The 118,793-nt window shown below is 48.1% G+C and overlaps 2 protein-coding genes across 4 annotated transcripts; both read right to left on the reverse strand.

Annotated features, from left to right (window-relative positions):
- Window positions 1–3,894: 3,894 nt before the first annotated feature.
- Window positions 3,895–15,295, reverse strand: LOC122149426 (immunoglobulin superfamily DCC subclass member 3-like). Its single transcript, XM_042779674.1, has 3 exons — window positions 15,087–15,295; window positions 4,717–5,022; window positions 3,895–3,899 (listed from the first exon to the last, which is right to left on the reverse strand). The coding sequence occupies exons 1-3, from the start codon at window positions 15,151–15,153 to the stop codon at window positions 3,895–3,897; spliced, it is 378 nt and encodes a 125-aa protein (XP_042635608.1). The 5' UTR covers window positions 15,154–15,295.
- Window positions 15,296–18,985: 3,690 nt separating this feature from the next.
- LOC117002114 (immunoglobulin superfamily DCC subclass member 4-like) lies at window positions 18,986–106,235 on the reverse strand. 3 transcript variants are annotated; one of them, XM_033070940.1, is made up of 21 exons: window positions 106,076–106,235; window positions 76,305–76,634; window positions 69,487–69,628; window positions 64,059–64,192; window positions 48,185–48,319; window positions 45,618–45,773; window positions 44,673–45,083; window positions 43,827–43,991; window positions 42,764–42,901; window positions 41,166–41,336; window positions 40,374–40,607; window positions 36,059–36,166; window positions 35,604–35,787; window positions 34,835–34,962; window positions 34,464–34,634; window positions 33,825–33,962; window positions 33,258–33,363; window positions 32,160–32,394; window positions 25,142–25,306; window positions 22,581–23,594; window positions 18,986–22,010 (listed from the first exon to the last, which is right to left on the reverse strand). In XM_033070940.1, exons 1-20 carry the CDS (start codon window positions 106,182–106,184, stop codon window positions 23,052–23,054), a joined length of 3,903 nt encoding a protein of 1,300 aa, XP_032926831.1. In that variant the 5' UTR covers window positions 106,185–106,235; the 3' UTR covers window positions 18,986–22,010; window positions 22,581–23,051. The 3 variants fall into 3 exon arrangements, with proteins under 3 accessions (XP_032926831.1, XP_032926830.1, XP_032926829.1); XM_033070939.1 differs by having other exon boundaries at window positions 18,986–21,289; window positions 41,166–41,339; XM_033070938.1 differs by having other exon boundaries at window positions 41,166–41,339.
- Window positions 106,236–118,793: the final 12,558 nt, after the last annotated feature.

The following is a 118,793-nucleotide window of genomic DNA, read 5'->3' on the forward strand; positions in this document are numbered from 1 at the left end:
AGAGCTGTAATAGACACCAGGGCAGACCTTTACCTCCATTTTGCACCAGTAAAACAAGGAGTCACAAAAGTATCCCACCTCCAACTACAAAAAGAGTTTAACTAGTCCTAAGCACAAGCCATAGGTAGGGATCTGCTGACAACACAGATACTGTACAGGCACAAGGGAAACCAACAGCAAACCCACATGTTTAAGGTCTGCCTTGATGTTTTGAGCTGAGACTCACAATCTGCATCTGCACAGTGGCATTGCCCAGGAAATACCTTGGTGACAACTTTGGTGCCACCTTATTTAAACCTTAATTTAAAATGCTAACTTCATAATGAGTGGAACAAAACTGTGTAAAAACATTTCCCACTCTAATCCTGGTTTGATCCCCCCCAGTATGGCCTTCTTTTGTAATTACATCCCTTTGTGATCTCACTCTAATGCCTTGTATTGTGACCCATAAAATAATCAGCCCCCTTTGTCTCTCCCTAATCCTTTTAGACTTCCTTCTTGTCTCTACACTCCTATAAATGCTGCCATTATTTGGGCTCAGCAGCTCTTCCCACCACCCCAGAGCCTGGAAAGGGGGCTGCAGGTTAAACCCTGAATATATTCTGTGCAGAGGAGCTGAAACGATGGGAAGATCTTTGCTGCTTTAAAATCCCTGTGATTCCCAACCTCCTCCCCTAGCCACACAGCTTGGCAGGGAAACCAACCTGCAAGTTTGCATATGAACCAGCCCTCCCCACTTCTACATCTTGCCAATGACCTGAAGACCTTTGTCCTCGAGGTCATAATGGCCAGTGTGTTTGTGGGGACAGCGTGCTTGTCCCCAGGCTGGGTGAGGGGAGCTGCTGCTGTCTGCAGGGATCAATGCAGAGAGGAGTCACAACATCTGCCTTGCCCAAGCTATCAATGCTGCCCTCCTGCTGGCAGGGTAAGTGCTATGGACAGCCACACACCAGTGGGATGGAGGAGCAGAATTTGGGACAGGATGCAGAAGGAAAGGGAGTCAGGGAGAAGAGAAGGGTACAGGGATGTGTGCTGCTATGCTTCACTGCAAACCAGCCACCCTGCAGCAAGACATGGTGAAGAAAATGTCTTTACAAGCTCAGATCTGTCCAGCGTTATTATCAGGTCCTACAGTACTTCAAATACTGGGCAGGTCCAATTCACCAAACTTCAAGAAATCTCTTTGGCTCTAAATTGCACCATTGACTTAATTCCCCTCTTTCCTTTTTTTTTTTTTTTTTTTTTTTTTTTAAAAGCATCAGATCAAACAGGGAAAATTGCTACTCTCAGGCTGGATACGTGCAGAGCCTGATCCGATACCCAGTTTGATGGTGATTTCCAATTAGTGGTAACTGCTTGTTATTGAGTGATATAATCAATGGGTCTTATTCCACTGGCTGGGCTGTGATTTATGATGATGTGGAGCCAGGTCCATCAAATTACAGCATCAGCAAAAAGGGCTGGAAATGCCACGAGATGACACAATCAGAGCAAGTGAGGCCAAGTTAAGCAGAAGGTGGTGATGTGAAGAAAGGTGGCTGTGTTCTGGGGAGCCCACCTTCCTAAGCAGTGGACTCTGGATGTTTCAATTGCTCAGAGGTATCTTCATCCACAGAAAGCCAAAGCATGTTCAGCTTCTGGCATGCACTGGGGAAATCCAGCTCCTCAGAGACCTGTGAAAACACAGCCAAGCGGTGCCTCCAGAGAACACTGACTGCGAAACTGATTTTAATTAAGACAGCTCGGAGTCATGCAAAACTACAGAACTGTCACTGAGAGGCAGAAAAGATCTGTATTCAATAACCTGATCAGATTATAAAAACATGTTGCATTCCACAACCTTTTAAACTAACACACCACGGTTTGAACAGACACAGAAACAGCGACTGAAAGAATTCCAACCGGGGTGTTAGGCAAAGGGTAGAAATGCTGAGGGCAGAAATGCTCCCTGCTCAGCTCAGTCACACGTAGGCTTCTTGCACACTTGTGTTTGTTCAAAAGAAAGCTACACTACAAACAATATTATCAATGTTTTTAGCACTGACCAGCCAATCCACAAACCAGCTTCCTTCCGCTGAGTATCTTTGATTAATAATGGTGACATACAGAACTACCCCAGAATTTAATGAAATCAATTTAATGAGTTAATTTTTAGGAGCAAGGGTTTAAGATGCCCCCACTTGATGAAGAAACTGCCAGCACCTTGAGCCCATCAGGGCCGCACGCGCGGCGGCTGAGAGCAGCATATTCTTCCAGTTAAATTTTACTCAATGCCAAGTGTTGAAGTAAATTTGAAACATAAAAATATGATATCCAGCCCACATTTCCTGAATGCAAATATGTACATTCCTCCGAGCCAAGAAGATTATATTCCAAGCAATAACACAAAGCCAGGGTCTGTAACGGTGATATGAGACTAACAGCCTGCCTTTGAAGACAGCGAAAAGTGCAACAGAGCTCTCGAGGGGCTCCGCTCTGTCAGATCTCTTTTATTCCTCAGTAGCACGGCCTTGATCAACTTTCAAGATTTTTGTTTGTGAAAGGTTTTATTTCTCCTTTGCTTTGTGTTCAGATGTCAGGCTCAGAGGGAAGAAGAGATCAGCACTGGGATGAGGTTTTACCCACCGGCAGTATTTACTCTGCTCTGCAGAGGTCTGCTTAGCGCTTGGGTTTTTTCCCTTCCAGGCAGCCAGCACCCATTCCTTCGATGCAAAGGTCCCTAAAATGGGGATAATTACTCTTCTCCTTTGACTTGCTGATTGGGACTTGAAGCAAGGAAAATCACTATCTCTTGTGTTTAACCACCCCTGAGACTTGGGGGCTCAGGATAAAACTGTGATTCATTCTCAGGAGATTTCATCTATGATTAGGCAGAGTCTTAAGTGCACGTGTGTGTTCCTGTGGCTCAGGCACAGCAGGGGAGCCTGCCCTGAGCAGCAGGTTACATTTGCCCACAACATCCTGTTTTATTCCCATTATCTGCAGGCACCTGTGGCATCAAGGCCGGGGGGGGGCCCCTGGTTGTGCTGGCTTCACCCAGACCTCTTCTCAGGGCTGGCAACAAACCAAGCCTGAAGCCAGAATAGAGTCCAGAGCATTTTCAACACGATCCCTTTTTCATTTTGATTCATGTGAAACTACGGCTACAAAAGGAAACGCTATTCAGGGACACATAGCACATCACATACATATTGATGCAGGAGCCAAGATAACAGTGTTTATTGACAATCCCCAATCTCAAAGGTAGTTCCTCTGGCTCTCATGTCTCCAGTTTACAGGCCCAAGAAGTTTGGCATTGTGCTTGTGCATGAGTCGGCTTCCAGCTCATAAATGCCAGAGCCATTCACCAAAAGTGCTCCAAGGTTTAGCACCACAAGACTGACAAGTTTGAGATCCAGCTGCTAATCTGGCACGGCCCCAAAGCCCTTGGCTCCTGGACAATGTCACTTCTTACACTCCTGAAAAGCTAGGTTTGCAGATGGCCACTTCATGCACTCGGGAATTGTTATACACAAGGGCTGGAGTGTTCCCTTGGTGGGCTGCCAGCCGGCCCTGGCACTGTGGGGAGCGGGTGGCAGCGTTCCAAAAGGCCCCCCAGTTTGGGAACTGCAGACAAGACCTCAGCCCCAGACTTTGCCTTATACTTTTCCTGCTTTGCACCAAAAAATCACAGTGATATTTGCAACAGAAGCATTGGTAAGTTGCTGGCACAGAAAGGAGTAGCCATCTCCCAGACAAGTTGGAGAGCCCTTCAGCAAAACTTAACAAACCAGTGTGTTCCGCCAGGTCTCACGGCTGTAAACGCACCCATCCTCACACTCACTAGGAATTATATCCAGCAGCAACTTCTGCTTCAATGCAAAAAGGAGCAGAGTGCACTCCCAGAGCTCACAGTCAGTCTGTGGGCAAAGCACAACCACAACAGGGACAGAAACCACCAGGGACCCCCCAGCTCTGCCATCAGTCCTGGGACAAACACCAGCCAGCAAGCAGAGCTGACAAGGGAGAACCAGGAGATCCAACAGGGCCAACTGCTGTGGCCAGGGCAATGCAATCAGCTAACACCAAGTAGTTTGCAGAGCTGGAGTCACAGCCTCCCCTGGAATTCTTCCTCCCCCACCTTTAAATTTCATTCCCTCACTGGCATTTTCATCTCTCTCCTCCTGCAGGCTCCCCCATCAGACAATCTGTCTGGTGTTGTTAGCCTTGCCCCCAAAGGCACTGCCACGCTGGGCAGTAAATAAAACCTTACTCCTCTACACTGCCAGCATTAAATAACAAAATGAAAGAGACCATGACCTTCAGGAGGTCTTTGCCTATGGTTTGGGAAGCCACTGCCTGCCAAGCAGAGCCCAGCTGTGCTGCACAGCAAAGGGGCTTCCAAACTCACCACAGGAGATACACAAACCACAGACTACTCACCACATGATTTTAAAGTAACTTACACCTCCAACACAGAATTTGCTGTTAGAAGGTGGTTTTTAGTTTTCTACCCAAGAAAGCTGATGAGCTTTTCTTTCACACTTGGACAGCAACACAGATTAGACGTCAGCCAGAATTCAACACCAGCTCTAGGGTTTTTCTCTCTTCCCTCTCTTTAATCCTCCCTCCATGAAAACCCAGCACCCACCACACTGCTCCCCTGCTTCCCAGCAGACCCAGTGCCCCTTGTGGCATTGCCCAGAGAGGTGGGGGTGGGACAGAGCCCGTACTTACTCGCTGCCTGGATCTTGGCCTTCCGGCTGACCACCAGCCCGTAGTGGTTCTGGGCCATGCAGTCGTACTCGCCTTCATCCGAGGAGCCGTCTCCCCGCACCCTCTGGAAGCGGGAGACGTAGAGAGACCCGTTGGCCAGCATGAAGGCATTCTCACTGTCCACGATCATCACGCCATTCTTGCGCCATGTGATGGTGATGGGCTGGATGCCCTCCACCTGGCAGTAGAGGATCAAGGGTTGCTCCTGCACAGCTATGTCATCACTAGGCTCCACAACGAACGCCAGCTCAGAGGAACGACCAAAATCTATAATGAAGAGAGTAGGGCAGAGTCAGCAGCATGTCCGGGAGCAGCAGCAAGAGTCAACTGATTTGGCAGGAAACATGGGAGAATGGAAACATTTTGGATGTGCTACAAAGTGCAAGTGTTTCTGAGAAACACAAAACCAAGGGGCACGCTTTGCGAAGACTTTACTCTCCGAAATTTGGGATGCAATTTCTTAAAGCACAGCCACAGGTAAAGTCCTTCAAGGCTGCCTTTGGAGGCTCCAGTGAAGGGAACAAGCAGGCACACCCCTCCAGCAGCTTGCCAAACCCTAGCTCCACTCCATACTCCCCTGAAGATTGCCTCTTCACCTCCCACCGCAGGTATGCAGCATTAGACAATTAAAACTTGCACAAGCACGGCCCATCAGCCATTCCCAGTCCGGGAGCAGAAGTGCCCACCAGTGCTGGAAAGCCACTCCTCTCCCCATACAAGCAGGCAGAGGGGCTGTGCCGTGCCCCAGACCTGTTTGCAGCACAGCCGGCAGGGTGAGGAGGGGATCAGCAGCTCCCGATTCAGAGCATATTGCCACCGGCATCTCCCCGACACTCCTCCCGCCTGGCAGAGCAGGAGGCTGTTTGCCTCTCGCACGCAACACCGTGCCCTTCTGTCGCTCTGGTCTCTCTCACGCTGTAACAGGCAAAGCATGGTGCTATTCAGCCCTTAATGAAGAGCAAGTTAAGCACCAAAATACAAATGCACAATGTTCCGGCTCAGCCGCACAAAAGGTTTCTTGCAAAGCAATTACGCTAAACGATGTCCGCGAGAGATAAGTTATTGCAGAATTTGTACCAACAATAGGCTAACCCTCACTTCCCATCACACAGATACATCCTAATTTACTCCTTTTGCCAACAGAACGTTTGAACGCTGTGTCTTTGCCATGTTATGCTTCACTTGGTCACAGCACACCTTTTGAGGGTACAATTTGCCCTACAGTCATGATCAGACGCTACAGAAGATGACAGAAATAAAACTATTGCTTAAAGATTGGTCACAATATATGCAGGCATGAAAGACAAAAAGAGACCAAGAAACAGTTATTCTATAGATATTTGAAGGCTGTAAATGCAGGGATGGAGGTGAACTGGGTTTCTTTACAGAAAAACAATGGTGAAGAAATTCCAGCAGAGCAAGAAAACTACAGTTTCATCCAAATATGGAGAAAGTCTTTCTAACAGTTCTTCACCCCTTCAAGGGCTGGTTTCCCAACCTGTGACACAGCTTCTTTCCTCTTTCACAGGCTCAGCGGAACCAACTCCACAGATGCCACAGAACTGGATGCACACATGCAATATCCCTTGGCAAACCCAGCCACAGCACATGCTCTGTAATGCCTGTTCCTCATACAGACCCCACCAAGGACAGGATCCCCCCACATCAGGCTCCAAAGCAGGGTGGAGGGCACACTGTTAATGCATGGTAAGAATAACAGAGATGAGAAGAGGCAGTTACGCTAAAGAAAGAGAAGAAAAAAAGTCCCTCTTTTCTGCTCTGCAAACCCAGTGAGATTTTTTTTTCTTTCTTTCTGTAAATCCCCACTGCTTTCTACGGCAACTTAAATTGGATTACGGGGGATAAACATTGAGTGCAACCTGAGCCGAGGCAGATGGACGGAGCAGACAAAGACAGCAGTGGTACTGCAGGGCCAGGCCAAAGGTACTGCCAACAAGGTATGAGTGTGTGCAAGGAATGGACAAACCCCACTTAGTGACAGGCACCTAAAACACACACTTTATTAACCCATTAAGTCTTAAAATGTCAGGCTAGCTCCAGCCATCTCGGTGATCTATCGCTCACTGTGACTCCTTTTTTATGAGATAGCCCTGGGGTCCTCTCAGCAAGTCAGACTGCAGCCAGCACAAACCCATCAATTACTTTTTTTTGGTGAAAATTAAGGAATTAGATGAATGCTCTGCATTTTTCTGCAAAGTGGCCAGAGTCTCAACACCATGCTGGGGCCCCATTCCCTGTGTGGGTGCTCTGGTGAGTTAGGTAGGATAAGCAGCCTTGCATCCTGATACTGAACCAAGAGGGACTTCTGACTCCAGAAAGATTGACGATTTCAGGATTTAGCTTAATGCGCAATCAGAAAAAAATCCATAATTAAATAAATGCCCCATCTTCCCCCAGCACCCCTGTACTCTTAGATAAAACAGCTTATTATTATATGTACAATAAAAGGAAGAATCAACATAATTACATGCCCTTCCCACAATTGCTGTCATTATAACAACCATCATTAAGGCCTGTGATTGGAGATAATCATGTTTGCCTCCATAAACATTCGGTCTGCATCCTCACTCCAGGCTGCTCAAACTGCAGGAGTGATGACACTCAGAATTAGGACTGGGGTCCTCACACACTTGCTGGAGTGGGGACAGACACTGATCCTGGGGTCTCCTTGAGCTGCACTCAAGAGCAGGACTGTGCCTTGAGGTGTGACACTGCAACTGGTTTGTAACCTGCAGACTCCTTGCAACGTCCAGAAGCACCCAAATTCCAACTCAGCTCAGGTTTTTCTCATGGGATGCTTATCAGACCTTAAAGAAATCCTGCTGCCTCCTTCCTGGAGTTTCAGGGCCAGGTAACCAACTAACCAGATGCATGGGGAGAAAACAGTTCACCCCATCTGGGGATCTGGGAGAAGACAAGCTCTGTCTTTCACCTGTCTTAAAGGCAGGCTCTGAACACAGAGCTGGCTTTTCACAGGATGGTCAGCATGAGAGACAAAGGGACAGATGCTCCCAGAGGAATCTCCATGGTGGCACAAAAAGTTCCCAGGTGTTTGCTCTAGAGGTCAGATCAGAGGGAGAGCACAGACAGGATAAGGAGGCAACAGTGAGAGAGAGGGACTCAATTCCATCAGCATAAAAAACTGATTGCAGTTAGCAGTGAGGCACGGAAATGATGCTGCAAAGTTGGAAGTAAACGACACTCCAAAGGCACATGGAAATAGTAAAAGTGCAATTAATTGAGAGATAGCAAGGAAATTGCTGAGGCTGTGCACATTCACTCAGGGAGTCTGAAAGCCCCATCCCTCTCCAACAGCTGGCTGTGCATCCAAACCCTGCTAATCCCACACGACATCCCAGGTACCTCCCAAAACAGACTGTGAGGAGCATGGCTCACAGCCTCTCCTGCTCCAGGCAGGAACTGTACAGCTCTGCTCGTGGCAGCTCGAGTTTGCAGTTGGAGCTGGGGTGTCAGGCAGGCAGCTGAACATCCCGCTCGTCTCGGCGCCGGCAGCGCGCGAGGGAAACTGCTTTGCTTTCTGCAGAGGGGTGGAGGGAGGAAGCGTGATTAGCTCTGACAGAAAGGCCACAAGAAAATTGCTGGAATCCTCATTCTACAAGTCTCCTTTTGAGAAACATTTACCATCTCCCTGAGCAATATAATATGTGACTATATGTGCAAATATTTAACAAAAACTACTTCCCCTATTGATCAAGCAGACATACATACTCAGAGAAACCAATTAGCACTTGTGCTTTTGAACCAAGAGATTTATTTAGCACTGAGAGAAAGAACTTCGAATTAATGGAAAGCTTAAAAGACACTTGGAAGTACATTTGAAAAAAAAAATAAGTTTAATTATTTTTTACTTGACACTGTGATTCACATTCAGGGCTTCAAAAGAACTTGCTTATACCCCTGTATTGTCCTTTTCTATTTGGGAAACACGATTTTGGCTTTCCCTCCTGTGCTACAGTGACTAATCTCACCGCTCTAATTAGCAGTGACATCCATGGCCAAGGACCTCAGTCACATCCTGGCTCATCCTGCTGGACCCCATCCAGACCTGGAGCCAGCAGGGCCATCCCTGCCCTGGGAGCACACAGTCCCGACAGATGAAGCCCATGTTATTACTCCTGTTCTAGACAGGGAACATTAATCACAGAGGGATGAAATAAGCTGCCAACAGCTTGCTCTGAGCTTGTGGCAAGGCGAGATATTGTGGGAGCAGTTGGGTCCACCCCACTTTTCTGGGTGCAGCATCATGGGGAGCACTGCTGGGGAGACTGAGGTAGCACCAGCTCCTTCCTCATCACACCAACAGCACAACATCCACCTGCAAATTGCCTCACATCAGCACAAATTTGCCCCTTTCTGATTGACTGCTTATTCCCAGCACAACCCAGCCTAAATCAGCAGTATAACCACCACTAAGGATAACCACTCCAGTCCTGCTCCAATAAAGTCAAAAGAAGATGTGCAGGACCAGAGGATTTTATAGTGGGATTTTACAGGGGAGTATCAGGACCAAAAACCTGGATGCAGGTTGGGCCATGCACATGAAAAATAGCTCCTGTTTTTCCAGTGGTGGGTTGTTTTTCATTCAAATCCTTCTGCAAATGGGAGGATATGGAAGGAAGAGATATATGGACCTGAAAGATGTTCTCCAACAGATTATAACAAGCTTCAGGCTGATGAAATTGGCAGCCTAAAAATCCAGCTGGTGCCCTCTTAAATCTCCTTGAGTCTGACCCAGACCCTAAGGAGAAAAGCATTGCACTGCAGTAAAGTGCAAATTGGCTCTTTAGGGCATCCAGAAAATTTACATTTAAAGAAGAGGAGAATAGGCTGTAACAGGCCCCACATCTTGCTGGCAGTAAAGTTTACTAGCTCAGAATTTTTTATTCCCTTTCCTTTTGGACGGGAGGTTATATAAAGCGATTTTTCCATCAGGGAGCATAAACCACATCCACTCGTTAAACGATTGCAGGAGGTCTCTGACAGGGATAACACAACCTCTCAGCCACCTGATGGCCCAAAAACAACCAGCATCACTGCCCTCACTGGGGACACAGATTTTAACTGAGGAAGGCAGAGAGCCTGAAGAGCCGAAGAAGTTGCCCCAAATAATTTTCAGATGTTTGAGACCAGACTGAGCAAATCCCAGGAGGCTGCTTGTTGAACACTGTGGAAGCTGGAAGCATTCACAGCACAAAGAGCCTTTCTAGGACAAGCTCCAAGTCCTTGTGGGCTCCCCCATCTCTAGAGAAGGCAGGATAAAACCTGTTGGTATAGCTGGAAAGGGCAGAGACCTTTCCTGAGCTAATTACCCACAGCAGCTCCATCCACAGCGAGGCATCCCGAGAGCATGGCAGCCAGCCGAGCGTAGGATGTGCTGTTATTTGCATTCCCCACGTCGTTCACAGCCCTGACCAGATCACAGCCTCGCCACAGAGGGCATCAGTGACACAACCAGAGCAGGAAACAACCGTGCAGAGAGCAAAGCCAAGATGGGAAATGCTGTGCCAGAGCCGGGATCCCCCAGGCTCCAGCTCCCAAGGCTGCCCTAAAGCAGAACAGGGAACAGTTCATTCCCGGACCCTGCAGGAAAGCATCAGGGAGGTGGCTGTCCCCACAGCCGGGCCCCAGCACAGACCCGGCAGGAAAGGGGAGTGACAGTGCCCGTGGATCAGAGATGGTGGCTGGCATGATGGCACAAGGCTGCCAAAAAAGCCACAGGCACCTTGGCATCGCAGTGCCGAACCCCACCAGCCAGCACAGCCCTGCCACCAAGCCCTTGAATTTCAGGCAGGGACGGCATGCAAAGAAAGGGAAGGAAAGTCTTTCTGCAGGAGAAGTTAGTGTGCACATGACAAACTTTGAAACTCTTAACTGTATCCAGAAGATTCAAAGCAAACTCAGCACTCTCTCCTCCCCGCCATCCCCTCTGCCTTATCACCTCCCACCCTGAAATTCAGGATGGAGGAAAACATCTCCTTTTCCTTCTCCAGGAGCCGAGCACTGCACGGATCCCTGCTCGCTCCAAAACCAGCGCCTTGAAACACGAGCTCTTCTCTCCCTTTTCACGTACTCTCAGGTTTCAGCAGCAACGACCCTTTTGCAAAAGCATCTTCACAGCTCAGCAGAACCATTCACCACGACTCGCATCCCCTGACTTGCCATCAGCTTCATCAACACAATCTCGCATGCAAGAACAACAAAAAAACCAGGCAGCAAATCCGTGACTCTGCTCTGAAACTCTGGTTTTAAATTACCAACACGGAGCAGGTCTGGGTTGTTAAGTGACTGGGCTGCTCTCGAGTGGAGGGTGCGATACAACAGTGACATCTGATATAATGCAAGGCCACATCAGCGTGCTCTGTGCTTTCCTCATGCACTCGCCTATTTGCCTCTCTCCTCTCTTAAAGTGCAATTATTGACATGTTCGCCTCCTTAACCATCAGTTTTATATGCTTGCCAATGACTCCTGAACATGTGTAAACAATTATTTTTATTTTCTTGCAAAACCAAAATGTTGGATATTCTTTTGGATAAGCAGACTCGGGTAGATTTTCATGAGTCCTGCTGCATAATTTATTAGTTTCTAAACTCTGTAAAACTAAAAGCTCCACTAAAGTTCAAATAAGTTTGTGATTTCAAAGTAATTTTGAATGAACTATTCCTGTTTCTGACTAATGTTACTCAATTGGTTTAAATGGGAATTCTTAATCTGTAGAGGGAGATTCTTGCATTGTTTTGTTAGTTAAATAAAAGGACAACAACATGGGCCAGAAGCCCAGGAGTGCAAAGCATGAAATACTGGGGGGAAAGGGGACAGAGAAAAAAGCATCTTCTGTCCCAGATCTGCTGCAGGCTGCAAAATCAAGTACAAAATCAAGTACAAAATCAAGGTCTGCTCATCCTCTGGCTTTGGGGCAGAGTCTAAGGGTCTGTGATGCAAGAGGCTGAATTGCATGGGGTCACTGCTTGGCACCTCACACGCTGTAACACAGGACCCTTGAGAAATAAGGAAATCAGACATTAAAAAGTTCACACAGACAGAAAGAGGGAGAGAGACTTCTTGATTGCACAAATGAAATGAGAGCAGTTTTGCAGCTCTCTGCCAGGCAGTGCTGCTGAGCTGCTCCATGCTGGCCCACGCCAGGCTGAGAGCACATGGGCCAAAACTGGCATTGAACAGGATGGAGAGGACTGGGGAGCCAGGCTGGAATCCTGAATCTGGGACTCTCTGCCCAGATCCTCTCCCCTGGAACCCTCTGCCAGCCCCTAAGTGAGCATGGGAACTTGGTCTGTGCTAGATCCAGAGCCTGACAGGTAACAAGAAGAGACACAATTACACCAGCTTAGTATTTCTAACTCCCTTTGCAGGGGAGGGCAGGGCAGATCAGAAGGGAAGCAACCTGCCCCTCTGACACCTTGCTTTATACACTCCCAAAGTTTACTTTTGGCACCACGATGGCCCCAGCAGGGCACGGGTGGCTGCACACTCACACCCCTGTGCCAGCCCTGCCCTGAGCACAGCTCCCAGAGGTGGTGCACGCTGATGCCTGCCCCTTGGCATGGGCTGCCTGCTGCCTCCACGCGGGAAAACCACTCCTGAGATTCTCCTGTTGAACCCCCGAGAGAGACGAAGCCTAGAGGTGGGCTTGAATTTCATACCGAGTCTCTGAGGGTTACTGGGGAAATGATACCTGATACTCTCTATGTATATTAAGAAAAAAGACAGGGTATTACACCAATTTAGTAGAAAGCAATCCTTTTTTTGCATCTGAAAAAAAGACAACAAAGCCATACAGAGTAGAAATTAGTGAAAGCTTATAGCTTCAATAATTTAGAAGTTAAGCCTACTTAAACATAAATGATGATGTTTAATTCCAAGGCTGTTACTGAGCAGAGCCGGGAGCCTCTCGTATCCTATGCCTGCCTTTGAATGCCGGGCTCAGCAATAACAGACAAAAGCTGTCCACCACCCAGAACAAAGAGCTCCAGGAAATTAAAAAAAAAAAAAAAAAAAAGGAAAGAAAATACTGTCTCGCTGCTGAGCCCACTCCCGCACGCTGACCAGCAGCTCTCAGTGCCTGATTGACAATCGCCAGACCAGAATTTTGGGGAGTTTGAAAGCCACAGGGCTGGGAGTGGAGCATCGTGTCCTGCACAGCGCAGCACTGCTCCGACACAGCATCCGTCCCCGCGGCGAGGCTGCTCCGCGCTGATTGACACCGGCGCGGGAGGGTTTATTAAACTCAGCAGAGCGCACCAACACGCTACCGCGCTGTTAGCCAGAGCGCAGAAATCCACCGAAGGGGGAAAAACTGTCAGAACTAAAAAACTCTGAATGTGTAGCCAAATACTCCTCAGCGGGGCCAGCAAAACACACCCCAAAGTCAGGAGCCACTGACCCGCCGAGGCGCAGCATAAACAAACACACAGGGAGATCTGGACAGCAGCAGGCGATAACCTAGACACAAATTAAAGTTGCTAAAGTTCTGCTTTCAAGTATTCACCGCTTTTCCTTTCCTCCGTCAAAAGAAAAAACAAACAAAAAACCCCACAAAAGCTTTTAAACCATCCTCGTACTACTCAGGCATCTTAACATAATAACAAGACCTGCTTCATTACATCCACTTCACAGATCACTTCTATTTTCCGCGAGTTACGCTGGCTTCTCCTCGCACGGTTGCTACGGACCACGTGGCGAGATTTATGATACGACTCACCCACAGCCTTGCTTCCTAAACACCCTAGCAGCTAATCTTTTATAAATCTAACACACACTCTTCTCCCTCTGACCGTGCTGGGATGCTTACACGGTTTTGGTTTTTTTATAATAGTTCACAGAATAAGCACAGAATGGTTTGGGGTGCAAGAGATTTTAAAGATCATCTCATTCCAACCCCCCGACATGGGCAGGGACACCTTCCACTAGCCCAGGTTGCTCAGTTCCTACTTTTTCTAATCTGCTGTTAAGAGAGACTAGAACAGGATGCACACGGGCATTTTGCTGCAGAACAGTATCTTTCTCAGATTAGACCCATGCTTCAGTAGCATCGCCAGCAGATGAAAAACACTGCCATTTATCAGCAGGACATGTGCACAGTAGGTCCAGGGAAAGCTCTCTCTGATGTTTTGTAGTCCGGCCCTGGTCTGTCGGACTGTGTTACCAATGTGGACAGAGCTGGCGTTACAGGAGAGCACAATATACTTGTAGGTGTGAAGTTGCCCTCATCCCTGCAACTTGTCTCCCAACATCTCTGTCGCTATCGCCTTTGACACGCATCTGTCGGGCGCTGCCTCCCGCACCCGCAGCGGGGACGATCCCGGCGGCTCTCAGGATCCGGGCACGGGTGGATGGGCAGCCCCGCCACTGCCCCGGCAGCCACCACACCCCTCCCCAGAGCCCACGATGGGAGCTCGGGCTCCACAAACACCACCGTCCCTCCCCAGAGCCCCCCGCACAAGGGGATTCCAACTGCAAGCACAGCTCCTGGAGAGCACTTCGGGATCTCTGCCGATAAAGGCGCTGGATGGGCTGGTGCGGGACCCCGCAGCGCCAAGGCACGACCCCTGCTCGCCCTCCCGGAGGAACGCGCCCGGTTCCCGCGGGGGGATGCTGACCCGCGGGGGGATGCTGACCCGCGGGGGGATGCTGACCCAAGGAGGGATGCTGATCCACGGGGGGATGCTGACCCACGAAGGGATGCTGACCCACGGAGGGATGCTGACCCACGGAGGGATGCTGACCCATGGAGGGATGCTGACCCAAGGAGGGATGCTGACCCACGGGGGGATGCTGACCCAAGGAGGGATGCTGACCCAAGGAGGGATGCTAACCCACGGAGGGATGCTGATCCGCGGGGGGATGCTGACCCAAGGAGGGATGCTGACCCACGGAGGGATGCTGATCCGCGGAGGCATGCTGACCCAAGGAGGGATGCTGACCCGCGGGGGGATGCTGACCCAAGGAGCGATGCTGACCCGCGGGGACCCCCACGCCGCACCGGCGGACACACGCGGAGCTGCCCGGCCCCGGAGCCACGGGAAGGGCTGAGCGCGGGGCTGCGAGTGACCGGGGACGAGCGAGGGGAGCCGGGACCGGCCGCGGAGATGGCGAGGGACAAGGGGACGAGCAATGCCGTGGCCAGCTCGGGGGTGATGAGGGACGCGAAGTGCTGGAAGGACGGACGGACGGAGCGGCCGCGGGGAGCGGTGCCGGTGCCGGTGCCGGGCGCGGCGGCAGCAGGTCCGTGTCCGCGCCCCCGCCCGCTCCCCCTGCCCAGCCCGGCTCTTACCTCCGCGGCAGACAAGCAGCAGCAGCCCCAGCAGGCAGGCGGGCAGCGCGGAGCCCGGCGGAGCCATGGCATCCCGGGCGGGCGGGCTCGCCTCCCTGCGCCCCACGGGGAGGGAGCAGCCCGGCGGCAGAGAGCGAGGGAGGGGAGAAGGGAGGGCGGCCAGGCGAGAACCACCCCCAGCTACGGGGCGGGAGGGAGAGGGGGGGAAAAATGGAAAGGGAAAAAAAGGGGAAAAGCGGCTCTCAGCGGTGCTGCCCTCGGCGCGAACACGCCGCCGCGCCGGGCGGGCGGGGGGCGGCGCTGAGGGAGCGGGGCCGCCGGCGGGCGGGGGGCGGGCAGCGCCTTGCGCCATCTTGCGCATTCGCGGGGCGCCGGCAGCGCTGGCCGGGCTGAGGGGAGGGGGACGGCCCCGGGAGGGCTGAGTCCGTGCCCGGGACCCGCGGGGAGGGTGCGGGGACCCTCTGCCTTCACCGGAGTCCCCTCACGGCGCTCCGGTCTCAAAGAGCACGTCTCAGATCCCACTCTCGGGTCGAGCCTCACAGATCTCCCCTCATGTGTCGCGCTCACCAGAGCGTTTCTCCCCTCACAGGAGCCCTCTCTTCAGAACCCCCGCACGGGTCTCCCCTCACTGGTGCCCCCTCACGGGTCTCCCGTCGCTGGGGCAGCCCCACAGGTGTTCCCTCACCGGAGCTGCTTCAGGAGTCTCCCGTCACAGGTCTCTCCTCGCGTGTCTGCCCTCACGGGATCCCTGTCACCGGAGCCCCCTCACAGATCTCCCCTCACAGATCTCCCCTCACAGATTTCCCCTTACAGATCTCCCCTCACAGATCCCCCCTCACAGATCTCCCCTCACAGATTTCCCCTCACAAATCTCCCCTCACAAATCTCCCCTCACAGATCTCCCCTCACCACCTCCACTGCCCGGGTCTCCCTTCACGGAGCTCCAGGAATTACCGCGATACATCGGGGCCTTCCCCTCACCTGTCTCCCCTCTCTGGGGCAACCTCGCAGGAACGCAGAAGAGCTTGGCTTGTCCCACCTCTGTGCTCCTGATTTTAATGCTACCCTGATTTAGCCGAGTCAGTAACGCAGGTGTTGGACCAGCCCGCTCACCCTGGAAGAGGCCCCAGTGAGGAAGGACCCAGGAAAGGCTGAGTGTGCTCCTCAATCTGCCACAGCAGGATAATTTGTCTGCCCTCCTGGCACAAAGTAAGGATAATGTGTCCTTACATGGCTCTCAGCCCCTATGCCCACGCAGCATTTTGTGCCTTCCAACAGATCTACCCTGTCCCTTGGCCCATGTTCTCCACAAACATAACTCATATCCTCACTGTCAGTAGCAAAAAGCCATCTCTGCAAGGACAGCCCAGTGTTTTGTGGTATTTGCTTGGCAAAGAAAGAACTAAAATGAAATAAAAGTTGATACTAACTAATTTCTTTCTTTGGACTAAAACCAGATTGTGTGGACTGAGTTACTAAACCATGTAGCCATTCCTAGAAATCTGGTGAAAACCCTTTGTGAAGAGGAGCAGTGCGAGGCTCCCCTGGACGGTGCACCCTGAGTGCCGGAGTCGGCTAACGAGGAAAGAAGACGTCACTACATCTGCTCCGCATTAAAGCTTCCTTCGTTTAGCCGAGGGTTGAGCTGTACGAGGCTGCTTTCAGCTGGGGAAGAATTTGCTCTGGCTCCGCCGGGCTCTCGGTAACATCTGAATTTCTGTGCTGTCCCTGACCTTTTGGCACCAGCCGTGCTCTTGCTCCGACTCCCTGGCTCCTGCCATGGGGCCCCATCAGCGTTTCTGTAACGCTTGAAGCCATCATGGACTTGCGGCTGCTATCACTGAGGATGGCTTGTGGGAATTAATAATTCCAAGAGAAATTGAGCACTATGTGCTTTACAGAGATGCTTTCCCTGTGAACAATTGTGTGCTTTTACTGCCAAGTGCCCTGGCAGGACCCAGGGGCTGGGGGAGGTAGGTACATGTTTGGGATATTATCAAATTTATCCCCAAATCTTGCAAATGACACCAGTGACAGCACTAGTGGCACATTCAGAAATCATCCACTGCTGCCAAACAATAGAACTTATTTGAAAAACCATGAGATCTTTTATGGAATAGGCCGGTTTGGGGCTTTTGGAGCCACCTAAGAGCAGGAATTCAGAGCACTCATGTTTTTCTACGCTCTGTAAGCACGAGGGCTTAGAAAAGTTGCTTTGTACTGGAGGCAGGAATTTGCTTATCACACTGCAAGCAGAAATCGGAGCCTTTGGAAAAGCAGCAGGGTTACAGGAGTGACGGTGTCCAGCCCAAACTGAGGCTCCAAACCCTTTCCTGCAGAGCAGTGGATGGGTCCATTTCTCCGTCCCCCTTGCTGCTGAGAGGCACAGATCTGTCTGTCTGTCTGTCCGTCTGCCCTCCCTCTCCACAAGGTTATCCTCCAGGAGAGCTGCCCTCTGAGGGCATCACTCACCCCTCACTCCTTGCACAGCAAATTTCCAAAGCTCCAATCGTGCTCCTGATTTACACCAATTAACTGCAACTGAGGTCCCCAAGACACCATTAGTAGTTTCAGCGGATGAAGTGGGAGATTAACTTGTCTGAATTCACTCCATTTATTATTCTATGTGTAATTGTGGTTACCCTGCCTGCTAACAGCCTGGGAGCTTTTCCCTTATGCATGTACATGCAGGGTTTTAGCATCTGCTTCATGGTCAGTGAGCAATGGGGAGAGGGAGACAAAGTTGTGGCACCCACCTTGAGGCACTGAGCCCAGAGCCATGCCAGCAGTGGTGGGACTTGCTTCTGGAAGCTGTTTTCCCCAGCAGAAACTGTGTTCTCTGTCTGTTGAGAATCTGTGAAGTGACCCTGGCCAGCTCAGTGCATCACAGAGCCCATTGTCCTGTGCTGTGCCGTGTTCCAGAGCGCTGAGCTGGGCCATGCACTGCACTGGCAGTTGTAACCTGAATTACCTGAGACCATGAGAAACCCAAGCCTGCTGCAGTGGCATTTCCAGCTGCATCCTTACCCAGTGTTTTGGGGTGACAGAGGTTGGGAAGAGAAAGAAACACAACCAGATGCTTTGCTCTTCACTTCTCTCCTGTTACTGCCATGTCTGTCCATCTCTGTCATCCATTCCATCCCACTGTGTCTCCTCTCAGCAGCCTCCAGTCAGGCATCCCATGCTGCAAACTGAGAGCTGGAAGAGTCATTTGCAGTCACCCATCACCCCCTCCAAGGTCCTTCCTTGCTCATTGGCGGGGTTACCTATCATTAGGAGAGACTCATCAGAGTTACAGTCTGAGTTCCCTTTAACCACTATCAGAGAACACTGTGCTAAGTGCAGATTTATTACCTCTGTAATGTAGATAAAATGAGATTTTATGGCCCTGTAGTTGTGGCAGCATAAAGTAATAATGGAAACTATGTACTGAAGTAGGGAATGCATCCCAGGAAGGAGGGAGATGCATGGGAGGTTAACAGTGTGTCCTTGGGCACCTCTCACCAATCCCACTGGACACAAGCCCAGAGTGCCATCCAAGAGAACTCTCACCACTCATTTGCTAGATGCCTCTGCTTATTTTGCCCATTAAAAAATTCCCCAGCAAGATGAAGCATGAAACTGGACAAATATTTTTTTCTTATAGCGATCAGTTCAAAACTCAGAGAGGAGCAAACATCCAGAAATGAATCCAAACTCTGCTCATGTCTGAAATTCCAGAAGAATCCCTAAGGAACCAGGTACTCACTATCATCTCACAATCCCAGCCTTCATGGTGATGAGCTCTGGTACTGAACTGGTGTGAGCAGGAATCCTGCATGCTGCTCCCATCACTGCTTCTGCCAGCGAGGTACAGCCTCACACAGCTGGAACAGACTGAATTGTGAGATAAATTCCACTCTTTTTAAAAAACATTTTATTAATAACCCATTAGTTAAGGAATATAAGGACAAAGTCTTCTTACACTTTAACACTAAAGAGTATTTGTGGAGTAAGAACAGTTTCTGAAGAAAGAAAGTTATAATAAGTACAGCATGGAACCAAACACAGACACAACCTTCAAACAAGATCAAGTTCTGGTTACACATCTTTATGCACTGTGCAGAAAATGAAATTTAACTTGAAAATACAAGCAAGGGAATACAGTAACAGAAGTAGATGGTAGATTTCTGCTGGCTAAACACTTCTTTTCTAACAAAAGTATTGATTAGAAAAGACACAATGATTCCTTCAAACACCTATTACTAATGAGATCAAAACCATATACAGTGTTCTAGTAAAATGGTTGTTTTCTTACACAGCAATATTTCATGGGCTGATTGTTAGCTAGTAATGTAAAAAAAATCTCAAACTCTAAATTAGAAGTTATCTCATTTGAACTATTTAAACCAGAACTTTGCTGCCTGTTAAGTAAGAATCAAGTCAACAAAAAGCTGATAGAGGTTTTTATCTGAATTGCATGTTTCATGTAACAAGAAATGAAAAGAAATAAAAGGATGAGAATTGTGACTCTCACAGCAGCATAGGGAATATACAGCTGCGTAGCCAAACAGTAACATTAATACTAGAAAATTATACCAGTGAGACAAACCTGACATTTTAACAATGTAAAACAATATACACCAGCAAAAAGTTGAACAGCAATTGAAAGGAAGAAAATGGAGAAAGGAGCCTGGTGTGCAGGAACAGATATTAAGCATGATAGGTAATTAAAGGTATCAACAGTTTGTGTGCCTGTGAGAAATCTGCAAGAAAGCTACTTATTTCATTATAAAAAAATATATGCACTGGTTGTTTCAGCTTTACACATCAAATGTGTGTTATGTGTCTTCTTTGATTCACTTCCAGCTGAGACTCAAAGGTCCCTGCATGTTCAGGGCAGGGGGGGCCTGGGGCACAGCTGAGCTGGACAAGGACACCCAGCACTGAGTGGATGTGTGTTTGTCCCGGGACAGCTTTGGGGCTGCTGGGCACTGGTGACCTCTTGGCTCCAAGGGAACTGTTTGGATTTCTGCAACTGAGGTCTGGCCTACGAGCCCATGGCCACCACAGTTCTTGGACAGCCAAACACTTCCAGCTTCACACCCTGGTACAGTGTAATGAGATCAGAACTTAAGGTGACAAAAAGTATTTTGGGGATGCATGAACAAAATTGTGGGCTGCTGCATCTCCCCAAAGCTCTCTGAGCTTGTAATGATTGTGGTGGTTTGGTGGTTGGCCCGAAGTGATCTAGGGAATGGTGCCCCACTGTGCCTGCTTGTGTGGGCTGCAGTGACAGGCAGGGACAGCCTTCAGGCAGCTCAGGGCTGTAGGACTGCTGAAGGCTGTACAGGCAAAGCAGAGGGTGCATGCACAAGGAAGCGCCCCCAAAACTGTGTCACACTCCTACATCAGCCTCTGTCCCCTTCCTTTCCCCTGGAGGGAAAGTGGCAGTGGCAATGTGCTTGTGCAGGGCCTGTTCTGTCACTGAGGAAGGGCAAAGGCTCTGCATGGAACTATCTGGGACCTGAGGGCACCTGCACAGTGTCCCCCTGTTCTCTGCAGCGAGTGCCCGGCCTTGCCCAGTTGGAGGGTTTGCAGCTGTGTGACTGCATCCGCTCCCAGAGAACTGAGAACTGCCCTTATTGCCTGCAATAACACTTCACTGTCTTATCTGTAACCCTGCTAAGGCATGAGTTTCAAAGTCTTGTGGCAGTGGGTTCTGGAGGTTATTTACACACTTCCTCTGCCCAGTTATGTTTCCTTGCCTTTCTACCTCCTCGCTCCAGCAGCACACACATAAACTCCTGCCTTCACCTGCTCACTGGCACTGGTTTCCAGTCTCTGTCCCACAGCATCCCAGAGTCATGGCTTTCAGAGTGTGGAACAGCATTTCTGAGACTCCTCAAGACACCAAGCAGCAGCTGGAGAAACAGAGCAATCACAATGAAATCCAGCTGGTTACCAGAACAACGTGTCATACTGGGAGGAGATGTTCCTGCTGGGGAGAGGTGGAAGCTCCAACATCCTTCCCATCAGGGTACATGGAGGCTTGCAGGTTCTCATCTGCTGAAGAGCTGCAGGTCAAAGGGTTGCAGGGTGCTGGTGAAGTAAGGTTCTCCATGCTGCAAGCAGTGGTACACCTCCACCAGTCATCACCAGGAAAAACAGAATCTAAGGTCTCTTACAGGATCTCAAGTTGGCACACAGCTTCCCCATATAACCTGGGGAGAATTTTAGTAAGAAAAGATGAAGGTGGGCATCTTTTCCTTCACTTTTTAAACAAATGGTGAGATGTCTGAATCCTCCAGGAAGGCAGAACATTTACCAAACACCCATGAACAGAATTACTGATCCTTGTTAACTCCAAGCAGCTGGTCCAATCTCATAGCATTTGCAGTCAAACCCTGCAGGTCTGGAGGACAGAGACAGGCTAAAAAAAGTAGAGAAAAGTCCACCCCCAGCAGGGCCAGGCTGAGAGACATATCAGCAGTAAGCAAACAGCATCAGCAGGAAGAGTCACTGGATGATTTTTAAGCCAGATTGACTGGTATGAGACCAAAAATTTCATTTTTATTTTAAAACTCTGGTGGTACTCTGCTCGTCAAAAAAAATCCACCCAAAAGCACTTTGGCCAGGACTATCAGAAGTGACTGGAAAATGTCACTTGTTCATCCAAGGCTTTCAGCAAGTCCACTGCTTGCAGAAGGCTGAGTGCTGCTCTCTAAATCAAAACCATCTGAGATGTCTCCACATGGGCACTCAAAGGAAAAGAAATACATGCCCCCAGAATCACAGGTTACTTTTGCAACTGCTGGTTCTTCTTTCTATTTGTTAGTACAAGCTTGTTGAGGAAAGATGGATCGACATCCTGCCAGCTAAAGCAGTGTCCTTTGGCAGCTGCAGCAAAACACAATCCTACAGAGAGACACAACCCAACTCTGGCTGTAGGGAAGGCGTCAAGAAACAAAGCAAGAGAGACATCAGATCTGCAGCACTATGTGTTAAAGAAAAGTCAACAACCAGTGCAAAAATATTCTTTAGAAAAAAGGCAGTATAAGAATAAGTTAAAACCTATAATGGACTATAACAAATGAGTAGATCTACTGCATTTTTTTTTCTCCAACAGACATGAGGTAGTTGTGTTGTTAGGGAGGAAAAATAAAGAAAGAGAGAAGTAGTAAAAATGCTACTCTATACCACACACTACTCCACTTTATAAAATTAAATAATATAAAGATGTTCCAAGGAAATAAAAATACATGTTGTACATTAAAAGGACAGATGTGTACCTAAAATATTAGGTACAAGAACCTACATAAAACAAAGCCCAGGCTGGTGAAAAGACCCAGACACTGCAGAAGGTTCTATATAGTACAAGTTGTTAGAGGCACTCCTAGAGTGTGTAATAAAAGGCCACTACATCAGCCTGTTAGTAGTAGTTACTGTGGTAGCACACACAGAGAGCCTGGTAATCCTTCTAACCACGGGAGGGCAGAAAAGGCTGGTGCTTACAGCTCACTGCCTTTGTTTCCAGGGCTTCCACCCCCTCCTGGGACTCCTGTGCCAGAATTCATCCCAGTGCTGCCAGGCAGTCAGCAGTGCCTGGGCACTCCCTGGGGAAGAGGCGGTTGGGAAGGATCCCTCGGTGCACTCTGCCACCTCCCAGCGTTACAGGACGTGGTGCCAGTCCCCTCGAGGGCTGTGCTGAAGTGCCAGCCCCAGCCCAGTGCACAAGGCTCTGCTCCATGGTGGTTCTGTGGCAGACTTTGGCAGATGGTTCAGTCCTGCTCCCACCAACACCCAGTTCCTCATCAGCTTCAGTGGCAGGAAGAGGGGCCCTTACCAACCCCCCTGGCTTCCCAAAGCCTCTGAAGAGCTGACAGCTCCAAGCCCTGCTCTGCTGAGATGCTGCACCTGCCCAGCTCCTGCCAGGGACAGGCTCTCCTCGTGCTTCAGCTCTGCTGTGATCAAAACCAGATCAGTTCATTCTCTGTGACTGGGGACACATGCCATGTTCTCAGCTGCTGAGGATGGACTGGTTAATCCAGAGTTACTACAGAGCAGGGCCTCCTCAGGTGCCATGGAAAACAAGTGGCACTTGACTGGCTGCACATCACTCCTGCCTTCCTGGATGGAGTCTGAATCTCCACTCTCCCCTGAATCCAGACTTTCTCCATGCCTGTGGAAGCCATTGGTGAGCCCACGGATGCAAACAGCCTCTGGTGTGTCAGTCTTTGTGTCTGTGTCGGTACAGAGCAGCTCAGCCTGGGCCTGAGCCTCCAAATTGTCTGTGCAGTCCACCAGCACCTGGCCAGTGTCCTGCTGGGAACTGGGAGAGATGGGAAGAGCCAGCTCTGCCAAGGGGGGCTCTCCAGGCTCCTGCTCCTCCATTTGTGTCTCTTCACTCTCCAGGATGTGCAGCTGGGAGTCGTAGTCTCTGTCAGAGGCTGAAAAATCAGAATGGACAATGACCTCTGCTTCTACTTGGTGGAGGCTGGCTGGCAGGTGGCTTTTCTTTGCTTCATTCTGTTATCAAATAGGGGAGAAATAAAAAAAAAAAAAAAGGTAAAGTGAAATTCAAATAATTGAGGCTGTGACCACACCAAGCACTACAATATATTTATTTTTAATCCCACTGAGTGCAATGAGATGTATATATGCCTCTATTAAGCATTATCTTGATATGTTTTTCAGGACTTGGGTCTTAAGAAGCAACTCAAATCACCTCAGGATCATTATTTTTATTTTACATTTGAGAAAGTTAAGTCCCAAGGGACCAAGGTGATTTGCTCACAGTTTCTTGGCAGGCTGGAACAACCATTCCTCCAAGTCTCTGTCAAAGACCACAATTTTCAACTCTCACCAGACTGTTTCCATATTAAGGGCCAGATTTTTAGAGGTTGAATGGGCAGCACTGTAGCAAACTGGCTTCTGAGATGGACAAAAGGGCTCCCTTCACTTTCCTCATTTAATTTTGGGTAGACATCACAAAGTGTGTGTTCCTTAAAGCCCTGGTCACAGCCTGCAAAAGTCTGGGTACATTCAAGAAAAGAGTAGGCTCTGCTCCACAGTGCTTAAGTGGAGTTCAGGCTACAGATCTCCACAAATCTGGCTGACAAGCAGGTCATTTTGAGAGATTATCACTCAATAATTTACCAGACAAATTATTGCAGAAGCTGACAAAGGCAATCAACGCTCAGATTGTGGGCTGAGTGTGATGTAGCAGCAAGAAGACAATTCAGAGTATGGCAGTGATATCCCACGTGTAATTTGCACTCTCTGTTGAAGCCAACTTTGAGCATCATTTACATATTTTAACACTTTTCTCTTTTGTTGACAAACTCTGATGGGTAAGCTGTGCTATAAATGCTGCCCTGTAATTGGGCTGTAAAACATTGTCTTAACTCTATCCACAATGTTAATTACATCCTGTGTATAATTGATTTTCACACCACTGTCTAGGAAGGAAACATAGGTAGGTTATTTACAAGTATTTGCTGGGGAGGGGGGAATGAACTTTTTCAAAGAATAACCAAAGAATCTTCTGGTACAGAGTCAGCCTGAGCAGGTGTCAGCTTGCTTTGCTAAGACAGTGACACAGATGCACACTCTCCCAAACACAGGAGTGCATATTTATTCCAGTGCAATATCAGAAATAGGATTTCCTCCCAGAACAAGTGCAGTGAAAATTGCTCTGCCCTATCTGGAGAAGGGAGTTTAAATCAACCCTTGATCTTTGACTCCTTTTACAGCCAAAAATGCAATCCCTCTGTCAGGCAAGCACGCTGTAGATCTTAATGACTGTGCTGAGCACTGCAGCTCCTAACTCACTCAGGCTGATTGCTGCACAGCCACAGCAAAGACTCCAAGCAGATTGCTGGTGCCTGGCACCAGGTCCTCAGGAACCAGAACTGTCACAATTCTGCTGAAAACTGAGCTTCTGATCCCACCTGGCCATCACCAGATGAACAAGCCCACAAAAAGGGGCTGCAAAAAGGAGAAAGGGAGATGGAGAACATAAATGGAAAACCCACATGAGAACACACAATCAATAAAGCACCAAAGACACCCACCATCACAGCATCATAAACCAGAGCTTGTAAGAGAAGCTTCTGCCCTGCACTGGAGGGGAGCTTCAGTGACCCATTGACAGCAGAGAGAGGCTCTTTGGTGTTGGTATCCCCATATCTGGTGATGCTGTTTGTCCAGGCCTGGTTGACCGATTTATTCCATGAAGACTGCAAGAGAAAAGTGGCAGGAGAAAAGATGCAGTTATCAAAGACATGGATTCTTATCCTCATACACCTGAAATGAGAACCAGCTTGAAAAAGGAAAGTGCAAGTTGGGAAAATAGCATATATGTGGGTGACACTTCTGATAGCATCAAAATAAAAATGCTCAGCAATGGACTCACGCAGTCCCTGCCTTAGGACTGGCTTTATTGCTGTTAAGATGGGCTGATGCAGAGCATAGGGATAAAAGATGCCAGATGGTTCACAACTGGTTGCATAAGGGGCTTTCCACTGATTCTCAAATTGTGAGGCCAGTGGGTAAATGATGGCACAGACATCATTTAGAGGTGCACTGGAATCAACTCCCTGCAAAGCTGCAACAGCCCAGAGCAGAACGAGCCTACTGAAAAATACCACAGAGCTGGGAAATCTGGAGCTGAGTGACCACAGCCTTTGCTTTGGCACAAGCAGTGCTCCACAGCACAGAGAAGGAGCCTCACCCACGGGTGAGGGCAGTGCCCTGGGTGCCCCAGTAAGAGCTGGACATTCTGTTAAACTGCTCACTCTGCAGCACAGACAGGAGCTCCTGCTCCAAGCCAGGACTTGGGAAAACATTCTGCCATTCCTCATCAACACAGAGGCACAAAATTGGGGGCCTTAATTTTTTTTTTATTTTTTTTTTTACAACAGACCACCTAGCAATTCTTTGCTCAGCTTTAAATCCCCTGGGCAACCAGTGTTACCTTGTTTGTAGATCTAATTAAATTATACGGGCTGAACGCAATTTGTTCTGGGTTCTTTCAGCTTCCCCTTGCAATAAACTGGTGAATGCACACCTCTGTGTATGGCAAATGTGTGTCTTTAAGAGCAGAAGTTATTTAACAGCTCAGACTATTAGTTCACAGGCAGAAAAGTGTTTTCTTTCCAGGTTTTGATTTTATTGGGATGTCCTGCGTGTACCTGAGCTGAGCATTGCTAGTACTCACATAAGTGTACACATACACACAGAGCTCAGATTCAAGGACCACACAGGCCCATTATCTCTGCCTTGTTCCACAGATGCTACACATTGTGTGGGTACAAGAGAGGCTGATGCAGAGAAGAGGAGAAAATCCTGACCTGACAACAGTGAGAACAGAACACTGGTGGTGTGAGCACCATGGGTGTGTGGGGTAAAGACACCATGCACATCTGTTCAAACCCACTGACCCTCTATTGCTCACTGCCAGCAACACAGCCCAGGTTCCTGCCCTGCATATGGGGCTGCTCCTTAGGCCAAATCTATTCCAGCATCCTCCAACATAGCGTGAGTCCAGCTGAGACAGCGAGGAGATTTCTGACATCAGCCTGACCTTGGCTGAGTCATTTGACCTCCTTGTGCCTCGGTCCATCTGGCTGAAAATTAGGTAGAAATACACGACCAGATGTTGTATGTGAGCCAGACATTCCTAAGTCAGCTATTTAGCAAGAAGCAAATGCTACCTCGTGCTGCCAGGGCTGGCAGAAGGACACTGAAGCGCTCGGGTATGCGCTGAGGGCGGCCAGAGCTGCTCCCAAGCCCCTTGTCCACCCTCACCCAGGCACCCAAATGCCTCAACACCTTGTGGGAGGAAGGGCCATGTTACATCCCAGCACCACCCCAAGTCACAGGAGCTTTGCTACTGCCTCAGGAACAAATTTTTAGCAAACAAATAGTGAAAGGCCTCATTGATATGCCAACACCCTGCAGAACAGGGATGTCCACGCTCAGCGCTGTGGCTATCAAACATTTGCTAATTTAGATGTGGATGCTTGAGGCAATGTCTTTTCCATTTCTCTCTCTGTAATCCTCAACAATATATTCTGAGCCAAAAGCCTTCCCTAATTGCTCTGTTTCTAAGTGGACAATCATTAAACTACGCTTTAATAGCGAGAAATCAACCAAGCGATCACAGAGAGCGCGCAATAAGGAAAATCTCCACGTGCGAGTGCTCAAGGAGCGTGTTCAATTTGCTTCTGCTGCCATCTGAAAGGCTTTCTGCAGCTCCATCCCTGACTGATGGCTTCTGTGCCTCTTCCAAGGAACATACGTTACTGAGCAAATAGTGCCTGGAAATTTCAGCGCTGAAGCTACACAAATCTGCACACATGCACCAAATGTGTGTCCTGTTCGAGATGCCTGCGTGCGTATTTGCCATCAGAGAGATCTGAGCATCGTACGCAGACACACACACAGAGCAAACTCGAAAACCTTCTTGCAGGCATCTTGTGAATACCAAAAAACGTGGAAAGAAACAGGCAGCTCTACTGCAATCCCCCATGGACCATCTGTTAGCGGAAATGTCAATCTGCCATGTTTACATAGGTTTTGATGACTCTGGGAACAGCCTGTTCAGCTCTGGCTGAAATTGGCTGCAACGAAGAACAAACTTGTTTTGTACCAGTTTGCAACTTTCAACAAACAGAAAAAACCATCAGCCACACAACATGGCCTGTGTCCCACATGTTGTTCGAGCACATTATGTTTGAGAGGGGAAAAAAAAAGCAAAAGACAAACCCCTCTTGGGGCTTAGTCTCTAAGGTTGGGCAGCAGCAATTAACTCTAGGACTGTTTTCATCACAGACCTGAAGAAATCTTGTGTGCCTGAAAGTTTCACTGCTTTTTTAAGCAGCATTTTTTGGTGTAATAAACGATACTGTTTCTTTTTACTCAAGGGGAGCTAGTGGGTGGCTGAAGGAAGGAAATATTCTCTTGGTTTTTACAACACAGTAATGAAGGCAAGGAGCAAGGCGTGTCAGTCTAATACTAATATAAAGAGGGGAAAATCTCTTTGTCAGTTCACTGCAAACACAAGAATGAAAACTAATAAAAACATCTTCCAATAAAAGACATTTCCATTACAGCTAAATCCTTATCAAAGCAAACAAGCCTTTTCATTTTAGCCTTTTTATAGAAACTCCAACTGGTAAAAACGTGCCTAGATCGTGTTACCTTCTCAGTGACAAGTCATGATTTCATGCAAATATATGAGCTGAGAATGAACACATAGCAAAAGTTCAACTTAAAACCTTCCCTGTTTTTTCAGGATGGTTATTTAAAGTAGCTTGAAGTCCTGTGCAAAACAGGGCTGGGGATGTTTCAGAAGTGCCCAGCTTTGGAGAGGGGAGCAGCAGAGAGAAAGGGTTCGCTGGTGAACAGCAGCGAGTGGGAAAGCTCCGTGTCACGTAAACACTGCGACATCCCTGCCTGCAGCTGGGCTGCAACACAGCACAGACCTCTCCCCACAGACCAGGAGTCTCTGCTTGCTGGCACCAGGAGCACAGCTCTCGCCTGAAGCTTCTCAGAAAACACTGGGACTTCTTTTCCACGCAGAAAAATTTCAACACAAGGATGACAAACAACCTGGGTAGATCCAAGTTCCCTGATGTGTTACAACTTCTGCTCTCCAAGTCACAGGGATGCTTCGTGGGAAATGCAGTCCTGTGGGAAGGAGGCCCACAGGGAAGGAGAAGGGCAGCAAGCAAGGAAGGCTCCAGCTCACAAGAACAACAACAGCAAACATTTCCAAACCAAAATGCTTGGGTTTGGCTTCATTCAATGAAAAGCTCAAGTCTTCCATGGAAAGCAGATGCTTTTTAACATTCTCCCCCACCCTTTAAATTGCTTGGCCCACAAGCAGCAGTGACAGAGATGTCTGGAGCAGAGCCATTTTATCATCCTCAGTCCATCTGTCAGAGGAGACAGAGCTGCATCCCCACAGCCCATGCACGACTGTGTCATTTATAAAAGGGCTACTGAGGGCATCAGTCCGGGGGTGCTTGCAAGGGGAAGAGAGTAGGAGAGGAAAATCACTTGTCAGTGGATTTAGAAATCCTTGTGTGTGACCACTGGAAACACATAAAGGAAGGAAAATGAACTACTGAATGGCCAATTGTACTCCTGCCTAATGGAGCTGTGAGCATCCAGAGGGGTCCCATGCCCACACCTTGGCTGCAGTAGCACCTTGGTGTCCTGCAGGCAGGGACAGGGGGTCCAGGAGGCTCCTCTGGGACTGTCCCACCTTCCACTTGCACCATCCTGCACCTCCAGCACTATGTGTAACAGCTCAGGAAGAATCACAGCCCTAAATTTGAAGGAAATTATGATCTTGACCTGAAAATGACCAAGGGGACATCTCACAATCCTTGCCCACAATTTGTAGCAGGAATCAGTTCAAACCTCAGAGTTTGTAAAGACTTCCTGCCCTCAGTGAGTTTTCCTGTAAAATGACATTCACTCACTTCTGACTCCATATGGCATGGGGACAGTCCCTTCTTTGTGTTTATCTAATGTGGAGCATCCAATCTCCACTGGAACCTCAGGCTGCCACAAGAATAAAACCAATAAAGAATAATCCATGGAATGGTAAGTAATTGAGGCAGCATGGGAACACCTGCAGGCACAGAGCAGCCAGTGCCAGTGCCAACCAGCCAACAGAAGCCAGGTTTCAGGAGTGTAACCTGAAGACAGAGGGACAAGCAGGCACCTGGAGGTCACAGCTACACAAACCTGCCCAGCAGTGCCAGCAGCCTCAGCCCAAGGGTCTGCCCCAGCCAACATCCCCAGCTCTGTGGTGACATGATATGCTGCTCAACAAAAGGGATCCTTGAGGCATTTCTCACTCCCTTTCTTCAGTGAATAGGATTGCAAGTCACAGTATCCAACCTAGAACACCCTGGGGAGCTTCCCCTTGCCAGTCTGGACAGGAATTTCCTTCCACAATGAATTTTTCTTTCCTGTGGTTCTCTTGCATTCCTTGCCATGGATTTTCACAGCCCCAACTTCACACAGCACGAAAGAAGAAAAGAGGAGGCAACAAAGGCAGCTGGTCACTGCAGGGTGCAAAGCTCCCACAGCACTGTTCCAGGCAGGGTCCCTGGGGGTTTCCAGCTTCAATGGATGCTGGAGGAAGCAATTTGCAGCACACAGGACACCACACCCACTCCACAGCCTGTGGAGCACAGCATTTTGTGTACAAGCAGGGACACACACACACTCACAGCTGCTCCTGGCTTGGTTTACATCCACTGTGGGCACCAGGCATGTGTGCAGCACTCCAGCCATGCACCTGAGACCTGCCCAAGCCCCTGACTGCCCAGCCAGGTAACATCACATCACCATCCAGACACGGGGCCTCTCGGCCACTGCAGCATAAAGGGCGTTTCTTGGCCACATTATTTTCACACTTGATTATACAGGTCAGAGTACAGCAAGGAAGCAGTGGTGCTCAGGTGGCACTCCAGCAGGACGGGGCAGTGCAGGGAGCAGGGTGTGCTGTGTGGGAGCACATCTCCCTCCAGTGCCCGCTCCCAGCAACAACAGCCTGTTGCTCCCGGCCAGCACTCCGTGTCCTTCACCTGCCAGGTCACCCTCCTGGTCGGCACGGGTGACAACGCTGCTCTCCGGGTGGCTGCTTCCCAGTGACCCTTGCTTCCCTAGCCACATTCATTAAAAAAGAAAAAATCCTCAGTGAATTTATCTCTCAGTGGTTGTTCCCCACCCAATTACAGAAACCCTTCAGCCAGACCTGTCCATCTCCTCCAAAGCTGTGCTCTGTGACTGTAGCTCTGCTGCTGGGCACTGCCCACTCTGAGGGCCCCAAGTTCTCAGGCTGAGCCCCACGTGGCCTGGCCCTGGCACTGCCCTCTCCAGCCCCACTCTGCACACATTCAAATCTTGGTGTAAGCCCTTGCAGGCAGGATTGCTGCTCTGGAAAAGAGATCTGAATATGCTGCCCCCAGAAAGGCCTCACAAAGAAGGGAACTTCCCCCACCATGACCTGTTCTCAGGGGTAAGTCCCCATCACTGAAAACATTTGTTCCTTATTTAACTGAAAGAGCTGTAGGAAATTCCTCACACTCTTCGGCTTGGATCCAGACAAGCAGCCACATTCCACCAAAATCCATAGATGTGGCTTGGCTGCAAACAAACAGCCTCTCCTTCAGCTGAGCACTGATCTGCCACAGCACGCAGGGATGGCCTCAGCTCATGGGGCTGGTACAGCCAGCACAACACTCTGTGTTTCAAAAAATCCCACCTGCACTGCCTCTAGCAGCATGGGCAGGGCTCCTGGTCAGCCAGGTACCTGAACTCACCTTCCCTGCAGTGACACACAAGTGCATCCTTGATACAAACGTCAAATCCCACATGCTCACAATGCATTTGTTTTACTGAACCTCCTAATTGCTTTACATGCTCTCCCAGGGCTACAAAGAGAGACATAAACAGATTAACTAAATTAGGCCAATTAAAGGTTCCCTAATGGAATGAAATGTTTCAGGCAAGCTTGAAAGAGGAAATGGGCAGGGAGGAATGAAAGACAATGCAGTGTCACGCAAACCGAGCAGGGCAGGAAAAGACCACTTCAAAAAATAAGGTTCACAAAAACCCCACAATTTCACCTCTTGTTTATCTTCAAGAGTATTCCAGTGAACACTCTATTTATGGAGACAGCTCCTTTTAGTCCAAGCAAAAGAGAATCCTGGAAGGCCACGTGTCTGCTCTAGACATCACGCTTCCTCCCACCATCCATATGCCACAGCAGCATGAATACCACAGCTTTGTGCAGCACCAAGTTTGGCAGCAGCTTCTCAGATTGAGGGGTCACTGTCCCAGGAGATGAAAAGGGGTGGTAGATGCACAGGGATCCCAAATTAGATCCAACAGCCAAGGCTGAGCCAGTCCAGTTTTACAGAGAGGGGAAATGTGTGACTGCCCAACAGCAGCCTGCAGCCAAGACTTGCAGCAGTGCAGGGCCAGGACAGGATCCCACCCTGGCTTCCCAGCAGCCACACACCAAACAAAGGTGGGAGCCCAGTCACTGCATGCACAGGTCATTACCTTTCTCTTCCCATGGAAGATGTCCTCAGGGAGGCTGGTGTGGATGAGGCTGTGCACTTCTGCCAGCTCTGTGATGTCCCCCAGGGGCACGGGCGCATCCTCTGGGAGTGGGGACATGAGTGACTCGAGCTCATGTGAGTCCAAGGTGGCACTGGGAGAGGCCACCCCTTGCCTGCTCCGGTGGTAGTACATGTGGTTGCCAGCAGCCTGGGAATCCAGGCCTGGCAGGGCCTCCCTGAGGGAAAACAAGCAAGAGTTGACATCTCAGCAGGTGACTAGTGCCCTGCCACTCCTGGGGATATTGTTTATCACCACATCCCACTGGAACACCTTTCACTGCAGGTGTGTCTCTGCACCACCTTGGTTAATGCCAAAGCTCAGACAAATCCTGCTGTGGGATGCAAGGCTGTCCCTCTGCCAGCAAACCCCAAGGGATATACCACTAGTCCCAGCACAAGCAGGTGCTCACACACCCTGGTCCATGGGGAGCTGTGTCACTCCTGTCACCTCTGCTTTTCAGGTTAGAGGTGCAGCAGGACAGGAAAGTTTAGTGGCCACGTTAGGACGAGGCTTCAGAAGCTGTTGGCCTAGCCCTGAGATCTGCTGTGAGCTCAAAGCTCTTATGAACAACTGAGCTGTGTTCTGCTCATGGTCTTTCCAAATGCTTGTGGCTGGATTCAGACCCCTGGGACAGCAGAGGGCTTTGGGCTGTATCCAGCCCTCCTTAAACCAGCCTGTCACTCACTGGGAAGTCTTTCATCATTTTCCCAGATGAAAGTTAAACTATTTCCAAACATCCTTAGAGCTGTCCAACCTCAGAATCAACATACTAGACACAGGTAATAAACTGGTTCTTCCTCCTCCTTTTTCTGAAAAAAACCTCTACTAGTCTAAGAAGGCAAATTGAAGAGAAACTACTGAAAAAATAAATCAGTGAAAATATTATACTAAATATACTCTTTATTCATCCACAGATCCAAGCTGTGCATTAATTGTTCCCTACACCACATCCCAAGCAGCCTAGCTGAACAGGGGATGCAGCTCACAGCGTTTTTGTCTCCTTCCACAGCAGCCTCCCTCACCTGAGGTGCCACCCACCTGTGCTTGCTGTTCCGGAAGCTGGCACACATACAGAAGAGAATGCAGAGCAGCCCCAGGCACACCCCCACGATGATCCCTGTCACAGAGTGGATATCCAGGACATCTAGGAGGGGAAGGAATGACAGACACATTATTTCAGCACAGAAGCACCACCAGCTGTACTAAACCAAACACGTTTAAAAGGCCCTTCTAACCCAACTGTTCTGTGGTTCTGATTCTACACATCAGCAATAAAATTCCTTGGGAGTGACAATTTAGAACAACTTAAAGCAAACTGGCATCTATGTAAATTCATCAATGTCATGCTACAGCAAGATGCAGGTTGCATGTGCCCTTCCAGAGGAACCAGGATGGGGAAGAGATGAAGTTTGGCTGTGGGATGGGTTCTGGAGCTGCACATCTGAGGGCTCTGCTGTGATCCTCTGCACTGCCTTGCAGAGAATCCTACCTCACATCCTACACAGCGACAGCAGCAATTGCTTGGCAAGCAGAAATGTCACTGCTGACAAATCAGTCTCCAGCAATGCAATTCCCTTCTGCCCTGGGGTAAGGAGGAGTTCATACCAGACAGCTTCTCCCGGAGGGTGTGCACATCCTTCACGTTGGAATAGGGACCAGATCCCACCACTGTCTTTGCTCCCATCTTGAAGAAGTATCTGGTATCACTTTCCAGGCCATGCACTTCAGTGCTGAAAATATTTCCTGACCAAAAGCAAATAAAAAAGATTTAAAATGTTCTGTTTCAAGAGTATTCAGAGGCTACAGCAAAGCAGCTGTGGAATTGCAGGACCCTCAGAAGTGAGGGATTTTGTGACATTTTTGTGCATTTCACACACCTCTTCAGTAATAATGAACATCCTGCTTATAGACCCAACAATACAGACTGCTTGTGTTACTGCTGGCACACATTTTTCTAGGAATTACTGACTGCCATGCTGCATCTGTGGGATATTTCCTGGATGATAATAATGGCTGTTTCAGCCCCAGACATGTATGATTTCATGTCTCTCAGTACCATGTCCCTGGACTCTCCGCTATGACCAGGTCCAGCATATGCTTCAAGAAAACTGCCAGGATGAGCTCTTGAATATTTGTCTGTGTGCAAAGTGAGGCAGAAATCAGGGCAGCAGGTCTGAGCAGAGACAGAGACAGAAAAGGAGGCAGAAGGACCATGGGCCATTAGAGTACCTGAAGAAGGCTCACCTTCTCGTGTCAGCAAGGTCCACATGTCATCTGGCTGGGTGTTGTTGGCATTGTACAGGATGAGATACTCCACAATGATGCCATTGGGCTCCACAGGTGGGCACCAGTGCACCTGCACAGCGTAGGGGTTGAGAGGGTGCAGCCTCAGGTCAGATGGAGGAGTGGAGGGGCCTGCCAGAGACAAAGACCCAGCCTGAGCAGCAGGAAGAGGAGCAGAGCATTCCCCCCTAGAGGGCTTCCCAGCCTGTACTCAAAGTCATCAGAGCTTCAGGGGGCTATGAGATCACATCTCTCAGAGGGATTAGGAGGGATGTGATAGAGACTCAAGGAAAGCCAGGAGAAATGAGGATGTGGTTGCCATCAACACTCACGGTCAGGCAGGGTGAAGCGCTCCACCACGCTGCCGAAGGGCCCGTCAATGCCAACCCCGTTGGACTGCACAGCAAACTCATACCTGGTGTAGGGCTTCAGCCCACTAATGAGAATGTCTTCATCTGAGCTGGAGAGAGAGAGGACACAGCACAAGGTCATGAACACCTGAGGGTTCTCCCATGCCACCCTGACACATCACCAGGAGCACCCTAAGAGATTATCCTAACTCTGACAGCGTTTGATTTTCCACCTAAAGCTCCATCTCCTGCAGCCATGTGAATGCAAGAACACTCAGCTCCCAGGGACAGAGCAAAATAGTTCCCAGTCTCCAGGACCATTTCTGATGTACTTGCAGGGAAAAGGGGAAAACAGCCTGGTTAGAGACTAAAAATGGGCACAAGTATTCAGATGTAAAATATATCCCTAAATTATCAAAACTGCTTAAACTCTAGCAATTTATAGACCAAACTTGTGAGGACCATCTCAAAAATCATGAATGCATAACTGTACCTGGCCACGTTGTTAATAAGTGTGTAAGGTCCAATCACAGCAAAAAATATGCAGAGACCAGTAAATGATTCCTTGGTACTCAAGTCAAGTGCCACTGCCACATTTCAGCAGTTCTGAACATTATGAGTGACCAGGGCAGATATTCCCAGCGTATGAAACACCCAGGATTTTGTTAAGTTCTGGAAATTCCACGCAACTCCCTCCTGCCCTGTGTTCATTCCTGCCGTGAACACCCCATGGCAGATGAGCCCTCTTTACCTGGTGTAGTATGTCACAAGAGAGGCGTTTTTCAGGCCCCAGGGGCTGAAGCGCACGGTGTAGTTGACAATTTTGACTGTTGTGAAGTCAGGCTTCTTCCAGCGGAGCCAGATGGAAGTTGAGCTGTTGGACTCTGCATAGACTTGGACTGGAGGCAGTGGAGGCCCCTTCTGCACAGGGGGATCTGTGGTGCAGCACAAGAAGAGATGTGGAGGTGTAATGACAGTAATGCCACTCACACCCAGCAGAACAGCCCTAATGAGAACGGGGATATTTTGCTCCTTTCTCTCTTTCCCAATTCCTCCAATGCATTTTGCAAAAACTGTCAAAGGAAGTTCCCTTATGTTATGACCTTCCCTATATTGGTATTGTCCTTTATGAAGTTCATCCTCTGTAATCCCTCTGAAGCCACATGCCAAGCAGAAGAGACACAACAACTGAAGGGCATTTCTCACCTACTGCTGTTGCAGGAGCCTTTTCTGTTTTGCCTTTCCAAACTGCTGCGTACCCATCTTCGTGCTTATTGAATGCCACCAGCTTCACCTCATACAGTTTCCCAGGAGCTGGAAAAATCAATCAGGGTTTGCCTTGGGTTATTTTGGTCACCAACCCTCCCTAGTCAGATACATTTTCTTTGATCCCACCAGCTTTCCTCACCATCCAAGAAAGTAGCTTGAACATAATAAATACATTTTTGTTACCTTATACCAAAGTAAATATCACCTAATACCTGAATTACAGCAGGGAGTCCCCCTTCCATTTACAGGCTCCCCACACACAAACACTGTCTCACAGCTGGTGCATGTTACCAGCACAGCTGCTCTTTGGTTCTCTATTTTGACAGAAATTATCAGCAGGAAATGGACTTGCCCCAGCCCTCAAGGGCTGACCACTGTCCTGGCCTCCAGCACATCTACTCAGGATCTCCAGATCTTCCTTCCTTACAAACCACTGAAGAAACCTACACATGCTGACTCCCCTCTCCACCATGGAAGTGACTGCACTGCACTGTTTATTCCTGAGGAGTGAGGACATTCTCTCCTCCCCCCAAAATGTACCTCCTGTTTCCGAAGTCCTTTCTGATTTATTCACTGCTGTGAGGATCTTCCTTCCAGCAAGTCCTCAAACGCCCTGTTAAGTCACTGGCAGCCTTTGTTGTATGGTGTCTATTTTGCCTCCACAGTAGAGCTTCCCAATTTGCAAATACAAAAACAACAATGCACAGAAAACCCACACCAAAAACCTGAGAGTCCTCACTGCGTGCTCCTCCCATCAGAGAGCCTGTGGGGAATCTCAAACTGAGCTGCAGGACAGGGCTCTCTGACTCCAAGCACTGCTGCCCTGCTCCAAAATCCACTTCCCTCTTTCCTCCAGCCTTTCATCAGCTGCTTCATTTTTAATGGAGATGTTTAATCAAAGAAACAACTTGGGAGATACAAAGTTCTCAAAGAAGACACTCCCTGCAGCTGCCAGCCCCCTCAGGAGCTCAGCTAGAGCAGTCCACGCTGCCTTTTGTTGCCTTGGCTGCAGCACATTGATGAAGTTTGTTAATTTGGGACATGCCTCTTCATTCCCTGCCCTCACAGATCACTGCTCTCTTTGCCAGACAACGTAAGCAAAATGAAACCTTTCTTATTGATGCCAATTTTATTATTACTGCCCTGATTACACTCCCAGAGGCTGATGGTACCAATTACCAAAGGCTTTCTCTGCTCACAACACATGCTCACGCACAGAATATAAAAACAGTTCAGCCACGTTTTTGTCCCCCAAAGAATCCCAAAAGCAAACAGAGTTTTGTCTGCCTCCAAGACAGCCTGATCTGCATTTCCACACTCTCCAGCCACAGAAAAATGTTTTAAGTGCACACAAGGGGGATAAAGCCAAAGGGTACTCAACCCCCAAAGGCCTGGGACCACAGGCTCAGTGGAACAAAGAACCCCCAGCCCATCTCCTGCCAGCACCACATTCTCCTCCTGCCTGAGCCTTGGGCTGGGCTTCACTGGGACACGAGCACATCATGGACAGTGTGATCCAAAACAATGAGGAAAAGCTCCCAGATGTGATGCAGCTGTGGGCAGCTCCTGTTGGAGAATGGAGTGAAGGAAAGGACAAGTGCTCTGTCTCCATCCCTGGGCAGGATCAATACAGCAGCTGCTTACACGTGATTCCAGGGGAGCTCAACTGCAAGATCAAGCACCTCACATCCTGAAAATAGGAGTATTTGGGATTTCTCAGTCAGAGGATTGGCTTCAATTTTTATACACAGGCCCAGATGTTCAAGCTCTTAGAACAGGCAGACATAAAACTCTATCAAGCTGTCAAGAAGCTGGTAGGCAGCATGAAAACAGATGTATTTTGCTGCATTCCATCATACATTAAATATAAGCAGAATAATCTAGTCCAGATCATTTCAAATCACTAATCTGGATGGCTGCATAATATATCCAATATGCTAAATATGTTGCTTCACTCAGCATTTCAAGGTGTTCATGTTGGCCAGGTGCCAGAAGCAATACTTTCCTTTAAGTAGGAAAACACCCTGATTTCCAGAGAGTTACTTCCAGAGGAATGCAATCTGCTTTCATGGGAATGTGGAAGACAGCATCAGATCCCTGCCATTTATTTTTCACATAAATTATGGCCCTGGTAGTTGCACCTCAGTACAGAGAGTAAGTACTACAACATTGATGGAAGTCACTAAGAATTTCTCAGGGAAAGCCCCTCCTGGTGATTCAGGAAAAGGTTCTTCTGATTTTGTGGACTCATGAAATTGCTGGATTTCCTGTGTGCCCTTGACCAGCTGCTCACCTCTCTCACAGGACTGCAGCACACACCTCTCAGATAAGACACAAGGTACCATTAGTGATACCATTCTAAGGAGACACAGTTTGCTCCACGAGATGGGAGAAGTCTTCTATTTTAGGCCACACCTCAAACCAAGGCAAGGGACTTCAGTGACACTACAGAGCTGTGGAGCCAAGGGACATGTAACAACCACTCTGGACCTTGCCTGCACTGACATGAACACAGCACATCTGAGTTCAGCCTGGTACACCCAGTGCCCAGCCTGGGATTTCCTGACACCACTGCAAACAACACAACAGGCTTCCTAGAGAGAAGGTCAATGCCCCAAGCCTGTCAGCATTTAAAAGACATTTGAACAGAATTTGCTTTCATTTTTGGTCAACACTGAGGTACCCAGGCAGTTGGACTCAATGACTCTTGGAGATAATCCTAAGAGACAGTGTTGGGTATTTGTTTTTACAGAGGGATCTTAGTGCTGTGCTTTCCAGGCAGACATCCCTGATCTGGGAAACCCCCCAGCTAATTCCCCAAATCACATGAGGGCTGCCAGCCCTTCCTGGGACCACTGCCCCCTCTCTCTACAAGCAGCAGCCCTAAGTACTGGCAGTTCTGCACCATAAAACTAAACCCTTCTAAATCCCAACCACTCCTCTTGGTTTCATGTGCAGACCCCCTCCCTCCCTCAGCACAGCCAGATTCCTGACCCTTCCTTCACTGCACACGTGCAGCAGCACATCATTCACCAGCACAAGGGGAGCAGAGGGAACATCCTGGGCTGGGAGAAACCCGAGCCTGCGCTCCTGACACAGCCCCAGCCCAATCATACGGAAACCATTAGGGCTTGACGGATGCCCAAATTCAAGGAAGTAATTACAGAAGAACAAGCAGCCTTCTCAACATCATCGTGCCAGAGCATTTGGAACCAATTCAGCCCACTCCCAGCCCCTGCACTGACTGACTTGCCAGTGGTTGGAGCAGCGTGTGATGATGTTCACATGTGGTTTCCTCTGTGCATTAATTACAGACCTAAATTCTTCAGAGAAACTCATCACTGTTAACACTCTCAGAGGCAAGATGGCTGTGACAGAGCTGGGAACCCCACTTAGAGATGACAGTCCTTCCAGGTGCTGCAGCCTGACCTTTACACTGTGCATAACATACATGCTACAAGTGTAAAGATGAACCAGCACGACAGACATGAGCCCTACAGTCTCCACTCACTGGGCAGTAACAGGTGAAGTATAAAGTGGGGAGTGGAAGGACTCTAGGAAGCAGAAAGCCTCTTTCAAGGATGCATCTGTCATGACTCTCCTCTCTCTCCATCCTGTATCAATGGGCAAATCAATTAATTATACAATCAGATGTTAGGAACACAACCCCTTGTGGGAAATGCCAAGCACTGTGACCCAGGCAGGCAGGTCTTACTGCTGCTCAGATCTTCTCCAGTCATGGACACTCACTCTTCCATCCCTTTTCCCTTGGTGGGAGATGGAGGAGAATACTGGGCTAAAATTAGTGTGCTGTGAATTATCCCATCGCAGCATTTTAATACAGAGAGATTTCAAACAGCATGCAATTCTGGAGCTCCTTAGGAACAGGCAGGAAAGGAGAGATCATTGTCCTGACTGGAGATTTCAATCTTGGCACTCTTTATGGTGACACAATAAAAACACTAATTAATTAAGAACCACTTATTAGCATATACTAAGTATACTGGTAACTTGGTCAAAATCCCTGCTAAATTTGCATTAGAAATTTCTGTGGTTTAAACTCTGCTCGACACAAGCCTCAAGAGCCTCACTCCAGAAAGGATTTTGGATGATCTTAAAACACCTCAGGAAGTCTGGACCTATGTATCTCCATGCAAACAACTGAGCCTCTTGGGAGCATCCTGGGATGCTACAAAGTGCAAGAGAGAGGCCCTGGGTTTCACCAAGTGCTAGGAAAATGCAGCCAGCTAACCTAGTCGAGTCAGCTCGTACTGCTTCACTTTCTTCTTTAGTTTTATGGGTCCTACATCCCAGCTCTCATCTTCAGCACCATCCAAAGGGCTCTCATCACTGGACTCCTCTGGGCCCACCTCTCTGTAGTAGAGTTTGTAGCCAGATATCTGGGCATGGTTTGCTGGGGGCTGCCACGTTATCAGGAGAGATTCCATCTTCGCTCGGACTTTTAGTTCTGTCGGGGCAAATGGAACTGGAAGAAGAAGAAAAGAGAAAAAGATTGAGCCATATGTCTCCATTGCCCTGGTCTACTGAATCCTCTCAGTTCTCAGTAGTGAGGAAAGAGTATGAGGAAAAGTCTGTCCTGAGTGGGGTGTCTCCACTCCCTGACAGTGGAGAGTGGGACAGTCACACTCTACCACTGACTTTCCCAGCTGGGTGAAACAGGAAACAACGATGTCACAAAGCCACTGTGGGGGTTTCTCAGTGTATTCTGAGATTTCACCATTGCTGGAGTCTGGCATGGGCTTGGCTCTCTTTGGCAGAATTGTCTATTCACTCCCAAATGTCATAACATTGGGATCTGGAGTTCTATTTGTTTTATTTGTATTTTTTTTAAAGAACTTTCACAGCTGCACATGGAAGGTGCAAAGCCCCACTGCCCAGGCAAGCAGTGAGATGTACAGGGGCTGCTGAGCAGCAAGGTAAAGGTCTGACCAATGGTTGTTAATTCCCAAAGGAAAGCAAGTATCTCTGAAAATGAAGTTCCCCACAGCCTGTCCCAAATCCCAGGCACTCCCCAGCCTCCTACCATGTGTCTGGTTGTCTCTGTCAGGAGTGCGGTGCTGGGTCCACTCGGAGGGGGCCCCGTAGCCCACGCTGGTGCTGGCTGCAATCCGAACCTTGTACACCTTGTTGGGATGGAGCGAGTACAGCGTGATCTGGGTCTCATTTCCACCCACTTCGATGGAGGTGACCTGATCTGCTGGAACCAAGGGGACACCACTGCAAACAGGGATTTCCCAGCCAAAGGGAAGTACAGCTGAGCAGCCACAAGCTTTGTTACCCCCCTCGTGATCTGCACGCCCTGGGCTGCCTTGGTTTTGCCCAGAGCAGTCTTAAACCACCAGAAAAAAACTGTAAGGCTGGGCAGAGCTGATATTCTGACTGACAACTCCTTTCATCACATTCCAAACTGCAGGTTGCCTTTAGCACCAGGGAGCCTGCCCAGAGGGAGCTGTCAGAAACCTTGCTCTGATGATGTGATGGTGGAACATGAGCACAGCTAATGGGAGCTGATAGCATGTTTCAGTGCTTCTCACTGCTGTATTTAGATCCTCACCTTAATGTGAACCAGAACTGTCCAGCAGCCCTGCTTTCTGCAAAATTCACACCCTCATCCACACCAGACAGAGGTTTTACTGCTCCCTCTTCAGCCCACCCAAGTTCATAAGAGAGGTGACAGGAAATTTAAACTGAGAATAGCCTGGGATTTTCACTGTATCAGCTAACTGGTTTTGCTGAAGATTCATGTGGCCTGTTTAGACTATACAGAGGTCTTGATTTCAGCTTCCCTTGGTGTTAACTCAGCCAGGAGCACTGTCCCTGCTATGTAACAGCATATTGCTGAGTGTGATCCCTGGATTCCAAGTGTTTCCAAGGTTTTATGATGCCACTGAGCCATGTGCAGGCTGAAGGCAAAAGAACCAGAGCCAGGAGTCACAGCACACACTACTAATCCAGTTCAAATACATGGGAACATGTCCAGCACCTCATCACACTCGCCATCCTTCTCTCAGGAAGAATCATGACCCTGGGAAGTGAGAAGCTGCAGAGTTTTGACAGTTTTAAGAGCAAATACCCAGAAGGATTTGCAAAGCAAGCACACATGGAATTGGAACAGCCACATCCAGCAGAGGTAAATGTTACCAATGAACCCTGCTTAGCATGTGTGACAGTCTAAATAAAATCAGATAGAACTCAGCAACAGAGCAACACAACCTGGCCAGGGTATTTGGGTTTTTTCCACAAGGATCACTTTGATTAGACTCCATTTTAAGGAAATTGAAAGCATTTACCCCTCTTCCCTAAGCAGCATAACATTCTTCCCCCAAAACAGTGCAGGTGGCAGCGAAGGGCTGCTCATGCAGACATTCCTGGGACAGCACAAACATGGGTCAGCAATTCTCCTGGGGACACAGTGCCTCCATGATCACAGGAAAAGGCACCTTGAGATGGCGTGAGGTAGCACTGCCATGACCACCAGACAGAGCCAGGCTGTGAAAGGGTTCTCTTCCCTTGGGTAAAAAGGGTTCCTTTATTTTCAGCCTTGCACACCTCCCCCCCCATATCACAGGCTGTTAACACCACTAGAGCAGACAAGTCACCTCCAAATGGTGTTTCCCTCACCTTCCTTGAGGGTGCAGTAGTCGATCTTGTACTTGGTTATCTTGCCATTACTCAGCTCGGGAGGAGGAGGCAGCCAGGTCACACGGATGTCACCAGGAGTCATGCTCGACAGGGACAGCTGAGGGGCTGCACTGGGAACTGGGTAAACAACCATGAGAAGTCAGCAAAGACCAGAGCAAGATCTCAGCACATCTCTGCCAGCTCTCTGAGCTGGTTGGAGGCCACTACCTTGGCTCTGCCACAGCCACTTGTGACTTGGTGTCTGTCCTGGGGGAACCAACACCCCACAGCCCTTCAGGGGTGTCTGGGGAGAGACTGATACAGCCTGCTGGCCCCAGGGACCCAAACTGGGCAGTGACACACCCCAGCTCTCAGCTTGTACTGTATTGTGGAGCACAAAGGAGACAAAAGCAAATGGCTCACTCTAAACTGCAAGCCTGGGAATCCTCATTCCCCTGAGAACCACAGCTCTGGGCTGCAGGCAGCTTTCAGGCTTTCAACTCAGCTTTTCAGGCTTCAGACACACACATTGGACCATGCAGGTCACCATGTCAGGAGCATTAAAAGCACATAAAGCACATGAGGTCTGCCAAAACCATCTCTGCTTGCCTCTGTCCTGCAGCCTGTTGAAAGCTGTGCATGGCCTCCCGTTGGGCAGCTGTGCTTCTGGCACTCTGCCTTTACTGCTCACAAAATGCTATGTGATAAATGGCAAAATCAACACAAACTATTGGCTCTTAAGGGGTCTGACCTCAAGGCTGCTCCCACCCCTACAAATTGCAATAGATGTTTCTTCTGAGTTGAAATCCAGTCTGGCCCAGAGTAAAACTTAGAGAAATATCACATGGGTTAGGTGAAAGCCCTTAGGAGCTCACTACAATTCCCAAAGGATTCTCATGGGCCCCACCATCAGCTGGGTTATTTTCACCCAAGCTGATGATGACACCAGGGTGCAGGTTTAGGTTTCTAGGAGCTGCTACTTCCTCTGTAGCACATTCAGTGCTCACCATGAACCAGGCCAAGAACATTTCCTAGGCACCAGTACCCATCTGATTGAACGCACCATCCTCCAGGGTCTGGACAACGATGGAAGAGGACGTCCGGCTGGCCCCGAGCTGCGAATATGCAACCACGTAGAACACATAGTTGGTGTTTGGTTCCAGATCCTTGACTTGCAGCTCAGTTGTGTCATTATTGACAGCAAACTGGTATTCCACATTATCTGTTCCTAGAGCCAAGGAAACACTGATCAGCAGGTCAGTGAACTGCCATAACACTCCTGAAAAAACCACTTAATTCACTAAAATCACTTTAAAAATCACTATATCCTCTACAATTTCCCCAGCAACTACACAGCCTCATATATGAGTTTTTTGGGCAGAAACTCCAATGCCTCAACGTTAATGTCTCCATTTGGACTCAAACTCTTTAATCCACGCTGAAGCAGCTGCAGTTACCAGTTTAACTTTCAGAGGAGCTCTGGCAACAGTTCAGCAGGAGCATTGGCTTGCTGGCTTTTTGGGAAGACAGACCCCAAGAGACCCAGTGCCTCACTTCAGATTCTGCCTGTGGATAATTTAGTGATTCCCCCTGTACACAATGCAGCTGGTTAATATCACTATTAATAATCATACTTTTACATATAAAATCAATATGTATAAAATCAGCAGCGCCTGGTCCCATAGAACCCAGACAACTCAGCTATATGGACACACTACTGCCAATAAAGAAGTCAGAATATGTTGGCTAACCCACAGACACTGTCACCAGCTGATACCAACTCCAGAAGAAACTCCTTTACCTGCAATGAAAAGGGAATTGCCTCACACTTGTCACTAGCTGGGGAAGAATGTCAACCTGTGCCTTGTACCTTTGACAGAGCTGTGCTGCTCAGGGAGGTGACACATACCCACAGCTCGCTGGTAGTGCAGGGAGAAGCCGATGATCTGCTCGCTGTTGTGCTCCGGCCGCTCCCAGGACACCAGCACGGTGCTGCTGGAGAGGGACACGGCCGAGACCTTCTTGGGAGCGCTGGGCAGACCCTCCCGCACGATCACCGAGAGCTTGGCCGTGGCACAGGCCATGCCCAGGCTGTTCTCAGCCACACACTGGTAGTAGCCAGCATCCTCCAGGCCGATCTGGTTGATGACGAGGCTGCCGCTGCTCTGCACCTTCACGCGCCCGTTGGAGAGGATGGGCTCCCCGTTCTTCAGCCAGTGGATGGTGGGGGTTGGCTCTCCTTCTGCCTTGCACACAAACCTGGCCGTGCTGGCTCGGGTGCGGGAGATGGTTTCAGGAGCCTGGGAGATGCTGGGAGTAGCTGGGAGGAGAGAGGACAAATTAATGCAGGAAGGAGGAGGAAAAGATAGCAAAGCAAATCCCTTCTCCTCCCCACTCGGTGCTATGTTTTATTCAGTAGCAGCTTTGCTTACAAGATGGGATTTGCCAGGCAGACTCTAGAGGCTTAATTTAGACTCTGTCCAAAAGGAAAAATAAATTCTGTATCAATCATGTGCTGCGTTCCCTGATCCTAGGCTGTTCTCCCTGCTGGCTTCCAGGATACTGAAAGTTAATTGCTGGTAGAGATTTCCAAGGGGGAACCCTGGAGAACAAGAATAAGGCATAAAACGCTTCAGTAAATACCAGGAACTAAACCCCAAATTAAAGAGGTGACACTCCCACTGAGAGCTATCCCAACTCAGGCCTCCTGGCTCTAACTTTTACCCATTTTACCAGCTCCCATTTTACCCAGCAAGGGCCACAAACCCTTGGGGGTCTCCTGGACGTTGATCCATGGAATCCACAGCAAGCTGGTCAGCATTTGTGGCTGAGAATTTGCCTGCTCTGTACTCACCGAGGATGCGGAGCTCAGCCGCGGCGGTGACGAACTGCCGGGTCTGGGGTTTGTTGGCTCGGCAGACGTACACCCCGGAGTGATGGGGCTGGCTGGAAGGAATGAGCAGATTTGTCCGGCCCAGCACAATCACATCTGTGGAAATGGACTTTCCATCTGCAGGAAGAAACGTGCACAAATTTGGGAGGGAGCTCCAGGCTGACCTTTATGAGGGCTTGTAAACAATGCCAGGATTGCAGCTGGGGAGTGGAGTGACCCCCAAATCCTTAATTCCAGCCAAGAGGAAGATTCCTGCTGGGACACTCCTCAGTGCTTGATAGCCAGCTCAAGGCAACATTAACTCAAGGTTTAGTTTGGCCTGTAATAATCCAACTGGTTTGATCAAAACAGTCTCTGATACCTAGGGCATGCCTGCAATGAGAGCCCCAGGAAGAGCACATTGAAGGGAAAGTTGTGCTGACCCCATCACAAGCACAGACACCTCTTCCCCTCGCTTGTTCATGCAATGTCAGCAAGACTGTTGAATCACTGACAATCCAGGGATTCCTTCTCCCCTCCTCTGTGTCCTGGATGTGAACCCAAGTTTACTGAGCTTCCTGATCCACTCCTTGTCCATAGCTTGGCTGTGAGGTGTCACAAAGACACGTGGTGCTCCCTGGGACTCTGGTGTCTATGTCAGAGACACGGGCCATGAGCTGCCTTGTCCCCATTCTCCAGGTTGGGTGCTCAGCACTGCTGAGTAGGGAAGGAGGAAAGGACAGTTCTGTATCATTGGCCAGAAGCCAAGATGTCCTTCTACAACTTCAAGTGGCCCTGGGCTCCTCAGCATCATAGACAATGGTGCATTGCATATTCTCAGCATCACTCTGAGGTCAGAAACTCGGGGATATTGGCATTGGTACCTCTAAGTGAGTGTGGGAGACAAAGCCAAGAGCTGGGAACAAGCTGAGGAAAGGCTTGGATGGGAGGTCTGGCACAAGTCTGCAGACTGGGAGGACCAGCCAATTTGTGCAGCACCACTGCACCACCAGAACTTGTCCCTCTCCAGCTGTCCCTCTCCTCCTCTTCAGCACTGCCTGCCTTTACCTCTGCAACTTCAGCTGAGCCTGGAGCTCACACTGAACAAAATCCACACCTCCACTGTGAACAGCTGCACTGACTTAGCACCAACAGCAGGTCCTCTGCCCCCTCCCTGCATTTTGGGGGTCTTCAGATGGCCTCACAGTTCAGTGGCGGCACACTCAGAGCAGACAATCTGCACACCCGGTTTGCACTGGAGCAGTTGGTTGGAAAACTGAGTCCAGATGGTAGCAATTAGCTGACACCACCAAGGCTGGCAAGAGCCAAACTGGCAACCTGGAGGTACATCCTTGGTGCTCCCTACATCACTGATGGTCCAGTAACCCAGCCTGCTCCTTAATGAAGGCTTGGAAATAAACTTGTGTAACTCAGAATGACTTGCACTGTTACTCCATCCATTGAAATTGAAGAGTCCACACAAGGAAGGACACTGGGAACAAGCAAACACTTGAAAATAAAGCATGGAAAGAACTGGTTCACCAATCATTCCCCCTCCACCCTTGTCTTCCTTCCTTACAAAAAGCTTTCATAATGATAATTAACATTATCTACTTTACCATGGGCATCAGCAGATCTCAGTAAAGCAGTAAGTGATCTAGCATGGGAATGCTGAGCATTTGTAATTGTAAAGTGCAGGGGATAAACTAGAAACATTTCTGCCATAACATTTAAGCCTTGCTCATTTGATTTCCAAAGTGGTATCCTCTGAGGTTTTTTTGCTCCTTTTTTGTGGGAAAGAGGAAATATTTTTATATGCTAAAATCACTGCCTGTGGACAAATCTGGGCTGCAAACCAACCACAATAAACGGCTACAGGGGAGAGGAGTCTTAAATTGTGACCTGGATTTATGAAAATGACTGAGAGCCTTTTCTGGGGGAGAATCAACCTCTGAGCTGATAATGTCTTCAGTCAGAGCCTCTAAAACACATCTGATGGATGTGACTCTCAGTGAAGTGACACTGGCATCCAACTTGTGACTTTGGCTATCAGCCCTGGGTAACATCTGCCAGCCCAGCTCATTCATACACCTCTGACAAGACCTAAGCAGCTCCTCCTCCTTCCATTCAACAAAAACCTCCCAGTAACAGCCCCAGTCATCCAAGGATTAACAGCTTTTATCAAGTTTTATAATCCTGCAAGATAATACAAGCTGTTTCTCCAGTGCAATGGCAGATTCCACAGAATCCCCAGTAACCTTGGGAGGAGTGGCACCTGACCCCATCTCATGACCTTTACTGCTCCAGTTCACAAGAGAAAGACTAATTTAGATGAATATGTATCCAGGCACAGGTCAAACAGCTATAAATTGAACTGTGTTTTGAAACCTTCAAGATTTAACTAATAATTCCACTTTAGCAAGGACACCCCACCTGTGTCATTAGGTACTGATGTTACAAGCACCCTTCCTGTCCCAGAATCTTCCACTCCTAGTAGATTTTTGGGATGTAATGTCCAACAGAAATGTAGTCCTGTCCCTCACACTCACCTTGTCGTATCCAGGAGACAAAGGGGGTGGGGTCAGCAGCTGCCATACACTCCATCACCACACTCTCCCCAGCCACCACCGTGGTGTTCTCTGGAGCAGCAACAATGGTGACATCTCCTCCTGCTGGCTGGGAACCTAATGCCAAAAATTAAAAAAGAAAGTCTGTCCTTCCAAGATACAAAGTTCCCAGAAAAAAAAACAACAGAATGTTGAGCATTGGCTCCCCAGCTGCACCTCCCTGGGCAGACTCATGAGTGGAAATGGTTCAGGTCCACTTGGGGGAGAAAAACAGGTCTTGCTTTTATATGACTACAGAATTTTTACTAAAGAAACAATCTGCCCAGCAAAATTTTCTCTAATCATGCGGGTTTTAATAAAAGGATTTTCACATGGAAAACAAGTAGAATTTCAACCCAACACCTTCATGAACTGTTTTTACACGGATGTTTACTCATTAGACGAAACAAGACACTGCTGTCTTCAAACAGAGCAACACCAACACTCGCCCTCCACCAAGGCATTGGAGCAGCTCAGAAAGAATCCAGTCACTTGGCTAAAGAAATTCTAATAGCCAGATGCTGGACTGTAAACTGCAACACAGAGAGGTCATGGTTGTGTCCTGGCCTTCACCTGACAGCACAGAGACTGATCAGTCATCCCACATCTGGAGGAGACAGTGCTGTGCAGCTTGTACGTGCACAGACCAAGAGCCAACACTTAAATCAAGCAAGGTTTACAGGAAGGTCTCCAGGCTGTATTGCACAATGCCTTGACAATGGGATGGGGATATTCTGCTTGAAATGAACCTTCTGCCTGTGTCTGCCCACTGCTGAGCAGAGGTTAAGGGAAGGTCAAGGAAATGCCTTTGCAGCGGCCAAATTTCTGTTGTCAGATGAAAACAACCGGAGCACTCTTGAGCAGTCCAGACTGTTCATGACCCTCACCAGCTCCTCCAGCTCTCTCAAATACCTTTCAATCTGGGGGAACTTTGTTGTTGTCCTTATGAAGGGAGAAATAATTGTAGAGGAGTCACGTAGTACCAGTAATACTTAGGCCTGCAATGAAAGTTACCGGCAGCAGGTCTCAAACAAATAAAAGCAGGACCTTTCTGAACTCAGTGTATCAAGATGCTGCAGAGTTCAAAACCCAAGAAATTCAGACAAGCTCAAAGGACACATTTACCAGCACTGTTAAATGTGGTCTCATTACAGTCCCCAGCCCAAAATATTCCTGACTGGGATAGTCTGGGACCCTGATTGTCAGATGCTGAGGGAGATGTCCAAGGAAAGCATCGTGTCCTCCCTGCCCAGTTTCTTTACGTGTTGTCCTCTAGCACCTGCTCTGGTCACTTCTCGAGACTGGCACCAGCCATTCATGCAGCATCCAAACACCTCACTCATATCTGAATTCTTTGGGGATAGAAACCAGAGGAGCTTCAGCCTCACAGGCAGAGCTGCCTGCATGGCAGGAGGCCACAGAGCTGCACTGAATGTGCTGTGCTCAGCCCAGCCCCAGGCTCGGTGCCAGTCAGTCTCAGCAGGGCAGTTTTGCCAAAGCATTGGTTCCACGCTGAAATGTTCTCGCAGTCCATACGTGCGTGAAAGGGATTTCCATCTCCAGTATTACGTGAGCACAGTCAAAAGGAGCCAGCAGAGTCCCTGAGGCACCAAGGGAAACCGGGAGCAAGCAGGAGCCAGTGCTTGTCCAGCAGATGGAAGCAGAGACCGAGGAGCGCCCACAGTGCCTGACCTGGGGCCGGGGCCGGACCACGCTGACCTGCAATGCCAGCCCTGAGCAAACACCAGCAAGAGGAGCTGCCCTGTGGCAGGGAAGAGCCAGGCCAGAGTACCCTACACAGAGGGGTTGGTGTGGACAGGCAAACCCAGCCTCCTTCTGGGCTGACCAGGATTTTGCTCTGTCACATCCACTGCTGCTCCCACTGTCCACATCCACGGACACCTGAGCCTCACAGCCAGCACCTGGCTGCAGCAGGACAACTCGGGGGACAGCATAGGGAAGAAAACTCAGCAGATATGGATTCTTAAAACTCACTGACAATCAGATTAAAATCCTGGTCACCCTGAACTACTGAGACAGAAAATGGACTTAATGCAAAAACCAGCAGGAGAGCTTCCACCCCAGGCACATAAGCTCAAGGATCAGAGAAACTCAAGGCTGCAACAGCAGCTTTCTTTTAACCCCAGCTCTAGTTCAACAAAGCACTAAAATCCACAAGTAATCATTAGTCCTGCACAAGAACTGAGCACAGGTACTCCAGTAAGGCCCTGTTGATGGGTGAGGCTGCTCTGCACGTTGTTAATGCAAGGTCTCCACCCCATATGGCACAGAGGGATGAGAAAGGACAAGGAGAAAGATCTTTCCAGCCAGGATTTGGAAGGAAACACATGGAAAAGCATCAGAAACAAAGGCAAAGGGTTTTAAGCAGTCATTGCAGAGAAAGCCACAGTGCTGGAAAGACACTGGAGAACCCAATGAGTTGTGATGAGTGAACTGGAGAAAATGGAGAAAGGAGCCAGGGGAGGAGCTGCTCTGTGCTGAGCAGGGCTGGATTGGTCACACATCTCCACCCAGCCCTGCTCAGGCCCAGCTCACCCTGTACAGGGCTCAGTGAGCCCAATATGCCCACCCTGGACACCAATCACTGCCTGCAGGGCCAGGGCAGCTTCAGAGGAAAATGAGCAGGGAAGCAGCAGACACCACACATCCTGGGAGCAGGAATATCCATGGTAGGACTTCCAGCCTGCCCTGGAACTGAGATTCTTTACCCAGCACCACCAGCTACCACGTACCTGCTGGGCAGGACATGGCTGAGACATGTCTGTGTGCAAAAAGCTGTCCTTTTCTGCACTGCTGGGGAAAAAAATAAATCTAGAGTAAAAAATAACACCAGCCAGATGGTAATATATTCCCTGCCAGATTTCCAAGCAGCTTTCTCTACCAAGCTTAGAGCAGAGAAATAGAGAAAGCTGCTCAAACCTGACTAACACACTCATCTGTTCCATCAGGTGCATGGCCCCAGGTGCTGACTGGCAAAGGCACTTTACAGGTTATAGAAGCTTCACCTCAAGGCACTTGTCCTGTATCACCTGGTCCCTGACAGCTGTCTGGTAGTGCTGTCAGTCACTAGGAGAGGGGTTTTACCTTAGTTTCAGCCTTGAAAAACTATTGGGAAAACATAGTTCAGGCCCCATATCTGATTATTACTGAAAATTATATTACAAACATAAACAGTGCTGCTTGCTTTCCCAGTGCATTCCTGGGTGTGTGAATGGATGAATGCCCCTTGCACTTCTTGCAGACACAAACATTTCTTTCCAGCTTTGTATTCTATTGTGGGTCTCTCAGAGCAAGTCCACAAGTCAAGTTTCTCTTCAAACTGAACCCCTCTGGAGCACATTTTTCCCTTGCCACCTCTCCAGGCTGGTGGGACACAATGGATTGCAAGTTCACCCCTACAAAACAAACCATGTTCCATTGAGGAGTTCCCAAGAACAGTACTCAGCTAACCAGGGAAATCTCCACACAGGGGATTCCAACACACATCAAAGAGTAAAACCAACGTGAGGCCTTTTGTCTCCACTGCCATTAAGACAATTTCAGGTCAAGAGGGAATATTGTCAGAACCAAAGGGAAAAAAGAGCTGCAGTTTCCAAGACATCTTTCACTGCCTGAACAAAACAGGTCACTGAATGCACCTGCGCCATGCTGGCTGCTCTGGGGCATTAAAAGCTTTCACAGAGCTGCTATTTAAAACTTGGGCTTTGAGATCTCTCCCCCTCTGCCAGCTTTGTTTTGTCTCTCCAAGCAGCAGAGCTGCTCCAGGCAAAAGCTTTGCACAGCCCAAGGCACAACCCATGGATTCACATCAAAACTCTCCATCACTGAGGTCTTTGTGGACTTTCTGCCCTTCTGAATCAGATGGATCAATTTTACCCTCTTTTACTGGAAAAAACACCTCTGGAGTGCCAGGAATGGTCTGGGATCACTGGGAACAGTGCACAGAACTGAGGGAAATTTTCAGGGCACTGAAAGAGTTTGAGAAGGCAGCTCTCCTCCTGCATAGTTTGTTAACCCCTGCACAGGAGACAACAAAGGTGCTACCACAGACCAAGAGCTCAGACCTACTGATCAGCTCCAGAAACATTTCAAAATATTGCCTGCAGTTTACTGTTTCCAAATGACTCACTACGAAGGACTTCTCAGTTTTCTACTTTCCTGTTATAAGACAGAGGAGTCAGGCCAAACCTGAGTGCTCCACTTTGCTGTACCACTGCTCTCCCAGGCATCCCTCAGTGCCTGGAGCTGGGTTCAGGGCAGGCACAGAGGAAATACAACAAAGTATTTAAGATGATGTGTGTTATAAATCAAAAAGGAGGTGGGGAGGGGAGCACAGGGAACCTGTGAGTGAGCAGCCAGACACACCTCAGCACACCCCTGAGGCTGCCCAATGCCCACAAATTCAATTGTGTCATTTCACAGCAAAGGTGAACCCTGAGCAGGGATGTCAAGGGAGGCACCAAGGGGAGCTGCTTGGGACAAAGCTCAAAATGTTTATTTGCTTATGGTTTGAGTTATAACATCCATCAGTGATTTCCAGCTCCAAGAGTTCATAACTTGGCTCTGCCTCTAATGCATCTACAATTCAAGAGCGATCCTCTCCCGCCTCCCTGCTCTTGTTAGTGCAGAGTCTCAGCAAAGAATTCAGGCAGTGCAACAGGAGGAAAATGCTTTTTGTTCAGCCAATTTGTGATGGTCGTTTGCAGTGACAAGAGGATGACTTCTGGGATGGGAACTAACACCTCTCTCCCGATTCCATGAACACTCTGCCTTGGCAGAAGTGCTGGAAGGTTAAACATGACTTGCATGGCGACACATTCAGCTCTCAGCTGTCAGCAGGTCAAGATTTGGAGATCTCTGACAATCAAGCAACAATCTTCTGTTCTGCGAACTTTCTCACCCTCTCTGGAGGAGGAGCATGAAACCTTATTCATCCCTGCGAGCCTCCTCCGGGAATAGATCCTAGAACTGAGCAGCTGTTCATTAGAGAAAGTCAATGCTGTCACTGCTGTTATTCTGCAGACAATAAAGGAGCAAATTATCCATTGCAAAGCACACACCTTCAAAAATGCAGGCGCTGTGTTTGCAGAGCATGTCCTACTCCCATCCCCAGCTCTCTCCCTTGTCTTGGATAACTCACAGACCTCCTGGACTGTTAGGGAAGGAGCTGACAGCAACTGTGGAGGAGAAAAACATCCTCCAGACCTGCCTTTCTCCTCCCTTTACACTGCCTTGGAAATTTATCTGTAATTTATTTCTACTTCAGGACAGGATAAATAGCATGTAAAATATCTAGGCAAGACTTTTACCTGGTTGTATTCAAACACATGGAATATTTGCTTTGGGGGCAATAGAAACAATGTCAGACACACCTCAGCATGCTTAGCAATATGAATTTCTTCTTTTCTAACTGCTCTCACTTGAAAATGGCAAGGCACAGCTTGGGAAAGCAAAAAGGACTGGCACATGGGACTTTTCCTAAGTGACTACAGAAGGTGAGTGGTGCCCTTTCAACACTCTAAATCAGGCATCCCAATGGTCCTAAGTCAAAAACTGCCTCCTCTTATCCCCAAATGCAGGCACATATCCATTCTGAAACTTTGCTATACCAATGCCTGTGGCAGTTTGGATCCAAGTTCTGTTACCCTGTCATAGAAGCATGGGATGACTTTTGGTTACAAGATTATGGACCCAATTCCCCAGAGCTTTACTGCTCTCAGAACTCATCCTCTGCAGCCTTTGGTTCCCAAGTCTTGCAGATCTTTTAGGTGTGTGCCTCAGCAGAAACCACAGCACAGACAGTGTTTTGGTACTGGGACTGCACAGGTTGCCCCAGTACAATGTGTCAGAACCAGTGCTCACAGAAATGTTCCTTTCCTTTCCCTTCCCAGCACCTGTGGAGTGTCTGGGTCAGCACCTGAGTCACCCAGGAAGGGAGGCTGAGAAGGAACTAGTCTTCCATTGCTCAGTGTATTGGATTAAAAGGCTCTTTCTGCCCTATAATACAGATGAGCTCAATAAAACAGTTTTGTATTGTCTTTTTACCTCATGCCTTCCAAACGTTTTGCAAGCAATTATGCATTTGTCAATGCAAACTCTGAACTGAAAATCTGAACAGGGAAGAATTTATCTCCATGCTTTGGAATGAGGGAATCTCTCTTCCTCCTTACAAAGGTGGTGTTGCAGCAGAGCAGTGACATATCCTGTCATCTTTAAAGCAGCACACAAAGAAACATGGGTAAGTGATTAAAACACAGAAGTTCAATCACTTTTCAGTGCTATTAAAAGACCTTCACACACAGCAATTGGTAGGTCAAACTACCATCCCAAAATCCCCAACAAAGAAGTCAGTAAACAGATCCTAAAATATATGGTCCAACCTACACCTCACAAAACCTGCTCCTCTGCTGTTTGTATGTATGTGAAAAACAGAGAATTGAACAGAATAAATACACTTCTCTGATTAAAAAAAGATGCAGAGAGATTAATTAGTTTGGAAGAGGAGTCTGTTTGCTGGCTGGACCACACCTGCCACAGCTTCTGGGGTCTCTCCTCAGAGAGTGGCAGGAGAAGCTGCACTAGGAACAGCTTCTCATTTGGCTTGAGAAACAGCCTGCCCAACATTTCCCCCCAGTTCCACCTCTGTGTCTGCAAGCTCTGGGAGCACATGGATCCCAGTCCAGACAGGCAAAGGGGCCATCAGGCACTCCTCTTTCATTCCTCTCAACTTCTTTATACAGCTGACAGATTTCAGCTCAGAAATTAAATCCTTTAATGTACTAGCTCAGCCACAAGCTGACACCCTGAACTCTCTGTAACCAGAAGCCCAGAGAGAGTGGCAGGTTTCCAGGAATTGCTTTGCATTTTAGGGGGGCTCTTCCCCCACTCCCCAAACCCTTGATCCTTCAGCCTGTGGAGTTTTGTACGCCCAGGGTACATTCAGCTCTGCTGCAAAGCAATCAGAGTGCTTTGCCCACCACTCCAGCTCCTGTAAAGCTGTCAACATTGGCTCTCTGTTTGCGTACATGCATTTGGAACTGCTCCTCATCACGCCAAAAGGGACGGGAGCCAGCCAGACTGCAGGACGCATTCCTGCTCGCTTCCCCAGAGCGCTTGGAAGCGCCTCCATTTGCACCGCCCCGAGCCGGAGCCAGGCAAAATAAACACGAGGGGCTGTGCCGGCAGCTGCGGCCAGGCACTGCACACAGCTCTGAGAAATGGGCTCTTCTGCCTCCTGCCACAGGCCAAAGGCTTGCACTCCTCAGCCCTTCAGGCATCTCAATCCTCAGAAGCCTGAAGATACAGCACAGAGAGTTTCTGGGAGGCAGAAGCAGCAGCCCATGGAGATGGAATGTGGCAGAGGCAAAAGGAAACCGCAGCTCAGGGCACAGTGGATGCTGAGCCCTAACAGAAGGTCTGTGTTGGAGCAGCATTGATAGTGTCATCAATTTAGATAATAACTACTGATTAATAAGCCTGCCTTGGCACATTTCCATGGACTTCTGTGCAAACAAATTCCGTATAAGAAAGTCACTCAGTGTGCAGAGGGAGTTGAGCCTCTAGATCAGGTGAGAGGCCAACAAGGAGGAGTGAAGAAAGGAGCAGATGTAGCTCAGTGTCTCTATGTGGAGAAAAGCAGAACAGCCTCCCTGCCCTAACCCTAAGACCCAGACAGCTTATGTTTCTCAAGCTGAGCCATTAAAGCACTGCAAGCTCCAGCCATTCCCAGGCAGCTGCCAAAACCAGGGACTAGAAAAACAGGACTACAAGAGGATGTTTTGTAATGTCACCACTGCAACAGGAACCTCCACAGTACACCAGGAATGTCTCTCAGCTGACAACCAGTCAGGATGATGTCCCAGCTTCCCTGCTGGACCAGGCTCTGCTCCAGTGGTTCAAGTCAGTCTCCCATGGTCTCTGTCACTGACTTCTTGTGCTGCTCTGGGCACATCTCTCAGCATCTCTGAGACTCCATCTGCTCATGGATTATAACAGCTATTCACAGAAATGACGTGCAAAAGTAATAGCCAGAGAGCATCAGAAGACCCTTAACAAAAGCCACACCCGTGCCTTAAATATAAACACCCCCCAAATCAGTAAACATGAAATGGCCCTGGGGACATAAGCTTGCCTGCCTCCATGTTCCTCATGGGAACATCCTCATACCTTTTTAACCATCATTACACCAGCTCTTTGTCACTATCCTAAGGCAGCACACAACCTTCCAGGATGATACCTGAGGAACCTTCAAGAAAAAGAATTTACCTCTTGCAGAGAAATGACACAGACATGGTCACCAGAAGACCACTCTGGCTCACAAGTCACTCTGAAACTCCTCCTAACTCACTTTGCCTCAGTGACTGGAGCCATTTCACTCCAGTCCCTTCCTCCTTTTGCTCTGAGGCTGATGTTTCCCAGGGTCTGACACCTATTTCATCAGCTCTATTTGCAATTCAGATTTATTTGTAACATCAGATCCATTTGCAATTCAGGCACATCCAGCGACAGCAGGGAGGGATGAGGCTGGTGGCCCTGGACTGTGCAGGAAGGCACAACCTGCTTTTCTCTGTGACCACAGCTCCTGCTCTGCCCCATTCCCTCTGCCAGAGCAGCCATCCACTGTCCCAGGCAGCTTTGAAAAGAGGAACATTTTGGGAAGGGATCTTGCAGTGGGGTCTCCTCGATGCCAGGTACACAGAATGCTTCCCACAAGCAACGCTGTGAACACACAACATGCTGGGAGCCCACAGTAACACAGTCTGGCAGCAAACTGAGACTGCCAACTTGGAAGGGAGAACTAAAAGCAGATGGATGCATCTGCATTCGCTCAGGACAATGCAAATCTGCTTTTCTAGGAAAAGTCTGGAAGAAAAGCTGGTTTTCCATGGGGGAAAACCATCACTGATATTCACAGATTCTGTCAAAGCCCTTTAGCTGGACACTGCTGGGTGCCACAGAGAACCCCGATCGAGGGCTGTGCACTAAGACAGTGTTTGGTGACACCACCTGCCCCTCCTTATCACATCCTTCCTCTCTCTTCCTGCTCTTCATTCTTGTCCACAATCCACTTGGCATTGCCCCCTGGCTGCACCAGAAACAGAGCTGGGCAAGAACAGCTCTGATACAGCAGGCAAACTCCCAGCTGTGTTCTGAGCCATCCCTGGCATCCAAGATATCCAAGTGAGGGCTGGGAGCAGCCCAGCTCTGCTCCTGACTCAGCCTCCCCTGAGATCCAGGCCCACTCCTCCCATTCCTGTTTCTCAGCACCCCTGTAGGTACTGGTGGGTCCTGGAGACAGGGACATGTCTGTCCCGTGTTAAAAGCAATGGGATTAGACACCACCATGAGCTTTGCTATGCTCCAGACACTTCCAACATCCTCACTCCAGCTGCTGGATGCTGTCAGTGCTGGAGGGCACCACCAGCCCTCGACCTCAGAGAGCTGCTGAGGCACAGCTGTAACACCAATGATTAATAATTAACTAGTGTCATCAGGAGCCCAGCCACATCAACCTTCCTGCCCTGCAGTCCACTGCAAGCTGCTGACCTAATTATGGTCTCAATTCCTAGCTCCCTTCCAGCCTCCCCATGCAGGCATAACCTGTCCCACACACCCTCCAGGACAGGCTAGGTGTGATCTCTGCAGTGCAGATGTGCTGATGCTCCACAGGATTGCAGCACCACCAAGGGACTCTGGGCCTACTGCTTAAACCCTGCTTCAGTCTGAGCCTTACAAAACACCAGCTGTTATTTCAGGAAGCCTCAAAAATGCATCAGACGTGAATTGGTGAGAGATGCATGCAGAGAACACCAGAGGACCACAAACCACGCCTGAATCCAGACATCACTCATCTTCAGGGGCTGGAGGCAGAGTAACACATGAGCCTGGCCACATCTGACAGCTCTGAACATCATGCACAGCTACCACTGCATGTGGATTAGACCAGTTTCCCCTTAGGACCTGGAAACAGCTCACCTATTCCCAGCTGTACATCCCTTGTTCTGCTCTATTATCCTTGACACCTCTGTTGCCACTCACTTCAGTGCCATCCCCGGGCTTAGCTGTTGTGCTTAATGGGAGGTGAGGGCTCTGCATTTTGTATCAAACCCTCTGTCACTGCGGGCTGCTGGAGCTGTCAGGAGTGTGGCATGTCATAGCCCCACAGAACTTCACAGACAGCTGAGCTGGAGCTCCCCTTGGGCTCCCAGAGCAGGCTGCTGACACTGGAGCTATGAGCAGCTTTCCCTCGGCGATGTGAAGGGTGTGAAGCATCTTGGCCCTGCAGGAACCCCAGCCAAGCAGAGCTGTGTGGCTGGATGGGTGCCTGACACACATCTGCACCAGCCTTTCATAAGTTTCACCCAATATCTATGGGCTCAATCCTGTTCCATGCATGCTTGAAACCCACCAGCAGTGACAGGCTCAGTAAAGGGAGATGGAGTTAAAGTTTACAGCTTGTTCGACAGAAAGTCACTTCTGGCTTTAAAGATCTATTTATTAAGCAAGAAATGTTGCATACCTACTTGATCTTGCCATCCTCTGAATTCACACTTGCCATGGCTTGCTTAGCACCTTCTGCCACAGGCAGGAGCAACAGCATTACAGAATCCATCAGATGCATTATGCAAACAGCTTCAGATACCTGCTCCCCAGGAAACCAGAGCTGAGAAACACTCGTAAACAGAGTCCTCTTGGCTGAGCTTTTGGTACAGAGCAGTTCCCTGCTTAACTGCTAGAGAAGTGAGAGATCAGAGGGCAAAGAAAAATGGGATGCTAAAAGGAGAGAGGAAAAAGTGACAGTTCTGTGTCCTGCACACAAGGCACAAGGAACAGGAACATGGCAATTGCAGGCTGGAATAGGGATGTCTCCTTCTCCAGAGGTGATGCATCACTTCTTGGCTGTGCCAACAACTCACAGCAAAAATGCAACTGTGTTACCCCACCTCACACCTTCTCTCCCTACACATTCCCACAACTCATGCCTCCCAGAAGTGTGCCATGCCCACACACACCTGTGGATAGCTCTGCCCCCACAACCACACAGGGCCCTGCTGCCCCTGCAATGGGCTCCTGCTGGAGGAAAACCACCCCAATCCAGGTGGGACCATCCCTCCACTCTGGTCAATGCTGCCCTTCACTGTCAGTGGCAGCACACACAGGATCAATGCCCAGCTGTGGTCAGGGTGGTCAGCCCAGGGCAGCACTGACCCAAATCCAAACTTCCCTGCCCCCTGGCTGCCCAGTACCTGTGCTGGAAGCTGTGAGGGGGGCAGAGCACGTGGCCAGGGCTCGGGCTGGGTGCCAAGCCATCATCCAGCACGTCATTCGCACATGCAGGGACTGAAAATCCACTTGTGGTAACAGCACGTCTGTTTCTGCGAGGTGGTGGCCAACTGTGAGTGCTGCTCACTTCATCACCACCTTCCCCTCCATCCCTAAAGCTCATCCCAGTCAAGAGCTGTATTTTCCTACACCCCTTTGGAGCAGGAACCACCCCATCCCAGGCTCTGTGTTGGTACCTGCAAGGCACTGCAACACAAACACCAAAAGAACAAAAAACGTGAAGGTGCTTCAGCTGCCTCCCAGCTCTGTCCCTGTTATCACATTCATACAAATATTTGGCTGAAAAATCCATTTCCTGGGACACTGCTGCAGCAAGCTGCTACAACTGTCAGTGTAAATGATGTTCTGCCAACGGCAATCTCACAGTGTCATCTCTAATAACACGGCACTAAATCCCAGCTCGGGGGGATGTGCTCAGCTGCTGGGAGACTCCTCCATGGCTCACTCAGCCCAGACCTCCACCCATCACCCTGCTCTGTTCTCCAATTCCTGCATTATTGCAGCACAGGGAGATTCTGATTCCTGACAGTGTGGTTTGAGGCAAAGGTTTTTCCCACACGTGTCACAGCAGTCATGGGCACCCCACATGTACAGAGCAGGAACAGGGTACAGAGGGCAGGAGGAGGGGAAATCCCACACCCACACTGACATACATGTCCACACCTCTCTCTCTATGTGCCCCTAAATGCCCTCCATAATCACTCTCCACACTGACCCATCCCTTCCAAAAGGGCAACTCCAAGGTTATTTATTACATTATCCCTATTTACAGAAATTCAAACATTGAGGAACTGATTCTCCTCTGCAGCCCAACAACAGAGAGGGAGAGACAAGCCAGGAGTCCTGGCTCCCAACACCACACTTTGACAACCCTTCTGCAATAACCAATAAATATAAAGACACAAACACTGAGATCTACATGAAGGAGCTCTGGGGTCAGGATTTCAAACTTGTTTCTACCACTCCAGTGTGAGAAAACTATTCTATTCTAAAATTGCCAAGGTTTTTAACTTTCTTTACATCACCTGGGGGACACCACACTGCTTATACATACTCAAAAGGATTAAAAAGTAAGGAGGAATAACAATTTATTCAAGATTCCCAATGCTTTGCAACTAAAACTAATAGGATGAGTTGCAGGGAAGTGAGATTTGGGTTAGCTGTAGAGAAGAGAGATCCCAGCATTCATTCAGTGGGGAAGATGCAATGGAAATTAGGGGAGGCACACTCCTTGTGACATTTAAAAACAGAATCGCTCAAATCTTTGTAAAAGTTTACTGTTCTTGCAGCAGCACAGCTTTTGAGTGTTATTTGTGCTACATTATGCCAGTTGTGGGGCAAACACACAGCAAGAGGGAGTCCCTACTCTCATGAAAACACACAGAGAGCAGGTGTGTGCAGGACATGGAGGGAAAGCAAAGTGACCTGCTGAGACCACATATCATGCTCCCCAAGCCCTTCTGCTACTCTACTCTGAGAGCTGCTTTATGAAGCATGACAACACCTCTGTGTGTATGTCAAGAACCTGGGAACACACCCAGGACACACAGGGAATTAGTTCTTTATCTGCAAGTTCAGAGTAGGGCTCCAGAGCCTGCTTCCAGAAACAGGAGCTACAAGAAACAAGACACAGCTGACCCCAAGGAGCCTGGGAAAGCATCCCACAGCCAGCTCCTAATGCCCTTTTTGGCAGAGAGAGCCCCAGTGTTCATTCATCACCTGTCCAGGTGAGGGGTGAAGGGACAGAGCTGCCAGATGTGTTTGGGACTCTGTCCGCTGGGGAGCAGTGCAGATCCAAGGGGAAAATCCAATCCCTCCCTGTCTCAGCAGCAGGCTCTGTTTCAGGGCTCTGTTTCAGGGCTGTGTGACTGTATCCTGCTGTCCTGTCTGCTCTCTTCCCTTCCAGCTCCAAATGCCGCTTCCCCAGGGAAGGTCTGGAAATTTGCACCATGAAGTCTGCACAGCCGAAACATCTGCAGCCCTGCCCTGCCTGGGGACAGGCAGCATGTGCTCAGCCAGACACACAGCACAGCCCCAACTCCCCCCAGGACAGGGAAGTCACACTGCCCAGGGAAACACTTCTGGGGTTTTTAGGGGCCATGGTAATTGTTAATGTTGTTTTTACTGGGAAAAGGCTTTTAGTAAGGACGATGGGACAATTCCCAGCCATCATATAAGGAACAGGGAGGGAGGGGGGAAGAACAGGACAAATGGGCAGAAGAGTTATAAGGAAACATTCTTCTGCCATGCACAGCCCATTCAAATCCTTCTGGCTGGAAGGCAGAGGCACGAATACAAAAAGTTCCCAGGCCTGATCCTTGGAAGCATTTGCATTGCCACCACAAAACCCCAAAATCTGCCAGGGGCACAGCCTCCAGCATCATAACACAGCACTGCCAGTGGGACAGCAGGTGAGGAAACACCAGGTCCCACTGCACAAACCTTTTCTGGGGCCCTGGCAGTGCAGTGGGACTGAAAGGGACTGTCACCTTTTCTTGGCATAAAGGAGTCCCTAGCCAGGAGCAGGGAGGGAAGAAGCAGTTTAGCTGCCCCTGTCTGCAGACACATAGGAGTTTGGTCCCTGAAATTTCCAAATAAGCAACACTAAATAGCTGTATTTCAATCTATTGTTCTTTTCTTGTCCATTTTTGAGTTTATTTTGTTTTTTTCCCCCGGAATTCTTTGTTTTGGTTTAGTTTGGTTTTGTTTTTCACAGTCAGGAAAGGATTTTGCCTGACTAGTTCACTCCAACTATTATCAGCTGCTTCTGAACAGGGAGGAAAAGACTTCTCAAGCCAGTGCAAGCATCCAAAAATGTGCTCTGATGGTGAAGCACCGAAACAAAAAAGGATCAATACCATGCCAGTCACTCATGGAGGAGTTTACAGCCTGCACAGGTCACTGCAGTTTCCCATCTGTCTCAGAGATACTTCTCCCCAATTATAAAAAACCCCAGAGATTTAACAGGCATGTTTTTCATCACTATCAGCTCAATCTGGTGAAAAACTCAACCTCACATATTTGTTTTAGCAGCCAGCGGGTGGTGTGGTGCTGCAGAAGAGAGATTTGGGTGAGAACTCCAGGCAGAAATCTGCTCAGGCCGGCTGGTGCTCCAGAAGGAACGCTTCCCATTTAACCTCTTCCATTGCCTCCATTTGCAAAGCAGATTAAACATTGCAGAGCTACAAGATGCAATTATGCAGAATGAGTTATGATGCCAAGGACATCAAATTCACCTTTGCAGCTTGATCGATATTAGTTATCAATAGCACAGCAGAGCCAGCACAGGAGCTGTCTCTGGAGCGTGGAACTGCCCATTGGAAATGCTCCCCTCAGCTCTGTGCTTCATTAAACACACAGAGGATCTGGCAGGGGCTGGCAATTAGATACAGAGCATTCAACCACTCACAAATTCTCTGCAGATTCCACCCAGATTACCTCCACGACACAATCCATTGATCAGAGGTGTGTTCTCAGGCTCCACAGTTAATTACACTCCCTGCTGATGGATGAACAGCAAAGCCATCGCTGGGAAAATACATTCTGGGAGCAGAATGCCAAGCAACCCAATCCTGAACAAAGACAAAAGGGGCTGGGAAGGATTTCAAGGTTAAAGCTGCCTGCAAGACACACCAGGGTCGGCACAAACAGGAGACAGACGTGGCAGGGGCACTGTCCTGAGAGAAGGGACAGCTCAGCCAGCCCTGGGGAACGTGTCCACTTGCAGGACAGGGATGATACAAAGCTGGGGAGGCAGCCAGGCCTGCTGGGAAGGATGCTGGAGCCTGGAGACCCCCACTGCACTCATGCTCTCAGCTATGTCCTCATGTCCAGACTTGCCCGCTGCACTCTTGGCTTACAAAGGAAAATGCACTCAGAGGCTGAGGCCCAGACTGGGAGGTGAAGGACAGCTCACACCCAAAGCCTTGCTCCAAAAGCCTGAATCACCAGGAGAAATCCCAGCTGGGGCTGTTCCCAAATACCACACACACATCTTGGAGCTCAGCAGAGCACCAGCAATATGGACACAGAACACAAGCTGGATTTTACTGTGCTCAGCCTCCTCTGGACTGTGCTGGGCAGACACAGCCCTGCCAGCTACTCCAGCCTCCAACTATTCCTCTTGCTTCATCTGTCCATGCCAGCCCTTGCTTCTTCTGCCATCCAAGGCCACTGCAGAGAACATCACCAAAAATGCTGCCCTCTCCAAAGAGCAAATGGGCTGCCTCCTCTCTTCTAACCACCCCAGAGCACAAAGGAATTGTCCCAAGACAGTCTCCTTATCCCATCACAGCAAAGACAAACCTTTCACGAAATGCCTCCTCTGCAAGTTTTAACCAAAGCTGGCCATGCACAGAGCCACACCAGGAGGGGAGGTGGTCACTGATACCTGAGCCCAGCTCCCCCCTCACACAATGACTCCCTGGCAGACCTGGCCCTGGCAGCAGCTCACCTTTCACCACGCTGAGGGTGGCATCGTTGCTGTAGCGCTTGCGGGCGGCGTTGGTTGCCACGCAGTGGTAAATCCCGGCATCGCTCTCCTGCACATCCACGATTTGGAGGACACCATTGGGAAGAGTTATAAACCTGAGTGACCAAAAGGAAGAGTGTGAGACAGGCTATGCCTTACCTCAGATACTCATCACTCCACAACCCTCTTATCCCTCCCTTTTTTCTGGAAAACCTCTCATGTGCAGGTCGTGGTAATGACAGCAAAATGGGATCAGGGAACCCCTGAGCAACCCAACCCATGGCTCTCAAAAAGCTGCAGGTACAGACCTATCTATCACCTCAGAGCCTTCCAAATGCAAAAGCTGCTTCTGGGAGACCAGACTAACAGGACTTTACTGACACAGTGCAAACCAACTCCATACACTCACATTTCTACATACACATTGGTAGATGTCCCCAAGCTTGAGCACACGCTACAGCCATTTTCAGCACTTGCTTTTTACAAAGGTTTGGTTGTCAGACAAAAAACACACTGCAAAGAAGTCTGAACATCATCTTTTTCTTGCTGCACCTCAAGTACATGAAAAGGGACCAATTGATACACAACTGCACCTCCATGGGCCAAAGCAGCCACGACACAGCCACCTGAACCTGCACCATTTCTGGGCTGTAGTGAGTCCTTTCCTTCTTCCACAAGTTTCAGGCTTTCCCAGGGTGACAAACTCACAGCTGGGCCTTCAGCATCCCCTGATTTGCCCATGGGATACTACAGGGAAAGACTTGCACAGAGTGAAATGGCCACACTGCTCACAACATGAACACAATCCTTGCTGCATTACACTGAACAAAGCAGATGATTAGCAATTAGCATAAAAGTAGGAGCAGGCTGTCAGCATCTCCATTTTCTGCCTGGATTCCTAGATGGCAGCCTCTTTATTCTTGAATGCAAGGCGCAAAGCCTACGTGATCTTTTTTAATTATATATGAGATCCATTTTTAATTGCGAGTCTCTATAAACAGAGCTGCCGAGGTTTGACAGGCAGCTCTGGGTTATCAGTCTTCATTATGAAAAGGACACATTCAAAGGCAATTGCTAAGGGGAGGGATAGCAGCTATTCCACAGGAACAGCACAAAGACAAGTTATAACCATGAACGCCAGTCCTGCCATCCACAAAGATCGCAGGAAGTCAAACTGTGGTTCTCCAGGTGCTGAGACAGCTGGAGTGCCATGAGCAAGGATCATGGAGCCAGGAAACCTTAACAGGTTACTCATCCTGCATTCAAGCCATGGTCACCAACAGCACACCTGCTCCTGCAGACATTTATCCTAAATCTGCACTCATGGAAACACCTCCCATGCCCTAAGCCGTCTGTCCCAAAGACAAATATCCCTGCTGTCAGTCTTGCATCAATCCTGGACTTCAGCTAGTGCAGGTGAACTCATCATGTCTTCTCCTCTTCACAGCTGATGAAGAAGAGCTCCCAGAGCTTCTCCAGTGACCATTCAGTGTGCACTGAAACAATCCTACAGCCTGATTCATGGACAGAAACTGGCTGAATCTTCCCACGTACACAAACGCAATGCCTTACATCCCTACAGCCACGTTCTGCTACTTACAAAGACATTTTGCCCAGGATCAAGCTCCAAAAGACCTCATAGGAGGTGATACCCAAAAGCCCTCATCAGGATGCCTCATCAGGACCCAGGAGAAAGATGACAAATATTTGCATCCTCTCAGCTCCGTGGAGGGAAAGCCTCCCACTGCGATAATATTTATTTTTGTCGTGCATCTGCTATTTGAGTCTGTAATTAATATCAACATATTTCAAACACCAGGCAAGGCATCTCCCAGCCACAAAAAGACACTTCAGTGATGTATCACAGATTCACTGAGGCTGGAAGAGACCTCTGGTCTGTGGCCTTTCTTCTCTCAGAGCAGGGCCACTAGACCAGGGCACTCAGGACCCAGCTTCTCTTGAGGGCACAAAACAAGCCACTGTGTCTCTAAAGAGAGCAGGAGATGGAAACAAGGGGATGGAATGGGGAAACTTCAGCAAAAGAGCTCAAGACAATCCCTTCAGCACCAGTGGTAGAGATCTGCTCAGTGCAGTGCATTCTGTTGGGAAAACATGGCAGCAGTGTGGATTGCTCTGCTGGGAAGCAAGGAGGGAAGAAAAGCAGGATTTCTCTAGCCACCATTTTTCCCAGCTGCTCACAAAGCCTCCAGCTCTTCAGGGTCCCAGTAGCCCTGAACTAGAAGCCTTCAGGCAGCCTGCAAGGGCATTTGCTCCATCCCCGGGCTCCCTGCAAGGAAATTTGCCTGATGACTCAGAGCAGACAGTTGTCAGAGCTTTTCTTCCACACAAAGGGCAAATCTTTCTGTCTGCTCACCTTCACCAAGGATTAAGCAGGAAACAAAAACTAAAGGACAGACAGATAAAGGCCCTGGAAGTAACAGAAACACTAGAACTTTGGCAGTCCCAGGACTTGCTGTTGATGCTGCAGTGTCAGGATCTCAGAGAAGCTTGCCTGGATGGGGGTGAAAACCTGGATTACACTGAAGGACAGCACACTCAGAGCAGGGTCAGCTACCACAGCCCTAAAGGCAACAAGAACAGCAGGGCACACACACAGAGCTCTTCCCCTCCCTGACAGCACAGAGGGGCTCAGGGCTGCTCACCAGGGTAGTGCTCACAAACTGAAATCAAGCACCACTGCCTCGTGTCCAAACACTGCAACCCCACTGCTCAGAGAATATCCTGGCATTAACCCCCATTCCCTTTCTTACCTTCTCCCCAGTAAACTGCCAGCACACCCTCCCTTCAGCCTTTTGAAGGTGCCTAGGACAGCCCAAAGCACCAGTCCTGAGCACAATGAGGAACCTGCAGCTCTGTTGCCAGGCTTTTGGAAGCCCTTTTGCTCACAGCTCCAGAGTCCTGCACATGAATGTGAGCCACATCAAGGCATTCCTGACACAGCACAGAAATAAACTCTACACACAGATAAAACCCTCACTTAGCCAAAATGTGGAAAAATATACTGTGATTGCAGAGTATGTGGTCTGTAGGTTATGATTTGATGTGCAGACCTTCAAAGACCTCCAGTTCCCAGCAAGTGCTCATCTTGGCTCTAGAGAAAATAAACAGCAATTTGGAGCCTGATGTGAAACCCAGCCAGCACCTCAACCAGAGATTAAGCCAAGAGATGTTGCACACATCCCAAAGCAACTGCAATCTAGAGAAATCCTGTGAGCCACCTTTCAGCAGCTGCTGCAGATTTAAGACTGTGTTTATTCAATATATTTCAGAGCCAGAACTGCAAAACAATCTGTGCCTTATTCACGTATGGAATTTAGATTTTTGTCCTGAAGAAGGACAGGAAAGGTATTCCAAAAACACCTATCAGCACTTTGGTACCCCTTAGGTTGTTTAAGCACTTTTTTAAGCTCAGCTTTCAGGACCTTTGAGGTGGCACCATGCTAGAACCTGCATTAAGGGGCAAAGGCTGAAAAGAGTGCCCAAAGGTAAGAACAACAAAGAAAATGGAGGGGAAAGAGGAAAAAAGAGGAGAGAAAAGGAAGAAAAGAGAAGGGAAAAAAAGAAAAGCAAGAAAAGGGAAAAGTAACATGAGTTTAATATGATTATTCTATCCCTCTTAAATCACACTGATGTAGCAGCACTACCCCAGGGCTGTATCTCCAGTCCCCTTTGCACACCCTCCCAGCCCCTGCTATTCTGGAATATGAAATCATCACCCTGACACCTGCCCAGCCAAAGGGTTGCATTTTCACAGGCTCATCTGACATGTGCACAGGAGGGAGCCCACAGTAATCAGGGCAGCCTGAGAGACCATCCTTAGGCACGATGCAGGGAGGATAACAGAGCTCTGGTTGGCAGCCAACATTTCCTGGAATTCACTTAATTCCTTCGAAAGCCGGTTATATTAAATCCAACAACAACCAGACAACAACAAAAAAAGCAAATCCTTCTGAAAAAGCATATTAGCTAGAACATGATTTAAAAAGCAAGATCTGCAGAGATTATGGCCTGGCTTTTACAAGGAAAACAATTTTCAGGCTGCCCGTGATGAAAGCAATCTCTGAGCAAGTAATTTCACAATATCGAGCTGTCTCATTAAAAAGCCATTGTATCTGTGACACACTTCTCCCTGCAATCCCTCCTTTTTGGTTTTTTCCTTCCTTTTTTATTAGTTTTCTTCTCATTACAATGCAACAGCCTCCTATGAACTTTAGATGCCACACTCCACACTCAAGGATTTAAGTGGGTATTCTTATAGAAACAGTCACTGCTGCAAAAGTATTTCTGAACTTCCCCCCAAACACCCTCCTCTTTTTTTCCCCTTTTCTGCCACCTGAATTAACTTCCCCAGGAGGAAAAAAGCTCCTTCTGAAGAACAGAAAAGGTGTTTTAAAGAACTAAAGGACAATTCAGTCACTGATCCCCTGCAGAAGTGATGTCTGTAGACTAACAGACAGACAGTTAATTGTTTATCCCCTCCTCTGTAACTGACTTTCATAAAGGAAAAAGTATTATGCTACAGGCCTCTCCTTTTTTCTCCAGAAAAAGAAGATTCAGCCTCATTTACTAGATGGTGTCTAGACATGGGAGTAAGACAAAGGAAAAAGCCTCTCATTAAAACCACAACCAAAATCAAGGAAAATCCACATCATGGAGCCCAGCTGGGTACACCCAGGTCAATACTCCTCACCCCAGGCCCCAATCCCCCAAAGAATTCCATGTCACTTCACACAAGAGGACAAGCCAAAGCAGCCCATGCCTTGCCATGCCCCATCCCAGGCACACACAGGCCTTTGCAGGGTGCAGGTTCTGCACTGTAATAACTAGCACAGAATCACAAGGTTGGAAGAGACCTTCAAGATCATCAAGTCCAAGCCATGCCCTAACATCTCCACTAGACCATGGCACCAAGTGCCACATCCAGTCTTTTCTTAAACACATCCAAGGATGTGACTCCATCACCTCCCTGGGCAGACCATTCCAGTATTTTATCACTCCTTCTGTGAAAAACTTTTTCCTACTATCCAACCTGTATCTCCCCTGGCACAGCTTGAGACTGTGTCTTCTCGTTCTGTCAGTGCTGCCTGGTGAAAGAGAGCAACCCCCACCTGACTAAAAGCAGCTTTCAGGAAGCTGTAGAGAGTGAAGGGTTGTTTTTCCTTTGTGGTTTGAATATTTGGGACAAAGTTCATTTTATTTGGGTGTTTATGGACAGTTTTTCTTCAGCTCCTTGATTACCTCCTCTTACATCACTTTGTTATCAGGTCCAGACCTGGTCTGTCACCTCTCTGGTCATTCTACCATTTTATAGAACGATTCCACATCCCAAATGATCAGGTTTGGCTTTGCTCTTTTCCAAGCTGACCCAAGAAAGCAATCAGGGAGTCACCTGGGTTCTGCTGGGACAGCTTCATGGTCCTTCTCCCAGGTGATGACAGGGGAGGGCACCCCCTCGATCCGGCACTCAAACCTGGCCATGCCATTTTCCTCCACGGTCTGTGACTCCGGCTGCTGGACAAAGCGCGATAATGCTGGGGAAAGAAGGGAAGGAAAGTTAATAACTCTGGGTTTCTGCTGAGAAATGCAAGCCTGTTAGCATGTATCAGCTAAGAGAAAGGCTCTTCTCTCCTAAAGATAACCTGAAATGTAATTCCTCCCTTTCCTGTGCTCCTACAGACCCTCAGCAAACCTAACAGCAGTAACTGAAAGGTTTCATTACACATTTGTATAAATTCGTTTCTTGCCTCATTTTCTCCCTTAAGGACAGCAGTGTGAGAGAAAGACAGACAATTTGGCACTTTCAGCAGTTACCTTCCTAAACTGCTTCCTTGTCTGTTCACTTGCTCCATTTGGGAGGGACACAGAATGAGAAACAGAGGGGAAATGCCACAACCCCAGAGATGAGCGTTTCCCCCTTGCTTTGCAGCATTCCTGCAGCCACAGGAAATTAAAACAAGGCAAGAGGAAGAGCAAGGCAGATGTCAAGTTACACAAAACAACTGCCCACAGGCTGGCAGTGCTGGAGAGCAGAGGCAGAGCCCGTAAGGGTTTTGATCCTCCATGTCCTACCTGCAAAAACCAACTTCATCCTATTCAAGCAGATGATGGGAGCAGCCAAGGGGATCCAGACACCCTGCTAAGAGGAGGATGGATTTCATACCTGCCAGGACACTTGTTTGCTGTCCAAGGCTCACCTCTCTCTGTACATGTCTTTCCATAGTAAAGAGGCTGAACTGCTTTGGAGACAAAGCAGTAAGGTTTGGAATTGCTCACAATCCACAGCTGCCTCATCTTCCAACCCCATGCACACAGCAAAATGCTGAAGCAGAAATCATCCCCCAGGGCTGTCAGCATCTGTCCTACCAACAGCATAACTGGAAGGCATCCCAGTGCCAGGTGGAGTTTTTTTGAATATCCATGCTGGCTCCTGGATGGGGGCAGAAAGCCTGTGCTCCTGTCCACCAGAACTGGCTTCTGCTTTATCCATCTCTGTTAAACTGTCTCTGCAGGGAAACTCACCCTGCTGGACAAATCCATCCAACAGAGCTCAAACACAAGGCCCAGAAACCCCAAATGTGGAACAATAAACATAAATTTCAGCCAAAAACCACACTTGGATGCTGGACCAAGCACAGCACTGTGCTCGAAGGACCCCAAGTGACCTCCTGGCCCTCCAACACAATTATGTGCTTGTCCTGCCATTGCTTTCCAAGAACATCCATCATTGCTTTGGATTTTGTAGGACTCCAAACTTGAAGTTTTTCTTTGCATCTCTCACACACACAAACATCCATGCACACACATACAGGCCTTATTGCAGTGTGAGCTTGAGAAAGTATGTACAGTTTGGAAAATGAAATGCTTTTGCATGACCCATTTTAACCTCGGCATAGTCTCAGCTGTCATTAGTGTTTTTCTTTAATTTAAATAGTTATCACATGTTTCAAGCAACTCATTGCTCTCCCCAGCAGCTACAGACCAAATTCTCCCACCAGCTGTCCACCACATTTAGTTTTTCAATTCAATACAAATGGGATGAAAAATGTTTTCCTGGAAAAAGCTGAAAAATACATTAATATGTAAGGCCTTAATTCAGCCAACTGCTTTAGTATTCTCAAATATACACTGCAGACCACTTTACCACAGAGTAAATTCTACAAATTACAAAACCTTTTAAGCTCATGTTTATAAAACTTGCTGAATCTGAGTTTAAAAGAAAATCCATCAAATTCCAGTGCATGTTCAGGATGGCACCTTCAAAACAACTCTTGACAGCAGATACCCTTAATCCTCTTTGCCATTATTCTCTTCTCATCCTACAGGTGTCAATGAGAATATTTTGGGAAGCTCTGGAAGGTCATGTACCCATGAACATCATGATGGGAGGTAGGAATCCTTCTGAAAAATGAAATTTGTTGGCATTTCTGTTTTCTCCACTTCACGCAGGGTCACCTGTGTCTCTGCTGTCATTAAGTGGCATCACCTTGGTGTACAAAAGGTGACAGAGCCTGCCTGGGCTCCCTGTCCTGGTTATTCCTGGCTACCACCTGCCAGACCTGGTCCTGCAAGGTTGAAATTCCCAGTTGAGAACCAAATCCTGCCCTTCACCTCCACCCAGCCCCACTGTGCTGGGCTGGCTCTTCAAAGGCCAAGAAAAGCACCTCTGACAGAGCCTCATTAATGTGCAGGGAGTGTGACCAAGCAGTGACCCTGATGAGGGAGCACAGTGTCCCTCTGGCCCAGAGCAGCACACAGGAACAGCCACATTCCCCAAGGGGAGTCACAGCTCCTGGCAAAGCCACACAGGCTGAGAGCTCACACAGCTGAGGGTTCAGCCCTGGCAGTGCCCAAAACCAGTTTGTCTGTTAGTGCCATCTCAGAACTCTTGGGGTGGGCTTCAGAGGCTGAGCAGATCCAGAGCATTCTTTTCACAGCATGAAATTAGGGACAGTGGGGATAGGGATGGGCTGGAAAAAATCACCTCTGCAAGCTCTGAAAGCATTCTGCAGCCTCCTCTGTGAAGGAGAGGACAGAGAACTTCAACTTTTGAGCACAGAAAGTAACACTAAATCAAGGCAAGAAAAGTGAAAAAGTTCCTTTGATGCAAGACTGAGCAAGACCCCTGGATGCCAGCCCTGAAAGGATCAGGCAGACACAGAGTTGTTGGTTGGGCTCATCAGTGCTCCACAAGCATCTGCACCAGCTTGGGGCCAACACCAGAGCATGGTGTGATCCCCTGCGCTCCTCTTCTCTCATCCCCAGGAGTGCCAGGGTGGAATGGATGGGGCAGGACAGCACCTCTAGTTCGATTCAGAGCTCTGCTGCAAACAGCTGGTGCTGGGAGGAAAAGGAATCAGGCAAGGGAGGAGAGGACTGGAGAGCAAGTCCTGCCACCTGGACACGCTGCATGGGCATGTGTGCAGGCCACAGCAAGTGCAGGACAGGCTCCAGCACACTGCCCACCCTGGGGCCACAGGATCCTGGAGCCACAGGATCCTTGGGGGACTGCTCTTCTCCCACAAACAAATTCTGGGCTGCTGCAGAAGTGCTCAAAGTGAGAGGTTTTCCCACAGAGAGGCAGGGATAGGGGATGCTTGAGGGGAAAAGGCAAACAAAGAGGACACATACTCAACATTATTTTCAACTTCTCAGCTAAGGTTTAGCTTGCAAAACCATCCTCAGCCACAAAACCTCCCAGTCCCATTGCACTGATTATCCTGAACACCTTAATAGGCCACTCAGTAAGAATTACCCACTGCAGGTGAGAAGGTGAAGAGCATTCCAGCAAATTGCCCTCAGCCACAGCCGAAGCACCGGCTCTGTGCCTGCAGGAGTGGGGCAGGCAGCTCCCTCCCCGCTGACACCTTAAACCCAGCTGGAGCCAAGCCGTGTGTGCCAAAGCTTTCAGCCCTGAGCCCAGGGGTGACTGCAGGATGGTGAAACACAGCACCCTCCCCCTCTCCCAGCAGCGTGATCCGTGCAGGAGGCTGTGGGCTTGGAAAAGCTGCCAGCCAGCAACACTACACCCCAGGCAGAAAATGCAGTCTATGCAAGGAATTCAGCCTTCTGAAAGGGGCTCGCTGCTCTCTCCCACAGCGCTTTGCCCTCAGACTCTCCGCGTGCTCGTCCTCTTTGTACCTTCTACAATTATCAGGAGATATTTCCAAGGTGGGGGCAACATCAGCCCCCAGTGAGATCACAGACACCACCCAGGCCACCCCTCTCTGAACGACTCACCTCTGACCAGCCGGGCTGGAAGGGGAGCACGCACAGAAAGTGGTGGGAGCAATTTGCCACGGCCCCCCCGGCACGGTGCAGGCACAGCCAGCACAGAGCTCTGTCTGCAGGGCCATATGGCAGCACGGGACTGTTCCTGCCCTCCACAGGAGCCAGCTCCACACCCACCCTAAACAGCATCTAAAGCCACATCTAGAGCCATGGATGTCCAGAGCCTGTGCATTCATCTGCAGGAAGTTTTTCTGCCCAGCGTGGCTCTGCCTACAGTCCCTGGCCTTCACTCACCTGTGCCCCTAATTTACAAAATAAATAGGGTAAAATCTATAAAATAAATCCTTAGAGTAGCAACAAATCCTAGTCTGCCGTTCCTCAAATCCCAGACACGCAGGGCACCACAGAGAAGACATACAGCCCATGTGGAGAGAGGATGATGTGAGATTCTGTGTGTTGATTCCTGCTGTGGCCTGTCCCTCCAGGTGCAGAACACTCCAAACCTCTCCCCTGCTCCCTGCCAGCAGCCACACCATGCTGGCCCATTGCCTCCAGCCACAGCAAATGTCTTCATCTGACAGTCACAATTACTGTAATTTTCTACAACCTCCCTTGCACAAAATGTTTAAGCTAAATTAAAAGCTTTAACAAATCTTCATCGATGTAGTTATTAACAAGTAGAAAGCTACACCTTCCCACACCTATAATAACGCTCCTGGTACTTCCATGTGGGAGCATGTGGGGCTCAGGAAAACCTGCAAACCCAATTTATCATCTGGAGCAGCTGCTCATTTACAGACACCCTCACACAGGAGCCCTCACAGCCTTGCTCCTCCCCATTTGCCATGGGGTGAGGATGGTGACCATGGCATGGGGCCCTTGGTGGCACACAGGGTGCCAGGGAACACTGGGCAGTGAGCCATATGTTTATCCAGCAAAATGCCAACAAGCAACTCCTGGACCACGGTGGAAGGATGGAAGTCATCACACTGTCACAGCCTTCACACACCATTCAACCTCTGCCACTCCAGCCTGACTGCTTTGAAAGGCCTCCTCCAGCCTCTGGGCTCACTGCTGCCTGGAGCATCCCCTCCCTCCTCTGGAAAGTCCTTACACAGAGGTGCCAGAGCTGCTCTTGGGGCTGTCAGGGGGAGAAGTAGATTCCCACAAGCCTGAAACACAGCAGATGACACCAACAACACCAAAGCAGGGCTGAGCAAGGCAGGTGCTATGAACATCCAATGCTCCTACTTGGTACTGCAAGACTCAGTGGCACAGAGAGCCCCACAGCCTGCAAGGGAGCCCCATCCCAGGGAAGGAAAAGAGCTGCAGGTCAGAAGGACAAGCTCATGGCAGGAATAACACATCCCACCTGCTCAACAGGTTTCCTTCTACTGCCCCATCCTGATTGGCAGGCCCCAGGGGAATCAGCACAAAGAATAAGCCCATCCACTCTGTCCAGTTTTGGATAGACCGTGCTCAGTGGCAGAGGGAAAAATGAAAAAAGCCAAGCCTTTACAATCCTCACTTGCTCCAGCTGAATGCTAATGGAGCAAGTGCTTTTGCCCAACCCTGGGAACAAATCGAAGCGAGAGATGCATTTCATGAATCAATTCCCTCGCTGCTCCCTGCTCAGAAATGGTTCTGTCAGGTGCATGTGTGTGCCCTGGAAGCAGAGTTTTCCCTGTGAACATGGTAATAAAAGGAGACATATGAGTACACACAAGGAAAGAGTTCACCTGAAATTTCCCATTTCTGGGAGAAACACAGAAAGGGATGGAGAGAGGCATCACCCATGTACACTCCTCTGGAAAAATTCAGGAGGGGAGAAAGGCAATTTAAGTCAGCCTCTCCATTTTGAGATGTCTCCATTGTTCTAACTTGTAAGACACCAAACAATAAACCCAGGACCATAAAAGAGACACAGCCCATTGCCACTGGGCAAGAGACACAGCACACACTTCAACATAAGTCATCCCTAAAAGGGAATAAATATATCCTAACCCAGGCTGTCTGGGACTGAGGCAGGAGCAGCCAAATAAATCCAGCTGGACCAGTGACAGCTTTTCAACTCCAGGACTTCCACCTCCTCCCAAACAGTACCTGTGTGCAGGACCCCTGATTGCATGTTTAACATTTTCTGAGCAGAAAAGGAGGATATGTTGCAAAGGTTGAAGATTTTCTCCTCATCTGGCAAAGCTTCACCAGCAGTTCTGGTTTCCACAGCACAGTGCTCACAGACTGAAACACTCACTTGGCCACACCTGGATGCCCCTGTCTGGGGTACCAGAGCCTAAAAACATCCCAGGGTAAAGGGGGTGTCAGGACATTCCCTCTGCATCTTCACCCCCCATAACTCCCATGGTGTGCTGTGCAGCTGTTTTCAAGAACATTTACACAAGTCACTGTACTAGAGAGAAGTGTTACTGTGTTTGTATTATTTTCTAGCCTCACCTATTTATTTGCAATCACTTAAAATAGCCCCTGGACCCAAGCCTGAATACAAAGGAATTTTATTGTTGAACTCTGTGCAGAGATTCAGCAGTTCAGATCTTGGAGTGTTCTTCTCATACAAACAAAAACTGCTCTGGAGAGCCCTTTCTTTCACTTCTTCCATACAAAGAGATATTCAGCTCACAAGCTGCCACAGCCAGACCCCACCACAGCCTCCTCTCCAAGCACAGGGGCTGCACTCAGGGCTCTGAAGTTCTCTGCAAAAACAAGCATTGTCTTCTGGAGAGAGAAGGGTCTTGTTTTTAAACCACAGTTAATGGCACTTACCTGGAGAGTTGCACAGGATGTTGACAGTGGGAAAATAGGAAGACACCACTGCTTATTTGTGGACTATTCACAATCCTACCTATACATCATTATTGCAATTTTATTTCACAGACATCTCAAGCTCCTGGGGAAGCAGATTTCTGTATAAATACCAGGAGGGGAAAGAAAGAAAATCAACAAAACCCCCAGAACACTTACTTGAAAACCTGACTGCAGCTGTTTGACTGGTGACAGTCCCTAGGGAGGTGTGAGACACACAGGAATAATTCCCCTCAGCACCAGCCCTCTCGGGATATTTACTGTCCTTTGCCACAGCCTGGGATGAGATGAAGAGCGATCCATTTGGAAGCACATGGAGATGTTCCTGCTCCACTAATGGAAACCCATTCTTCTTCCATGTGATATTGATCACTTGCTCAACAGGAGTCAGGTTACAATCCAGAATCACCACTTGGTTTGGCTCCAGTATCACCTTTGCAGGACCAGCACTACAGCTCAGCTCCAGAGAATCTCCTTCTGACAGCCTCCCTGCAAAGAAAAAACAGTGTTACAGTGGGAGTTACTTTCCTTGATTTAATCACATCCCAGTTTTACACAGCAAAGGAGCCATGGCTGGGGGTAGCAGGTGAAATTGAGCCCTGTTGGGTGACCAGCACAGCCCATGACTCCTGCATTATCCATGCCCCATCCCTATGGCTGTACAACCTGCACCACACTTCTGTCATTCTCAATGGGCCCAGCAGCCACCCCTGCTGCCTACACTCATTTCCATGCTGGATTCGAGCAGAGAGCAGCTGGAGGAAGGTGAAGAGGTGCTAAGAGTAGGAGCAAACACAGAAGATGCAGTAAGGGCCCCAACCTGCCACCCTGCACATCAGAGCCTCCTCCAAGGCTGATCAACACCCACAAAACAATTTAGTGCAAAGTAAAGTATCCAAGCCCCATGTGGCACTCCAATGCCAATGACCACAACTTAGTAAGAGCAGCTTCCCCTCTAACTGGCAGTAAGAGCTCAAGTGCAGCTGGGTAAGCAGCAACTCCCACTGATGTTCATGTTCTGGGAAACACATTTCAAAGGAAAGACAATAAAAGAATGGTTAAAAACATGACCTGCTGTTTCTGAGCATTTTATCCCATATAGGTGAATCCAGAGGGAGAATGGATGGATGCATTTTCCCCACTAGAAAAGGATATTCCAATTGTTAGCAGACAGTACCCAGCACGTGCCCTTAGGCAACCTCCCTGCTGCAGCCTGAGGCCAGAGCAGTGACCAGCAACAAGCTCAGCTGAACAGATCTTGGTCTGGCTGACTTCCAAACCCACGTACTCGAGGGGGCTCCACCTCTGAAACAATGCTCAGCATTTCCTAAAAGAATATTGCCATTAATAAAATGCATTTGCCGTTAGAGTTCTCCAGAGACACTAAGTCAATGTTAGCTGGCAGCGCTGCTTCCACACACCAGCAATTTCAATCTCTGCTGTGCTCAAACCATCACCATCCACTCTTTTTATGGCTCTGCTCCAAATTATTTTGTCACTGCTCCAATCAGAAATGTTTCCTGCCTCTATAACAAGTTTATCAACACTGGATATGAACCACATGGCTCCCTGCCCGTCTCCTATCGCAGAAGGCTACAGATTAATTTTATAGGAATTCAAACACCCTATTAAACCTGCTACTACCTACTGCTGATAAAAGGGCTGCACTTTAAAAGAGTGTGTGTTAAGCATGCAATTAGGGGCAATGACACACAAAATTACATATGCAGGGAGATGGAAGTGTTTCAAGGCATGTGCTGGAAACCGCAGGTGCCCTTGGAAGGGAGGGCCTAACCCTGTCCCCACATGTGGCCAATTCAGTGCCCATGGGGACAGGAACTTGTCAGGTTTGTCATCACTGAGTTGTACAACGACCACTGAGAACTTGGTGCTGGCCAGCTCTGTCCCTTCAGTGATGAGGAGGCCACACAAGAACCCTGCCTGTTGATTGTCATTGTTATGGGACAGAACAGACCCTCTTCTGTCACCTTCACCAGGACATCCAGGGGGAATCTCCCAGTCCCCAAAGATGAATTCCAGCAGGATACAGAGATGCCCATGTCACAGCCAGCCACTGTACTCTGTGACAAAGGGGCAGCCACTGCCACAGAGCAAATACCTGGATTTAGGGTTTTTCCACATGGATGCTTCCACCACGCTGCCATCCCACACTCTGCAGGGAGAAAGCACAGGCAGAAGCAGCAGACAGTGAGCTCCCAGTGTGTACACACCTACACACCACAATGGAAATCCTGCATTTGTCAGCCAACACAGCCCTGGCAGGTCCAGGTCAGGCAAATGTCACCAAGTGCCCTGCTGTAGGACAATCCTGCCCATTCATGTCTCCTAGGGCAGATCGGTCCTTTGAGGATCACAGCAAGCTACAGAACTCAGTGGCTCCCCAAAAGGATAGAGGGAGGGGAACAAGGAGCTGAAAGGCTGCCCCAGATGTACTGGACAGACACTGCCTCTGGAAGTCTTTCATGCAAGACAGCAGGTACCAAAAAACTGCGTGAAGTAGTGAGAAATTTAGCACACCAAATACCTGTGCAGGTGACATGGACAAGCACAGGAGAGGGTTAACAGCTGGAGAAAACTCAGCTGAGCTCAGGACAGGAGGCACACTCAGATTCTGTCAGGAGAACCCTCAGGAGAATCCACGGAGGAGCAGTGACACAGACACTTCTCTGAAGGGATGTCCCTGCAGCAGCTGCTGCTGTCACTGGTGCTCACACAGCCTGTGTGTACACAGCACCTCTGTGGAGCCAGGGCTGCTAGGGCAAAGGCTGTGTGCAGAGCTTATTCCAAAAGACCTGAAACTTGGCTGGGTAAAGCCTTCATTCTTTGCCTTTCCTTACATTTGTCATCTTTAGAAGCTCCTGTTCATTGCTTGGGGAACCTGTGTATCTGTCCTATTATGTAGTTTCTTCAGACAGCAATTAGAATGGCATTTTGCTGAAAATTCTCCTCCTCTTCCAAAGGTGAAGTGCAAGGGGACAGCCAGGAATAGAGAAGGGATCTGCAGTGCAGCTTCCCACAGTAAGAAGCAATTATCAGCCTCTCAAACTTCAATTCCTTAAAAAGTCAACTCAACCTGCTTGTAGCAGAATAAGAACAGAACATATTTTCCATCACAAAAAAAGTAGCTGCTTTTCAAAACCGTGTGGTGATGTTTCTATATCCCTAAACCAACTGTCTCTTTTCCCCAAAGTCAAAACCTACCTGGATCCAAGCTTCTGCTTGGTTGGTCAAACATGTGTGACCACCCCTCCTTGTTTGTTATTGAACACAGCCTGTGGGAAGGCCTCCAGCTGGGCAAATGAAGTTCCTACCCGACACCAGACTGCTCTGACCTGTCCAGAATCATCCAGCCCTGCTTCCTGCCCTTTTGGCCCCAAAATGCTGCAAGTTTTTGGTGACAAGCCATTTGCAGATACAGAGGTTGAGCAGTAGGGTCCAGAGTGCAGACTCTGCATTGCAAGAAGCCCCAGCCCTTTTGTCCCAAGATGTTCAAAGAACTGCATAAACACATCCTGATTAAGGAAAAAATACCTTCCAGGCTCTGGAAACGTAGGAGGAGGTCTGGTTCAAAACACCACACTAAATTAGCAAGCCTGACAATGAGATAAAAGCCCCTTCAAGGGAAGGGATCAGAAGAGAGTAAAATTAGTCCAAGTGAGATCAAAGACAAATGAAATCAGGAATGTTAAGTGCTTACAGAAGCTGCTGACTATTTCCAACCTCCATTCTTCATCCCATAGTGACAGAAATGGATGGGACCCTGGTTAAGCACAGAGCCACGTGTGCTTGTGCAGCCTCCTGCTCACCTCCACCCCCTTCCCTGCCAGAGGTGATGCTGTCAGGAATGCAGTCAAGGTGGGCTTCCAAGACAGGAGCCAGAAGGGCTTTTTACACCTCAGTCCAAGGCAGGTGTTCCAGCTGCAGACCTGTGCTTTGGAGCCAAACAGCTTTTTGCTTTTGACTCCTCCTGGAAGTAGTTTGAGCTGCTGAGCTATTCCAAGGTGGGCAGTAACAGCTTTCAGATCATAAATGGATGTACAAGTACACACTCACATGTAGATACACACAACCCACTTGTGCATTCACATACAGAGTTCTGGGGGAATGCAGATGTATTCAAACACAGAGCATGCCCTGGAATGGAGGGTCTTTGATGTAGCAAGTTAAAAGCATTTTGTTCCCCATGAAAATTATATTTTCTGACCCAGGCTCTGCGGGGTTTTTTTCACTCTCCCCTGTGTTGCTAACCCCTAGGCTATGCTGTGCATAAAAACAGTCCAGGAGAAAATGTTCTTTTTCTCCCATCTATTTCCTCACTTCCATCAGCCATCCATCCACCTCCGGCATCCAGGCCCAGTGAAGTAAATTAAAAAGTCTCCTGTTGAGTGGGTAAAAAAACAGGGCGTTTCAAGTGAACAAAGGTCATCAAATCTTCAAGGCACAAAGCTGTCCTCTGCCCTCCACGGGAGCACAGCCCCTGCCAGCCCGAGTTCAGATCCAAGGCAGGCATCTGAAAATCCACATTAAACCAGCCAACAGCCCTTCCCCAGTCACACATCTCAGCGTCCAGCCAAACCCCACTCCTATCATCTCCTCCTCCCAACATCAAAGGGAGGCAGGAACAGCCACATGTACCACTGAGTAAAGGTGAAAAAGAACGGATTCTGTTGGGTTTTAATTTCAAATCTATAAGTAAGCAGGTGAAGTGTGAGTGAGCAATACAGAAAGGTCTGACAGATTGCTGACAATGCAATTACTTGGACAGAGGTGAGACTCTCACAGCAGTGTTTTTACATCCAGGACATGCAATACTCCAAGCCCACGGAGCTGGGAGCTTTCACTCCATGACTAAGAACAGCACAAATCCCCACTTGTATCCCTGCACACAGGGCTATTTCCCTTCCCCTCCCCTGAGGTTTAACCACTAAAATCAAGGTGGAAAAACCTAGACAAGGCAGATGCTTGTTCTGGTGAAATTTTGGCTATCAGCAGTAAACATGCCCTTGAGCTCTGCTACTCAGCACAAGCAAATAAAAGGTTACTGTTCAACAGGAAACAAATGGCTTTGTGCAGAGGAGAATGAGTCGTGGTTTAGTAATTACTGTGAAAACAAAACATTCAGGCATAAACCAAAAAGGATGCAGTGCACTGGCATATCTGTGTTTCTTCTCTAGCACAGCTGAAATCACCTGATCCACAACCCCTGAGTAAGGCCCATAAGACTGACAGCACATCTCCATCAATTCTATCTCCTCTTCAAGAAACACATTCAGCTGTGGAGAGCCAAAGACATTTAGGCACACACAAGATCCCAAAGCAAAACCACTCCTAAAACCTCAGCCCACTCAACAATTCCAAGGCTCAGACCTTCACTTCAAGGCATCTTTAGCATAGCTAAGTGAGGCCCCGAGAGCAGCTCAAGGACACGCAGCCCAAAGCAGCCAAACCACTGACAGCCTGCGGTGCCTTCCTGAGAAACCCCTCCAACACTCCCAGCCCAAAACAAAGAGCTGAGCCAAGCCAGACAGGACCCATTACAGCACAGGCCTTGGGAGATTAATACTTCACAGGGAGCAAAGTACAAGGGTTTCTAATCTGACACACTTCCAGAGCTGACATCACTTCTAGTTCTTGGCAGCCAGAGATTTTCCTGGGGAGCCGCTGTTGTGCTGCAGGTCCCACAGCCTGGAGCCTGGCCAGCACATTTCCTATTCCACACACATCTGGCACTTTGAAACTGGCTTGTGCACCTTGCAGAGATCCAGCCAAAGAAAACCTTCCCAGGAGCAAGAAAGTGGCTCAGGCAAGGAGAGCAGAGCGCTCGGTCATCGTGTGTGTTCTGTGGGATATCAGCACTAAGAGGAAAGGGCTCCTCTCTCCCCTCCACATCCCACAGGAGGTGGCAGGAATTCAAACTGCATTTGAGCCTCTGTCGCCTGCCTTAATTTATGTATTTATTTTGGATGTTGAACTCGTGGAACTCAACAGCACAATTAATCTTATTTAATTGGGAGTGAACAGCACTGAAGAAAAGTGAAGTTACTGCTTCCAAAGGGTTTTCCTACCTCTCAGCAAGCCAACTACTGTGCCATTGTTCTGCTTAATGTAACCTTCTGCCGATGCTCTTCAGAGGCTCTTAGAGCTGTAGAAAATCTTTACGTTCCCATTGTCTAATTCAAAGAGTGACTATACTTCAGTGTGTCCCCATTAAAGCAACACAAAGCTCTCTTTCTTCTTGGAAACTTTATGCATTGACAATTACAAGTCAATAGCTTGGTCTCAGTCTGTTTTTAGGGCAATTGCACTTGGCAAGTGGTGACCCAGAAAGAAATCTGGAGGAAGGTCTGCGACAGTCTGCATGCTGGGTGCTCGGCAACACCAGCACTGAAAGCAGAGCCCGAGGAGCTCTGGGCTTGGAGCACCCCACTCCCATGATCTCTGCAGAAAGAGGCTGAAAGAGGAGCTGGACACCTAAATCCCCTTGTGCATCACTTGTTCAGCCTCCCCACAGCACAATAAAATAGAAAACATTCTTCCATTAAACTGTAAGGAGGCCTGTGAGACAGAAGGGTCAAGATCCCTACATTCCCTACTTAGTTACCAGATGTTACTGGAACTTTCCACCTTGTAACAGCAACAGGAATAAGAAAGTTACACCTTCAACACCCATTAAGCCTCTCTGGAACAGAAGGCTCCTAAAACTAATCTCCAGAGCTGCTGAAAAGACCATTTTATTAACACTTGATATCCAGGCACAGCAGAGCCAGTGCTGAGCAGTGCTCACCAGTGGGAAGCCAACCTTATCCTAATTCTGCATATAAGCAACCTGGATGCTTTATTTAATAATGCAGCATCTCCCACTGCTGCAGGAGTATTTATCCAGCTGGCAGCAAGGGACTCTCAGATCATCCCCTGTCACTGAGCTGATCCCAGCCTTTCATGAGCAGCTGGGTGCCAGCCCAGCACTGCAGGCAGCAAGAGGCAGCATGTGGAGAGTGTCACATTGTCCCCACGTCAAGGGGGCCGTGCCAAGAGCAATCCCCTCACACCCTGCACACATCCAGCTGCAGCCATGGGGTGTGTGCAGTGTCCTGGTCACTCCCCAGCTTGGGCCTGGGTGCTCCTCAAGTCCTGGCACAAATCTGGACCCAGGATGAGCACTGGCATGGAAAATTGGAGCATGTAACTCTCCCCAAACAACAATGCTGGGCATGAGCCTCTGGCCTTTGTCCTGCTCAAATCCCCAGTTCAAAACAAAAGAGCAGAAGGGATGGCATGAAAGAAACATTGCACATGCAATATTACACCACTGTTTATGGGCCATACCTGGAAAGAATTATATCATCTAAAGCTGTAATTACAGTAAATAGATGTGCTGTTTGGGCTGGGATTGAATTAATTTTCTTCACATGTTGAAATGAATACCTTTGTGTATAAATGTAACATTCACCAAGGAAAACACCAAGGAAATAGAACAGCTGAAAAGATCTTCATGGAAGTATTTTTGAAGATGCTCCTAATGCTGAAGTCAGCTGAAGCTGTTCATTTCAGCCACCCAAGACCATGAAAGCCACCAACCCACATAGCCCTGGAAACTCTAACCAAGTAAAATGCCAACCAATTTCTAGAAAGAACTAAGTGCTCTCCTGCTTCCACAGAAGCATCAGATTTGCCCAAATATCTGTGTTTACAGATGATGTCTAACAGATAGGAACAAACACCACACCAGTTCTCAAGATCAAGTTCCTTGAGATGTGTGTTATTCTGATGTATCCCCTGCAACAAATGGTCCAGAAAGATGAAACAAATCAATAATAGTAATAATTTATTCATTGTGTTGAATTGTCAATGGCAATTATAACAGTAAAGTGCTTGACTTTCACAAAGGTTAAGCATTTGTATTTTCCCCCTCTGACCCCAGAAGGGTTTCTGAAGGCAGAAGAAGTCTAGAATTACAAAATCCAGGTTTGCTAAACTCAGCCTTTTTCAGGTCTTCTCCCCAAGATGTCTCACAGCAGAACAGGGAGAGATGTCCCCATGTAGAGCAATATAAATGTGAATTTCCCTTGCACTGAAGGATGCTCAAAGTGCCAATGGGACTTAAACACTAAAATCCCTGCAAGCCTCTCCACCATGCTCTCACTGCCTGATCCAGGGAGGACTGAGCTGTTCCTGAGCCTTTCCCATCCCTCCATGCCCACCACCCAGAGCACTAAACCTCAGGCTTCACCCCACAAACATCTCCCAGGCAATGTCCATCTCCTGGCCCTCATCTTTTCCTACTTTAAAAGCCAATGAGGACCAGCTGAGACAATCCCTGCAGAAGCTGCTGCAAGCACAGGATGCATGGGGAACTCAGGACAGAGCCCTGGGTTTGCATTCAGATTTACAGTGTGGAGGCACATTAAAATTACAAGCTTGAACAAGCGCACTGGAACAATAACACATCAGAGTCCTGTAATTGGGCCCTGAAATACACTTAGTGAAAAATACAGACCAGCTGCAATGCTGGAAATGCTCCTAATGCAATCCAAGGTAATTATTGGTAACAGACCATCAAACAAGTGCATTAATATGCTCTGATCAGAGAGAGAATCAGATGGACAGTCTGGCACAGCAGCTTGTACCTGCAAATTATGTAAATGATTTGAAAGAGCAAAGCCCCAAAGCCCTAGAAACACTAACTCTAATGAAAGTTATTAAATGCTATTTTTGTTATCTGCTGGTGTTAACATCAGAAGGCCCATTTGCTGCAGTGACTGTAATTGTGCTGCTGAGGGTCCAGGCTGAATAAGGCTGAGATTTGCAGACTAAAACAACTGTGTTGGATTTGCATGATCTCACCCACGCCCGTTTAAACACATAATGACTTCCTGCACTTTTCACTCGTGTTGGAAAGGAAACACAGTTATTTTGCTTTTGTGAGATACACAAGTTCCTGATTTTACTTCATCATACATGTACTTTGTCTGCAAAGGACACAGAGGAGTCTGAAAGAAGATCTCCTGTTACAACATTACCTATTTTTATACTTCAACTGTTTCAGTTTAGCATACTTTTAGGATATACTTTCATCTCTTCATGCCTGAGAAAGCTAAAAGTATGCAGTATGACACAAGCTTCAGTATCATTCCTCTTGAGAATAGTCACTTAACCAGAAACTAATATTGCCAAATAAATACACAAAAATCCTTCACATGTGAGCTACAGTTTTAGAGTATTTTGTAGTTCTTTCCCCCTGGGTTAATGACTTTGCATATTCCAAATATACAAATACACTAAATTAAAAAATGTTCACTTCCAACAGTGAATATTTTATCAGTCAAGTTCTCACCACCCTAAGTATTAAAAAAAAAAAAAGGCAGCATACCAATGCCAGACCTTGGGCTCATTCTAAGAGGAATAAAAGTGTCCCCACTGCAAGTCTGAATCCAGCAGCCAAACTCCCCAGCTAATAGATCCTGTCCTCTCTACCAGACAATTCTTTAGCCTTTGTAACTCAAAATTTTACACATAAAATGCAGTGTAAAGCTGTGGAGCAAGCCTCCTTCTTCTCCCCCGTTTTAAAGACCTCCAGAAACTTGGGCTATACTTTACAATTTCAAAAGAAACACACCACCTGTCATCTTATTTTCTTTTTTTCCACACTGCAAGAGAAGCACACTTCCAGCTTCCATGGTGCACCCAAAGACTCATCCACCTCCAGTGAGGCAGAGGCACCTGCAGTGAGCTTCAGACCTGGTTCACTGTCCATCTTTCTTCCCAGCATGTCACATGTGCTGCATGTCACCAAGGACAGCGAGAAAGCTCAGCAGCAAAGGAAAGAGGAAGAGTAGCACAGAGAAAGGACACAAGCCCTTTGACTCTGCCCTGCTTGGGTGTACGAGGCTTGTGCTTGGAGTGCCAGCTCGGCCCCAGAGCCCCAGCTCACCCCCCTGACTCTCTGCAAAGGAGGCAGGAGTGACAACAGCTGCTGTCATTTATTAGTTGTGTCTGCTGACGCTCACCAAGCCTCCCCAGGACGCAGCGCTCCGCTCGCAGCCAGACGGAAACGGCGAGTGTGACTGGAGCAGCAGGACAAACACTTCTCCATCGTGTGCTTCCCCTGCACAGACACTTCCAGTTGTCTTGCCTGTCATTAAAAGGAACTTACAACCTGCTGCTGAATGATGTCCTGTAATCAATGCAGCCACAAGATGCCCTGGAAAGGACGTGGGAGCACTGCTCAGCAGTGATATTTATGAGTGCAGGACCCCACAGACCAGAGCAGTCCCAACTCTCCTGAGTGTTTCCACTATTTACACTGAGATCAGAAAATTAAAATGATATTTTACGCTTAATGGTTTGAGCAAGACCTGTGAAGTCCTTCTCTCAGTCCCATTTACAACACAAACGCCAATGACAGAGCAGCAGATGGTCAGAAACACTCCCCTAGAATATTCAGGCGATTCAACTTGAATCTGTGCCCAAATCATTTAACTTTAATGGATTCTTTCATTAACAACCAAAGAAAAGGAATATGGTTGCCAGGACATTAAAATCACTTTTTCAATTATACTGTTATAAAATCGAACAAATTAGCTGTAATTCTTAGCTGAAGCTTAAATGGAAGCATGACTTTATGAAAGAAATTAAAATTGATTTGGATTAGTGGGCATCAAGGGCTTTTTAAAAATTAACAAGATTCTTATGACTTCATAGCATGGATGGATTAGCTGGAGGTTTTGCTGCCCTGTGCTTGCTACCTGCCAAAGCATGGCAGCTGGCTTCACAGCATTTGTTACAGCAGGGTTTAATTAGACTGAGGGGAGAGAACACAAGGATTGAAGCTGGAAACAAAGTTCTAGAAAAGCTGGGTGGCGTCTGAATTCACCTTCTGGACCCAGCCCAGCAGGGTCTTGGCAAAACTCAGGGAAATCATAACCTCTAAGCTTTAGCAGGACAAGATGTACAGATGTAGTGTTTAGCTCAGGATGGTCTTGCAAAACTGTACTGGATGCTTCACAAACACAAAAAAAAATATCAAGCCAAAGATGTCTGCTTAAAGAATACACAATTTTAATGCAGGCTATTGAAAAAAAAAAATTCCAACATATCACAGAAACCCAAAACAGGTGAGGATTAACAATGGGAGCAGTGGAGAAAGCAATTCATAAAGGAAACAAGAACTGTAACATGGGGCACATGCAAGTTGCCTACAACACAGAGCAGTGGGGTCACACTAGGAAGAAAAATGTCCTTTATATTGTATAATATGAACTTAATGAAAGAGACCTTCACTGAACATAACTTGCATTGATCCTAAAGACCAGGAACCCTAAGATGTACTTTAGAGAGCCATCCCCCTGCCAGGGAAGGCAGCGATTTGGAACTGCTGCCCAGAAAAAAGAGACTGAAACCAAGCTGGAGGCTTTTATACCTGCACTGGACAAAGCCTTTTAAAATTTATTTATTTAAAAAAAAAAAAAAAAGAGAGAGATAAAAAAAATAAGAAAAAAGGCACTAGTGGGAACAATCCTGTTTTGACCCCTGCAAGCTGGACAGGATGTTCCAGTGCTCAGGCTCCACCCCAAACAGCTCCAGGATGATGCACTGCTGAGAGCACCTGCCAGCTGGCACAACTGGCCTCTCTGTAAGGTAAATGCAGCAGAACATTTCAAAACCATTTTCATGAAATCTTGCAACACAAAGCACTTTAGATGACTCCCCTTTACGAGTCAGCATTTCATATTTAGTTATTTCTGCTCTTTATTGCAACACAGCGGGTGGCAATTTGCATCAGTAAAAGCTGGCTGGAAAAGTTAATCTTTCTTTGGACAATCCTGAATATTACTGCTTTGCCATAATCCTGCTGGTTTGTCACCCTGCATCTGGCTTTCAGATATGCCACAGAGTAATGTTCTCCAATAAATCAAGAAGAGCTTTACCCTTTGAACCAAGCTTTGAATTGTAATCACCGTGGGTCTCCCTGTGCTTGTTAGCAGGTCTTACATTTAAGAAAACAGAAGAACACATTTTAATCCAGAACCTTTCAAGATCCATGTGTCTTTGAGTTCTTTTAATGATTTAAAAATCAGGGCACCCTCTGGTTTTCTGTTAGAACTAATGGCAAGATCTGGCCTAGTAGGGTGGCAACTATGCACACATAACACACATAACCAAGACCTTTATCTCATCTAGGGTAGGGATCTGAAAAGCCTGGAGTTGGTAAGAAAGGAGACCCCTGGATGAGACTGTCACTGACAGTGATCCCTTTGCAAGGCAAAGCAGAATGGGCTTCTGCAAACCAATGTTTTAGGCTGAAGGTGACTTTTACTTTTGTACTACTGCAATGGCACAAGAGCAGGCACATCAAATTCAAGTGCTTCTGCTGAACAGGGTAGGAAATGGTAATTTCCAGCCAGGAGCACAGAACTTCCTGACCCAAACTGCCTGACCCAACCAAGCAGCACAGACAGTAACTGTACCTGTGAAATCTGGCCTCAGGCTCACACTACCCCCACAAAGGAGCAGGGAGAGGAACTGGCACTTCTCACCACACTGTAGGCACCAGCACCCCTGTCCATCAGCTCTGGGTTAGAAGCACCTACAGGGACTTCTGAACACCCATTTTGACTTGTCTACGAGTAGAAGCTTATTATTATCATAATTATTAGTAACAATTATACAACTATTATATATGTTAATATATGTCAACAGAATAAGAATATTAATATATTCTCTACAGGGTATTTCACAGAATTAATGAGATCTCATAATGAGCCTAACCTCTCTGACATTTTGCTGATACTTATTTCTAAGCAAGCTACTAAATTCAGTGTGCATCTGCTCCAGCATTGAACCAGCTTGCAACTCAACTGGATACCATAGGTGAAAAGGACATGAATGCTGATGGAGGGAGGTTTCTGCCTTGCTGGGGGCAGTGAGGGAAGGGGCAGATGTACATTTACTCCTGCTGCCTTTATTATCAATCTGGTTCTCTCTACTACAGGCAGCTCAGAGCAGCCAAGTTTTAAACCACCCCAGCTCCTCCTGCAGTGAATGGCAGCGAGTCCCCAAGAGCTCTTTGCCATTGACACATCAATTCAAGCACATCACAGGGCTGTCTCCATCTCCAGTCCCAACTCCTCCCCAAGACTTTCAAAGTGAACTCCAGTGAGGCTGAGGCTGTTCTCAACACTGTTTTCCTAGTGGTCTTAGCTGGCATGCAGGGCTTCCCACCCTCTGACACCTTCCCAGCACGCTCAGGTGCCACAGAAAGGGAAGTAAGCACTCTCCAGTGCACTGGGAATCACACCACAGGGCAGTCCTACAGCCAGTGAAACGTGCCCTCAGCATCCTCAGAGCCACACACAGTGGGACACCCAGGGGCACACAAGGCACCTCTTGTGTTCATTTGCATTCCACCTCCTGTACAAGCTGAGATTAGGTAACTCATTTCAGCACCAGATCCTAAAAGCTCTAATTCTCTGGTAGTGAATTCAGCAGCAAAATTCCCACAGAGAGGTGGATTTAGCCCTCGAGAAGCCCAAAACAAAAGCAGCATCTGTGACTCACCCATGAGACCCATAGCAACCACAGTGTAAAAATTACATTCACATGGACTTGATGCTACTTGTGCAAAACAACTCTGGAGCCTTTCTGCTGGCAGACCCCACCTCTGAACACTCTTCTTCCCTCTTTTGTTCTCTTTAGGACATTTGCATGGAAACAAGAGCCCCGTCTCTCAGCTGCTCATCTCGTCCTGCTGTCTGCCCTTCCTTCCCAGAAGACAGACTTTTCAGGGAGGCTGTTTCCAGGCAAACAGCCTGGAATGACAGAAGAGCAGAGCACATGAGCACCTCCCAGAGCCAGAGTGCCAGTACCAAGGCAGGGGTGCCCTGTGCACAGACAGCCTCTCACCCTTTTGGTGATGAAAGCTGCTGAGTACACAGGAAGAGTTCACTGAGAGACTTTCAGAGCCTCTTCCATGGAAAACAAGTCTCTTACTTCAAAACCATGCTGAGAAGGTCCAGTTGTGTGGAATGCAACATCAATCAGCAGCCAGGAAAAGCCCTGCTAGCCCGAGGTACCCCCAAACTCAGCACTGACATGTGGCACCATCAATATTGAGACTCAGACTCCTTCAAAAAAACCAACTCAACATTACAGCAGGTTCAGATTCTGCTCTTGCCCCTGAATCTTCCTGTCATTTTGCTCTCTTGTAACCATATTCTTGTTGTTCCAGTGGGGTTGGCTATGTGGAAAGTCTAACCAGAGTGGGGGGGAGCTGACAGCGACCTGCTCCGTGTATCTAACTCAGAGTGTGAGCCAGACAGCGCTGTCAAAGGGCAAAGAATACACTCTGGAAACAAAACCTCTTTGTTCCTCTAATTTTGTTCCAGTTAAGTCAGTTCAGCTGTTCCATATAACCAGTCAAAAACATCCAGCATTTCCCGAAGTATTTTAAGACTTCAAAGTTGTAGGTTTTATTTTGACAGTTTTAAAGCACATAGCTTTTTTTTTCTTTACAGATTTTTTTTTGCATTAAAAACAAGGCTGTTTAATAAATTAAGCTTTACAACAACCGCTGCCGCTCTGCTTTTATCATGGCTTCAATTAAAATATTGTTTCTTGCAGACAGCTAACGACTTCTGAGAAAAGAAAAGAGGTTTCACTGAGAATGTTTTCAATACACTCAATTTGTTAAAACTTGTGATTAAAACCAAACTCCAAGTAGGGCAGGCTCAAAACCAGGTGGGTTTAAAGCTGTCCAAGTTGCTGATATGAAGTCAAAACTTCACAGACTCAAGTGAGCATACCTAAAAAGTAAATTCTTCAACAACCAACAATGGACTATTTAGGAAAATGTGACCTCTCCAACGTTCACTGATGAGGAAAATGTAGGAAAAACACTGTTTAGATCAGTGCCTGGCAGCTCAGCAGAGATGGGAGTTCATCAGGAGCAGGCTGTTCCAGAACAAAACCTTTCTACATAACCCAGGCAACAGATCTGACCTTTTCATCTACAAAAAACAGTCAGCCCACCACTGAACTCATAACTGGGGGAGATCTATCCCTCAAACCCATTTTTTTTTTCACAGTCTCAGGGCCAAACCTGTTCTGACACCGACTGTCTCCTGTCAGGAAAGTGCTGGAACAGCTCAGGGACAAGACCTGTGCTGAAACCAAACCTGTGTGAACTCTCCCCGTGTAACCTGAGCCTCACACACCCGCGCTGACATTGTCACCGCACTGAACGGGAGCCAGGCAAGCAAACCAAGGACTCACGTCTTCAAGAGCAAACAAAAGAGGGTTATAAAAACTAATTAGCTGTTTGTGCTCGCTGCTGCTCTTCTCTGCAAAGCTGTAACCACAGCGAGTACATCTCTGAGGGCTTCTCAACAGCAGCTCTGCCATGGCCTGGGCTGGGCCAGCTTCACGGTGCCAGCAGCAAAGGCCCTAATCCCACAGTTTTGAGGTCAAAGCTCCCCTCACACAGTTCACAGTACAGCCCACAACCAGCTGTGTCAGCACAACTGAGAAAGCAGGATCAAGCAGCCGTGGGGACGAAGCTTTTAAGCTGCGATGCTGCCAAATGCTTCGTATCACAGCCCTGACTATTTGCATTTTTGCCTTGGGCCCCATCTGTAGCTTCCCATCCATGTAAAAGCTGTCCCCAGGGAGAAGAAAGGCTACTGTCCATTTGTTCAACACATCTCAAGTGCATCCAGCTTCAAATGAAATAGGTGGTAAAACTCTTTTCCATGCAGTTCTGACTCTCTTGCTGTCTGGGGGCAGGGAAGGCCAGAAATTGAAGCAGCTAGTCCAGTGGCACCAGAGCTGCTCCCAAGCCCTCCCAGCCTTCCATACCAGCAGCACATCCTCAACATCAGAATCACACATACACACTCTTAATTCTTAATTCAACTTCCTCTTCAGATAAAGGATCCTACAAAGTAGGTCTCCAAACGCAGTATGAGTTAAATCACTTTGTGAATATCTTTAAATATCTTTAAAATATGATTATATCCTGTTCAAGAAGTCTTAATAAGCCATATTTTTAGCCCAGGAATAACCTGAAAACCAGCAGAGACACACTGCAGCACTAAAACTATGTCACTGTAAAGCTATTTCATTACAAGCCACAGCTCTCTCTGCACAGATAATTTCTTCCAAGAGCCCAACTAAGCTGTTAGAAAGTTTTCCAGCAGGCACATGTGTAGAGCAGCCAGAAATAAGCCTGACATACCAGGCAAAAGTTGAGAACCAGGAGACAGAAAGGAATAAACACAGGAGATGGGTCCCTTTCAACACACGTGTCTCAGCAGAGGTCACTGCAATGACTGGGAGCTGGAGCAGGGCCAGGGCACCGTGCATGCATCTGTCAGGGATCCCACCCAGGCATCCTCACACACATGGAACTGCAAGGCTGGAGAAAGCAGGAGCTGCAGCTGAGACCACCCAGCCTCTGGGGCCTCACACTCACTACCTGCAGTGACAAAGGGACTGACACAGCCACAGCTGGCACAGGGAGCACAGACCATCCTTCAACAGCCATTTGCATCAGCATCAACATCCAGAGGTGACAGACATGTGGAACACAGAGGTAAGGCAGGAATCTGGCACCCCAACTTGCCCAAGCTTCATGTGAGAAGCAAAGAGCAGATGAGGTGCAAACAGGATCCAGACATGACAGTGGCAGGCACTCCAGGACATTCTGCTCATGTCCAGGGGTTTGAACAGCACCCACAGCAGTTCATTCCCAAAATCCCTGGCTTGAACATTGCCTGGGAGTCCTGCAGGGCTTGTGATCCAGACAGGGCTGAGGAGAGGCACAGACACAGCCCCATCAGCCACAGTTCTGGGGAGAATGCATCACTCTCCCATCCCTGTAAAGAGAAAACAAGCCACAAAGACACCCCAAGCAAGTGCTGGTGGAGTGACACCCTGTCTGACTCAGAAGGACAATGTGAGACTCCAGAGGCTCTCAGGCTCTAGACAGAAACTCTGAATTGCATTTCTGGAAGCTGCACCTTCCCTGATCCTGGAAGGAAGCTGAGGTAAGGGAATATACTCCTTATCCCCTTAACATGAGGAATCTAAAATGGGCTTCTCCTCTGAACCAGCTCCAAAGTTTATCTCAGAATCACCACGTTATCTCCCAGCAGCCCAAACCACTCCTGTTTGTTACAGAATAATAAAGCCATTACTACTGAGCAATCACACTGTTACACTGTTGTTTTACACGGCTATAATTTAACAGTTCCTCACTGTTTGCTTTAGAAAATCTATTCTTGAAAGGTCTATAAAATTATGAACTCCTGCTCCAGTTTGAAAACATAGGCAGGAACAGGGATTTCTGTTTTCTAATAAATCACATACCCCTAGTAGTAAACACCAGCTTATAAGAAACATCTTTTGTTTATTGAAAGTAAATAGCGTGTGGACATTTTAAACAAAAAGAAGGTGGGAGGCGGAGGGGGACAGACAGATTATGTTTTTCACTTTCATTTTGCCTTGTGTCTAAACAAACAGTTCCTAACAGCTTTGTTTTCCAAACCAACTTTCTCCCAGCTGCTATCTGGAACCACAGAAAGGGAAAAGCAATACTCAAGATGCACAAGGATTACTTGACTTTGCACACTCGTTTTACTCAGCAATCAGTGCTCTGGCTGCACAAGCCACAGGGAGGGCTGCCAGGAGTAAGCAGTAGCCTTGGAGAGACTGGTTGGCTTCACAACAGATCAGTACTGGGAGGGTTCACTCAGACCCTCACACCATGCCAGGGAGAACCAGCATTTTGCCAAGTTTTTGTGACAGGTCCCAATTTTGCCACAGGAGCTGATTCGCTGCCTTCCACTGAGCCACAAGGGCACAGAAACTTGGAAGATGACTCAGAACAGCTTAGAGAGGAGGCCAGAGAAAACAGCTCCTACAGACCCCTGTAGCATCTGAAAACAAACTAACCCTGACCCTTTTTAGCCATGGTTTTTACTGCTTCCATAAGGTGCAGGAAGCACAGAGATACTGACCCAAAAAGACACAAGACATTATACCAGGATGGAGCACACTCTAATGTTTCTGAATTTTTCATCATCTTCAAGATCAAAGATATTAATCATCAAAGATCTTTCTCATCCCTCTGCCTTCAACTGATGATCAAGGCACCAAATATTCCCACACTTCTTTTTCTTGCCTTCTTGCTACAGTTTAATGTTACTTAGACCACTTCCACCTCGTAAGTTCCTTGCCCACAAGAGATGTAGCAACACTTCATTAAAGCTGCAGGGTGGGAATAGCTACAGTTAATATTTTCACTCAGGTGATTCCTTATATCCAAGCATAAACACAGCGACATGACTCTAAGAGAGTCTCAGAAATGATGTGCAAATACCTGGCTCTTTCACAGCTCTCACACACCACTGAAACTTGCTATATTTACCCCACCACTTTCTTAACTGCACATCATGCCACAGCTGAACAGCCCCTCCATAGACAATAGTCCAGCCCCTTCTGAGCTGGACTTCCATGAACATCACCCAAAAAAGGCATCTGAAAGGCCTCAGATGGAGAACAGAACGTGATAATTTCTCACTTACACGTCATTCACCCCATCCAGGTCTTGCAGGAAAGCACCTGTTCAGCTGGGAATGTGCAGCAGCCCGAGCCAGCCTGCACTGTGGGAAGCAAACCCTCTGCATGAGCCCTTTTTACGTGGCCTTTTTCTCCCATCCCTGAATAGCTGCCACAACAGCAAAGTCCCCCTGACAGCACATGGATTTTACTGCTACTCACAGTGCAAATGAGATAATTAGGTCAGAAATCTTCAAAAGCCCTGCTACTGCTGTGGGTAATGAGATTCTGCAGTTCACCTCAAAATAAAAATGGAAGGAGAAGGGCAGGTAAAGCCTCCTTCTCTACCAACAGCCTGAAGTCTAGCTGTGAAGCCATCCAGGAAGCAGCTTAGTCCAGTTTCCAACAAGAAGTCCTTCCTAGCAGCTAGGAAGTCAATGCATGAATACAACCCATTAAAAAGAGGAGCATTCATATGGGAAAACCAGGGGCACAACAGATTTGCCAATAAAACACAAGGTACAAGCAGCCAAACTGCCACATTTTATTTAGTGACAGCCCTCTTATCTTGCTGTGTGATGGCTTTCTCCTTGCAAAAACAGACCAGATCACATCTCTGTTCTTACCTGAAGTACTGTCTTCAAAAAAAAAGGGACAAAGAACCCTTCTGCAGGGGTGCCACTTCAGTGACAACTCAAGACACACACACTCCTCAGACTGATCTGAAAGATTTCACAACAAACAAAATCCCCTGGCACGTATTTAGAACTATTCATTGTACAATTCTGTATTTTAAAGTTAAGCAAAGAGCCTCTCTTGTTTGCTCTTGATAGGCTGGGGTTCAAGTCTGGAGCATGTCTTCAGGGCAGGGTGTAAAGTGCCATAATGCAGAACAGCTACAGAATGTCAAAGAACAGCTCTGGTTTCAATCCTACCAAACACACAAGGAAATACTCATATAAACCCTCTCCCTGCTCCTTGTGCTTTCCAGGTCTCTCCAAACAGCCAACCTCTCCTGCAGAGCCCCTGTGGAAGGACCTGGATGTGCAATTTGTCACTCAGAGAGGACAAGAACCAACCCTCCCATGCTGCATCGGAAGAAAATCATCTACTCCCAAGAAGAAAAGTCAGGCTCGTCAAATTCCTGCCAACTCTCCTGCATTTCCCAGGTAATTGCACAAACCATGAATTAATAAGAAATAATGAGCCAGCACACAGGGGAAGAGAAGACAATTCAGAGCAGCAACAAAGAGAACTAATGGAAAAGTACATTTTAATAGCTCAGTGCAGACTGTCACTGCCAGCCTGCATTGCCCAAGAGAGGTGGCACTTCCCCACGAGGACACAAGGACACACACATCACCCACACAGCACAGGGACAAAGCACAAGGTAAAGGTGAGGGGGGCTTAGGGCAGGAGTTAATTCTGCAGAGGACAGACAGCGTGGGAAGTCCTGACAAAGCACCAGCCTGTCCAGGGACGGCCTTGTCACCACCCACCACGTGTCCTTGGGGAAGTCACAGAACCCATCTGAGCCTCATGCCTGGCTGCAGCTGCAGGGTCTGACCCCAGCTCCTCCATGGGTGTGGGCCACCCCTGCTTTATCCAGACCTGCTCTGCTACTTTCTGCTATCACCTAACCCCACAGGTATGTTATCAATGCAGCCAGCCAGCCTTGCTGGGACAATAGCAGATAAAAGGGCAGGTTTGACAGAGAAAATAATAAAATGGGAGATGATACGCTGTGAAGTCAAAGGGGCGCTCCAGCTGGACACGAATGATCTTACCAAGGACTTGACCACTGTGGGATTTTAATCCTCCTGGCTTAACTTCTTACCTAGTCCTGTTTGAAAAGGCAGTATCTGGTTGTGATCTGGAAACTCAGTTATCACTGTAAGAGCAAAGTGACCTCTTACAGCTCAGGGATTGTGCTGGGAAAAACAGCAACATGACAGCCATACCTGTGGCTATGGGATGCATGTGAAAGTGGAGGAAAACAAGGAGCAGGACAAACTTTTGAACTTGGCTAGGACAGAGGGTCAGAATGGGTGGAAATCTGCCCTCCCATTTCCAAACTGAAACTTACATCTATCATAACAACAGGAGGTAAATATATTTCACAATCTATTTAAAAAATGCCTCACACCTACTTGGCTGTTTAACTTTCCAGCATCTAGAGTGCATTTACCCACTGTCAGTGCAAGTTTCTCTTCAGAGCACATAAATCTTTCTGTTTTCCAAAGCTGCAGCCAGCTGAAACCTGACAGTTTGAGGACAAAGCAGTAAAAGGCCCGGGTCTGCTTCCAAATGGTGAAGGACACGCTTTTGCCACACAGTATCCGAGCAGCAGAATTCCTGCCGGGACTGTCACACCACTCTGGGGCCCTCCAGGATCACTGGGGGTCCAGGCTCGGCTGGGATGCTTCTCCCTGACTGCCTCTGGGATTCTGCTTATCTCACCAAAACACATCTAAAAACAACACCTGGACTTCAGCATTGAGATTTCAACAAAAACACCTCAGACTTTTCTCAACAGTGAGGAGAGTTCTACCTCTGACTGCTAGATGAGCGCAATAAACGGTGGCTGCTCTGGACCAAGGAATCCAACCTCATTTACTACTAAAACCAGATTTATTTCCATTAATCTAGACTAATTACTGCTGCTCCTCCTTTAATGAGGTCTGTTGTGCCTCAGCTTGTAACACCAGCACAGGAGAAACCCTCATGTTCATAGCCAGGCAACTTTGGGCCACTCTGAATAGCTCCTTCTCTGCTGTCAGAAACAAATGATGAGAGTGATGTCTCTTCAGAGAGGAGTCTTATTTCAGGGAATGCTGTGTGATCAGGTCAATAACAGCCTTGCAAAAGCTCCTTTATCCAACTTTTACTACTGTTGAGCAGGGATTAACATTAATTGAGCCCAGCCTGTATTAGCCAAGGATTATTTGGTAGTCACCAGCCTGTAATCACTTGCATTTTCCAGCAGAAACCTTTACACCGCTCAGATAACTTGCAAGATAATCCAAGTCACCTTTTTAATGAAATCTGTATAAAAACACACATCTACCTCATTGTCTTCCTCCTTCCAAAACACACAATTAGTTCAGCTTAGAAAATGTTATAAAAACAAGTTCTGTCAAATTTTCAGTCCAACAACTTTCCGGTGAGAAGAAAATACTCCCTATGAGGGCATCATTTTTTTAAACCTCACAGACTTTAAAATACACAAAAAAGTATTCAGGAATTTTCATTTACAGGCCTTCACATACCAAATACCAACTCAGCCTTTCTGTTTATAATCTAAATGGAAGCTACATAGATGTGCCCATCCTGATGCTTCCTCTGGTTTCCTGCATGTGAGCATCTTGCTGCAACACCCAAATCTGCCTCAGCAACAGCTCGGCTGCTCTGCAAAGACACTCTCAGAGCTGAAGGTTTCTTTATTTTTCCCTTGGCTGGCTCTAATCACATCTGGAAAGCTACATCCAGCACTGGTTGTCTGAGCTGAATGGCAGCTCTGCACTGAGCTGGGGGAAACTGGTGCCCTAGGGATCTGCATGGTCCAGATCCAAGAAATCTGGCTCTGAACTGAGCAATAAAAGATTTCCCCAGCTGAGCAAACACCTGACTGCTGAGAAAAGCAAGGCTTACTTGCTAGTTACTACAGAAGGCTGAGATTATGTGGATGGAAAACAGGTGAAAGACTCAAGGACCTGCATTTACTTGGCTCAGTAAAGAGAGGTTATCAGGAAATTTGGTGAGTGTACACATCCTCACAGGAGGCTCTTCATACCAGTACTGTCTTCACACACCTTACAAACCCCACAAAGCTGGGTGAACTCCCACTGAAGGTGCTCATCACTGAGCAAGGATGTCAAACCAGCCTCCCAAGGGGCTGTGATGGACAAGCACCCACAGCAAATGTGAAGTCAGAAGTGGGTGCTGCTTTTTAAGAGATGCTCGTTTTCAAGCACAACCATTAAACCCAGAAACCAAGAATCATCTCAGCTTCCCACAGTACACAAGAAGGCAGCACAATCTACTGCTTGCCTTCACTGGTTTAAAAAACAAAGAATGATCTGACAGCTCAGCCTCGTGCCTGGATGCTGAAGTGTTGCTGAAGCCTTTCACCCCTCACTTAACTCCTCTGCTGCTAAACAGCAAATCCTGGCAGCAGCCACAAGCATGAAGTAAATGGGAAGCTCTTCTCTGCCAGCAGCTGGGAGAAACTTCCATCTCTCCCCACTTTGCATGTAAAGAAAACTCCACAATAGTACTTGTGGTATTGCTGCTCGCCAGATTTTCCACTGACAGACTCTTGAGGAAAGCCTCCAGATAGGAAATCTGCTCCTAAGGACCCTCTCCAAGTGGATGACTTTTGACTTTGGGAACGGATGGTTCATCTTTCTGAGGAACAGTTCCTTTTGTTTTCAGTACAGAGAAAAAGAATACAAAGGAAAAGAGAGAAAAGTTGCATTTACTGTGACCTAGGGAACACAGAGCTAAATAAATTTGATCAATATTTTGATTTCTCTGACAAAAGCCGCAATCAGCACTGACACAAACAACTGGTTAGCAAGCTGGGGGGCAGGAGGGGAAAATCAAACCAGAGTTTCAAGATACTTATCTTTCCATCACAACAATTGCCACCAATGACAGTAATTTACATGGCTAATAGGCAGTATTATGTTTACAAAACCATTCTTGGGAGGGAAAATCTAAACAATTTTTGCCAACCCAGCAAAGGAGCTGGTGTTGGATCAGATCCTGGGTTTCTTTTTCCCCTTTTTATTTTATCTGAGGGTATTTTGCCAAGATGCCTTGCTAAAGTGCCTTCAGAAGTGTCTTTGCAAGCCACCCAGACCCGTGGAGGAAATGATCACCCTCCTGTCACAGCCTGAATTCTCCAACAGCAGGGCTGCCCTGGCCTCAGTGACAAGGGGAAATATCTATCAAGCAGAAAAACAATGAAGCCAAGTATCAACCCCAGCTCCTCCACCCCACCCCACACTCCTTACCTCTCTGCTGAAGATAACCTCCAAGGAGCCCCTTGTCTCCCACACAGGGCAGCTCCCATCCCCAAAGCACAAACTGATGCCCCTGACATCAGCCTGAACACCTGTTAATTCTCTGCCCTCCCCAGTCCTTGGTTTGGTTTTTATTTCCATGAAAAGCTCACTGTCTCTTTGTTACAAGCTCTTCCAAGGCTTTGCCACAGACAGACAGACAGACAGACACACAGGTGGGACTGCCAGGACACAGAAATGGGCTCAAACTGGCTCAGTCCTTCTGGGGCTGTGTAATTAGGAGGACTGTACTCATCATTCCTTTAAAGCAGCACAGATAACCCCAGAAAGGTAAGAGCAGATTTTCAGCTAAAAAAAGATAAAGATTTCCAAAATAATATAAAAGCCTTTTCACATGCACAGAAAGAAAACAATCAGTAAACTCTTGACTAGTTTTAAAATCAGGGGAAATTCCACTTTTGTCTGAAAAATACATGCACCCATTCTGCAGCTGTATCCAACAGCCAGGCAAGAGGCACAGAGAGGACAGTCCTGCCTTAAGTGCAAAATCTGAGGTAATTTTGGAACCTGTAAGCACTGATGATGCTTCTGAAAAAAGATGATTTACCAAAGCCCTGAGTGCATAACCAGTCAGATCTTGCCAAAACTCTCAGTGTATTGACAGGGCATGGGAAATCCATTTCATTAAGTAATGACCTTTTGGTCACACCAATTAACTTGATGGTCTATCGACAGTCAATTCAGAAACGATCAAAGATGCACATTTCCCAGACAAAATGGACTTTATCACATCCCTGCTGCCAGCCTGCCATGTCTTCTGCATCCCAGGTTTGCTCCACCAAGTTCTGCCATCCCAGCACTATTTCAACTGTTTAATTTCCCAAAGTCTTACATTTAACGAGGTGCTAAGCCATCCCAACTCCAAAGGGAACATGGTTCAAAGACCCAAGCTGGAAATGAGACCAGGGAAGTCCACTGGAACAAGGGAAACAGATACAGCAGACTGAGCACAAATGCAATACTTCACATGCTAGATTTTGATTCTCCCACCAATCTGGGCTGAGAGCAAACCTTAGGGATGCTCACATTTCATTAACACACCTTTAATATAAATGACCTGTCCTCAAGAACTCCACGAAAGATCTGGGAAAAAAATTAAAACATAAAAAAACATGAAAAGATAGAATAAACCAGGTTATTCCACAGCTCAGCTGAATTTCATATGGCAATAACAGGCAATTGTGCTTAAACTGCTGATAAAGATTTTTAAATAATTTGAGAACATCTGATACGAAGGTTTCCCTGAAACACAGTAATTGCTTATCAAAACCACCACAAAGTATGTTTATTACCCATGGAGATAAGACACAGCAGCTGCTGGACTTCTCAGATAAAGCAAGCCCATATCACAATAGCAGGATCACATGGATTAGGAGCAGGAGAGGATCTGACTCAGAGACACGAAAGGGCATCAGGGACATGAACAAAAACACGTCCAAGGGAGAAGCTCCGTGCCCTACACACTCACAAAGTGTCCTGACACCTGCAAACAGGGCAGTGTGAGACTCAGATACCTGTTCTGGCTCTCCTATGGAATTTCCCTTCTCAGCAGCTGCAACTCCAGCAGATTTTTACCTTCCTGCAAGGAAACACTGAGCAGCTCTTCCTCTTTCTCAAAGCCTCCATCACTCTCCAGCATCAGGAAATTCAGTGGTGTTTCAAGGATGACTTTAGCATACTAGTGATAGTCAGACAAATTAGAAGCTCTTCAGACTTCCCCCCATGTCTGGTGGAGGGTTTGGCAGCTCTAGAAGGGCTTGTGAAAACACAGCTCATTGCTGCTTTCTGTGAAGGTGGCAGATTCAGTTTTAGCAACTGTGGATCCCCTCACCAACAAGCTGTTAAGCCAGAAAAGCACAAGCAGCACTTGGGAGGTCACTTACTCAAGGGATTTAATAAATGCAAGAAGGGTACTTAGAGTGATGTGTGCTTCATGTTTACAGTGTGTAACAGCATCCTCTGCTCAGTGGGAATGAGTAGGGAAACTGAGGCAGAGACAGTAAGTGACCAACACAAAGACAATGAAAAGAGCCAAAGTCACAGTAGCACCAAACCCTGTGGGTTTGGAAGTGCCTTCCCAAAAAGAGAGGAAAGCAAAACACACCCCAAGCCCTATAACGTGAATGCTGGTGTAATCATAAGTCAAGTTTTACAGAAAAGACTTCAAAAATAAACAAGTGAATACAAGGACTTGAGATTGTGATTTCCTGCAGTTTTGTGTCCTACCCAAACAAGGTTCATGATCTGCTCAAAGCTCTTCCTGCCATTGAGGCACCTCAGGTTCCTCCATGGGTGGGTTTTCCAGTGCCTCTCCTTCAGTCCATACAGAAACTGCATCTCCCTCCTCTACTTGGTCACACATTTTCAAAAAAACTCTGAATTCTGCATGTCCAAACTAGTTATGACTGACCAGCAGTCTGGGAATTGTCGGGAAAAAGAAAAGGGAGATGGACAGACAACTGGATGGGATAATTACACCTCTTCACCTTCAAAAGCCAGCTAGAAATACTACAGGCAAGTAGATCCAGTTCTTCTCCAGAAAGTAACAAAATTGCACCAGAGTTGATTTTGGCCCAACCTGTACTTGGCAAATACTGATAACAAGGATTTACCATATCCCCTCTAGTATTACAGCTGACTATAAAACAAACATTTGCTTCCTACTGATAACAAAATGACTATGATCACTCAGGGCTTGTAAAGGTTAGGGCTTCTCTGTCACCCAAGGCAGACCTGTAACTCCCAGTGTCCATGCAAAAAACACCCTGCATGTAACACTGCCCTCAGTTTTCCCTCAGGTACCCACTCACCTCACACAGAAATACAGATTGGGATGGATTCCAGCAACAAATTACAATCAGATTAAATATTAATTCCCATCTTAATTATATAACCATGACCAGGTTTAATGGCCTTGAAGCCATTTAACCAGGAGAGGAGTGTGTAAATAGTGCAAGTAGCATCTCTTACATTGCAAATGCCCAGACTGGTTCACAAGCACCTGGATTTTTTCCCTGGGAGAACAGCCAGCCTTTAGAAAAGCAGCTCCAAGGGAGGTAAGAATTCAAATCATCTGGCAAAGCAATACGGTATCAGGAGTCACAAACCCGTGGGACAACACAGCACTCTGCCCTCAGGACAGCTGTGCACCAGAGTGAGGAAGATCATACATGAGCTGAATACTTATTGATGGATTTCATCCTCACCTTTGACAGAGAGAAGCATCTCTAATTTGGCTGAAGTGGGCCATGAGGTTGCCAGAGCAGACAAAGTGACTGGTCCAGGATCACAGTGGGCACTCAGGAGAGATCCCTGTATGCCACAGCCCACCCCAGCACTGCACAAACTTGAGATCTGGTGCCCCCAGTGCAGAGACACCTGTGCTGTCCCACAGGAGCTGCCTCCATCTCCAAATCAGGCTGCATGCAGGGAAAATCATATCCCTTAATCTCTGGGGAAAGGCAGATTGCCGAATATTTTCTTTTCCAATTCTCACTTGTGCCACTCTGAAGTGTCTCATGTACCACCAGTCACCCACCCCCACAGGGCCCCCACAGCACAGCAAACCTGCTACAGCTGCCAGGAAGAGTCTGCTGCAAAAGATGGGGATATGCCCAAAAAGGAGCCTGTTCTGCTTCACTTTGGACTTCAAGGCAGTGAGGACACAAAAAATATAAATAAATAAATAAAGGGAAAAGCTAGGGAAAACAGGAGAGACAAAACCAGAACCAAGCCTGAGCAGTTTCTCCTTCAGCTTCACAAACAAGAAGAGAAACAGAGAAATGCCAGCAAAAGCATTCCCCACGCTAGAGCAGCAGTGACAACAGCCCCGAGCTCCGAGAGAACGCTGCCCTGGGAACGGGATGCAGGTGAAGCCCCGGCAGCGCTGTGAGCGCGATGCTCGGCACTGTCAGTGCCCCCCGTTCCTTGGGGTGTAGGGAACATCCCCTCCCTGCACCGCCCGTCCCGGTGACCCCGCAGCGCCACGGCCACAGCAGCCGCGGGCAGGTGACATCCTGCGGCAGGGACACGGATTGCTGACAATGGGAACGCCGACCTGGCCGGCACAGCCCGCTCGGCAGGCAGCGCTGCGGGGTCACGCCGCCAAGGCGAACGCGACGGGAAGGATAAAACAAATCACAGCTCAAGTGAGGTGATGTCGAAAAAGGAAATGTGTTCTATAGCAGGAGAACTCAACCACAAAACCAAACTACACAAAACCAGATGGATTTCAGCTGATCCCTCGGATGGAAAGCTAAGCACACTTCCCATCAACACATCCCCTGTAGAGAGCCCCAAGGAGTGGAACCAGCACAGCCCCCTTGTTGGAGTCGACTGAAAAGAGGCTGTTTAGTGCTTGTTTTTTTTTTCTTAAACCCCTTTCCTGCTACTGCAGGGAAAACAGGCTCAAAGTCAGACAGCAGAAGGCTTTCAAAAACACTGGATCACATCCTCAGCAAGTGTACACTGGCACTGCTTCCATCAATCCAGAGGGGGGAAGGTTTTCCACTCTGCTTCTCTCCCAGGTACTTCGTACTCAGCAAGGCTTGAACTTTGGATCAAAACATATGCGGCTTTGGGATCAAACACAGACTTTCCCAAAACCATTTCAACCCTCTGCCAAATTAATTTCAGACTGAAATAAGTCCATGTTTTTCTTTTCAGAATCAAACCCACCTGTTGGAAAGCACGTCCACACATACCCAGCCACACATCCAAGGACTGTGCTGACACACTCACTGCCTAAGATGTGGCCCATTGTTAGAAAACAAACAGCAAGAATTTTCACTAGCTGCCTAATTGCTTGCAAGAAACACCACGAAGCCACAACAGCAAATGCTTGCAAAGCATCTGAAGTTTTCTTGTTGAAGTGGGTTTGGAAAAACAACATCCACTCCACCACCCCCATTTTTTCTGTGTTTTTTTTTCTTTCTTTTAAAATCATTGTTCTCCATTACAAGCCTTGCGATCCACTTAGCTGTTTGTTCAAACACACAGGAGACACAGCTCCCACTAAGTTCAGCTTACCTGCTCAGCTGCTGGTGGGGTCACAGCCTGTCACCCATCTAGGAAAACCCACACTCACTGGTGACAATGGGCCACTCACATGGCCCTTTATTCCCTTCCACAACAGCTACCATAAAGCTGCACCTATGTTGAATCATAACCTACCCCTAACGGGAGCTCACAGTGTTCTGAGGAAAAAGAAAGAAAAACAACCCTGCAGCCGTCCACGTGCTGTTATTATGCTCTGCTGAACCTGAATGCATCGTAAAAGGAATAAAAATGTACAATGTACAATGACATAGGGATGGCTCCTCCACCACAATACCTTGTTTAGAGGGGATTTTAAAGGAGAGCAAGTCCCCAGCACACGCTCACGTTTTTTGGTGCCGTCCTGCCAGTCTAAACCTTTCCAAACCTTTCTCAGGGATGAGAACAAAACCTTTTGTGGGTTGTGCTCAGACAGAGAAGAAACCCCACACCCCAAGGTCCGACAGTTCAGCCGACCCTCAATGCAAACTCCAATGGCAACCACAGAGAGCCACCAACTCGCCCAGCGGCCGTGTACGTGTGCCCTCGCACGGCACCGTTTGCGTAACCATTGCAAAACTCGAGTGCGAGGAGCGTGGCTATTCCTGGGTCACTTCCTTGACCAACGGCACATCTGCCTGCCCGTGTGTCCCATGCCGGCAGGAGCAGGGAAGGGAGGCGAGGGGTCCCTCCACGGCCTTGCTGGACACCTGGGCCTGCTCTGGGCCACCACAAGCGCTCCATTCCCTGCCACCCTGGCACAGCCACTGACCCTCTGGCAGAAACTCGCCACTGTCGAGGCAGAGGCTGTGGAATGCTGTTGCTGCTGGTTTGCTGTTCCCCCAAATCCATACACTGATGGGAGTTCCTGTGAGGGGTGTCACCCTCAAAGTGTGAGAGTGTCACCCCCAATGTCACCCCCCAAATGATGACCCCAAAGGAAGCTCCATCTAAGCATGGGCCATGAGCACAGCTATTGCCCGAATTGGAAGAAAGAAAGGGATGGGGAGAGGGGGGAATGGCCACGGAGGGACGGGACGGCCACTAAGAGAGAAAGGACGACTGGGGTAAATGGCCACTAAAGGGGAAGGAGGGCTGGTACAGCGGGTGACCGGCCAGGGAGCGCATCCCCGCGGAGCCGCCCGCTGCCCGCGTGAGGGCAGGTGGCACCGCGGCCGCCCGCGGGCTGGGGGGCACCGACCCCTTCCCTCCCTCCTCTCCTTCCTCACCCACCTTGCACGGCCAGGACAGCGAGGGCGGAGAAGCAGAGACAAAGCAGCAGGTCCTCCAGCGCCATGTAAGCCCCGCCGGGCGCCGGGAGCAGGGGCCGCCGCGGCCGCATCTACGAGGGGAGCGCACTCTCCCGCCGCCCCACCGCCATCTTGTGCGAGCGCCCCGGCCCCAGCCCCAGCCCCGCGCTGCCCGCCGGGCCCCGCTGCCGGGGGCGGCCCTGGGCTGCCGCTGCTCCGCCTTTGTCAGCGGCCCGGCCGCCCCTCCGAGGGGCTCCTCCCGCCGCCCGGCAGCGCCCGCACCAACAGGTTGCTGCCAGCCCGCGGCGGGGGGAGCGGCCGCGCTCCCTCAGGGTGGGGGACGGCAGGTGCGGGGCTTCTCCGCCCGCCGGCGGCTCCGCAAGCCACAAACATTTATAACATTTTATGTGGGTTTTTAAGATAATTTTCTCTTCAATCTCTTTAGTATTTTTTTCCCGGTTTTGCCACGGGTGAGCGTGACGGGTGCCGAGCCGCCTTCGGCCGCCGCGCTCCCCTCACGGTGCTGCCGGGGACGCCTCAGCCGGCCCGGGAGTGGCCCTGCTCCCTGAGGGGTGACAGCAGGTGCGGGACTCTTCCGCCCGCCAGCAGCTCCACAAGCCACAAACATTTATAACATTTTATGTGGCTTTTTAAATTAAAATTCCCCCGGGGAAAAATGAGGGTTTTTTCCCCCCGTTTGTCACCGGTGAGCACGGGGAGTTCCCGCGGCCGCGCTCCCCTCACGGCGCTGCCGGGGCCGCCTCCCCGGCCCCGCCGCCCGTCGGGGCTGCCCGAGCTCAGCGCGCCGGCAGCGGAGGCGAACGGGCACCAGTGACCGCATCGCCATGGCTTTGCTGGGGTTCGGTTTCGAGGCACAGCTCCTTCAGGTGTACATGGTTCATTTGTCGTCAAAGCCTAGCCTTGTGCTTCTCAGCCGACTGTAAAAATAAAGCACATAAAATACACGGTGTGGCATGTCTGCACCCCATCGCTGAGGAGAGAGGAAGGACTTATCCACCAGCTGAGCCAAGTAGTGGAAATGAGGCAAGGAGATGAGAGATGGAGTCCAAAGTTGCTGCCTCGCAGTTTGGCTTGGCTGGGTCCCAGACACAAACTCTCACCGTGTGTGTGTAAAGCCGCAGGTGCAGGTTCAGTCCCCAGGGCAAGTGACACCAAGTCCTTCTTTTAACAGTGGTACCTGGCACCAAACGTGAGGGCAGCCGCATCCAGACCAGGTCTGCTTTGCCCTCCAAAAGGATTCAAAGCTGCCCAGCACACAGGCATGTTTTATCACAGCAGTGTGGAATGTGGAGGGGGCTTCAGTTATGCAGAATATGAAAAAAAAACCCTTTTAAATCCAAACCCTCCTATTTATTAGCTTGTATAATGAACTGTAAAAACTTAAATGAAACCAGAAAGGCTGTGTGGTGGGAAGCAGGTTTCCCATGAGTGTGAGTTACGCAATTCTAAGTTCGTACTTGGCACTGCCAGTACAGACAAGCCCTGGCAGGTAGCAGCTCCCTGCTCTGAAGGGATGGGCAGGTGGGCTTTGCCCAGCATCAGGTGGGCACTCACTGTGCACCTTGCAGTAATAAGGCCACAGCATTCCACTGGCCCCATTCCTGCAGCATCTCACTTCCCTATGCAAAGAAGAGTTGGTGCTAATATCCACATCTTCTTCTGCATGGAGGTAAAGATTAACAATATCCACAAACCCTTCTGTCTCTCTGAGTCCTTCCCACCCGCTCCTTTATGTGTGAAATAGTTTAAAGGGTGCTGTCAAATTGCTTTAACTAGACTGTAAAGGAATATCTACTTGTGTCTGCTAGTGGTTTCTTTCAGACACTCCTGCCCGTTTTTCTTCAAATCCCAGACATTTCTCCCTCCCTTTAAGCAAGAAAAAAACTTTACCTTGCAGTCAGGCAAGCCTGGCATTAATATAAAAAAAGGAAAATTGGTCTACAAAACACTGTACGTTCTGGCTAAGAGCACCTGCCTGTGTTAAGGCATTGACTGAGATTCATGTCAGCAGGCCAGGGTTGGACCAGGCTTTGAAAACCCCACATCTAACCAAGCCTTAGCTCTCTACCTGATCTTAGTGTTACTTGATTCTTCTGTGGCACCTCTTTGACTTCCTGCATGTCTGTGGAAACAGGAATGAAACCAGTATTTCGACAAACCCAAGCTTGCAACACATATTCCTTGAATATCTGTCCCTGGGGAAAAGGAAAAAACAGCGGCTTGGCAAACAGCCCCTGAACTGAGAAAGCAGCAGAAACGTCACCTGGAGCACCAGCTCCTTCACACCTGTGCTCTGCAGGAGCAACATCCAGTCCCAGCATCTGCTCACAGAGGTGAAATGATTCCCTGTGGCACTTACAGAGGGAGAACCTGGCTAAAGAGCCACTTAGCAGATTTGGGAGGGATCAGGTAACTCCCTGACTGTCAGTCCCATGCCAACAGAAGGGACATTCCTTCCCAGAAAATGGCACTTCTGCCCCAGTGCTTAGGGCAGCTAACCATTGATGTGCTGTAGAATCCTCAGCGTTCCCATTCTGGTCAATGAGGCATTTCTGCCTTTCAATAGCTGCAAACCTCTGATACTTTGAGAGAAGAAAGTGTGGCAGGTGGGCAGCAGCAGTGAGTGGCAGGTGTTTGTAGTTCAGTTTTTTGTTCGCCCTTTGAGAGACATTATTTCTGTGCTACAAATTTTTTTGGTGGTCAGGTGTATGGAGAGTGTATCATATACGTATCTTGGTTTGTACAAGATCCCAGGAATAACAGCCCACCAGGGAAATCCAGCAAAAGGTGCTATGCATTTATCTAGCTCAGCAATAATTTTGAACATTTTTAGGGTGTAAAGTCCCATTTTAAGGGTCAAACCCCTCATTTTTAGGGTTTCTCCTATGCAGGCAGCCTGTAGCCAAGGGGGATCCATGCTTCTGAAAGGCTGTAGTAGCGCAAGAGACCTTGGAGCACAGCAACACATTACAGAGGGTTCTAAATCAGAACTTCTCCAGCCTCTGAATCCAAACCCACATGAAGCAGCCCATGTCCATGTCCAGCTGGCAGCTGTGGGATTTGGACTACCAGGATCTAGTTGTATGAGTTACTGAACAAAAGCAGGTAAGGAACGGCACCTGTTTTACAAAAGACATCCTAAAATAAAAGAAACTTGAACATCAGGGAGAAGCTATTTCAGAGAGAAAGCAGTGAGGAGCATGAAGATTCACAGCTTAGATCCTTTCTCTCCCAAGCAGGATTAAACTTTCCAGTCTCAAATACTGCCTTGCTCTGTTTTCTGACCATCCCTGGCTCCAGAGGTGTCTGCAGTGCTGAGGTTGACATTTTATGACGGATTTAAGCAGCTCTAATTACCAGAAGAGTTGGCTGCTCTTTCCTTTGTGACGGCATTAGTGCTTGAATGAGCCTGGAGCTGGACAGAGGAAAGGATGGTGCTGAAAACTTAATTGGCGACAACATCAACAACAAAATCAGGGCCCTGCTCCAGCTCCCTGTGCAATCACTCAGGAGTTAGTGCCAGCACAAGGAAAGCAATGGGAATAGACAGACAGAGACATGAGGAAGTTTTCAACAGCACTACAAAGCTGGATCAGCTCAAACCCACAGCAAGACTTCAACCTTGGTCTTCCCAGAAAAGGAGTCTCTTGGGGATCTTTACCACCAGGACTCACTTTGTTCCCAGACTTCTTCTGGTCTGGCAGCAACTTCAGTGCTGGAGGGAACGTTGACTTCCAGACGAGGAAAGTGATGGTGGCCTCCTGTTCCGTATGCGTGAGCAATGCCAAACAGGAGCAGCTGGTTGCACATAATAACATGCATGGTGTAAGTGAGCAACACAATGAGCAATTTGCTCAACAACCCAGGGACATCAGGACAATTCTGCATCACAGGGAAGAAAGAAAAGAGGAAAAAAACATGTGATGACCAAACCCTAAGGGAGACTCAGCATCCTACACATCCATTTCATTACGCTTGCTCTTATAAATATTTATTACACAGCCTATCTCATCATTCTTCCAGGAATGGGTGTTGTGTTATTGTTATACCCAGGGAGGGCTTTCCTTCTTCCTCTGGTCCTGCTGCAGGCAGTCAGCAGTTGCCAAAGATAGATTGGGAGCAAGAGTGTGACATTAACTATGGAAAATGCTGCTTAAAATGGAGCTCAGGGGCAGATATTGGCAGGTGCATTGTTAGGAGGAAAACGAATGGAAAAGGCAGCACGTAATGAGATTCGGAAGCTTGTATTTAAAATGTGTTCATGGCAAAAGGGATTTCTGTGTGCAAAGGCCCTGGTCCTACAGCCAGAGCCATGGATGGGGAGGGACTCACACCCTGAAAAAACCTACACTCATCCAGGATGGGGGAGTTCTGATGTAGACAGTGCCAGGCTGTGGAGCACGAATGAGAGCACATGGAAAAATATAATGTTAAAGTAAGGTATAAAACTCCAGCATTTACAAAGCTTTGCACATCAAACTTGGAGTGGGTTTTTATGTCTCTTTGATTTGTATTGCTGCCTGGACATCCCAGTGCCCTGTTTCTTGCTCTTCCTGGGACTTATCACCTCGGTGAGGCTTTGCTAAATCAAATGTGAATTTGCCTTACACTGAGGCACATCAACTGATTCTGAAGGGAGCTGACAAGGAAGATGGAGAGGGACTTTTAACAAGAGCATGGAGTGACAGGACAAGGGAGAATGGCTTCATACTAAAAGAGAGTAGGTTTAGATTAGATAGTTGGAAAAAATTTTTCGCTGTGAGGGTGGTGAGGCCCTGAAATACATTATCCAGAAAAGCTGTGGCTGCCCCATCCCTGGAAGTGCCAAAGACCAGGGTGGGTGGATGGACATTTGAGCAGCCTGGAAGGTGTTTCTGCCCATGGGAGGAATGAGATGATCTTTAAGGCCCTTTCCAGCCCAAACCATTCTGGGATTCTGTGATCATTCAAGACAAGTGACTTGGGTTGGATTGCTGACAGTCCAATTCAGGAAAAAACATACCAAGCCAATCCAGGCTGAGATTTTAGATGAAATGAATCTGTTTCATGTCAGTTATTCTCCCTTGCTGTCATAGATTTTGTGTGTATGTGTTAACCAGCTCATTCACTGTCAGCTCCAACCAAATAAAAACCTACTACAACCATCCCAATGAGCCATAAAGCAGTCGTGTGGAACATCACTGTCTTGTAAACATACAGGACTAGGAAAAATAATATTTGCTCATAAACAACACCTGTGAACTTCTCCCTACAGCAGTTACCAAGGACCAATAAAAGGATCAATAAAAGTTTTGATCCTAAATAGTCTAAATTTTATTTGCTGCTATGGCACCCACTAACTGAGGCTAGGTTTAGGCATAAAGAACACGTGTAACATCAAGGAATGCTCTCAGTCAGGGCTGCCATCAGAAACACCCGGCAGGCTCATTTGTAGTGGGAAATGTGCTCATGTGCCAAAAATAAGGATCTGTTCTGAAGTTTTATTGGATCTACAGAGCTGGCTGGAAAATGCCATGCAGCGAAGCAGGGAGGCTGCCTGGTGCACATCCTCATGCCACCCTCTTGTGGCTAATCCCAGAAAATATAGTGCTGTACACCCAAGGACATGGACTAAGTGCCACCATGGCATTTTCAGAGCACCTTGCTCCCCACTGATGAGTTCATTTTGGGGGCAAGCAGGAAAGTCCAGCCTGGTGACACTTGAAACCAGCTCAGGAGTGAAAAGCAAGGTTGAAATAAAAGCCTTCCTGCACTTTAAAAACCCTGAGATCTGGATCTGATCTGAGGATGGGATTTCAGCCAGTCCAACATGCTGAAGGCCTGCAGATGTTCATGGATGTTTGGACAGGTGTTTGATTTCCACATGCCTGGCTATTCTCTGCTCAGAAACTGGGACTGTATACCTGTCCAGTGAGATACTTCTAGCTATAAAATTCTGTCCTTGCTAATATTCCACACAGAGAACTTGATGTTTTTATGCATTTTCCTTTTACCTTGCAGAGAGTCCCCTGATGAGCACCAGACTGGGCAGCTCTCACACCCCCTGTCTCCACCAAGAATTTACTCAGAAATGGCCAATCTGCCCCAAAAGCAGGTGGTGGCTTTCACAAGGTCCTTGGTGCCCTCGTTGTATAGTGCAGGCTATTCCCATCCATCAGACAGTTCTGCAAACCTAAATAGATGATGTATTTATTTATGGATTACTGACCACAAGAAAGAGAAGCTTTGCACTATTGTGAACCTCCCAGCCTTCGGTCTCCTATAAATAATGCATCATTGTTCGGTGTTGGTTTATGGTTTAAGTTCCAATGAGCGGCGCGGACCAGCAGACTCAGCAAAGATGAAGGCAGCACAGGGTATTAGGAAGAGAAATGGGACCATCTGACCAAGAGTGTTAGAAAAACAAAGCAAAAATGTAATGTTCTCTGAGTTATTGTAACACCAACTTCAGCAGACCTGCTTTTACCTCTAAGTGAGAACGGCACAAATCTCTGCTTATCCCCTGCTTTTCACTCTGCTTTCTCCCAATTGTGAGATAATTCGATTTCAGATAAACACTAATTAACACAAGAGGTCACTGCCGTGGCCAGCAGGCACCGTTGCAACGTGGCATTCAAACACACCAAGGGATCAAAAGAGCCTCCGCTGCTTCCTTTGAACCACCCAATTAAAACTTGCACAAATAAAGCTATTGTTTTACATCTGCCTCATCCAGGCGGGAGAGAGGGCAGAGAGCTAAGAGATCATTGCCTTTAATTGGGCTGCTTTCCCTCTCTTCTTACAGGTTTCCTCCATGTGGGTTTTTTCTTCAGACCAGTAGAAGAAAATGATGGCCAGAGCCTTTGCGATGCAGCGATTACACGGCAAGGCTGCAGCAGACTGAAAGCAAAGCCGTGGGGAATCCAATTTCCCTCTTAAGAGCAAAAGGGCATCAGTGCCTTTCTTGGAAGGTTTGATTGATAGCCCTTAAGAAGGACTCATAAAATGTGCCTCTCTCTGGCTATTTAGGCAATTCTCTTTTGAAGATAAAGGAGAATATTAGATTAATCCAACTGCTGTAACAGCATTATCTCCTGCTTTTAAAGAAAACATATTTTATGGCGTCCGCACTCTAACGGAAACAACCTGCGGCTGCACGAGCCCTGGGCTGGTGCTCTGCTGCTAAACACACCAGGGGAGCCTTGCAAGGGGTTTTCATCCAGATTCTGGGGAGCTGTTGTAAACACCAAGCTTGTACCTCCATCCCACATGGACATCTTGGGGATAACAGAGGAACCCAGGTTAGGGAGGACACAGGGTCCAAATTTCACTGCTGTCCATAGGGGAGCTCACTTAGACTAAGGCAAATTAGCAGGAGTGTAGGGAAAATTCCACACAGCAAATTCCTGGGCTCTACAGACTTGGAACATCAATCTGAAAAGCTGTAAACACAGAGCATTTTGGAAAAAAAAATATAGATGGAAACATGGTTTGATTGTCTGGTGTTATCCACCTGGGAAAGGTTTAGGAACTGTCAGTGTTAGGGTGCACCCTGCAAAGTGTGTCCCACAGGAGGGTGCTTTCCACACTCTCTACAGGTAAGTCACAATACAATCATCATCCACTGCCCAGAAACATCCCTGAGGAGGAATACTCAGGTTGGGAAGGGAATGCACAGCAGGTAGGTCTCAGGTGGGACACGTCAGCTCATCTCCACCTCTGCCTTCTCTGTTCCTGGTTCAGGTCTGCTCCTGGCTGGGGAACACAGCAGCTCATGTCTGCAAAGGTGAGCAAGGAAAGAAATGTTAGCTCTTCTCAGTAGCATTGCAGTGAGTAAAAAAATCAAGACTTTAACCACAACAGAGATCAGCCTGTGGCTTATGCTCACCAATGTCTTAAATTCACCTTCTGAGAATTCATTTATTGCTGCTAAAAGATGAAAAAAGATTAGGACACCCCAAAATCAGAGCAGTTGCATGAATTTGTGAAGGTCAGGCCCTCACCTGCAATGAGCTGTGCCCAGCTTCCAGGTCTCAGGGCAGACCCACAGTGTCTCTTTTTTGGGTTGCATCTTCTGTAGTTCCATTCTTGTCCCCTGATTCACAAGCTGAACAAAACTGACCCTGCAGTGAAGAAGCTGCTTTACCTTAAAATACTCCTTTTCCTTGTGAGGTACTCCTGGATATTGCAAACACTGCCTTGCTTGTCCCAGGATTTAATCAGATTAATTAAGCAGCACTTGTATTAATTTAAATTACAAGTATCTGAGGGCTCAGCCAAATCAAGTGATTTATGGGCCATATCAATCTAATTAATACCACCAACTCCTAAAATAAAAACCTAATAAATGAGTTTATTATACATCTGTAAGATCAACTTATTAGCTTTGGGTCTCTAGTGACACAGCTGATTTGATGGAAGTTTTATGTCCTTGTTGGAAAAAGGTCTTTTTTTTCCCTTCTCACTTGCTGTATTTTTTTAAAAGAATCTTCTACAGGGCAGGAGGAAAGAGAAACAACATAAGCTCAGTTATCAAAACACCAGTCAAGCCAAGAGATCCCCAAAGTCCCACTGTGCACAAATTGTGGGGGTTTTAAATCTGTGAGTGCCCACAGGAGAATAGTTTATCTGACTTCTTGCAGGCAGAACCTGCCCTGGTTTGTGCCTTCCAGCTAAGCAGCCTGAAACTGCAGTTAGCCAGGGAATGAGGATGCAAAAGGAATAAGAAGAGAAATAAAAGCTTCTCAAAGCAAATCTGAGCAGGAAGGAGCTGGGATGGTTTGGAAGGCACTGCTCATCAGGGTGACTCTGCTGGGCTGACCTTGCACTGTCTGCAGCAGTGACTAAAATGCCACTTGAACAGAGACAATTTAGAGATGCCAAAGTTTCCCTTCATCACCGTGCTGAGGGACTTCAAAATTCATCATGGGAGCTCATTCCAGGGAATGCAGGAGTGACCTCCAAGCCACAGCCCAGTGGAAGGAGGATGCAGTGAAGGAGGAGCAGGGCCCTGCTCAGCCGTGCTCTTGCAGCTGGGCTGTGTGGATTGGCTGTTCAGCCACACTTTGCCTTCAGTCCTGGAGCTCACACTCGATTTCCTGAGCTCTAAGATTGTTTCCCTTGCTTTGCAAATCCCCTTGGAGCAAACAGCCACACGATGGAAACAGGATCAGGCTCCCTCTCTTTACCCTCTGCTTACAAAGTAAGTTCTTCAAACGCATTTGGCATATTGTCTTCAGGATAACAACATGCTCCAGCAAAGAGAAGGGACTGGGAGGCCTTTCTGGGGGAGAAAATGGGGCAATTTATGGAATAATTATATAAAGACAGCACCATCCTGTGTGTCTGTCACTGTGATTTATTATAGTTACACAGAAAATTGGCTGCTTGGACCATAAAAGATGGCTGCAGGCAAACGTGAGCCCCTTTGCTTTCCTCTTTGCCACTCCACACACACAAACCCAATGAATTAACTCAGCAAATTTGCAGTAATGACCCATCATTTCTGTTTTAAAAGAGGTGCCAGAGCAAAGGTGCTGTGTGGAGCAGTTCCTCAGGCACAGCCACATTTGCTGTCCCTGCTGCTAAGCCATGGGCTGGCTGTCGACATGGGAAACCTCTGCAGCCCCCCTGGCTCCTCTGCTGAGGTACAGCAGGGCTGGGGGCACTCTGTCCCATTCCATCCAGGGTTATCTGGATCAGCCTGAAGGATTTTTGCAGTACCTCTTGCTTCCTCTCTGGCTGTTCCACCTTTGATGTGCTCCTGCTGTTTTCCACTCTCTTTCCATTTGCTGCCCATAATGATCACTTTGCATTTGTCTACATCCAGCTGCATTTTCCATTTACCACTTCACTTGGCTAAAAAAATCCCAATCCCTTTTGTATCAGACCAGGTGGCTTCTACTGCTTTCCACACACTACTCTCTTTTGAGTCACTTCTATTTATGCTAAAATAACTTTGGCAAACAAAGGTGCCATTAGCTGCAAGAGCAGGGACTCTGCTTAGTAGAGAACCAGACAGGAGGAAATTGAACTTCCAGCTGCAAGGATGAGAGGATTTGGGCATTTTCATTCTACCTCAACACTTAAGACTGTAGGTCACCCAGGGCTGGGAATTCATTCTTCCAGAGATGTTTCATCATGGGAAAATCTTCCAGCTGCTGTTGGGCAGCTCTGCCAACTCCATACCAGTATTTACCAATATCTTTTTTCATGGCTACATGCTCATACCCAAACAGCCTCTCTGGTCCAACAGCTACAAGCTCACATATTTTTTCATTCTCAGCAAGAGCTTGTAAAAGTTTATCCCTTTGGTCCATGGGCAACTTCCACTGTATCCCACCCTCACAGCCCCTTGTGCAAGTAAAGAACAGCTTCTGTTCAAAGGATGGGGCACAGGAAGGCACAGCAGCATGGAAAGAAGGGGGTTGCAGTGGGACTTGGAAAAGGGGGCTGGTCCTTAACCCTACCAGGAGAGTCTGAAGGCCCCCATGTTCTTCAGCATCTGATGGCAGCTCCCACACCATCCTTCACAGGGTGAAGTCCCCTGGGTTTGTGTGGGTTGTGCATCACAGGGTACCTGGAATAGGCAGGCTAAAAGTGATCTGGAAGGGAAACAGCAACAGTATGGAAAAAACAAGCCACAGGATGATTTGCAGATGATCCAGTTCCCTGCAAAGCCCAGTGGGAAAGGTTGTACCTTATGCTTTCCAAAACACAGCTCGTCTCCAATAATTCCTGCTCTGTTAAACTGCTGGTCATCTTGCTGAAAGCAATATTAGTTGTTGCTTCAGGCTGTGGGTTGACAATCATCAGCTTCTGCTCATCAAAAGAGTAAAGAAACATCTATTTTACCTAGAGCAGAACTCATTTTTATCATTCCCCCAGAGGAAAGTTACTCACCACCACTCCGTGCAGAGCAGCAGGAAGACCTCAGAGACTACAGTCTACTTGCAATGATCCAGCAAAATTAATTGTTTAATTATAAAGTGCTTGGAAGAGGAAACAATTTGAGGTACAAATAGATTTTATTAAAAATAATTATATGCAGGAAGAGCAGGGACAGGTTTTATCCCAGACAGCATTTTGGGGTCATCATAGCAGAGCTCTGGTAAAGCCATGTCTGAATGTGGGGCCAGTTATCACAGAGAAATTTCTGAGTAAAAGCCTGAACTAATCCAGAAATGGTGTTGAAAGCTATAAAATGGCTGCATTGCATGGAAATGTTTAAATTTGTCCTTTGCTAATGGGGAAACTCTGAGTAATACAAGCTACCTCCAGCAGGAGAGTCAGGTCTGGCAAAAAAAGATGAGAAACAAAAATAGTTGTGTATATAGAGAAAAAGTAACTTTTAGTTCAGTGCACTTTCAAGCTGCATTGGAAAGGGTTGGGTTTCCTTCTTGGATAACCTGTATATAATAAAAGACAACCACTTGAATTTAGTACAAGGTCATGGTCTGGCTGCAAAGAAAACTAAACCTTGGTGTGAAATTTGATAATGAAATTGGGATCATTGAAAACAATAATCCTGCAAATCATGGCTGAAAGCAAAACCAACCCAAGGGGCTGATGCTCCCACAGTGACTCAGCACAGGTTTGGGGAGGAAATGACCCCCCTGGGACGCTTTGCCCCCTGGAATTTGGGCTCTGCAGTGGCCTGGGGTGTGTTTGCATGTTTACATGTGTGTGTTTACATGGGCATGGGCAGAACAGAGGAGACAACCCAAGATGGAGAGCACATGGGCTGGGATCCTTCCAGGACTGGAAAACATGTCCTGCTGGGCTGGAAAGGCTCTGGGAATGTGTTTACTGCCCAAGGCCAGCAGCAGGGCTGGTGCTGCCTTTCCTGTCCCGCCTGATGCAATACCCAGCCGGAGCCCTGGACAGCTGCGGCGCAGGAATGGGAATTCCTCCCGACCCAGAGAGTGCACAGCAGGGAAGAGCATAATCTCCGTGATTTACAGGCTGCAGCTCTAGTTTAAAATACATTAAACTCCAACTATTTAATTACTGGGCACTACCAAATCACAGAGACAGAGGAGTCAGTCACGTCTGCTAATGCCAACATTTATCATCCTATTTATCTACTCCAGCTTCTGAGACCCATATCGAATCACTTTCCTGTATTAGCTAATAACAGATGAGTTTATTCCTTGTACCTCTGGGCAGCCCTCGATGGATATTATCGCACTGCTGGCAGCACACATCCACCTAGGGAGAGATAAACTGGTTTAGAGCATATAAAGAATCATAATCACCAGCCAAAACTCAAATCCAAATCAAAGCCTTTTTCCCTGCTGCCTTCTGCCCCCAGATACTAATTCTCACCAGAGAGTAAATGCAAATAGTGCTCAGCTTCTCTGGCTGAAAGGCTGAAACCTCCTGATACTTCTGAGAAATCATTAAAGACCTACATTTTATGGTTACAGATACAGAAAAATGAAGTGGCTGGCTGAGAGTGGGGGAGCTCCAGCAACATGCCCCTGTTCTGCTCACCTGCACAGGGAGAACAAAAATGAGCTAGGTCTGGCATGGAGACAGAATGCCCATGAAAGAAAATCAGTAAGTGAAGCAAATTTATCCAAGGAAACATACTGGTTGTTCAAAGAACAGTGAGAGGAAAGTGAGAAACTGCCAGGTGCTCAGCAAAGCTGCTCCTTGTGCTCAGCCTGTTCCCAGTAAAGTCCTGATCAACCCAGCAT

This window comes from Catharus ustulatus, chromosome 12, assembly GCF_009819885.2.
Source record: "Catharus ustulatus isolate bCatUst1 chromosome 12, bCatUst1.pri.v2, whole genome shotgun sequence".
Classification (NCBI taxonomy): Eukaryota; Metazoa; Chordata; class Aves; order Passeriformes; family Turdidae; genus Catharus; species Catharus ustulatus.

Bases quoted from the DNA above. Each gene is read 5' to 3' on its own strand.
- LOC122149426 (XM_042779674.1), bottom strand. From the start codon at position 15,153: ATGGCTCCGCCGGGCTCCGCGCTGCCCGCCTGCCTGCTGGGGCTGCTG. The intron at 5,023-15,086 runs GTAAGAGCCGGG...TCTTCATTATAG, and splicing joins GCTGCTTGTCTGCCGCGGAG to ATTTTGGTCGTTCCTCTGAG.
- LOC117002114 (XM_033070939.1), bottom strand. From the start codon at position 106,184: ATGCGGCCGCGGCGGCCCCTGCTCCCGGCGCCCGGCGGGGCTTACATG. The intron at 48,320-64,058 runs GTGAGCTGCTGC...TTTTGGCATTAG, and splicing joins CACCCTCAGCGTGGTGAAAG to GTTCCCAGCCAGCAGGAGGA. The intron at 36,167-40,373 runs GTTAGCTGGCTG...TGATTTTTCCAG, and splicing joins GTACGAGCTGACTCGACTAG to CTCCTGGGAAACTGTATGAG.